This window comes from Dromiciops gliroides, chromosome 2 (genome assembly GCF_019393635.1).
Source record: "Dromiciops gliroides isolate mDroGli1 chromosome 2, mDroGli1.pri, whole genome shotgun sequence".
In the NCBI taxonomy this organism is placed as follows: domain Eukaryota; kingdom Metazoa; phylum Chordata; class Mammalia; order Microbiotheria; family Microbiotheriidae; genus Dromiciops; species Dromiciops gliroides.
The window spans coordinates 661366584-661470744 of NC_057862.1; the positions used below are offsets into that span (position 1 = coordinate 661366584).

Here is a 104161-nt window from a genome sequence, read left to right on the forward strand (position 1 = left end):
AATGTGGTAAAATATGAAAGTTTTTAACAGTCGGTTAGGATAACTGAAAGACGCCAGTTTTTCAAGGACCACCCTTTTGGGGAGGAGATGAACAGTCTGCCTGCTGCGCATGTCAGACTGCCTGCCGGGTACAGTCCGCCTGCTGCGCATGTCAGACTGCCTGCCAGGTACAGTGCGCCTGCTGCGCATGTCAGACTGCCTGCCGGGTTTTTTTTGACTTCCGGGGTGGAGAGAAGGAGAGGAGCCTTTTTGCCTGCTTGGCGGGACTCCTGACGGCGCGGAACAGATTCTCTCTCCAAAGGTGGCCTTGTCAGTTTGGTGAGTTGTTATAAGGAATATAGACTAAGCTTAGACTTAAGACGATTTGTATTGTGTTTCTACTTTCCTATCCTTCTAACCAACATCACCTTGTGACTATCATAACTATAAATAAAAAGGTCTATCTAGAAAACCAAAAGCTGCTTCCATTTACTAGTTTGGGAGATAAATTAAGGGAAAGGTTAAGTAGGGGAGATTTATGATCTAATATCCAATTTTAAATCTCACACTTCCTTCCTTCCTTCCTTCCTTCCTTCCTTCCTTCCTTCCTTCCTTCCTTCCTTCCTTCCTTCCTTCCTTCCTTCCTTCCTTCCTTCCTTCCTTCCTTCCTTCCTTCCTTCCTTCCTTCCTTCCTTCCTTCCTTCCTCCTTCTCTCCCTCCCTCCCCCCCCCGAAAAGCCTAATGCAGGATTTTTTTGCATTACTGTACATATTTGTAATGAGTTTTGTTTTTCTTGACTTCTTATTGGTTGGGCTAGGGGTGGAGGGAGAGAATTTATAACTGAAAATAATTTTCTTAAAATGAGGGAGTTGGGAGGGAGCTAGGTGGCACAGTGGATAAAGCACCAGCTATGGATTCAGGAGGACCTGAGTTCAAATCTGGACCTCAGACACTTGACACTTAATAGCTGTGTGATGTTGGGTAAGTCACTTAACACTCATTGCCCTGCCCCCCCCCCAAATGAGGGAGTTGGATGTAATGATCTTTAATGATTCTTCCAACTCTAAATATGATCATATATTATTCCCCTACTCAACTCCGCTGGTTCCCTGTTGTCCTTAGAATAAAATATAAACACCCTAAGAGAAATTGTTCCTTATGTGTTTACCATCTCCAGGACAGAAAGATTACATTAATTCTCAGTGACTGCCTTTTTAGAAGAAACTATGAAAGGATTAGATGAAGATGTGAGATGTATTGTTGCCTAAAGTTTGGCACAGACAACTACACCTATTGTTATGTACCTTCCTTTATCACATCCTACTTCAGTCTCTACAATTGTATACCATAAAAAGATGTTTGCTATAGAGGTACAAAAGCGCCCTTACAAAAATAATTCCTCAAAAACTAGAATTGGGCCAATGAAAGTTGATGATTTTCATGAGATATTAAGAAAAAATAAAATAAAAAGAATGAAAAATGGATAAAAATGTGAAAATTTTTATTGGAAAAACAACTAACTTGGAAAATAGATCGAGAAGAAGTAATTTAAGAATCATCGGTCTACTTGGAAGCTGTGTCATTTAAAATATTGGGGGGCAGGGCAGCTAGGTGGCACAGTGGATAAAGCACTGGCCCTGGATTCAGGAGGACCTGAGTTCAAATCCGACCTCAGTCACTTGACACTTACTAGCTGTGTGACCCTGGGCAAATCACTTAACCCTCATTGCCTCATAAAAAAAATATTGGGGGGCTAGCCTATTTCTGTTCTAAATTATTGGGTAACTTGGCTGGGGTTTTCTAAAATATTGCTACTTATAAATTAAAGGCTATTGCACCAGTTGTGGCAACAAGCATTTATTATTAATTAAGATCACATATTACTAAAGTATTGACTGCATGTCTTAATAACTTCCCCAAGTTACATACCCAGTACATTTTGCCAAATTGGAGAGAAGAGGTGTAGCTTGTTCCCGCTGGTTCCAGGTGCAAGAGAGCAAGCCTTCCTCCTTTGATAGAGGTGGCTCTTACACACTGCTCAACGCTAATTGGCTAGTCATTCAGTTCCATTGGTTGACATGACCTGAGGGTGGTCTATAATAAAATGAGCTGTATAATGCAGACATCAAGTCCTAGTGCAAAAGACAAACCCTCTGAGGGCAAAGGTGCTTTCAAAAAGGTGTAATTTCTATCTCTACTTTACTGAGTTAGTCTTATTTCTATGGTCTCTGGGCTGGCTTTGAAAGAGATCAGCTAAGGTTCCTGGGCTAAACCCTTGAGTGGGGTGGGGTTCTCCCCAAGCCCCATTATTAGTAATTATTTTCTCACAAAGTCATGATGAAAAAAACCACTAGATATTATATTTCAAGAAAGTACCGGGGCAGCTAGATGGTGCAGTGGATAGAGCACCGGCCCTGGAGTCAGGAGTACCTGAGTTCAGATCTGGTCTCAGACACTTGACACTTACTAGCTGTGTGACCCTGGGCAAGTCACTTAACCCCAATTGCCTCACTAAAAAAAAAAAAAAAAGAAAGTATCAAGAAAAAGTGCCCTGCTATCCTAAAACCAGAGGACAAAATAAAAATTGAAAGTATTCACTGAATCTGAAATAGATTCTCAACTGAAAACTCCCAGGAATATCATTATTTATTTAGAATTTTACCCAAATTACATGTAAAAAAACCCCCCAATTTTTTCACATTGATCTTTTGAAACTTTGTGTTCTAAATTTTCTCCCTCCCTCTCTCCTCACCCCTCCCTAAGAAATCAAACAATTCAATATGAGTTATACATGTGCAGTCACACAAAACATCTTCACATTAGTCTGGTTGTGAAAGAAAACAGACAAAATACCTTTAAAAAGAGGAACTAACAGGGGCAGCTAGGTGGCGCAGTGGATAAAGCACTGTCCTCAGATTCAGGAGGACCTGAGTTCAGATCCAGCCTCAGACACTTGACACTAGCTGTGTGACCTTGGGCAAGTCATTTAACCCTCATTGCCCCACAAAATATTTTTTTAAAAAACCAAAAAGAGGAACTAACAAATAAAATTATACTTCAATCTGAATTCAGATACCATAAGTTCTTTCTCTGTTGATGATCTGCATTTTTCATACATTCTTCTGATAGCATCCTGCTCATCATTTCTTTCACAATTACTATTGCTAACTCTATTACCCTCCATCTTATTCCCTCCTCTTGATATTTACTCTATTTTCTATCTTCTTTCACCCTATCCCTCCTCAAAAGTGTTTTGCTTTTTATTGCCCCCTCCCCCAATCTGTCTACCCTTCCTTCACCTCCCCCCCTTATCCCCTTCCCCTCCCTCTTTCCCTCAGGGCAAAATATATTACTAAACCCACTTGAGTGTGCATGCTATTCCCTCTTTGAGCCAATTTTGATGAGAATAAGGCTCACTCACTCCCCTGCTCCTTCCCCATCTTCCCCTCCACTCCATAAGCTTTTTCTTGTTTCTTTTATGTGATCTACTTTACCACATTCTACCTCTCCCTTTCCCTTTCTTCCAGTGCATTCCTCTTACCCCTTAACTTTATTTTAAAGATGTCATCATGGGTCAGCTAAGTGACACAGTTGACAAAGCACCAACCCTGGACCCAGGAAGCCCCGAGCCCAAATCTGGCTCCAGACATAAGCCACCCCACCTTGCCTGCCCTACAAAAGACAAGGATAAGAAAAAAATAAATGCTTTACAAATATCATCCCTTCATATTCAATTTACACCTGTGCCCTCTGTCTAAGTATATTCCTTTCAGCTGCCCTAATACTGAGAAAGTTCTTATGAGTTAGAAGTATTATCTTCACATATAGGAATATAAACAGTTTAACCTTTTAATATCCCTCATGGCTTCTTTTTCCTGTTTACCGTTTTATGCTTCTCTAGGGTCTTGTATTTGAAAGTCAAATTGTCTATTGAGTTCAGGTCTTTTCATCACAAATGCCTAAAGTCCTCTTTTTCATTGAATTCCCATTTTCCCCCTGAAAGATTATAATCAGTTTTGCTGGGTAGATGATTTTTGGTTGTAATCCTAGCTCCTTTTCCCTCTGAAATATCATTCCATGCCCTCTGGTCCTTTAATGTAGAAGCTGCTAGATTCTGTGCTATCCTTACCATGGCTCCACAGTATTTGTATTCCTTTTTTCTAACTGCTTGCAATATTTTCTCCTTGACCTGGGATCTCTGGAATTTGGCTATAATATTCCTGGAAGGTTTCCTTTTGGGATCTCTTTCTGGAGGTGATCCTTGGACTCTTTCAATTTCTATTTTACCTTTTGCTTCTAGAATGTCACAGCAATTTTCCCTGACAATCTTTTGGAAGATGATGTCTAAGCTCTTTTTTTGGTTATGATTTTCAGTTAGTCCAATGATTTTCAAATTATCTCTCCTGGATCTATTTTCCATGTCAGCGGTTTTTGCAACGTATGGGCAAAATTTAGTATGGGGAGAGTTAATTGAGCAGCTCGCCATAATATTGGGGTTCAGAAAATAATGGGAGACCTCTATGTCCAGAGTTTCCTCTCTTCCAAACTGCCTTTTGTTTAATTATTTCTCTCAGACTGGTAAGAAAGGAGATTAACAGCCTCTTTTCCACAAACAAATCAGATTTTATTAATGGGAACAAAATTTACAACACAAGTGGAGTTAATAGACCCAGGGACAATGAGAAAGGGGATAAAGGGAAAAATATTTCCCACTTCCCAGATGGTCAGAGTCTAAATATCTAGGGTAAAAAGGCCCCCAGGTACCCCTGAGGAAGCTCTGCTTCCTCAGCTACTCAGAACAGCTTGGCTAGTACAAAAATGGACTCAAACCCTAAATTTGCTTCCAGCTCAGCTGGCCCAAAGAGCAGCCTCACTTCAATAACACAAACTCACCACCACCTGGAATCTGTAGTTCCAAGGAGAATCAGCTGTGCAGTCTCTCCTGGTTCAGTCTGAACGTCAACCACCACCAGCTCCTCTCTCTCTCTCTCCACCTTCCTCCCTCTCCCACAGGAAGGGAGGTTCTTAGCCATGCTGAGTCTCCAATTGGTTTAACATACCCCCTGGGCTGTCGACATTATAATTTGGCCAGGCCCATGTGGGCATAGGAGAACCCCTAGATGGGGCTTAAGTATTTTGTTGGATACTTTGACTCAATAAATGTTCTTTGTGTTATTCAGTCCCATCTAATATATGTGACAAATCTAATCAGAGTTCCTTTTGTTTGTTCTATAATCTCTTCAAGTACACACCCATCTTTTCTGAGGATTTTCAAAATTACATCTTTTCAGTCTGACCATAATGAAGCAAAAATGGGGTCATGGAAACCCCAAATCACAATTAATTCCTTACAGTAAGGAAATATTTCATATTGCCCTCTTTTTTATTTATTTGGGTTTGCTTTATTGTTTCTTGATTTCTCTTCTTTTTTTTTTTTTGGTGAGGCAATTGGGGTTAAGTGACTTACCCAGGGTCACACAGCTAGTAAGTGTTAAGTGTCTGAGACTGGATTTGAACTCAGGTCTTCCTGACTCCAGGGCTGGTGCTCTATCCACTGAGCCACCTAGCCGCCCCTAGATTTCTCATAAAGTTATTAGCTTCTATTTGCTCTATCCTAATTCTTTTTTAAAAAATTTTTTTGTTTTGTTTTGTTTTGGTTTTGTTTGTTTGTTTGTTTGTTTTGGTGAGGCAATTGGGGTTAAGTGACTTGCCCAGGGTCACACAGCTAGTAAGTGTTAAGTGTCTGAGGCTGGATTTGAACTCAGGTCTTTCTGACTCCAGGGCTGGTGCTCTATCCACTGAGCCACCTAGCCGCCCCTAGATTTCTCATAAAGTCATTAGCTTCTATTTGCTCTATCCTACTTCTTTTTAAAAAAATTGTTTTGTTTTGTTTTGGTTTTGTTTGTTTGTTTTAGTGAGGCAATTGGGGTTAAGTGACTTGCCCAGGGTCACACAGCTAGTAAGTGTTAAGTGTCTGAGGCCGGATTTGAGCACTGACTCCAGGGCCAGTGCTCTATCCACTGCGCCACCTAGCTGCTCCTCTATCCTAATTCTTAAGCAATGATTTTCTTCAGAGAGCTTCTGTGCCTCCTTTTCCTTTTGGACAATTTGGCTTTTCAAGCTGTTGACTTTTTTTCATGACCCTCCTGCATCACTCTCATTTGTCTTTCCATTCTTCTGAAGGTGTATTCTGGTTTATCTTTCCCTCAAAGATGCTTTCTATCTTCCACTGCTTTCTCTACTTACTCATCTCGACCCAGAAGCAGATGTCTGATTGAAATCTGATTCTCTGTGGTTGGAAGCTTGGCATGCCTGTGTCCCTCCCCCACTGTGCTGCTGCTACTCGAGTCTGCTTAATGGTTCAGAATATGGGTGCTTAACCTTAACTCTAGCAGAGACAATAGCTATTTCCCCTCAGCCAACTGCTGGACCCCCTCACTGGTTCATGAGCCAAGTTTCAGAAGTAGCTGCTGACACTGATGGTTCCAAGGCTCTGGAGGCACAGCCTGTCTGAGGCTGGATCTGTGCCGCATGCTGTGCTTCTCTCTCAGCCTAGTTCATAGACCTTCCCTGTCACCCTTTTAAGGAATGTTTGGCTGGAAAATGGTTTCCCTCTGTTCTTTTGTGGGTTCTAATGCTCCAAGAATTGTCTTATGGCATTATTTTGAAGGTATGTGGACAGTTCATGTTGGGAGCACCAAGGGTCACAACCTTTCCTCTGCCATTTTGTCTCTGCCCCTCCTCCCAAGAATATCATAGCAAATTCCAGAGCTCCCACATTGCACTGGGAGAAGAAGGAAGAAAGAGATAGAATGGGGTAAATTATCTCACATAAAAGAGGTACAAAAGAGCTGTTGCAGTGAAGAGGGAGATGGAGAGGCAGGGAATGCTTGAACTTGTCATTAGATTCAGTTTAAAGAGGGAGTAACATATACACTCACTTGGATATAGAAATCTGTCTTACCCTATAGGGAAATAAAAAGGAATGGGGATAATGGAAAGGGGGAATGGATAAAAGGGAGGGTAGACTGGGGAGGAGGTGGTTAGAAGTAAAGCACTTGTGAAGAGGAACAGGGTGAAAGGTAAGAGAGAGAGAAGGATAAACAAGGGAAAAATAGGATGGAGAGAAATACACAGTTAATTGACATAACTGTAAATGAGAGTGGGATGAACTCACCCATAAAATAGCAGCAGATAGTAGAATGGATTAAAAACCTGAATCTTACAATATGCTATTTACAAGAAACATATTTGAAGCACAGGGACACATAAAGGTAAGGGGCTACAGCAGAATCAATCATACTTAAGCAGCAGTAAAAAAAACACCACAAAAACAAAAATGCAGGGGTAGTAAAAGAAAAAATTGATCTAATTAAAATAGATAAGAAAGAAACTATATCTTTTTCAAAGATGCCATAGACAATGAAGCAACATCAATACTGAACATATATATATGTAGCAGATGTTGCAGCATCAACATTTTTAAAGAAGTTAAATGAGTTATAGGAGGAAATAAATAGTAAAACTATACTAGTGGGGGTCTTCAACTTTTCCGTCTCAGAACTAGATAAATTTAACCACAAAACAAACAAGAAAGAAGTTAAGGAGGTGAAGAGAATTTTAGAAAAGTTACATGTCATAGTGATCTGGAGAAAACTGAATGGGAAAAGAAAGGAATATACCATTTTCTCTGCCGTACATTGCACCTAGAAAAAAAACTGACCATGTTTCAGGGCATAAAAATCTCACAACCAAATGCAGAAAAGCAGAAATATTAAATGCATGCTTTTCAGGTCATAATGCAATAAAAATTATATTCAATAAAGGGTAGTGGAAAGACATTAAAATTAATTGGAAAATAAATACTCTGAACCTAAAGTATAAGTGGGTCTAATAACAAATCATAGAAACAGTAATTTCATTAAAGAGAATGATAGCAGTGAGACAACATGCCAAAATTTATGGTATTCCACTGAACTACTATTTAATATTTATGAGAAATACTAGCTACATCAATAAGAGAAGAAAAAGAAATGGAAGGAATTAGGATAGGCAGGGAGGAAACAAAACTATCACTTTGCAGATGATATGGTATATGTAGAGAAATCTAGAGAATCAACCAATAAACTAATTGCAGTAATTAAAAATTTTAGCAAAGTTGTAGAATATAAAATAAACCCACACAAATAATCAGTATTTCTGTATATTACCAACAAAGCCCAGAAGCAAGAGATAAATTCCATTTAAGATAACTAGACAATATAAAATACTTGGGAGTCTACCTGTCAAGAAAATCGAGGAACTATATGAATACAATTACAAAATACTTCTCACAAATAAAGTCAGATCTAAACATTTGGAAAAATATCAACTATGGGTGGGCTGAGCCAATATAATAAAAATGATAATGTAACATAAATTAATCTACTAATTCAATATCATACCAAACTAACAAAAATTATTTTATAGTGCTGGAATAAATAATAACAAAATCCATCTGGAAGAACAAATAGTTAATAATATCAAAGGAATCAATGAAAAAATGTGAAGGAAGGTGGCTTAGGCCTACCAGATCTCAAACTGAATTATAATGTAATTAAAACAATCTAGTATTGGCTAAGAAATAGAGAGATTGGTAGAATAGATTAGATACACAATACATTGTAGTAAATGACCATAGTAAATTAGTGTTTGATAAACCCAAAGATGCAAACTTTGGGACAAAAACTCATTATTTCACAAAAATTGCTGAAAAAATTGGAAAGCAGTATGGCAGAAACTAGACATAGACCAACATCCTATACTGTTTACCAAGATAAGGTCAAACTGTGTACATGCTTTAGATATAAAGGGACATGCCATAAGCCAATTGGGAAAGCGTGGGATAGTTTAGTTGTCAGATCTATGAATAAGGGAGGGGGGGAAATTGGACCAAGGAAGAGACATTGAGCATTACAAAATATAAAATGGATAATTTTGATTACATAAGTGATCCAGCAATACCACTATTAGGTCTGTATCATAAAGAGATTTATTATTTTTTTAATGTAAACTGTCATCTTAAAAGTTATTAGAACTTAGGTAGTTCAAAAGAAAGGTTGGGGATAAGCTGAGTATGATGTGGTGATTCTAAAAAAGCAATATTATGTAGGAAAAGGCAAAAAAGGGTAATTTTCTTATACAAATGAGGTGCGAGAAGAACTGACACAGAGGAGTCAGGGAGGTGAAGGGCTGATAGTGCTGGAGCCCTACTCTCATCAAATATGGGTCAAAGAGGGAACAAAAAAAAAGCTGCCTAAATTTATAAAGGAATAAGAGGGTGACAGAACAGGGTGGGTGTAGAAGGGTATATAGATTGAAAATTAGGAGGTTGGGGGGAGAGGAAAAGGCTCCTGGAGCCTTGGAGAAGTGGGTAAAATAAGGAATAGGAGGGTTAGGGGAGAGGCTAAGGGATTCTTTTTATTTTAAAAATTTTTTTTGCAGGGCAATGAGGGTTAAGTGACTTTCCCAGGGTCACACAGCTAGTAAGTGTCAAGTGTCTGAGGCCATATTTGAACTCAGGTCCTCCTGAATTCAGGGCCAGTGCCTTATCCACTGTGCCACCTAGCTGCCCCTGAGAGATTCTTTAAAAAGGTGTTGAATAGGGAAGTAGTGGTTAAAAGGAAACTAGAGGAGGGATAGGGTGATAAGAGAGGCTGAGAAGGACAATATTGAAGAAAAATAGGATGGAAGCAAATACACAAATAGTAATTATAACTTTGAATATGAATGGGATGAATTCATTCATAAAATGGAAACAGATAATGATGTAGGAAGCAAAAGAGGGGTTAACAGAAAAACCCAAGACCCAAGCATGAGCCGTAAAAGGCATTCAGGCCCCAGTTAATGGATAACTTACAAGCCAGGATGCTAGGTTCTCTTACCCACTCAGGAAAAAGAATATATCAGTATCCATAAAGGGAACAGAGTGAGGGAGGCCATGAAGACCTGAAACTATAACAATGATAAAATGACAGCTATAGAAATTTAGATGTTTTTAAATGAAGATGTTTTTAAACCAGCCATGGGAATCAGAAAGAGACATGCACAGAAAAGGCCAAATTTGTCCCCAGATTCACCTTATGATGTGTAAACCCCCAAAACACACCTCCACTGAAAAAGGTACCTGCTTCGGGGTTGGCTTAGGACCCCAGGAACTCCAAATTAGGACAAGCCCTCCCCTGTACCTCCCTATGGTAGAGATTATTATAATGAGACTGATAATCAATTTATCCATACTATAAATATAACTATCTTTTCTTGCCCTATTCGAGAGATACCTTTCCACTTTTCTGGCTCTCTCCCTGTGGTCACTCACAGTATTGCAATAAAACTTGGGAAACTGAGTCACTGAGTCTTACAATTCTTTTGGGACAACTCATGATCAATTTGACCCTAATTCCATCCCACATCAATAGCATAATGGATTAAAAATCAAAATTGGACAATGTGCTGCTTACAAGAAACACATTTCTTTCTTTTTTTTTCAAAGAAGATTGTTTTTTAGTTTTTTATGTTTAGAATTTTATTTTCCAAATTACATGTAAAAACAAATTTTGACATCAATTTTTTAAAATTTTGCGTTCCAACTTCTCTTCCTCCCTCTCTTCCCACTCCCCACCCCAAGAACTCAAGCAATTCAATATAAGTTATACATGAGTAGTCATGGAAAACATCTCTACATTAGCTGGGTTGTGAGGGAAAACAGATAAAAACAAAACTTCAGATTAAGGAATTGTCAAAAAAATTTGTTTCAATTTGTTTTCAGATACCATCAGTTCTTTCTCTGTAAATGGATTGCAATTTTCATAAGTCCCTCAGAGTTACATTGGATCATTGCCTTGCTGAAAATAACCACGTGCTTCCCAGCAGATCATCTTATACTATTGCTGTTGTTTTGTATATAGTACATTTCTCTTTGCTTCAGTTCATGTAGGTCTTTCCAGGCTTTTCTGATGGCATCCTGTTCATCATAACTTTTATATATTACCTTAAACTTGACAAAGAATTTTCTTCACAATAGCCCAACTGTAATGATTGGAATGACACCACCTGTTGGAGACTTACTGTAGAAAAGCTCAGCCATGAGGTGAAGGTCTCTGAAGGCAAGACCATGCACCTTTTCTTTGGTGTCAGGAAGTGATGTTTGCTAGTGGGAGGAAGAAGGGGGAGTCTGGTGCTCTGACTTGCGCTCTTTCCTGAGGACTCTGGCGGAGAAGGGAGCTAGAAATGTGCTCTCCCTTTAATAGATAGATGAATGTAGGCTTTTTCTCTCTCTGGTTTTTCAATTTAGCCATGGCGGCGCATGCGTTTTATGTGCAGCTTTTGGGTGTGCTGATTCTCGGCCTGGCAGGCAGTTTGGGATTCGGTGAGTTTTATAAAGGAATATAGACTAAGCTTAGATCTAAGATTATTCATTTGTATTTCTACTTTCCTTTTTTCCCTAATTGGTATCACCTTTTGTTGTCTAATTAATTCCCAAGCAATAAAAACTAATCCCTCACTGATGAAAGCTCAGAGGCTTCTTTTTTTTTAGTGGTCTGGGAGATAGTTATATATATATATATATATATATATGTATACGGGAAAAGTTAAAAGGGGGAGTTTAATGCTCGTATATCCAATTTTAAATCTCACAGCAGAGTAGGTACCATACTTTTTTTTTTTTTTGGTGAGGCAATTGGGATTAAGTGACTTGCCCAGGGTCACACAGCTAGTAAGTGTTAAGTGTCTGAGGCTGGATTTGAACTCAGGTCCTCCTGAATTCATGGCTGGTGCTCTATCCACTGTGCCACCTAGCTGCCCCGGTACCATATGTTTTGACATTGTAGTCAAGCATCATAACTATTTCCCTCCATCCTATTCCCTTCCCATGATATTTATTCTATTTTCTATCTCCTTTTACCCTATTCCTCCTCAAAAGTATTTTACTTCTGGCTGCCCCCTCCCCCACACTACCCTCTCTTCATTCACCCTTCCCTCCTTATCTTATTCCCCTCCTACTTTCCTGTAGGGTTAAATAGATTATTCCTCCCAATTGGGTATGTATGTTATTCCCTCCTTGAGCCACTCTGATGAGGTTAAAGTCTTTGAGCTAATTCTGTGTTTTAAATTTTTCTTCCTCCCTCCCTCCTACATGTCCTACATGTGCTGTTATGCATAACATCTTCACCTTCTTCAAAAGTGTTTTGCTTTTTATTGCTTCCTCCCCCAAACTTCCCTTCTCTCCTTCCCCTTTTCTCCCCCCCCACCCCTTATCTCCTTCCCCTCCCACTTTTCCTCCATGCAAAAATATATTACTATACCCACTTGAGTATGTATGTTATTCTCTCTTTGAGGCAATTCTGATGATAGTAAGGTTCACTCACTCCCCCACTCCTTCCCCTTCTTCCCCTCTCCTCCATAAGCTTTTTTCTTAAAGAAACACATTTAAAAGTGAGATATACACAGAGTTAAAATAAAGGGTGGGAGTAGAATGTATTATGCCTCAACCAATACAAAAAAGGCAGGGGTAGCAATCATGATATGAGACAAAGTCAAAGCTAAGATAGACTAAATAAAAGAGATAAACAGGGAAATTACATGTTTGGGACAGACTGCCTCAGTTTACCCAAATAACTCGAGGAGACCACGAAATCAAGCAGAGACAGATTTATTACATTTTCATGAGAATGGACAACTCAATCCTGAGGTTGAGACTGCAATAATAGACTCATGCTTTGGATTTTTATAGGAATTTTGGGGAGGAAATTCCCCACGTGCACTAGGGTGAGATCACAATCTAACATCCAATCCTGTCTCACCCAGGGTGCATGCTTAGCTTGTGATCAATGTATGGAGACATGCATATGTGTTCCCAGAACAAGGCAGGAAAGGGGAGGGGGAAAAAAGTTAAACTGAGGGAAGAGGGAAGTGGGGGGGGGGGAGTAATGAGTACCAGGGGCTGATATCAGGCTTAGGAATGTGATTGCAATTAATCCATGACAGGGACTAGGGTCTGACATACAAGGGGGGGGGGGGTGCAGACTGGCCAGAGACATGATTTTTATTACAGTTAGTAAAACTAAGATGTAGCTGAGAAGTAAAGAGACAAAGCAGAAGTAAAGTAAATAGTGCTAATTGGTAATAAAACTTAAAGGAGACAGTGAGAACTGACAAGCAATAAAACTTTATGCAAAGAGAAGGAATTGACTATACTGGGGGCTGGGTATCTTCCAGACCCCATCCTCAGAGTTTAATCTGACTCAAATCCATAATCATCCCATATATTACATTATGATAAAAGGTACCATAGATAATGAAACAATATCAATACTAAACTTATATGCACCAAATACCACAGCATCTAAATTTTTAAACAAAAAGTTAAATGAATTACTGGTAGAAATAGGTAGTAAAATACTGTAATAATGGGGGACTTTAATCTTCCCCTCTCTGAATTAGATAAATCTGACCAAAAAATAAGAAAGAAAGAATTTAAGGAAGTGAATAGAATCTTAGATAAGATATATATGATAGATATCTGAAGAGAACTGAATGGAAATAGAGAAAAATGTAAGGGGCTAAAATTCTAGCTATACTGTTGTGGTATCTGCATCCCTTCTAATTTTGGATGTATTGCTTCTGTTTGTACAAAACCTTTTTAATTTAATGTAATCAAAGTCATCCATTTTGCATTTTATAATATTCTCTATCTCTTGTTTGGTCATAAACTGCTCTCCCTTCCAAAGATATGAAAGGTAGACTATTCCTTTTTCTCCTAATTTACCTATGGTATCACCTCTTATGTCTAAATCATATACCCATTTTGACCTTATTTTAGTATAAGGTGTCAGATGTTGGTCTATGCCTAATTTCTGCCATATTATCTTTCAGTTTTCCCAGCAATTTTTGTCAAATACTGAATTCCTATCCCAGAAGCTGGGGTCTTTGGGTTTATCAAACAGTACATTACTAATGTCATTTACTACTGTGTCTCCTATGCCTGGCCTATTCCATTGGTCCTCCACTCTATTTCTTAGCCAGTACCAGATAGTTTTGATGACTGCTGCTTTATAGTAGAGCTCCAGCTTTGGTACAGCTAACTCACCTTACTGTGCATTTTTTTTTTCATTATTTCCCTTGATATTCTTGACTTTTTGTTTTTCCAGATGAATTTTGTTATTATTTTTTCTAGCTCTATAAAATAATTTTTAGGTAGTCTGATTGGTATGGCACTGAATAAGTACATTAATTTAAGTAGAATTGTCATTTTTATTATATTAGCTTGGCCTATCCATGAGCAATTGATATCTTTCCAATTTTTTAGATCTGATTTGATTTGTTTGAAAAGTGTTTGGTAATTGTGTTCATATTGTTCCTGGGTTTGTCTTGGCAAGTAGACTCCCAAGTATTTTATATTATCTACCGTTACTTTAAATGAAATTTCTCTTTCTATCTCTTGCTGCTGGACTTTGTTGGTCATGTATAGAAATGCTGATAATTTATGTGGATTTATTTTATATCGTGCTACTTTGCTAAAGTTGTTGTTTCCAGTAATTTTTGAGTCGATTCTCTAGGATTCTCTATGTATACCATCATATCATCTGCAAAGAGTGATAGTTTTGTTTCCTCCTTGCCTATTCTAATTCCTTTAATTCCTTTTTCTTTGATTGCTAAAGCTAACATTTCTAGTACAGTATTAAATAATAGAGGTGATAATGGACATCCCGGTTTCACCCCTGATCTTATTGGGAAGGCCTCTAACTTATCTCCATTACATATAATGCTTGCTAATGGTTTTAGGTAGATACTGCTTATTATTTGAAGGAAGGCTCCACCTATTCCTAAGCTCTCTAAAGTTTTTATTAGGAATGGGTGTTGTATTTTTTCAAAAGCTTTCTCTGCATCTATTGAGATAATCATATAATTTTGGTTAGTTTTCTTATTGATATGGTTGATGATGTTGATAGTTTTCCTAATGTTGAACCAGCCCTGCATTCCTGGTATAAATCCCACCTGGTCATAGTGTATTATCCTGGTGATCAATTGCTGTAATCTCCTTGCTAATATCTTATTTAAGATTTTAGCATAAATATTCATTAGGGAAATTGGTCTATAATTTTCTTTCTCTGTTTTGGCTCTGCCTGGTTTTGGTATCACCACCATATTTGTGTCATAAAACGAATTTGGTAGAACTCCTTCTTCACCTACTTTTCCAAATAATTTGTATAATATTGGAATTAACTGTTCTTTAAATGTTTGGTAGAATTCACCCGTAAACCCATCTGTCCCTGGGGATTTTTTCTTAGGGAGTTCATTAATGGCTTGTTCAATTTCTTTTTCTAATATGGGATTATTTAAGGAATTTATTTCCTCTTCAGTTAATCTGGGAAGTTTGTATTTTTGTAAATATTCATCCATTTCATTTAGATTGTCAAATTTATTGGCATACAGTTGGGCAAAATAATTCCTAATTATTGCTTTAATTTCCACTTCATTGGTGCTAAGATCACCCTTTTCATTTTTGATACTGGTAATTTGGTTTTCTTTTTTCTTTTTTAAAATCAAATTAACCAGTGGTTTATCTATTTTATTGGTTTTTTCATAAAACCAGCTCTTTGTTTTATTGATTAATTCTATAGTTTTCTTGCTTTCAATTTTATTAATTTCTCCTTTAATTTTCAGGATTTCTAATTTAGTATTTAATTGGGGATTTCTAATTTGTTCTTTTTCTAGCTTTTTAAGTTGCATGCCCAATTCATTGATCTCCTCTTTCTCTTTTTTATTCATGTAAGCAGTTAGAGCTATAAAATGTCCCCTAAGCATTGCTTTGGCTTCATCCCATAGATTTTGGTATGTTGTCTCATTATTGTCATTCTCTTGGAAAAAGTTATTGATTATTTCTATGATTTTTTGTTTGACCCACTCATTCTTTAGAATGAAATTTAGTTTCCAATTGATTTTCCATCTACCTTTCCATCGCTCTTTATTACATGTAATTTTTATTGCATCATGATCTGAGAAGGTTGAATTTACTATTTCTGCCTTTCTACATTTGACTATGGTGTTTTTGTGCCCTAATACATGGTCAATTTTTGAAAACGTGCCATGTACTGCTGAGAAAAAGGTATATTTCTATCTCCATTCAATTTTCTCCAATATCTCTTTATCAATAAAAAAGAGAAAGAGCACACCAATGAAGTGGGTATGCAATTTTTTAAAAAGTAGAAAGGGAACAAATTTTTAAAATCCCAATTAAACACTAAATTGTAAATCCTAAAAATTAAAGGCAAAATTAATAAAAGTGACAGTATGAAGACCAGTGAATTAATAAATAAAATTAGGAATTGGTATTACAAAAAGGTCAATAAAATAGATAAACCATTGGTTAATACGATTTTTAAACAGAGAAGAAAACCAAATTATTAGTTTCAAAAATGAAAAGGGTAAATATACTGATGTGGGGTCAAATCGATCGTGTCATCCCAAAAGAATTACAAGACTCAGTGACTCGGTTTACCAAGTTTTATTGCAATGCTGTGAGTGATCACAGGGAGAGAACCAGAAAAGTGGAAAGATATCTCTAGAATAGTGAAAGAAAAGACAGTTATATTTATAGTATAGATAAATTTATTTATCAGTCTCATTATAATAATCTCCACGTTGGGGAGCTACAAGGGAGGGTCTGTCCTACTCATTATAATATTCTCCACCTTGGGGTGTTACAGGGGAGGGCTTATCCTAATTTGGAGTTCCTGGGGTCCTAAGCCAACCCTCAAGGTGGGTACCTTTTTCAGTGGAGGTGTGTTTTGGGGGTTTACACATCATAAGGTGAATCTGGGGACAAATTTGGCCTTTTCTGTGCATGTCTCTTTCTGGTTCCCATTACTAGTTTCAAAACATAATCATTTTTCTTTTTATTTCTGGTCTGAATTTCTATAGGCTGTCAATTCCTTTATTGTTTTAGTCAGGTCTCCTTGGCTTACCTCCCTGTTCCCGTTATGGGTACTGATTTATGTGGGTATGAGAACCCAGCATCCTGACTTATAACTTATCCATTAAGTGGGGTCTGACTCCCTTTTAGAGCTAATATCTGAATTAAAGCTTGGGTCTTAGGTTTTTCTGTTAATCCTTTTTTTACCTCCTACATCAATACCACTAAAGAATATGAAATCAAAGCATTTATAAGGAGTTATTTTGCCCAATTATATGCCAATAAATTTAACAACTTAAGTGAAATGGAAGACTATTTACAAAAATATAAACTGTCTAGGTTAACAGAAGAGGAAATAGAATAGCTAGATAACCCTATTTCAGAAAAATAAATTGAACAAGCCATAAAGGAGCTCCTGAAGAAAAAAAATTGCCAGAACCAAACAGATTTACACGTGAATTCTAGCAAATATTTAAAGACCAACTAATTTTAATATCAAATAAATTATTTGGAATAATAAGCAAAGGAGGGGTCCTACAAAACTTCTTTTATGAAAGAAATATGATACTGATACCTAAACCAGGAAAAGTAAAAACAGTAGGAAAATTACAGACCAATTCATTAATAACTATAGATGCAAAAATCCTAAATAAAATAATAGCAAAAAGATTACAACAATATATTACAAAGGTTATACATTCTGACCAAGCAGGATTCATACCAGGAATGCAGGGTTGGTTTAACAGAAGGAAATCTCTTAACATACTTGATTATATCAATAATAAAATTAACAAGATCATATGATAATATCATATGATCTAGGAAAAAAACATTTGATACAGTACAACACATTTCTATTAAAAACACTTGAAAGTAAAGGCATAAATGGACTTTTCCGTAAATTGATAAGAAGCATTTACCTAAAATGATCAGCAAACATTACTTATAATGGGGATAATCTAGAAGCTTTCCCAGTAAGATCAAGTGTGAAACACGAATGCCCACTGTCACCAATATTATTCAGTATTGCATTGCGAATCCCAGCAATAGCAATAAGAGTAGAAAAAGAAATAGAAGGAATCTGAAAAGGGAATAAGGGAATAAAGCTCTTTTTGCAGATGATATGATGACATGCTTGGAAAATCCTAAAGACTCAACTAAAAAGGTCATTTAAAAAATAATTTCAGCAAAGTAGCAGGATATAAAGTAAACTCACATAAATTGTCAGCATTCCTATATATCACCTACAGGACCCTGCAGGAAGAAATAGCTAGAGATATCCCATTTAAAATAACTCTAGACAATATAAAATAACTGGGAATATACCTACCAAAACAAACTCAGGACCTATATGAACAAAACCATAAAAAAACTTGGTACACAAATAAAATCAGATTGAAATAAATGGAGAAATATAAATTGTTCATAGGTGGGCAGGGCCAATATAATAACAACAATTTTTACCAAAATTAATCTACATATTCAATGCCATCCCAATTAAACTACCAAAAATATTTTACTGAGCTAGAAAAAAAAATAACAAAACTCACTTGGAGGAACAAAAGGTCAAAAATATCAAGGAACTTATGCAGAAAAATGTAAAGAAAGGTTTAGCAGTATCAGATCTTAAAGTATATTTTAAGGTAGTAATTATCAAAACTATCTGGTACTGGCTAAGAAAGAGAAAGGGATATATTACAAGAAAATTTGAAGAACACGGAACATATTACCTATCAGACTTATAGATAGGTGAACAATTTATGAACAAAAAAGAGAGAACATTATGAGATATAAACTGGATAATTTTGATTACATTAAATTAAAAAGGTTTTGTACAAATAAAATAAATATAGACAATGTCAGAAGGAGAGTAGGGAAATTTTTTCCTAGACAGTTCCTAAGATAATTATTAATAATTATTTTCTCACAGTAATAAATATACCATTTTCCTGGTACTGGTGGTGATTTGAGCTAGAATAGGGCCATATTGCTATCTTTTTTTTTTTTTTTTTTAGTGAGGCAATTGGGGTTAAGTGACTTGCCCAGGGTCTCACAGCTAGTAAGTGTCAAGTGTCTGAGGCCGGATTTGAACTCAGGTCCTTCTGAATCCAGGGCTGATGCTCTATCCACTGCACCACCTAGCTACCCCTGCCATATTGCTATCTTATTATAGAATCTAAAATTGGAAAAAGAGGACATAAATAATTGTAAATGTTATACTAATGATTTTTTAAATGACCATTTGTTTAACAGCTATTGCTTCTCAATATTCTCATTGTTCATGACTAGTAATTGACCTATCTCCCCCATCAGAATGAGAGTTTTGAGGGCAGGGAAAATGTTTTTGCCTTTCTTTGTGTTCCCTGCATTTAGCACAGTGTCTTGTAACATAAAAAGCACTTAAATATTTGTTGACTGACCAAGAACTGGAAATAAAGGTAGATATTCATCTATTGGGAAATGTTTCTTTTTAAAAGTTGTACATAGGGGCAGCTAGGTGGCGCAGTGGATAGAGCACTGGCCCTGAATTCAGGAGGACCTGAGTTCAAATCCGGCCTCAGACACTTGACACTTACTAGCTGTGTGACCCTGGGCAAGTCACTTAACCCCAATTGCCTCACCAAAAAAAAAAGTTGTACATGAAGAATATAATGGAATATTTCATTCTATCTTAAGAAACTATATGAGGGACACAGAGAATCATGGGAAGACATATGGATGGACACTAAGTGAGGTTGTTGTTGTTTGTCCTTGGTTTTTAAAGAGGACCATGATGTTGTGAATGAGGTTTTCCCCATCCTTTAGTTATAAGTGATTTAATTAAAATAATAATCAATATATTAACTAAAAATTGCCTTTTATTATATTTATATATCATTTTATTACAATTATGGTCAACAGGTTAAGTCTCTTTTCTGACTAACTTTCCAATGTCAAGCATTAAGTAATATCACAAGATGCAGTAGTCAGCAATACTATATTTTAGAAACCATGAGTTACATGCTTGACTCAAGGAGTTCACACAGCTCACCAGTGGCCTGCTTGAATAATAGGAAGGGTGTGGAAATTTATTTTGATTTGGGGACCCTACACTTAGGCTGAAATTAGAAAGCCTTAGGCCCTCAGGGTGCTGATGCCCCTCCCCCTCTGCTTCAGCTGAGCCAAAAAGCCCCTTGGGCTGTACAAGACTGCTGGGTCAGACAGCTGCGGGGAGGGAGCACTAGCTCCCTCCACCCTGAGCGGAGCTATCCAGGGGATCCTTGGCTCATCCAGGCTGGGCTCTGGTGTAGCCTGTGCTGAGGCACGTGATGCTCGAGCGTCACCACCCACCCCCCCCAGCCCTAGCCTCGACTCTGGCTGGTGGATTGGTTTGTCTGTGGGGTTGCAAAAAAAAAAAAAGCCCCGAGATTTGAGTGGAGATAAGAAAGAGATGCTCTGGAACGTAGTCAGGTTGTACATTTTATTTCCCTGTATTTTTATGTTTAAATTGTATCTCATAAATAAACTCTGCTTTGATTATTTAGTTAAGAGGCTTCTTAATCTTTTGATTATCAATTTGGGAGCAGTGTGGAGAAATTTTTAAACGGCCCATACTAACTTAATAGCAGTTAGCCAGTGAGTCAAGAGGCCACAGATTAGTCCTCCAGTCAGATTTGGCCCCCCAAATTAGCCCTAGTCAGTTAAAGAACTTTCACATTTGAATGGTGATCCAGATGGGACTTATGGCCCACTCATAATTTTTCTAAACTTATAATTCTTCATATAATCATAATTTTTCATATAAGTCCAATTATATAATTTTTCCAGATGAGATTAGCTAAAATTAATTTTTTTATAATACCATGGGGGCAGCTAGGTGGCGCAATGGATAGAGCACTGGCCCTGGAGTCAGGAGTACCTGAGTTCAAATCAGGCCTCAGACACTTAACACTTACTAGCTGTGTGACCCTAGGCAAGTCACTTAACCCCAATTGCCTCACTAAAAAAAAAAAAAGGTTAATACTATATTATATAAGTGTAACTTTTGGAAGGGTATATAAACCCATGGATTTTGTAACTCTGGGTCTTTCAGGTCCAACCCCTGGATGACCAGCTTTGTTGGGGGACTAAACCTCTCTCAATAAACCTATTGGCTTCAGCCTGGAAACTTTGTTGTTTCTGTTCCTCCGCTGGACTTAGAAATTTTCCTGATAATGGGATGTCATGACTTGCAGTGAATTGGATTTAAGTGAGGCAAGGCTGTGCAAGGTCACTAACTTCACTCTCTCCTCCAGAGCCATCTGGGTCCAGTGGCAAGATATATATTAGGACTACTAGAGGTGGCCCTGGATATTTAAGGCAATTGGGGTTAAATGACTTGTCCAGGGTCACACAGCAAGTAAGTGTCTAAGATGAGATTTGAACTCAGGTCCTCCCAACTTCAAGGCCAGTGCTCTATCCACAGTACCATGTAAGTGAAATAAGAACCAGGAATAGAGCATACACAATTACTATAACAATGTGTAAAAAAATATTATTATATCTGATCTAATCTGGAAAAATTATATAACAGGACTTATATGAAAAATTATAAGTATATGAAAAATTATAACTTTAGGAAAATTATAATTGGGCCATAAGTCCCATCTGGGGTGCCATTCAAATATAAGAATATTTTATTAACTTGTTGGCCTCATTTGGGGGGACTAATCTGACTGGAGGACTAATCTGTGGCCTTTTGACTCACTGGCTGTCTGACTGCTATTAATTTAATATGGGCTGTTTATAAAGTTCCACCACACTGCTCCACTCCCAAAACTGAGAAGCAAAAGATTAAGAAGCCTCTTCCATTTTAACAGCAGAGGGTTTATTTATGAGATACAATTTAAAATTAAGAATACAGGGAAATAAAATGTACAACCTGACTGCGTTCCGGCGCATCTCTTTCCACCTGCTGTGCCTGGAACTTTTTTAGCCTCCTCCTACCAATGTACCTACCAAGGTACCAATGGACCTTCTTCTAGCGTTCCCCTCACTGAAAAGCTCCCCCTGCTCCGTATCGGCCTCCGTCCCCTCTTGCTCTTAGCTTTTTCTCCTTCCCCCGTCTCTTAGTGCTCCAGCCTTTCAGTTCTCTTAATCTTCCCTTTCTCCAACCCTGTGCTGACCACTTCTGTGCTCTCCGCTCCCCTTCTAGTCCTCTGGCCTCCCCCTTTCTGTCTAACTCCCCTGTATATATATATCTTCCTTCTAACCACTCAAATCTCGGGGCTCCCTGCGTCCCCGCACACGCCAAACTAATCCGCTGGCTGCACTAGGGCTGCGGCCAGGGGGACGCTCAAGCGTCCCATGCATACCACACCCAGGGCTCCAGGGGCCCGTGCCCCCAGCTGTGTGCCCAGGGACCTCTGCATGGGCTATGCCAGAGGCCGGCCTGGACGAGCCCGGGATCTCTTGGATAGATCTGCTCAGGGCGGAGGGAGCTGGGGCTTTTCCATCCAGCCCTCTGACCTGGGGTCTTGTACAGCCCACGGGTCTTTTTTGGATCAGCTGAAGCGGAGGGGGAGGGGCACCAGCCCCTCCCACACAGAGAAGAAAAACCTGAGGGCCTAAGGCTTTCTTTCTTTCTTTCTTTTTTTTTTTTTAAGTGAGGCAATTGGGGTTAAGTGACTTGCCCAGGGTCACACAGCTAATAAGTGTTAAGTGTCTGAGGCCGGATTTGAACTCAGGTTCTCCTGACTCCAGGGCCGGTGCTCTATCCACTGCGCCACCTAGCCGCCCCGGGCCTAAGGCTTTCTAATCTCAGCCCAAAGGTAGGGTCCCCAAATCAAAGTAAATTTCCACAAATGTAAATGGAAAGAATGATAAGACTATAGAAACTGAATGCTTTGAAATTTTAACAACTAAACTTGGCCCCAAATATGAGGTATAAGAAGGCAAGTTCCTATGATCATGGACCACTATAGATAATGATTTCAACATCTTGATTTGATTTGCCGTACAGGCTTCACTCCATTCCCCATGTTTTTATTCTTTTATTCTAGAGGCTGGCTTTCTGGGAAAAGGAGTAAGACAAAAGAGATGCATTGGGAAATGAAAGTGAGGTAAAATAAAAGGTTGCGATAAAAGTGTATTTTAACAAATTACTTGTTTATCTTCTATGAGCACTTTCCAATTGGGGAATACACATTGTGTCTCAAGCTAATCAAAGCTTGAGAGGCCAACTAGTACAACTAGTACAACGAGTACAGTTCCCTCAGTTTAGGGGTTAAAAAGTTATGACCAAGTGAGCTTAAGTGATTTTCCAAAGGTTGGAGTAGTCAATGGAGATGCTAAGATACATGCCCAGATATGCAGGTCCTTCTGACTCCATAGTCAGAGCTTTTTCCATTGTCCCATGTTGCCTCCAGATGTGTCACAGCTTTATCAGATGACCACAATGCTTTATTCCAGTTGGCTGATTCTCTTCTAATCAGAGCTACATCAATTCTGTCAGTGCAAAAACTTTTAAAAAATGTTGTTACCTTTTGAGCAAATAATCTGATATCTGCTAAACTGCTTTCCAATTTTCCCAGCATTTTTTTTTCCAAAATGGAGTCATTTTTCCTAGGAAGTTCTCTCTCTCTCTCTCTCTCTCTCTCTCTCTCCCTTCCTCCCTCTCCCTCCCTCTCTATCTCCCTTCCTCCCCTTCTCTCCCTCTATCTTTATCTTTCCTTCCCTCCCTCCCTCTCTCCCTCCCTCTCTCCTTTCCTCCCTCCTTATCTCTTCCTCCCTCCCTCCCTCCTACCCTCTCTCCTTCTCTCTCTTTCTCCCCTTCCCTCCCTCCCTCTCTCTCCCTCCTCTCTTTCCCTCCCTCTGATGTGGGATGAAATTTAGGGTCAAATTAATCATGAGTCGTACCAAAAGAATTACAAGACTTGGTGACTCAATTTCCCAAGTTTTATTGCAATACTATGGGTGACCATAGGGAGAGAACCAGAATAGTGGAAAGGTATCTCTCGAATAGTGAAAAAAAAGACAGTTATATTTATAGTATAGATAAATTGATTTATCGGTCTCATTATAATAATCTCCACCTAATTTGGAGTTCCTGGGGTCCCAAACCAATCCCCGAGGCAGGTACCTTTTTCAGTGGAGGTGTGTTTTGGGGGTTTACGTTGTCATAAGGTGAATCGGGGACAAATTTGGCCTTTTCTGAGCATGTCTCTTTCTGGTTCCCATGGCTAGTTTCAAACATCTTCATTTTTCATTTATTTCTAGTCTAAGTTTCTGTAGCCTGTTAATTCCTTTATTGTTATAGTCTTAGGCCTTCAAGGCCTAGCTCCTTCTCCCTCTGTTCCGTTATGGGCACTGATTTCTGTGGGTAAGAGAACCCAGCATCCTGACTTGTAAGTTATCCATTAACTGGGCTCTAACTCCCTTTTGGAGCTAATATCTGAATTAAAGCTTGGGTCTTAGGTTTTTCTGTCAACCCTTTTTTTCACCTCCTTCATCACCCCCTTCTCTTTCTCCCTTCCTCCTCCTCCCTCTCTCTTTCCCTCCCTCCATCTCTTTTCTTCCCTCCCTCCCTCTCTCTTTCTCCCTCCCTGTCTCTCCATCTCTCTGTCTCTGTCTCTCCCCCCACCTTGGGTTATAACAGAATAACTCTCAACTGTGGCCCCAAGAATACAGGTAAAGGCAGAGGGGCTAAACCAGGTGGAGGGTAACTCGTAGGCTACAAAAACTCTTCTGTGAGTTAGAGGGATGTCCACCCAAAGCTTGTGAAGACCTCCCCCTGTAGAATGGACTGAAGAGAACACTCTGTTCTGTTATGGGCCTAGCACCCCAGAAGTTTTCTGGGGTACATCAAAGAACCTTCTTGAGAAACTAAACCAAAGGACAGACACACCTAAAGAAATAAGGGAACTGGGCTAGGGACTGAGCTAGCTCTAGGACCACCACCCTTAATTCCAGACTCCCTCACCCCTGGGGAGATAAGATTAAGTGTGGCTGCTGCCTTTGTGGCTGGAAGAGGAGAGAGATGGCTTGAGAGATTTGCAGCTACATCTCACCTAATTCCCCCAGCCACCACCAGTGGGGAATGGTCCTCCCTCAATAGGGGAACTTTCCACAGATCACCCCCCCCCCATCAGTCCTCTATAAAAGTACCTGCCTGTCTCCTGCTGGAGATTGGTATCTCAGAGCCATGCTCTGTGCCATGCCTTCTCCCCATGAGAAGTCCAAGGATTTCTCTCTTGGTTTCCCTTCTCCAGCCCCTAAATAAACTATTATCTACTTCTATTGGATTTGTGTGCAAGAGGGTGTCATTCTTTAAAGAGGAATTCCTAAGGATCCTTACCTCAAACCCATATCCCTATCTCTATCCCAACGCCCTACCCGATTTCCCAGAACAGTTCCAATGGCCGCAGAGGTGAATGGATGAAGCAGGTGTGCTTAGAGCTTGGTCAAACCTGGGATACTCCAAGGCCATCCCTGCCTCCCAGGCCATCAGCAGTCATTCTGACTTTTTGTCTTGTCACTGCACTTGGAAGACTGGGGGAGAGGAGTGAGATTTACTTTGTCCAACAGCGCCTCACTTAAACCCAATTGACGCTAGACAGGACGTCCCTTTTGATGTCCTAGTTCTTCCTCAAAACAGAACAAAACAATACAAGAACAGGCCAATGAGTACACCAGGGCATAAATAGCCACTGGACTACAATTCCCAGAAAGCATTGGAATATAATGGGCTCATGGGATGAGGCTCCGGTTTCCCAGAATCCACCCCTGGTAGACCTGATACGCCTGGGTACTTGCACACACTTGAATTCCCGAAGGATTCTGGGAATCAGAGGTCTGGCCTGAATATGCGCAGGCGCAGTTCCAGGACTGTAGGGATTGTGCTTGTCTTTTTTTTCTTTTTTCTTTTTTCTTTTTTTTCCAGCGGGTGAAGCATTGAGTGTGAGCTTGTTCGTGGGTGTGCGAGCGAGCCCAGGCCTGCCTGCCTCATCTCTCTCCCTTCTCCCCTTCTCACTGGCCCCCTCGCCCCTCCCCTCTCCGCCTCCTCCTCCCTGGGACTCTGATCCTGGGGACAAAGACCTGCTGGACCTCCCTCTTTCCCCACTACGGGGCTGCGAGGGAGGGGCTCGGGGCTCGGCGGAAGAGGGGGCTGGAATCGCCCTGGGGTCGTGGGGGAGGGGAACTGCAGGACTGAAGAGGGTGCTAGGGCTGTCTAAGGTGGGGTAGGGGGCGCACCAGGTCCGAGAACGGACCCCCCCCTCTCGGGGGTTCGGCCGCCCCAGGTATCGCCGGTGAGTTGCCCCGGGCAGCCGGGCCTCCTTCTGTTCCCCTCCCAGCCTCCTCCCTCGAGTCTGCCTCTCCCCGCCCAGTGAGGTGCTTGGGGGTCGGGACCAGCTGAGTGCGAGGCCGGGGGGCCCCGAACCTCCTTCTCCAGCAAGACTGCTGACTTCCCTGGGTTGTTCAGAGGAGATCACGCGAGTAAAGGCTTTAGTGAATACGGGTCAGCCACAGTCCTGGAGACCTTGCCTTTGGCCGGGGCTCCCATCCCCGTTGTGTGTCCTGGATCCCTTGGGACAGTCTGATGACCCTGCTCAGAATCATGTTTTTAACTACACCAACCAAAAACACATCGGAAACCAACTGAATTTTAATGGACGTTTTTTCCATCCAAAGTGCTAGATGCCCTGAAATCTCTCTATGGGCCCTTGGGCGGGGTCCATGGACCCCAGATCAAGAACCCCTCATTAGTGCCTTCTTGTTAGGTTGTACCAGCCCCCAAGAGACCATTGAAAAATGCCCAGGAATTCTGTGAACCCTGTGAAACACAACCAGTGCTGAGTCCAATCATAACAAGTAATGTTATGTGTTACTTTAAAAGAAGAGTGTACTTTGAATGTGTTATTGTTTACTTTAAATGATCGCGGCTTTAATAACAAATATTCGAAAGTGAACCTAATTCCATTTTGTTCAGATGGTGCTAAAACAAGGCTGGAGTAGCTACAAAGTTGTTATAATTATTTTTAGACTCTGTTTAAGTCGAGCACAATTATTACTTGATCGTCTGAACTAAGACAAATTAATTGTTGATATATTTCTGGATACAATTTATTATGCTTAGCACCAATCTAATAAAAACTAAACTGAAGGGGCACCTCAGAGGCTTACTAGCTGTGTGACCCTGGGCAAAGCACTTAACCCTCATTCCTGCCCCTCCCCGCCCAAAGCAAAAACAACAACAACAAAAACAAACAAATAAACAAGAACTAAACTGAGCTAGAAACAGTAGCTAAAGAACTGGAAATCGGATGGTTAAAACTGATCCAGTACTAGGACAAGGATGGGTGGCATGCAGTTTATGAGCAGTTACTGCTCCATGATACACACATCCTGCATTAGATAAGCATTTTTCTCTTTTCTAGTTTGGCAAAATGATTAGCCAACATTAATTTCTTACAATGCCTGACAGTTTTAAAGAATTTTCATTATTTCCAAATGCATTGCAATCAAGATCAAGCAACATCCCACAAGAGCAAAAATTAATCAAACATTTTTTTAAAAACTGGAAAGCACAAATCTCAAATTGAAATATGTCAAATAAATTTAAAGATTCTATTTAATAAAAACAATACATTTAATGCTTTTCCTAAGAACGTTTTACTAGAAAAATATCACTCAACACATGAACTTATCTTTTGGGACAGAAAGAATAAAAGCATTTTTAATTAGTTTGATTTATTAGAACCATCTAATTGGTCTTATGAAGAACTCACTTCAGATAACTGGTAGAAAAAGTGTATCATTGAAGTGAAATTTTAAAACATGAAATTGATTTGAACGATTTTGAGGATTTTGTATGTAATAAAGAAATAAACACTATTCTAATTCCTGCCACTATACAGAAAACTAAAAAGATAAACTATTGCAGTCATTAGTGCTAAAGAGGAAAGAAGTTTCAATTTAATGAATATAATTTATATGAGGGTGGAAAATTGTTTAACAGATCACACATCACATGTAATGACAGTAAGTTTAATGGGAAAAGAGTAGATTGATGTTCAGCTGCATTTGTCATTACACAGTTACAACCATCAGTTGGCTACTAATAAAAGAATCGGCAAGTATCAATGAAAACATTCCCTGAGAAACAATTAGCTATATGGAATTTACAATAAAGAGTATTGTATATTTTATTATTGTTTGTAAATTGTGACACATCCTTTATCTCAGTAAAATTTATCACAAATTTATTCATGTAAATAGATACATTTTTCTCAGAGGGCTGTGTGTTTAACAAATACAAGCACAGCCCTGATTTTCACCCTCATCACCACGGCCCAGTGGAAAGAGGATCTTATTTGGATTCAGAAGACCTGGTTTGAATCCTGGTTCTGCTACTTCACTGTCTTCTTTATGTATGAATCCACTAGCATTTATTAAGTACTTGGTGTATGACAGATGCTAGAAATACACTGATAAAAACAATATAGCCCCTACCTTCAGGGTCCTTACTTTCCCTGAGAGAATACTTATATTTGTCATGGGTGACATGCTATATGCATTATTAACACATGGACAGAACTTTTCTCTCTCCCTTTTCTATATTAACATATTGTTAGTTAATCTAGGATATTATATTCTGTTATTTTTGGCTGTTTCACTGAGCAAACCCATTTGAGTTATTCCAATGAAACAAAGGGGGTAATGTGGTAAAAATTATTTGTGGTAAAGAGTAATATCGAAAGTTTTAGCTGAATCATTTGGGAGGGGCCACACCTAGCCCACCCTGAGATTACCTATGCTATTGAGAACGGAACGCGACCAGAAGGGAGGGAACTTCTGGGAGGTGGGGCGTGTTCAAGGAGTTTGCTCTTTTGGGCCTGGCAGTCAGTCTGGTGGCGCTCAGCGTGATGGTGTCCTATTAGTAGTCTGGGTCTCAGTGTGGTGCTGAAAAACTGCATACTGATCCTGGGGTCGGTAAGTCACTTATGGAAAACCCTAAATTCCTTTGAACTAGCTTAATTGGGAATGCTCTGGGATTGCATGAACTAATCTTAGAGTTAAGACTATCTATTTGTATTTCTACTTCCTTATTTCCTTAATTGGTTTTACCTTTTGTTGTTTAATTAACTCCCAAGTAATAAAACCTGATCCTTTATGACCTAAGGCTCAGAGGTTCCTTTTCTTATTGGCCTGGGAGGAATATATATATAAAGGAAAGTTCAAAGGGGAGATTAAACCCAAAAGAGTCCCTCATATTTTTGGGACCCCAATATTAAGGCGAGTCACCCTAATAATGCTCTGTATATCAAATTTTGGCCCTCACAGATAAATACAAGATAGTTTTTGGTTGTGGGCACAGGCTGCTAGGAGACATCAATAAAGGTTTCATGTAGATGGTGGCATTAAAGTTCAGTTTTGATTCTAAGAGGCAAAGATGAGGCAGGACTATATCTCAGGTATGGATGACATAGAGACAGGAGATGAATAGGGGTGAGGAGCAAGGCCACTCTGGCTTGACCATAGAGTATAGAAAAGGGAGTTTGGGGTGGCATTGGCTGCAATGGTAGTTTGGGGTCAGGAGTTTATATTTGATCCCAAAGGTGATATGGAAGCTTTGGAGTTCATTGAGGAGGGATGCAACCTGGTCAGACCTGTGCTTTATGAAAAGATCATTAAGCTTTTTAGGCTACATCCTCTAAAATAAGGGGATGGCTGAGATGATGACTAGGGTTCTCTTTCCATTTTATTTAGTCTTCCTTTTCAGTTTTTTTGTTTGTTTGCCTTCTTTCAAGTTGGTTTAGTAGATAGAGGTCAAAATTTGGAAATCAAGAAGGCCCTGGGTTCAAATTCCTTCAGACATTTTACTGTGTGACTTTTGGCAGTATAAGTATGTCAGGTACAATCCTAAAGACCTTTTCTGTAGCCAGTGCTCCTAGTCCTTTTTTGTGTCTTGGATCCTTTGAGCATTCTGATGATGTTTGGACCCTCTAAACCATGTTTTAAAACATATAAAACAAAACTTATGGGAAACCAATTGTATGTAAATAAACATGTAATTTTTATCCATCCAAGGTGCTTATGTGGTATATGCTATAAGCTATAATATCAAATTTTTTGTTGTTTGTTTGTTTTTGGTGAGGCAATTGGGGTTAAGTGACTTGCCTAGGGTCACACAGTTAGTAAGTGTTAAGTGTCTGAGGCCGGATTTGAACTCAGGTCCTCCTGACTCCAGGGCCAGTGCTCTATCCACTGCGCCACCTAGCTGCCCTTATAATATCTAATTTATCATCATTATTTATTATCTATATTAAATAACCTTGGTTTACTCATTTGTCAAATTAATATGATAATGGCACCCAAATCATAGGGTTTTTTGGAAGACTAAATTAAGTAAGTTGTGCAGAGTACTTTTAACCCATAAATATGTATGTATGTGTATGTGTATATATATATGTATGTATATATGTATATATGTGTATGTATATGTATGTGTGTATGTGTATATATATATATATATATACACATGTATGTATATATATATGGCAACTATTAATATTCCTCAGATCCTTGAAGGTGAACTTAGGTTTATCCTTTCATTTTGTGTTATATGTATGTGGGTACATGACATGCATCCTTCATTAAAAAATTATATTTTTCATTATGAACGTAAACATCAATAAAAATGAACATTTCACTACACAAAGAACAAAAAGGTGAATTGTAATGAAGTTTGGGAGCTTGTTAGGTATCATTTTCTATTTTTATTATTTTATTATGTTCTTTTTATATTTATTTTATTATTTTTGTGACTTTTAAATTTAGCATGGTAGTAGCAAAGCTGCACTGCCTTGTTGATATACCATATGATACTTCATTCCCTCATTTATGTATCTTTAAAAATATTAAATTGATGCTTCATAATTTTTTTCTATCTCAATCGCTTACCCACTGCTTCTCCCAATATAATCTATACCTTTTTAACAAATAAATATTATCAAGGAAAAACAAATGTACACATAGGCCATGTCTAAAACTTTATGCTCATTTTGTACCCTCAGTGGAACTGGTTTAGATACAGAAGAATCAGAAATAATGAACTCACTAGGAAAGAACTTATTATTTGACAAGAACTTCTGGGATAACTAGATAGAATTCTGGAAGACATAGATTAGGACCACCATGATACACTATATTCCATATCAAATTCAAAATTGGTTTATGGCTTGAATATTAATAATGATCATACCAAAAAAATCAGAAGAGAAACAGGTAGATCTTATATTTTTATTGGACACTGTTGTAACCAAAGATGTGATAGAGGCAGTTTTAGATGAAAAAAAATGTCATTGACATGAAATTGAAGTATTTTAAAGTTATTTTTCCCTGTATATTACTGTAGTCATATAATTTATCATGGCTTTGTTCATTTGACTCTGTTTCCTACAAGTCTTTGGAGTTGGCCCCAAATATGTCCTGTCACAGAGTATGAACAGTTGAGTTACTTTTCTTGCATAATTCCAAATGAAATTTACAATATTTAGACATTTCATAGCTCCCCATCAGTGGCCTGTCTTTTCCATAGCTTTTCTGCATACTTATTGATCTCAGGTTGTATGTGGATTAAATGAAATAATTGATGTTAAATATTTGTAAGATGGCAAAGTGATACATAAATGCTAGCTGTTGTTATTAGTCTCATGTTTTCTTTGCCAATTTATATGGTGTGTTTTTATTTTAATAATTTACACCATGTTTTATATGGGCCATTTGATGTTTGTAATTCTGTTGAAAACATCTTGTTGGTCTTCTTAGGCCATTTGTCTATTGTGGCACAGTTTTGTATTAAACATTTATATCAGTTCTCTGCACATTTTGGAAATCAGGATTTTATTAGTGATATCCCAGAGTCTCTCAAAGATCACAAGAAGTAAGTAGCTCATCAGTTTTAAAAATCTTTTAGTAAATTTGGGCTTATGATCAGAACTTTTGAAAGTAGATTGTGATTAGAACTTTTGAAACATATTCTCATACTTCAGTCAGTCAATAAACATTTATTAAGCACCTACTATGAGCCAGCACTGTTCTAAGCTCTGGGGATATTAAAAAAAATGCAGCTCTTATCCTCAAGGAACTTATACTCTTAATGGAAGAAGACAACACATAAAGGAAGTCGAAGGGGGGATGTCAATTCCTATTACCCATTTTTTGTTATTTATTTGTCTGATCACAGTTTTTCTTTTTTTATATGTGATATATTTTTATTTATTTAATTAAAATATTTCCTAATTACATTTTTTAAAAATCTGTAATATCCGTTAAAATTTTTTTTTGAGTTCCAAATTCCCCTCCCTCCCACCTCTTCCCTACCTACACTTTTAGAAGGCAAGCAATAGGATAACAATTATACAGGTGAAAGTCATGCAAACTTTTCCATATTAGCCATGTTGCAAAATATAATAACAAACTCACAAATCAGAAAAAATGAACAGAATATGGGTGCAGTTTTGTACTCAGAGCTTATTAATTCTCTCTCTAAAGATGAGTAGCATTTTTTTTTTATCATGCCTCCACTGGAATTGCCTTGGGTCATTCATTGTCTTGATCAAAGTAGTTATGTCTTTCAAGGTTGATCATTGTTTACCATATTGCTGTTACTATATACAATAAATTGATTCTGCCCACTTCACTTGCCTAGTTCATAGAAGACTTCCCAGGTTTTTCTGAAATCATAACTTTCATCATTTCTTAGAGCACTGTAGTATTCCATCACAGTCCTATACCACAACTTGTTCAGCATTCCCAGTTGATGGGTATCCCCATAATTTTCAAATCTTTTGTACCACTAAAAGAGCTGGTATAAATATTTTTGTAAAACAGGTTATTTCCCCTTATCCAGCACCTATTAGTAGTATTGCTGGTTCAAAGGTAATGCACAATTTTATACCCTTTTTGGGGCATACTTCCAAATTGTTCTCAAGGATAGTTCAACCAGTTTGTAACTCCACACACAGTGCATTAGTATCACAAAGTTTTCTCCAAAGATTTCAGCAAATTAATGTTGTTCATATCTATAAGGAATAGAAGGGAATGGAAATATTTTTCTTAATTCACTAAAGGATTGTGGAGCCACAGAGAGTTTGGTTTACATACTTGTTATCATGCAGTATGTAGGGGAATATCTGTGAATTTGGGTATGTCAACTAACTCCCTTTCCTGGAGCCTGTCCCTTAGAACTTAGTAGAAGAAATTGGCTTAGAATCCAGGTCGCAGGTACTAATATCTGTGGCTCTTCCCTTTGATTTTTTAGGTAATAGGTAAGTCTGCTCTTGGGTAGATTTGCCTTCTTCCTCTATTAGAGGACCATGGAACTGATGCTCACATTTGGTGCTTGCAGTACTGTCTTGGTGAGGTTAGGATATAGAAGACTGATCCTTCTGCTTAACATATTTCTCCTTTTCCAGTTTTTAACTTTTCAAGAGTTTGGTGAAAAATGAGAAGCTGGTGAAGAGAATGGCTTCTGTGTGCCTAATAGCCTTGTCCCAAGTGAGTTATTTTTGTTCTCTCTCTTCTGAAATGCAGTCTCATTCCTAAAATAATGCCACATTTAATTCACTTTTTCTCCTCCTTTCTTCAGACAAATCATATTCAGGGATCTCAACATTAATTGTTCTTTTTTAGAAAGATATTGACTCTCCTTATATCTGATGTATTTTTTCAATTAACTAAAATCAATTCTCTCACTCCCCTACCTTATCCCTTCAATGCCCCTCTCCACACTGGAGAAAAAGCAGAATGCTTTATTACAAACATGCCTAGTCAAAAAAACCCAAACTAATCTGTATTGGCCAGTCCAACAATTTATGTCTCATCCTATATATTTAGTCCCTCACCTCTCTGTTAGGAGGTGGGTAGCATTCATTTATCACTATCTCCTGGAATCTTGCTTTAAGTTGGAATGTATCTTAAGAATCATGTAGACCAAATATAATATATGTCATTGGGAAAATGGTTGGAGTGGGGGTCCTCTTTAAAGAATTATACCCTCTTGCACACAAATCCAATTAGAATAAAATAATATTTTATTTAGGTACTAGAGATAGGAAACATTGAGAGCAGTCTCAAGGGGAGATCCAGAGATGTGGTTCTCTGAGATACCTGTCTTCTCAAGCAGGAGAAAAGGCCATAGCTTTTAAAGAGGATGGATGGTGGAGGGACAGATGGGGGTGATCATCTGACTGTGGAAAGTTCCCTTAGTGGGTGATTACTCGAGGGTAGAACATCCCCCACTCCTGGTGGGCTGGGGGGAAGTTGGGCAACTCTGATCACTTGAGCTGTCTCCCTCCCCCTGGCACCACTTTGGCAGTGACCACACCTAATGGGCTTATCTCTCTTGCTTCAAGTTGTGTCTGTCTTCTCAAGGAGAGTTACCTCAGACCTGGTCCTAACCCTATATCAATATATGAGCTATCTGAGTACAAAGAAGTGATGTGTCTGAACAATCGATACTATTTAAGTATACCTATTAGTGCCAAGCACAATGCTAAGTGAACAAAAAGAAGCAAAAGACAGTCCCTGCCCTCAAGGAGCTCACAGTCTATTGGGGGAGGTGGAATCACAAGCAAATATATATTACAAACAAGCTATGTGTAAGTAATAGGAAATCATTAAAAGAGGCAATGCATTAGAATTAAGAGGGATTGGGGCAGCTAGGTGGTGCAGTGGATAGAGGCACGGCCCTGGAGTCGGGAGGACCTGAGTTCAAATCCGATCTCAGACACTTACCACCACATCCTAGCTGTGTGACCCTTGGCAAGTCACTTACCCCAATTGACTCACAAAAAAAAAAAAAGAATAAGGGGGATTGGGGAAGGCTTCCAGCAGAAAGTAGACTTTTAGTTGGAACTTAAGGGAAGCCAGTGAAGTTAGTAGTTGTGAGGAGGGAAAGCATTCTAGCCAAGGGGGACAGCCAGAGAACACTGCTTAGAACTGAGCTATGGAGTGTATTGTTTGCAGAACAGCCAGGAGGCCACTGTCGCAAGATTGAGGAATACATGTTGGGGAATAAGAGTGGAAAGGTAGGAGGCGGCTGGGTTATGAACGTCCCTTAAAAGGTCTCTCTCAACAGAATGTAAAGCCTTGTCTTTGTATCCCTATGTTCCTCTATCCTTACATGGGAAATTATTCAAGGGGCCACAAGATGAGAAGAGGGAGCTAAGGCAAGAGCCTCAATTTCCCCAGTAAAGTGAGCCAAGTCTGCTGCTGGGATGAGCGAAGAGCATATTGATGGATGTTTTGAAAGCTGCTAATGGGGGTAGCTGGGTGGCTCGGTAGATAAAGCACCGGTCCCTGGATTCGGGAGGACCTGAGTTCAAATCCAGCCTCAGACACTTTGATACGTACTAGCTGTGTGATGCTGGGCAAGTCACTGAACCCTCATTGCCCTGCCCCCCCCCCCCCCCCCGAGAAAGCTGCTATGGTGAGTGACATATAGACTCCTTTAGGAGGAATAAAAAGATACTTCATTGAGAGCCAGATTAATTGATTCCGTCATGACAATTTCAGTGCATGTGTAGGAACCAGAGAAGTGAAGAATATACGTTGCTTCAGAATCTACAGTATTCATTTTGATACTTTATATACGTATGTACTTCTCTTTACACCTTGTTCTTCTTATTAGAATATAAGATCTCCGAGGGCACAGACTTTTCCTTTTGTCTGACCTGCCTACCCTTTCACTGTGCCCTCTGGAACTCTACTAAAAAGTATCCAATTTTTCATTTAAAATTGCTCTTCTCTAGCTCCTTCCATCTTTTTTTTTTTTTTAATTTTTAGTGAGGCCATTGGGCTTAAGTGACTTGCCCAGGGTCACACAGCTAGTAAGTGTTAGTGTCTGAGGTCGGATTTGAACTCAGGTCCTGCTGACTCCAGGGCCGGTGCTCGATCCACTGAGCCACCTAGCTGCCCTGCTCCTTCATTCTTTTGGCATTCATGAGACCTTGTGCTCTCTGGATGACACTGTTCTCTATCACTGCCACCATCTAACAGGGTTTATTACTGCTTTACTCCTAGATACTCTCTCTCTCTCTCTCTCTCTCTCTCTCTCCTCTCTCATCTCTCTGTCTGTCTCTCTCTCTCTCATGTCTCTCTCTCTCTCTCTCACTCTCTCTCTCTCTCTCTCTCTCACTCTCCTCTCTCTCTGTCTCTCTGTCTCTCTGTCTCTCTGTCTCTCTCTCTCTCTCCTCTCTCTTCGTCTCTCTCTCTCTCTCTCTCTCTCTCTGTCACTCTCATCTCTCTCTGTCTCTCTCTCTCTGTCTCTCTCTCTCAACTCTCTCTCTCTCTCACTCTCTCTGTCTCTCTCTCACTCTCTCTCTCTCTCTCCCTCTCTCTCTCTCTCTCTCTCACTCTCTCTCTCACTCTCACTCTCTCTCTCTCACCTCTCTCTCTCTCTCTCTCACTCTCTCTCTCTCTCTCTCTCTCTCTTCTCTCTCTCTCTCTCTCTCGGGTATCCTGTATTGTTTGCTTGTCTTCTCGTTCTTTGCTCTCCTTACTACTGGCTCTTCATCCATGTCACAATCACTAAGTGTAGATTTTTCCACAAGACTCTGTCCCAGATCTTCATTCTGTTCTCTCCAGACTTGCTCACTTATGGATCTTAACAGCATTCATAATTGAGTTATCTGTATGCAGATGATTCCCAGATCTATGTATACAACCTTAGCCTTTCTGTATGGAAAGAGAAACCACATCAGGCAATTAGGCAACTCACCAGCCTGGAACAGAAGGGTGGTGTGGTGGTGATGGGAGCCTTCCATTGACTGCTCTAAAAAAATGGAGTAGCCTACAGTTTACAAACGGTTCTTTGTTTTTCACCCTTTAGACTTAGAACTAGAAGGGACCTTGGAGGTCATTGAGCATATCCCGTTGTTTACAGATAAAGAGTCCGAGGCCTGGCAACATTTAAGTGACCTACCTAGCTACCAGGCGTATTTTGAAGCCAGGTCACTGCCAAATCCAACACTTACCTACTGTGCTTACTCTAAGTTCTGTGAATTCCATCTTTGACTTCCAGCTCCCAGACATGATGAGTTTAAGAACTTGGTGGTAGAAGAGGGAGTTTCCACAACCCTTTCTTTAACTCTGGGAGAAAGGGACTTTGGATTCTTCTTCTGTCAGACCCAAGAAGCTCATAACGAGATTTTGAGGAGCATACTTTCCTCCCAGTCAGTTTTTTAGCTGCATGGCAGAGTTGGTTTACAGCTTAACATTTCCCACCCTCAGTTCTAACTGTGTGGCTGATCAAGGACAGAAGCTATGTGACTCTGATCCTGGGAGCTGGTGGGGTCTCAGACACAGCCCTTAGTTCCATCTGAAGCCTACAGGGGCATAACAAGGGGAAGCCCAGACCAAAAGGGAGCTTGTAAGTGTATCACTGAACCTGAAGTTCCCAATTGGCTAACAGGAGCTGAGTCCAGCAATAGTCAGTCTACTGAAGTGCTAGCTAAGGTAAAGACCACATTTGTGTTGCTGAAACCTAAACCTGGGTCATGAATTGATAGACCTCAAGAGGGGCCGTGGCTCCAAATTTTCCCTGGATGGAACTGCTTTGAGTGGTTTAAGAGCTTACAGGTGTCTAGCCTGAGCTGTCCCTGAGATTCTAGAATAACACAATACTTACTTCCCTGAGAAATCAGTAGCAGGATGCCAAAAAACACAGATCAGGCCAAGCACGGTCCAGATATTTTCTCTAGAAGTATGATGAGCCTGGCCCTGACCCAAAGTCTAAGGTCAAGAAGAATAAGACCCATTCTCTATTTCATAATTGGTGAAAGGATAAGAAGAAATCTAGGGGGCAGCTAGATGGCGCAGTGGTTAAAGCACCGGCCTGGATTCAGGAGTATACCTGAGTTCAATCCGGCCTCAGACACTTAACACTTACTAGCTGTGTGGACCTGGGCACGTCACTTAACCCATTGCCCCGCACAAAAAAAAAAAAAAAAAAGAAGAAAATCTAACAACTATCCATAGCCATATGAAAAATTCTAAGTTTACTATTAATTATAGTAGTACAAAAAAGCAAGATTTATGTGAAGCTTTACCTCACCGCCCTCCGATTGGGAAAGTTGATAGGACAAAGAAACGAAGATATTGGCGCAGACTGTAGGAAAAGTGGCATTGTTGGAAAACATGCAAGTTGGTCCAAACCATTCTACAAAGTAATTTGGAGTTAAGTTTAAAAATTCAGTTACTAACTGTGTGTATACTTTACAAAAATGATGCTGCTCTGGGAAAATACTTTAAGGAGATCAAAGAAAGGAAAAATAATCCATGTGTACAAATATATCTCTAGTAACCACTCTTGTAAAGACAAACAGGATGCTGAGAGTACACATGCACTGGGGAATGCTGAAGAAATGATTCCACACAAATGCAGTGATACATGATTGTTTTGTTCAATACAATGACCAGCCATGAGTCTGATCACGATTTTTTTTTTTTGCGGGCACACTGCGGGTTAAGTGACTTGCCCAGGGTCCAACAGCTAGTAAGTGTCAAGAGTGTCTGAAGCCAGATTTGAACTCCGGTCTCCTGGAATCCGGGCTGGTGCTTTATCCACTGCCCCCATTAGCTGCCTACATGATGTTTTGTAAGAAATGATGGAAGGGATTGTTTCAGAGAAAATGTGGGAATACTTATGAACTCATGAAAAGGGCAGTGAGCAGAACTGGGCAATTTATACACTAACAACAATATTGTAAAAAACAATTTTGAAAGATATAACATGGTGATCAATTAAATGACCAACCTGAATTACTTAAACCTGATGATGAAGAATGCTACCTCTTCTTAATGGACAGATGATGGACTCTAGACTCAGAATGAGAACCATTTTTTAAAAGTGGGAATTTAATTTGTTTTTCCCCTAAATGGTAAGAGAGGTAGGGATATTTAGTAAATGCTTGTTAATCAAATAAACACAAAAAATTTTTAAAGAGTAACTTGAATGCCTTACTTGGACCTCATGGTGCAGAATGATTTGTAAGATTGGCTTTGAGCAATAAATTAAAATTATTTACATAGTTTAGTAAAAAGTGGGGGACATGGTAAATAAGTTATCAAGAAATACTTGACATGGAATACTCCAGTTTCTTGGTTTTATGGGAACTACTCACTTTGGGTTCAACCAATTTAATGTCTTCCTCATGTTCCACATGAAGAATGGTCCTTCCGTGGATGGGAATGTTTTTGACTATTTCAGAAATCGTTGATGTTCCAAGATGTGGTTGGAGACTTCACCCAAGAGGAATGGAGCCTGTTGGATCCTGCTGAGAAGGACCTTTTCTGGAATGTGATGCTTGAAAACTATGAGAACTTTGCCACCCTTGGTAAGGATAACTTTTCTCTCATGAATTGTCCTACACCATTAGAATATCTTTTACATTCACATTTCTAAAGGTCATGGAAGGTTCCAAGTGATTTGTTGAGTTCTGACATGGTGTTCAGAGGTTCTTGTGAATAAATATAATGTCGAAAGTGCCCTATATTCTTTTGGTGTAAAGAGGCAAGATGTGCCTGATCCCTCTCTAGAGGAAGGCTTTTTTAAAAACTGGAAATCAGCAGCTTCATTATGCTGGTTTCTGAAGCTATACTTTGCCTACATTTTGCTCAGAAAAGACAAAAACTTCTCCACTCAAGGCCCTATTCCAGTAGCTCTTTGGAGACATGGACTATTATTACAGTCTTTGTAGGGAATGTGATGAACATAAACTAATTGTGTTTAACCTAACTCAGATCCTGTCAGTTATCTTCCATACTTGATACTATTGAACTATAGTACTATATATGTATATGTGTATATATGTAGTGTGTGTACATATGTATATATCATGCTTAAGAGGTCCTTCCTAGCCTTGCTCTCTATTTTTCCTAAAGAGAAAGAGGTTAAGATTGAATTCTTAAACATTTCTCTGTTCTTAGCATCTTTCCAAAAGTTTCCTCATGATGAAGAGCTTCTAGATTCCAACCACTTCTGATTCTCAGTTGGAGAGAAGAGAAGCACCATGGCTGCCAGTGGGAGAAGTCCTAAAAGGCATTTATGTGGGTGAGTGAATAAAAATCAGGGAGATGCTTATATAAGGTTGCAAGCTGCACCCCAGCTAGTCAGTAAGGATGCCAGTAGGACCTGATCCTAAAAGACCTCCAAGACTCTGGAGGATTGTGGTTGTTCTCTTTAGCTACTTATTCATCTTATACTTCTCCTAATCTTCCTCATATTCCCTACAGCCTCAGAAAAAAGGGGAGGTTCTCTCTTTTTTGGATGCTAAATCTTTTATGCATACTTGGTTCTTGTCCATTTTGCCCTTTCCCATAATTCTTCTGTCTTGCACCCTGAGAGTCTCTTCTTCAGAATTTGCTTCTGACCACAAATAGATGTTTGCTAAAAGAACAAAACCCTTAGCTTTTCCTGTTGTCTCTTTTTCTATATCCAAATTAATTTCCTTTTACTGTCATTTCTCTCTTTCACCCCACAAACAAGATTTCTACCCTTTCTCTTTAATATGGCCTCTTTCTTTCTTCTAGTGCTATATGGTTACCTTCTATTCCTATTGCTCATGGAAAATAATTAAGATTCTCCACCCCCCTGTTATGATAACAGTCATAGCTTACTTCCCAGATGGTCCTTATGATTTACAGAGTGCTTTTCCAATCAGGGAAGTGGTTAGTAAATATATTGATATCTCCATTTATAGATGAATGATACAGTGAGGACTCTGTGATATTTTGACCTGCCAGTGGTCACTTGATTAGGGGTAACAGCCACCTATTCTAGGCTTTCATATCTCGAACCTGTCACTTTTCCCCTTTACATTATCCCTGAGACACCTCAGGATCTGTTCTGTTTAAAATTGGCCAATCTGGGACAGCTAGGTGGTGCAGTGGATAGAGCACCAGCCCTGGAGTCAGGAGTACCTGAGTTCAAATCTGGCCTCAGACACTGAACACTTACTAGCTGTGTGACCCTGGGCAAGTCACTTAACCCCAATTGCCTCACTTAAAAAAAAAAAAGAAATTAAAATTGGCCAATCAGCATGAAAAACCAATGAAGCAGAACTCTGAGCCAATGATACTTTTTCTTTTAGTTTTCAACATTTATTTTTATAAGATTTCTAGTTCTAAATTTCCCCCCCTTCCTTTCTTCCCTCACTCCTCCCCCTCCCCAAGACAGCAAGCAATCTGATATAAGTTATATATGTACAATCACATTAAACATATTTCTGCATTAGTCATGTTATGAAAGAAGAATCAGAACAAAAGGGAAAAACCTCAAAAAAAAAAAAGAAAAAAAATGTAGAAACAGTATGGTTCAATCTGCATCTAGATTCCACAGTTCTTTTTTTCTCGATGTGGGGAGCATTTTCCATCATGAGTCCTTTGGAATTGTCTTGGATCATTGTATTGCTGAGAAGTGTGGGGACCAATTTTTAATTGGGGAATGTTAGCTAAGCGACTCGCCGCAATATTGGGGCAAGGAAGGAGACCGGCAGTCTCCCTCAAAACAGAACAGGATTTAGTTTAACAATAACGAACTTAAGAAAAAAACACAAACAGGATCAGTAGGATCAAGGGAAAGGAAATAAAATCGGGAAAGGGAAATTATACAACCTGAAAAATACCACCGCCCAGGAATCAGCAGAGTTAAGTCTATCACAGTTGATCATCACACAATGTTATTGATACTGTGTACAGTGTTCTCCTGGTTCTGATCATTTCACTAAGTATCAGTTCGTGTATATCTTTCCAGGTTTTTCTGAAACAAATGACACTTTATTAAAGGGTCCATGGCCCTCTCTAATGAAGTGGACCTCAGATCTTCCTCATTATCTGTGATGCCACCTTCCTGCAGAATCTTAGCTTAATAGTGCTTGATGCCCCAAGATAGAGGTGAAGCAGACCAAAAATAGTCTTATTGGTGGATAGACCTTGCCCTTCAAAATATATAATACCATTGGTTGACAGATGGGTTAGTGAGCAGACCTTAACAGACCTATCTTGACCTTTCTGGAGGTTCTCCCAAGCCAGTGAGGACAGCCATGGGATGGGCTGATAAACAGATAACAAAACATCTTCATTGGCTGATGAACTGGTAGAAAGGCAGGCTGAAGGCTGGCAACTAGGGTCATTCATTGACCAAGTGCTCATGGTCATCTCCCCATGTTGGGCAATAGAGGGATGACAAGGGATGGAGGGAAAACAAAGATAGTTGGGGGGGGGGTTCCATATAATTGAGTCACTTCTGCCACTCTGTACTTGGTCACAATAACAAGGAAAAACAAGGGTGGAAGTCCTCTAGTTAGTTTCCTATGATTAAGCAAATGAACTTACAGTCTGTAGTTCACAGCTCTGAGAACTACTATCAGAACATATAATCACCAGCCCTATGGAATCATATCAAACTGATAAATACTGATTGGAATAAAATAGGGGTTCAATTAATCATTTATCACAGAGCAGGTGTTGGCTCCAGTGTATATTTGGACTACAGATATAATAGCAACAATAATAGTGATAATAACATTTACATGGTGTTTTCAGGTTTGCAAAGTGCTTTGCAAATGTTATCTGATTTTTATTTTCACAAGTCCTGAGATCTAGGTATTATTTTTATACCTATTTTAGATGACTCAAAACTCCTTTTCAATATTGCTTTTCCAGTGACTGCAAACTTCGTGGGTTGTTATGTAACCCAATGTATCTTTCTTCAGAAAGATACCTTGTACAATATTGTCAAATAGATAGCTAAATGTAGTCACCTACTCTCTATGTCCATTATGTACCTCTTCATACATCTTAAAGGGAATAAGCTTCATTGTGTATGATCTGTACTTGTTAAATTGATGCTGTTTTTTAGGGATTAATGGTTTTCTAAAATAAGGTTTTTCCCCAGACATCTCTTTAGTTCAAGAAATCTATTTGTTAGAGCTAACTTCTTTTAAAAAAAGAACTTCACCAAAACAAAAAGAACTAACTTCTTTCCAAATTCTGATAAGCCATTCAGCAGTGCTTGATACTGTTACTATCTTCTTACCCACCTGGGCTGCACTTCCTTTCTAGGAATATTCTTCCTGTACCAATTAATGATGATTCTTCATGAATGTGATAGAATCTAGAACTTAGTATTAATTTAATTTTATTATGGAACATTTAATAAAACCTTTTACTTTCCCCTTTGTACTCTTCCCTCCCCTCCCAGATTTTCTTCCTGAACATAATACATTTGGACTTGTGATGTTTAAAATCTAAATTGTGGTCACCTTAAATCAGAATCTTCAGCTCCAGTCTAGCTCTAGAGTTCCAGCCTGGCTGGGTTCTTCCTGAAGTTCCTCCTCCACAAGCCTGCTTTAATCAGGAACACCTAGCAAGCTGTTTGTGGAAGCTTTTTAATAGATCTGGAACAGAGGCGGTCCTTACACACTGCTTCAAGGTGATTGGTTGGGGTCATCCAAAATCCATTGTCTTTGAAGGTGTTCTCAAGTGAGTTCACAGTCTAGTTTCTGAAAACAATACCTTCTTAAGGGATAGACAGGTGTGATTACAATCCAATTAACTTGAAGTAGGCTTAATCAGCAGTCAATCACTCTCACTTGATTCAATCAGTATAGATTAATCTCCAGGTGGGTCTTTGAGTATCTGCTAAATCTCATTATTTCATCACATTTGAAATGGCCTGATGGCCTACCATTGGCATTATTCTATCTACTCAGTAGACCAAGAGGAGAACTTCATATATCTCCTTATGAAATGCTTTTTGGTCACCCTCCTATCCAAGCTAAAATTTTCCCCCCAATTTATACATCACTGGGGGGAGGTGATATTTTCTGTTGCCTCCTATATACAGGAATTACAGACTAGGCTATGTGACTCCATGAGGCAGGAGCTGTGGTCCAGGCTGGTCCTTTAGATTTTTCCTTGCATGATTTAAATCCAGGAGAAAAAAATATATGTACAGAATTTTCAGAGAACCAGTGGAACACAGCCTGCTTGGGAGGGACCTTTTTCAGGTATTATTGACAGCTCCTACTGCCATTAAAATTGGTGAAAAAGACTCATGGATTCATAGCTCTCATGTAAAGCCTGCACCATTCATAGGTAAAGAGATTTCAGATAAAACTCAAGTAGATGCTATAGAGCAAAAAACCCTAACAATAGCAACTGTTAAAGAGCAAAGAGAGCCCAACAGCAATAGGCAGTTCCCATTTGATAGTCCCACTGATCAGTTAAATGCTTTGGGACTCAGTCTTAGTAAAGTATCAGGACATGGACAATTGCCTTTTTAGGGCATAGCAGACCAGCTAGAAGGTCACTGTAGGAATCATCTCAGACACAGACAAGAATCTGCTTCTTATATGCTTAACCACAGAACTGATTTTGAGTCTTTTAAAATGAATGACTCTCCTTTGAAGAATATGTTAATGAATTGAAACAACTTGGAAAGTGGGGAGGAAACGATATGATTGTAGCATTTGCTAGGACATCATCAGCTGAATGTGGTAGTTCATCAGTTGAATCAGCCCCTATTGAAAATCAGTGGCACAGACAAAATTGATGCTAGAGAACTCCACATTATGATAGCATTAGAAAAACTAATGACAATTCGGAAACCCCTGCCATTTTGACATGCAGAGAATTTGGGGAACCCAGTTAAAACAATGTGCCATACCCCAAATTCTGACTCCTTAAATACTTTAACCTTAACAAGCTTTTCCTTCTTCAGGTAAACTGTTTGTTTGTTTGTTTGTTTTGAACCATGAGTTTAATGAGTCTGTTTATGGTATTATGTTTAAAACCTATTGTTTGATTTATCAATGGACATATTGAATATTGAGTCTTATTTCCAGTTTGATGAATTGTTTATTACTTTAAGTATCTGTTACTGTCATACTAGATAAGAATTCATGTATAAGATAATGTGTTTACTTGCTAAAGAGAAGATTATGTAATAATGTCTAATATTATCAGTCATTTACATTCATATATCATTACATGTCATTGTGACTATGTATATTGTTGGTTATGGTTTGGAATTATTGTAGTATATTACAAGTACATCATCAGTTATGCAGCAATAACATGCATTTTATCATCATACTGTCTTTGGTGAAATTAATATGAGATTTATGAATTATGGAAATTTATCATCTCAGAGACTAACTGCTCTTATAATGAGTTTGATATAGGCCCTGTAGAGAATATATGTACAACAGGAGGAGAGACAGGTACATGTAAGTCTATGGTTTGCTTATGATGGCAACTATATAGACCACAATTGCTAGACACAGTCCAGTTTCTTCCTCTCTCCCTTCTAAAAGTTTTCTTTCACTAAGTCTGAGTGAATAGTCAGAATCCATCCACCTATGGCCTAGAACAATTACTGGATGTCCGAAACCATGAGATGTGGTATGAATAACCTTTCCATAACATTTTCACGGTGTCATGAACACGTTTACTAAAATTTGGCTTTGATCCAGACACATGGTGGTAAGAAGTATTATAGATTTGCATAACTACCTCAAACCCTCTATTATATAAAGGAGGGAATGTAATGGAATGTACTAAATTTGATCATTGCAACGCTATGGCTAAGGTTTAGTAAAAAATCCAGCAATTCAAACAGTATTAAGAAGAAGATCCAGCTTCCTCCTGATGACATCTTACCACTCCAAGACAAGAGAACTGAGAAAGACTTCCAAAAGATTTAATTTTTTTTACTGTTTCATCTAGGAATACCTGTTCCTAGAAGAAACAAAGAGTGGAATGTGATGAAATATGGGATTTAGCAGATGACTCAAAGACCCACCTGGAGATTAATCTATACTGATGGAATCAAGTGAGAGTGATTGACTGCTGATTAAGCCTACTTCAAGTTAATTGGATTGTAATCACACCTGTCTATCCCTTAAGAAGGTACTGTTTTCAGAAACTAGACTGTGAACTCAACTTGAGAACACCTTCAAAGACAATGGATTTGGATGACCCAACCAATCACCTTGAAGCAGTGTGTAAGGACCGCCTCTGTTCCAGATCTATAAAAAGCTTCCACAAACAGCTTGCTAGGTGTTCCTGATTAAAGCAGGCTTGTGGAGGAGGACTTCAGGAAAGAACCCAGCCAGGCTGGAACTCTAGACTAGACTGGAGCTGAAGATTCTGATTTAAGGTGACCACAATTTAGATTTTAAACATCACAGACTGAAATGCAGTCTAGGATCAAACCTCACTATAAAACAGAAAATTTCTGAAAAAAACTGTGTCCATGAGTATGACGACCTTGGGAAGAGCTTGAATCTGTTTTCTCAGACACAAGTGAACATAATCAAATCTGCTTAAGAGAGAAACTATCTGAGCATAATAAATGCAAGAAGCCTTCATTCACCATTCAAACATATGTATTTCCATCAGACATATACTCAAGGAAAGATTCTCTAAACATGAGTGAAGTTGGCAAAGCTTCAGCATCAGTCTCACAGTTTCCTGAACCTCAAAGTGTTATGGTGATGAGGAGAAAATTTTTGAAGTTTGATGAACATGGGAAAGCTAGCCACAGTAGACAATACCTAACTGCACATCAAACAACTCATACTGAAGAGAAGCCCTATAAATGCAAAGAATGTGAAAGTCTTTAGCTCCTGGAAAAACCTTTTTGTACATAAGAAAATGTAATGATTGTGGCATAGCCTTTAAGCAGAAGCGAAACCTTAAAATCCATAAGATGATTCATGCTGGACAGAAGCCTTATGACTATATGTATGTTTGAAAGTCTTCAGTAAAAAATACTATTTAGACCAACATAAAAACATCCATACTAGGGATATGCCCTATAAATGTAATCTTTATGGGAAAGCGTTCTTCCAGGAATCACACTTTATTAAACATAAGTTAATTCATGCTAGACAAAGACAATTTAGATGTAATGAATGTGGGAAATCTTTCACAAGTAAATACTACGTAATTCAGCATAAAAAAAATTCATACTGGAGTGAAACCCTTCAAATGTAATGAATGTGGTAAGGCTTTCAGCAGTAAGAACTACCTAATTCAACATAAAAAAATTCATACTGTTGGGAAACCCTTCAAATGTAATCAATGTGGGAAAACATTTATAAGTAATAGCTATGTATTTCAGCATCAAACAATCCATGCTGGAGGGAAGCCTTATAAATGTAATGAATGTGGGAAAGCTTTCAACAATAAGCAATACTTAAGTAAACATCAAAAAATTCATACTGGAGTGAAACCCTTCAAATGCAATGAATGTGGAAAGGCCTTCAGCAGCAATAGCTATTTAATTCAACATAAAAAAGCTCATACTGGAGTGAAACCTTTCCAATGTAATGAATGTGGGCAAGGATTTATGAGTAATAGCTTTCTAATGCAGCATCAGATAATCCATATGGGTGAAAAAACCCTATAAATGTAATGAATATGGGAAAACTTTTATTAGTAATATACAACTATCACAACATAAAAGAACCATACTGGAGAGAAGCCTCATAGATGTAATGAATGTGGAAAAGCCTTCAGGCAGATGGCACATTTTGAAACACATAAAAAGATTCATACAGATGAAAAGCCTTATCAGTGTAATGAATGTGGGAAAGCCTTCATCAGTAATCAACAACTATCATGACATCGAAGAATTCATGATGGAAGTCCTATGAATGTGATGGCTGGGAGAAGCCTTGTAGTAGTAATACGTACTTAACTTTATATCCAAGAATCCCATCTTAGAGGGAAGCCCTATAATGTAACAATGTGGCAAAGTCTTCATTAATAATAATAATAATAATAATTTAATTCAGGATCAAAAAAATTCCATCTTGGAAAAAAACCTCTATAAATGTAATGAATGTGGAAAAGCATTCAGTACTAATAGCTACTTAACTGTACATCAAAGAATTCATACAGGAGAGAAACCCTATAAATGTAAGGAATGTGGCAAAACCTTCAGGCCAAAATTCTTCACTTCTGCAGCATCAGAGAATTCATACTGGAGAGAAACCCTATAATTGTAATGAATGTGGGAAGGCTTTCAGTCAAAGTTCATCCCTTATGAAACATCTGGTCATTCATACTGGAAAGAAACCCTACAAATGTAATGAGTGTGGGAAAGCATTCAACATTAACAAATATTTATCACAACACCAAAGAACTCATACTGGAGAGAAACCCTATAATGTAATAATGTGGGAAGGCTTCAGCAGTACTCAGAGGCTCTCAGGACATCCAATGACTCCATGCTGGAGAAAAGCTATAAATGTAATGAATGTGGGAAAGCCTTCTCTTCCAATTCTAGATCTGAAGCACATAAGGCAATCATTCTGGAGAGGGACCTGTTTAAATATAATGAATTCAGGAGAGGCTTTACATTAGAATCAAGACCCATACAGTATGAATGTGAAGCCATACTAGGAAGAAATCTTAAGAAATAAATGAGTGTGTGAAAGCCTTCTGCAGAAAGGGAAACCTTAATACATGCAGAGAAAACTCCAGGCTCATGAGAAACCTTTTTAGTGTAATGAATATAGAAAAACTTGATTGAAATGTTAAAGAATGTGACTTAACTGCTTCAAGTGTGCATTGAACTCATGAAATGTTGTAAAGGCTTTGTATAAGCAACATAGTATAACACTGTGTTTTCATATTGAAAATAAATTTTTGGGTAATGAATGTATCAAACTTTTGAATCAAAGGACCATTAGACACATAATACTAGAGAGGAAACTATTAAATATAATTAATGTTAGAAAGCATTCAAGTTGAATCAGACCTTTATACATAGAGAATTTAAAATCATATCATAGAGGATTAAAATTATTTTCCAGAAAGATCAGCTAGAGAAAAGAACTACAAATTATCAGATATACTGATGAGATTCTTTTTTTTTTTTTTTTTTTTTTTTAGTGAGGCAATTGGGGTTTAAGTGACTTGCCCAGGGTCACACAGCTAGTAAGTGTCCAGTGTCTGAGGCCGGATTTGAACTCAGGTACTCCTGAATCCAGGGCCGGTGCTTTATCCACTGCACCACCTAGCTGCCCCCGAGATTCTTTTTGAATAAAATTTGCAGTTCCTGAGAGAACTCATACTAAAGATTAACTGTGCATTTATTATATTGGAATAATGGTTTGAAAAGTTACACAAAATCACAAATTTGCAGAGTTAGAGCAGACCTCAGAAAACATATAGTCCAAAATTGTCTGAAAAAGATTTCCTTATTACACCATACAAATCATCATCATCAACCTTTGTTCTTTAACGTGGAGGGACCTAGTGGTTCCCTCCACTTTCCAATAGTGCCCATTATTAGGAAGTTTTTCCTTATATCAAGCCTAAATTTGCCTCTTTGCAATTTCCATCCCTTTTTCCTACTTACACTCTCTGGGCCCAAGAGAACACAGCCAAATCCTTCTGCCTGTGAGAAACCATCATATACTTGAAGTCAGCTATGATAGCCTGTTTTCAATTCTTCAGATAAAATACCCTCAGTTTATCTTCACATATTATGGACTAACACACAATTCACCATTTAGCTTACTTTCCTCCAGACTCCTTAAGCTTATCAGTGTCTTTCCTAAAATATGGTATGCAAATCCTATGACAAAATTCTAAATGTACTCTGACTAATGTGTACATTCGCAATACTCTCACTCCTGGTCTTATTTCTCTCCTAATGTAGCCCCTAAGACTGAATTTTCTGTTTTGGCTGCCCTTACACTCTTTGACTCCCTCATGAGCCTGTCATCCACTAAAATTCCAGATGTTTTTCTTATGTTCTACTTCTAGCTGTCCCTTTACCTTGTACTTATGCAGTTGATATTTTGAACTCAACTGTAAAATTTTCCATTTATTATTTCAGCATAGTCAGTTTGGTCCAGTGCTGTTGGAAGTTGAGATCTTTTTGAATCCTGACTGTGATTAGCTGTCCCTGCCACATTTGTATCAGCTGCAAATTTGATGAGCATGGCACATACACCTTAATTAAACTATTAGTTAAAATACTAAACATGAGTGTCTAGCAGAGATCTCAGGAACATTGCACCCAAAAATCTCCTTCCATGATGGCTTAATAATTAGTGCCTACTATGTTCCAGGTGCTCTGCTAAACATTTTATAAAGTGTATCTTATTGGATCTTCATAACTCTCCTGGGAGGTACATGCTATTATTACCCTCTTTTTACAGGTAAGAAAACAGGCAAAGAGGTTTAGTGCCTAAGAACACACAGTTAAGAATCTGAGGATTTGAATTTAGATCTTCTTGATTTCATGTCCAGTTTTGTATCTACGACACCACCTAGCTGCTCTCAGATTATGCCCACTGACATAAAGTCATTATTCAACATGGGAGACAAAGTGTCAGATTGTGTTACCAGCTGCAGTGTTGTTAGTTGCCTTGAGAGAGAAGAATGACTAAATTCTCCTTATGTCTATCTTTCTATTACTACCCAGGTTAGAGTATTCTAGGTGCTAGAGGAGATTAAATGAAACATGGTTCATGGCTGCATGTAGCTCACAGGATCCAGAGAGGAGGCAGGAGACATGACATGTGCATGTGTCATATATGTAATACAAAATATTACAGCTAATAAAAAATGTTACATGAGGTGCATGCTGACTGAGAGGGGAATTCAAGGACATCATTGCCTGAGTCCCAACTTCTCATGTAAAGGAGAGGGGCATTTGACTTCCATAGAAAGCATAACCCATAACCAAACCTCTCAGACAGTAAGATTTCTAGGATGGAACCCACTTTGAGAGGTGCCATGTCATCAACTCCAAAGTTTCAGATTTCTTGAGTTTGGGAGTTCCTGGGATTGGGTCTTCCAGAGTAGTGATGTCAGACTCAAGTAGAATTGGAGCCACTCAATAGTACATAAGGATCTGTGCTGGTTGCATGATGACTTAAAGAAACCACAGGAACGTTATGTTCTATTGTATTTGTATTTGTTTTGTTAAATTTCCAAGTGCAGTTTAATCTTGTTTGGACAACACTCTGTTGTAGTGTGTTTTGACACTTCTGTTGTAAAGAGAGGTTTCTTGATGCATCCTACTGTTGGTTGAAGGAAAAAAGTCCCCTATGGTTCCTGTGCATGAGCATCCTTCGTATCTGGGATGCAAAGTTGCACTCCAGAAGTCAGAAGAGGTTGAGACTACCGGTAGTGTGCAGCTATTGTGGATCTCTCTGATTTTGACATTATTTTGTAAAGTGTTTGCCCTTCTGATGCCACCTGTATTTGTGAAAAAGTATACCTCAAGAAAGATGACTTGTTGGTCCTTTTCTTACCAGGCCATTTCAGTAAATAGCTTTTGTTCCTTTACTGACAACTGAAAAGGTAACACATTGTTTGGGGCTTGTTTGGAAATACAAATGCAAGAAGAAAGATAGTCCATGCCCTCAAGGAGTTTACATTTCAAAAATTTTAATTTGATTTACAAAATAATTTCTAAGCAATGTAAAAATATTTTTAGTTCCAAATTTTCTCCCAACCTCCCTTCCTTTCCCCCCTCCTGAAGCCAGCAAACAATCTGATATAAGTTATACATTACAATCATGTTAAACATATTTCCACATTAGTCATGTTGCAAGAGAATCAGAACAAAAGGGAAAAAATTCAAGAAAGAATAAACAACAGCGACAACAAAGCAACAACAAAAATGGAAATAGTATGCTTCAATCTGCATTCAGACTCCTTAGGTCTTTTTCCAAAAGTGGAGAGCATTTTCCACTATAAGTCTTTTGGCATTGTCTTGGATCATTGTATTGCTGAGAAAAGTTAAGTCTATCACAGTTAAGTCTATCATCACATAATGTTGTTGATACTGTATACAATGTTCTCTTGGTTCTGCTTATTTCACTCAGCTTCAATTCATGTCTTTCAAGGTTTTTCTGAAATCCATCTGCTTATCATTTCTTACAGAACAATAGTATTCCATTACATTCACATACCACAACTTATTAACCTCAATTCTTGGAAATCCCCTCAGTTTCCAATTCTTTGCCACCGCAAAAAGAGTGGCTATAAATATTTTTGTACATGTGGGTCCTTTTCCCTTTTTCATGATCTCTTCGGAATATAGATCTAGTCGTGGTATTGCTGGGTAAAAAGGTATGCACAATTTTATAGCCTTTTGTGGTTGGTTCCAAATTGCTCTCCAGAATGGTTGGATCAATTCATAGCTCTACCAACAATGCATTAGTGTTCTAATTTTCATATATCTTCTCCAACGTTTATCATTTTCCTTTTTTTGTCATTAGCCAATTGGATAGGTGTGAGGTGGTACCTTAGAGTAGTTTTAAATTGTATTTCTCTAATCAGGAGTGATTGAGAACATTATTTAATATGGGTGTAAGAGATACACTTTTTTGACATCGGCCTATGTGGAAATTTGTTTTGTTGTACCATGCAGCTACATATTGAGGGGTTTTAAAAATTATTATTCACTTAGTCGATAGAAGGGAAATGGGAAAGACAGTTCAATTTAAAAAGAAAAACAAAGGATACTATGCTATTATATACCACATTTCATTTTTTTTAATTTCATTTTTTTCTCAATGAATAAGTATCTATCTTCTTTGTCTCCCCCTAGACAAAACAAACCCTATAACACATACAAAGTCAAGGAACACAAATCTTTACTGGTCAAATCCATACATTTGTGTCTCACCCTACATATCTAGTTAATCATTTCTCTGTCAGTAAGCTGACAACATTCTGAATCATCAGGCCTCTAAAATCATGTTTGATCATTTCACTGCTTGAAAGCAGTGAAAAATTATTTATGTTTATAATGCTGTTGAGCATAAAATGTTCTCCTGGTTCTGTTCACACTACATTTATTTCATTATAGTTTATTACTTTGAACTGTTGTTGCTCTGAATTAAAACTCAGGCACTAAAACACATGACCAAAGAGAAATGGAGAAAATTCATTGCCCCCCGCCCTTTTTTCCCCCCAGAGAAATGAGGGTTAAGTGACTTGCCTAGGGTCACACAGCTAGTAAGTATCAAGTGTCTGAGGCTGGATTTGAGCTAAGGTCCTTCTGAGTCCAGATTGTGTTACCAGATTGTGTTATCCACTTCGCCACCTAGCTGTCCCCTCATTGCCTTATTTTGCTACTAAATTTTTTTTCCCAATGCAATGCCTTATCGAGGGAGGGTTGCTACTCATCTTATTGTTACTATGAATGAATAGGGAATGTTTATTGAAAAGAATCTAAGTACGCAGTATTTAAAATAGATACCATTTTTATTTTTAAACCATTGTATTACATATGCTATGTAAGAAAATAGAATTTAAGGAAGTAGAGGACTACACCTGATAATTCTTCAGTTAGCTAAGGCTGATTGCCAATGACCAACACTCCTCTCCTTCCCCCACACCATACTCTGGTCATACAAACTTGTCTGTTGGCAGCTCTATGTCTTTGTATATAACTTTGTATATGACTTCACATAGAGTGGGTGCCATGCTTGGAATATTTGCCTCCTGATTTCTTTCTTTTTGAGCCCCTAACTTCCTTTAAAATCTCTAATGTGCTACCTCCTTCAACAAGTGTTTCACAATTTTCCTCATTCTTAGTTTCTCCCCTCCTATGTGCGACGGTGTTTGGTGTTTCACTATTGAGGGGTAAAGAGTAAGCTATCTGTGTACCTGATAGCCTATCACTAGCATTTATTATTTGCTTCCTATGTGTCACTTCCTGTGCTACATTTGGGGGAAAAATGCAAATATAAAGTAGTCTTTCTAAGGCATGTTTCCATGACATGGCAGAGAGGCTTTTGAGAACTGTCATACTTAACCACTATCTACTTCTGGTCAATTATGTGGGGACAAATTCATCCAATGTAACCTAGAAGGATTGATTAGGAACATGAAGTCTTGGACTGAAAAACAAAGAAGCTACATACCTCAAATCCTGAAGAGTACAAGTGGTGATTTCATTTTACTGCTGTTTGAAGGCAGAGAATTAATAAGAGGGAAGAAGCATAGGAAATGAACATCTGGCTAAGAAGATGATATGAAAGAATGTGATTTAGATCTCTTTATCTTTGCATAAATATATGATTGATTAGCTCTTGGCCTTTAGCATGAGATGGAATGTGCCCAACAATGACCTATAAAAATAGACTTGCTTTTAGTTTGTCTAGATCCAATCAAGAGACAGTAAAATAGAAAAAGTTGAGAAAAACAATTGTCCATGTAAATCTGAAAAGCTTGGTATTATGATAAACAGAAACAAAATAGGAATTAATATGAAGAAGAATGATTATAATAATAGCTACCACTTTTATTGTGCATTAAGATTTACAGAGTACATAAATTATATAGAAGACAGATCTATAAAACAAGGACCTGGTTTTATTAAAAAAAAAAAACCTAATAAGACAGATAAACCATTGGTTAATTTGATTGAAAAAATAAAGGAGAAAATCAGATTGCCAGTATCAAAAATGAGAAGGGTGAACTCACCTCCCATGAAGAGGAAATTAAAGTAATTATGAACTATTTTGCCCAATTGTATGCCTATAAATTTGACAACCCAAGTGAAACTGATGAATATTTATAAAAATATAAATTTCTCAGATTAACAGAAGAGGACATAATACTTAACAAGCCAACAGTGAATTCCCTAAGAAAAAATCTCGAGGATCAGATAGGCTCACAAGTGAGTCCTACCAAACATTTAAAGAATGTTTAATTCCAATGGTATATAAACTATTTTGAAAAATAAGTGGAGTCCTACAAAATTAATTTTATTACAAAAATATAATGCTGGTACCTAAATCAGGAAGAACTAAAACAGAGAAAGAAAACTATACACCAATTCCCCTAATGAATATTAATGCAAAATGTTTCAATAAAATACTAGTAAGAAAATTACATCATTATATCACAAGGATCCTGCATTATGACCAAGTGGGATTTATACCAGGACTGAAGGGTTGGTTCACTATTAAGAAAACTATCAGCATAATTGATCACATCAATAATAAAACAGTAGAAATTATATGATTTTCTCAATAAATGCAGAAAAAGCTTTTGACAAAATCTAACACTCATTCTGATTAAAACTCTAGAAAGCATAGGAATAAGTGTAACCTTCCTTAAGATAAGTAGTATCTATCTATTTTCTTTTCTTTCTTTTTTTTTTTTTTTTGGTGAGGCAATTGGGGTTAAGTGACTTGCCCAGGGTCACACAGCTAGTAGTAGTATCTATCTAAAACCATTATAATCTAGAATCCTTTCCAGTAAGATCAGGGGTGAAACAAGAATGCCCAATTATCACCACTATTACTCGATGTTATTCTAGAAATGCTAGCTATAGCAATAAGAGAAGAAAAAGAAATTGAAGGAATTAGAATAAGCAGTAAAGAAACAAAACTATCACTCTTTGCAGATGATATACTTGGATAATCCTAGAGCCAACTAAAAAACTAATTGAAATAATTAACTTAAGCAAAGTTGCAGAATATAAAATAAAACCACATAAATCATCAGCATTTCTATATATAACCAACAAAGCCCAGCAGCAAGGGATAGATAAATTCCATTTAAAAGAACCATAGATAATATAAAAATGTTGAGTCTACCTACCCAGACAAACCCAGGAATTATATGAACACAATTGCAAAACACTTTTTCACAAAAATAAAGACAAATTTAAACAAATAGAAAAATATAAATTGTTCATGGGTAGACTGAGCCAATTGTACCATAGCAATCAAACTACCAAAAATTATAGAGCTAGAAAAATGATAAAATTCAAACAAAAGGTCAAGAATATCAAGGGGATTAACAGGAAAAAATGCAAAGGAAGGTGGTCTATCCCTTATACAGTACTTGACAATATTATAAAGCAGCAATCATGGAATCTATTATTGGCTAAGAAAGTGGTGGATCAGTGGAATAGATTAGGTACACAAGACACAGTAGTAAATGACCCTAGTAACCTAGTATTTGATAAACCCGAAGACTCCAGCTTTTGGGAAAAGAACTCATTATTTGACAAAAACTGCTGTGGAAAATGGAAACAGTATGAAAGAAACTAGATATAGACCAACAACTTACACCATATAACAAGATAAGGTCAAAATGGGTAAATGATTTATATATAAAGGGTGAGACCATAACCTAATTAGGAGAGCATGGAATAGTTGACCTGTCAGATCTATAATGAAAGGAAGAATTTAGGACTAAACAAGATAGAGAACATTACAAGATGTAAAATGGATAATTTGGATTATACTGAATTAAAGAGGTTTTGCACAAACAAAACCAATACAACCAAGATTAGAAAGAAAGCAGAGAGCTGGGAAACAATTTTTACAGCAAATGTCTCTGATAGAGGCCTTCTTTTCTCAAATATATAGAGAACTGAGTCAATTTGTAAGAATATAAGTGATTTCCCAAGTGATAAATGGTCAATGAATATGAACAGGCAGTTTTCAGATTAAGAAATCAAAGCTATCTTTCATCATATGAAATAATGCTCTAAATCTTTCTTACTGGAAAAATGCTAATTAAAACAACTCTGAGGTACCACCTCACACCTACCAGATTTTCTAATGTGACAGAAAAGAAACAGGATAAATGTTGGAGGGGATGTGGGAAAATTGTGACAGTAATACAATGTTGTTGGAGTTGTGAACTGATCCAGCCATCTGGAGAGCAATTTGGAACTATACCCAAAGGGTAAATAAAGTATACATTTCCTATATTTATAGCAGGTTTTTTTTTTTTTGGTGGCAAAAAATTAGAAATTGAGGGGATGCTCATCAGTTGCAGAATGGCTGAACAAGTTGTGGCATATGAATGTAGTGGAATACTATTGTGCTATAAGAAATGATGAGCAGGCAGATTTTAGAAAAACCTTGAAAGACTTAACATGAAGCTGATGCAAAGTGAAGTGAGCTTCCGCTCACCAGGAGAACATTGTACATGGTAACAGAAACATTTTACAATGATCAACTGTGAATGACTTAGCTGTTTTCAGCAGTACAGTGATCCAAGACAGTTCCAAAGGATTCATGAGGGAAAATGCTATTCACATCTAGAGAAAGAACTGATGGAGTCTGAATGGAGGTCAAAGCATACTATTTTCACTTTATTTTTGTTTTCTTTTGGTTTCCTCTTTTACAACATGAATAATGTGGAAATATATATCAGGACCTACTAGACCCAGATGACTCTAGAGGAGAGAATGAGGTTGGTGACCTTAACAGCCCTGCCTCACTTAAATCAAATTGAGTGCAAGTCAGAACATCACCCCAGTGTCAAGGTCCTCTTCAAGAACAAAGGACAAACATGATTGCACACATATAATCTATATCAAATTGCTTACTGTCTAAGCAAAGGGTAGGAGAGAGAAGGAGGGAGAAATTTTGGAACTTAAAAGTTTAAAAAATTTTTTTTAATGTTCTGAAATTCCTTATTAATTTCATAATTTTTCTTCAGATTTTTTTTTGTAAATAGTATTTTATTTTTTCCAATTACATGTAAAGATAGTTTTCAACATTCTTTTTTTGGCGGGGCAATGGGGGTTAAGTGACTTGCCCAGGGTCACACAGCTAGTAAGTGTCATGTTTCTGAGGCTGGATTTGAACTCAGGCCCTCCTGAATCCAGGGCCGGCGTTCTATCCACTGACCCCCTCGACATTCATTTTTTATAAGATTTTTGAGTTCCAGTTTTTCTCCTCTCCTCTTCCCCCTCCCCAAGATGGCAAGCAATCTGATATAGGTAAAAACATTTTTTTAATGAATTTTAAAACAAACTCTCAAAGGAAAAAAATTTACAAGTGAAGCATATTCACAAAGTACAAATAATACCAACACTATATAAACTATTTGTAATAACAAGGAGGTATCCTCCCAATTTCTATGAAACAAATATGGTTTTGATGCCTAAACAAGGGAGAAACAAAATAGCAAAAGTATATTATAGACCAATACACATAATGAACACAAAAATTTTAAATAAAATGTTATCAAAGTATGGTACAATATGCTAGAAAGATTATACACTATAACAAGCTTGAACTTACATCATGTGTGCATGGTTGGTTCAACATAAGGAAGACGATATGGCAAATCAAATTAAGAATAGAAATAATAAAATCCACATAGATGCTAGAAAGACTTTTGACAAATTCCATGATTTTTTTCTATTAAAACCTCTAGAAATCATAGGAATAAATAGATCTTTCCCTTATGTAGTAAATGATATGTCTAATTCAAGAGCAAACATTACATATAATGGAGAAAAGGTAGAATTCTTTTTAATAAGTTCAAGTTTAAAATCAAGGATGCCCATGATCACCTACTACTTAACATAGGGTAAAATTTGTCACCTGTAACAATAATAGAAAAAAAGAGAGCAATTGGAGGAATAAGCACAGGAAAAGAAGAAATAAAATCATCATTTTATGACGATTTACCTAGCAAACCCTAGAGTCTACAAAAAAATTAATTGAAGCAGTAAATTAAGAAGTTGAAAGGATATGAAATAAATCCACATTAATTATTAGCATTTCAAACCCAGCAGGAAGAGCTTGAAGTAAAAAGTCTTCTCAGTTTTAGGTGTTGGACAATGCCACCTCCCCTGTCCCCCAGTCCCCCAGTTGTTCCAGCCATGGCAACCTTGGAGTAAGGATTCCAGTACATTGCAGCCAGCCAGCCTGGCATAGAAAAGCAAGGTTGTCTCCATGTTAGTTGATTTGGGCATGCCAAAACTGCCCTGCCAAGCATTAGCCTTGGATAACTCCTTCACTCCTATATGGTAGAGATCAATTGCTTGCCCATTCTGAATGGGTCCACTACAAATTTGTTACACAACCTCAACTGGGTCCTCCCTACTCCTGGGCAATCCTACTATGCATCCCATGTCAACTCACTATCCTACTCTCCACAGGGGCGCTTCCAAACCCCCCATGATTCCCACTTTCCCCCACTCTTTCAGATGAGAACCCTGCCTCATATTTTACATTAGAAATTGAGGCCATTTGTTGTCAGCTCCTTCTCTTCCTCATTTCCTGTCACTCTATAGCCTTCTGCCACTCTCTCCTCCTTCACTCCTGTCTCATATGAAGAGGTGGCCTTGCTTCTTACCAAGGCTAACCTTTCTATCTGCTCAAGTGATCCCACTCCACCCCATCTCCAATGGATTGCTCCGTCATCCCCCCACTCTCTCACTTATTTTCAGTTCCTTTTTACTGGTTCATTTCCTCCTGACCATCCTGGTTGATAGACTTTGCTCTTGAGGGCCAAAAATGATGTATGAGCAGTGGGGTGAGAAATGATTCATTTGGACCCCTACTCTCTCCCAATCAATATTAATTACAGTTTGGTATTTTACATAAATCATACAGGGATAATTAGATAAGATAGGATCTTATAGTAGGTCTTTATAACAGGCTTCAAACTTTAATGTAATGGTCACTACTTGTTTACCAGTTATAGTCTCTTGTGTAATTACAAGAAGGCTGACAAAGATCTCTCCACTATGTTTTACTCAAATTCCAAGTTCAAACAGCATGGGCAGGATGCCTTGATTCTTTGGAAAGTCCCCCTACTTATCTTTGTCCCTCTGGACCACTCTCTCTTGTCCAACATGGGCAGATGACCACTTAGTGGAGATTCCCCATGCTTTGCCCAACCTGTGACTCCCCTCTTCCCCCACCTCATCTTCTACAGGAAGCCTTCCCCTACCCCTGTTCCTCCTGTTAATTATTATTATTTTTTTAATCTTGTAAACAGCCTGTTTGAATTTATTTTTTGCTTTTCCTAAGCTCGTAGGGGCAGGGGCTATCTTTTGTCTTTTTTTGTATCGCCAGCGCTTAGCTCAGTTCATGGAACAATAGGCACTTAATAAATGCTTATTGATTGACAGCTACTTAAATGCTCACACGTTGTCTTCCCCTATAAAATATAAAATTCTTTGAGGACAGAGTCAGTTTTCTTTACCTCCAGTGTTCAGCCCCACACAGGGTAAACTATTAGACCTTTATCAAATGGCATACAAACTTAACTGAGAGCTTAAGTGGCTGGCGCAGAAGCAGCTTCCAGACTACGTTTCCCAGAATCTTTCAGGCCGCGGTCTTCTCTTGGGACAAGACTCCATTTCCCCGAATCCACCGGGAGGACCACGTGACATGCGCACGAGCTTCACGCCCAGAATCTGTGTTCGCTCGTCCCGCCCTTCTCCCGAGGCATTCTGGGAGTCGTAGTTTCGGCCTGCTCCCGGGCAGGCGCCGATTCGGCTGCGTGAGCGTTTTCAGCTCGTCTTTTATTTATTTTTCTTGCGCCGCTCCCGGGCCGGTAGGTGGTGAGTGGGTGAGTGTGCGCTCGCGCGTGGGGGCGTACGCGTGTCTCGATGTGCGTTTGTTTGTGTCCTTGTGCCCCTTCCCCTCCTGCCGCCGCCGCCGCCGCCGCCGCCTTCGGCCCCGCAGCCACAGGCCCCGAGAGGCCTCGAACCCCGCACCCGCCGCGCCACCACAAGCTGCGTGTCGGGGGTGGCCTGGAGGGCCTGCCTCAGGTCCGAGCCCCGGCCCCTCCGTGGCCCCGCGGCGTGGCCAGCCCAGCAGGCACCTAGGTACTAGGGAGTCATGGCAGAGTCTGGAGAAGGGGAGTGACCCGCTCCCCCCCTCCCCCTCCCTCCTCCCCCCTTCTCCCTTCCCCCTCCCGCTCCTTTCTTCGTGCAGGTCCTGATTCCCGCATTCAGGTGACCTTTGGCAAGCATTCAGTCTTTCTGAGCCTCAGTTTCCTCTTCTGTAAAGTGGGAACAATAGCGGCGCTCGCCTCCCTGGGTCGCTCGCAGGATCAGGCCCAGCCTTGTAAACTTCACCTGCTGATGTCCCGAGGCTCGGTGGAGCCGGTCGTTAAATCTGCCGCGGGAACCTTGGGTTATCTGCACCCCCCTCCCCCCCTCCGCTCCCCGGAAATCCATCCGTGCGTGATTGACTGTGGGGTGGATCGTCTAGACCCCAGAGGTGGTGGGGAGGGGGCGGGAGGACGTGTGTCCCAGGACGCTCTGGTTTTTGCAGAGCTGCAAGCCCAGCTGCGCCCTGCCTGGGACCGGCTCCGGCCGTTTAGAAAACGAATTGTTCTTAATCATGAACTTAAACGTCACCAGACAGGACCCAAAGGTCAAAAAAGCGCAGGGTTTGTTACTCGGGCGTTTGTTTTTTAAAAAAGGTGTGGACGGCATCGGATGTGGTAGTCACAAGGTTGCCCCTGCTTGCTTGTGGGCTCCCTCCCTGGCCGAGGGTGGGCTTCGTGCCCGGGACAGGCGGCCCACCGCCTTGAGCTCGGCTTGCAGCCTCCCAGATGGACCAGGTGCGAGCCCCGGGCTTCCGGACCCTGCCCTCCCCAGGAAGCTCCAGGTGTAGATTTGTGGATTTCACCCAGCCCGATGCTGCGGACTCGGCCGCTGGGACACGCAGGGAGGCAGAAGACAGCCAGAGACGCAGACAGGCTGTAGACAGGCTAAAGTGGGCACGATCAGCGGGGAGGGCACCGACTTTAAGAGGGAGCGGTCTGGAAGGGCTTCTCGTAAAGGGTGGAGCCTGGAGGAAGCCTGGAGGTGGAGGACAGGGCAGAGCATTCCAGGCATGGGGAATGGCAGATGCAAATACGTGGCGTCCGGAGATGGAGAGTCTTGTTCAAGGAATCGCAAGTGGGCTTTTGTGACTAGATCACTGGGTCTGTGTTGGGGAATGAGGCAAACGAGACCGGGAAGGTAGGAGGCAGCAGCATCCGGAGGAGCTTGGGAGGTGGTAGGGAGCCACTGGAGTTTATTGAGTGAGGGGTGGCATAGTTAGACCTGAGCTTTAGGAAAATCACTTTGAGGGGAGGATGGAATGGAGGGGCAAGCCAGACCCTTCCCCCCCCCCCCCAATTGCAGTCATCCAGGTGTGAGGTGATGAGGGTCTGCATCAGGTGGAGAACAGGGGACGGAAGGGGGCACTTGCATCTCTTGAAGATTAAAGCAAGCAGAGATGTTTCTTGCTCAGGGCCCTCCTTGCCTCCGTCTGCACGGCTGGGATTTCTGCAGGCTTCTCACCAGCTTCTGTTCTAATCCTGGACTGAAGGGAGGAATTCTCAGGCCTTTCTCTTGAGTTTTATTTAAGCCCGTCTTTGATATGATGCCCTTTTTCATCTTTGCTGGGCTGTTGCATGGGGCAACTGAACCAGACTGGAACCTTCTGGAAGAGGATTGATTTTATGTGTATATGCACATATTACAGAGATGTCAACACACTTATATTCAGCTGTATACACACGTACACACATATATGCACATATAAATAAAATCCTCCAGCAAAACAACTCTCAAGGCATGGAATATACACACATACGTACATACATACATGCACCCATACGTATAGGTACATGCGTGGAACATGCATGTATGCATGCACATGTATATATAAGCCTACATCTGTGCTCACATATACACATATTAAGTTGTGATGAGTATTAAGAGTCTAATGTCTTTAATGCTTCGTTATGACGTCCATATAACCCTGGGTTCTTGAAGGCACTGCCTACCCAGTCACAGAGGATGTTGGGATGGCTTGGGGGACAGATTGCAATCAGATCTTCAGAACCCTTCCTGGCTGATTGAGGGGAGGACCACCAGGGACTTGTCAGTCCCATCTTCCCTGGGTATGGGCTTGAGCCCTCATCTCTTCATGTCTTAGCCCCTGTTCTTTTTCCTGCATTCGACTCTCAGCTCCCTGAGGGCAGGTACTGGGTCACTTTTGTCTTTGAATGCTGGTCTTATTTGCTGGGCCACCTAACAGGAATCTGTTAATGGGGGGAATTGAAGTGAATTGAAATGCACAGTCTCCATCCTTGAGGCTCCATACAGGCATAATTAATTTGCATTTATGATGACTTGTATTCCTCTTTGTCCACTGACTTTCCCATGCTATCCCATGGGTATGGAGACTGTACGTTTTATTTTCTATCTCCTCTGGCACTTACTGCTTTGGAAGAGGGGGCGTCCAGTGTATCATCATTTACGTGTCGTATATATATGTGTGTGTGTGTGTGATATGACACATAAATACTGACACTGAATATATATGTCAGTTACAGTCACAGTATAGACAGTGCATTTACATGCATGGGGGCATATCTACATATACTCTGTGTGTGTGTTAGATGTTTATGTATATCTAAGTATGTACATATACTTCTATCTTTCTGTCCATCCATCCATCCACCTATCTGTCTGTCTACTTACCTCATCCTGGGATTTCAGATGTGGAAGAGACCTTCAAGATGATCTGTAGACACTCTTCCTTTTAGATATAGGGAGAACATAGAGTTTGTATTTGTCTTCTCTCTAACCCAACTAGGCTGTTCAATGTTTCTAAGTCCCTGAAATCAGCGGACCGACTCCTATGCTGCTACAAAATCCCCGTTGGTTTGATCGGCCTCTAGGATCTTTTCTCAGCTGAGGTCTTGTGCCCTCTTCAGGGACAGTGGCTCCAAGCTTATCTACTGAATTCTAGGGAGCTTGTGATCTGCTGTGCCCACTCCCCCCAAAGTAACAGGTTCCTAAAGGAAAAGCAGTGTATTTGTAATCCCCTACCAACAGTCAGTTGTTGTCCCTGCAGAGATGGGGGTCATGTACCTCACCAGGCTGGCTGGGTGCCTCTGGGTAACTCTAAGACCATACAATGCAGATAAAGTTCTAAACCTCCCCAGAAGAGGGGATTTCCTGACCTCAGAATTTTCTAACCCAGTGAAATCACAAGGACAGTCGTCTCTTTGTGAAGTGTTGCTGTGGATGAGGTGCACATTAAGTACTTATGGTTCTGGATCGCCGCTGGGCTGACCTTTGTCCTGGAGTGTAAGCCCTTCGGCACTGGGCAGGGGCTGGTGGGGTGTCTTGTAAAGATTTATTGGTTGGTTGGATGGTGAGTGGGCAAAGTTTACTGTGTCCCCGTTTGTAGGCCGTCTGAGGTATTCCCCAGGTTGGATGGGTAACTGAGGGTGCTGACTTCTTTCCTCTTTCTCCTGGTCCCAGCAGCCTTTTGTGGAGTCTACAAGGGCCCATCGTGGGGCCCCAGAGCCCCAGCCCTGCCCCATGGTGATGACATTGGGGGATTTCCCTGAAGGGCTGGAATCCATCCAGGTTGGAACCTAGCTGTCCTGAGACCTTCCTTCAGAACCTCAGTGCAGACGCTGGTGAGAAGAAGCTGCTGGTGTGTATAGGAACCGGCTGATCCTGTGTGAGGACGGGAGACTTAGAGGAGGATCATCACATCCAGGAGACAAGCAAGGAAGGAGCCACTATGAAGGGCTTGGACCCGATGTTGGAGGAGAGAGGTGAGGTGCCTGCTTAGTGCAGCAGGGGATGAGGGCAGTGGCTGGTGGAGCATGGTGACCCCAGGAGAGGCTGGGGCGGCGGCGGCGGTGGTGGTGGTGGTGGATATCCTTTTCCTCAGTCCAGACAAAGGATTTTTTAAAAATTTTGAGGACAACAACAAATCCCCCAATGTTTGTCAGCTCCCAAATGGATGTGGCCACTTTTCTATTTACCATTCCACCGTGTTTTGCTAGGAGTCCACTAAGACCATGAACTCTTTTCTACAGGAACTGGTATTTCCCCCCAATTTGTACTCATTTTTTTCTCCACCCCAAATGTAGCACTTCCCATTTGCCCCTTTACTTTCACCCAGTTAGCCTTGGCCTTTCGTTCTGTTACTGGAGCTTTTGGGTGCCAGTTCTCTGACCTAGAGAATTAAAAATTACTCACCTCCTTATTTTACCTACCTTTACTCCTTTCCAGCCATTGCGAGTGCTTCTGCCCTTGGAGTCAAGCAGAGTAAGTGCAAAGAGCCCCAGGGATGCTGGAAGACAGTTGGCCACTGTTTCCAGGCCAAAGAAGGGTCTGATTAGACCCTTCTCTTCTCTGTCTGTGGAGCCAAGGATCTCAGGAGCCAAGTGGTCTGGCTGATCCCTGAGCCAGTCTCCTCTGGACACTTTTTACATGCTCAGTACTTTCTCTAAACTTTGCTATCAAGAACTGAACACAATATGGCCAATGTAGTTTGACTGGGGCACAGTACTGCCAAACTCCCTTTGAATCTGGTCAGGCTGTTGTGTCTCTCCTCCTGCAGCCCATAGCTCAGTGAGCTTTTTGTAGCCCATGGTCAACCCTGAGCAAACACGCAGCCCATGAAGGGAAGCAGACCTTTGTCACGGGACCCTTTGTTGCGAAAATTTCTAAGTCTGACTAAGAAAAGAAAAGTGAAGTCTCCAAGCTGTAGAAAATAGGTTCATTGAAAGAGGGTACCTGTCTCAGTATAAAGCTGTTCGGGGTGGGGGGTGGGGCACAATGGATAAAGCATAGGACCTTAGTTCAAACCCAGCCTCAGACACTTGACATTTACTAGCTGTGTGACCCTGAGTAAGTCACTTAACCCCCATTGCCCACCCCCCCCCCCAAATAAATAAATAAAATAAAATAAAACAAAGCTGGTCAGGCAGGGGTAGGGCCTGCTAGACCCAGAGCCTGGGGCTCAGCAGGGTTTTATTATTTTTATTTTATTTATTTATTTATTTCATGGGGGCAATGAGGGTTAAGTGACTTGCCCAGGGTCACACAGCTAGCAAGTGTCAAGTGTCTGAGGCCAGATTTTAACTCAGGTCCTCCTTAATCCAGGGCTGGTGTTTTATCCACTGCGCCACCTAGCTGCCCCTCAGCAAGGTTTTATACTCCTACAGGGCTTCCAAGTATTTATATACTACTATTTTTAGACAAACCCTTCCCATTGTATAATATAAATGATACAGAAAGGAGAAATTGAGACACAGTCACTATGATCAAGGTGGTGCACATGGTTCATGAGGATGGAGATATGGACAAAGTTATGCTTGGCAGCCAGCCAATTCAGGGATTTGGTCAAGTTTGTCCCCCAAAGGGGTTATGTTTAGGGTTCTCAGTGCTGATTGGCTCCTTCAGCTTAGAAGATAATATTTTTAGTGTTGTGGTCAACCACAGTGCACCTTGGTCGAATACGTAACCACGATGGAGAGGGACATCCGTTATCCCAGAAAGAACTAAAGAATATTTAGAATACATCAAGGACAGGTTACATGACATCTGTGCTGTGATCACTGACACAGTTAAGTCACTCATATCTAAGGGTTAGGGAAAATCCCCTTCCCACTGTGAGCCTCTGAACCCAAGGATGAAATGTTCGGTCCCTCCCCATTATGTTCCATCATCTCAGGTTCAGAGCTGTCTGCTGAGGGCTTCTTGCTTCTTAGTTCTTTGGCCATCGAGGACGTATGGCGGGCACCAACCTTCCGTGACATCAGCTTCTGCCTCCCTGCCCCCTTCCCTTGAGCTCTGGCCCTGGGGACGTGCTAGGAAAGGTGGGAGGAGGGCAGGGTCTTGGGCACCAGTGTCCATGGTTGTTCTCTCTGACACTGGGAAGAGGTCATTGTGTCACATGCAGGAGATTTGACTTCTGGACTCCCCCCCCCCCCCCCCCCAGTCTGTGCAAGAAATTCTGTCCTGCCGAGTGTAGCAGGTGCAGGTGGGCATTGATCTTCCACTTCACTTTCTTCTCCTCTAGTTCTGGCTTCTCAGGACTCTGGCCAGGAAGTGGGACTCGATGGGGAGGAGAAAATGGCTTCTGAGTTCCTAAAAGCCACGTCTCAGGTGAGTTTGGGAAGCAGCACTTTCCCTGGTCCTTCCTCTTTTGTCTTCACCACACCCATCCAGCCCCCCGCACCTCACCACTACCACCACCACTCTTGGCACTTCTATAGAGCTGAAGTGTGCAAAGTGCTGTATATGTCACACCTCTCATCGGATCCTCACAACAACCCTGGGAAGTGGGTGCTATTATCATCCCCATTTTACAGGTGAGGAAACAGGCCGACAGCGGTGAAGCCACTCGCCACTAGTGTCTGCAGAAGGCTGTGGCACGCTAACCACTGCCCTCCCTCCTGTCTCCAGCCCTCCTCTCTGAGCTCCTTGACTTCTCCACCTTTGAAGAAGAGGGTCTTTTAGGCACCACACGGCCTGGCCCTGTCAGAGGCCCTAAATGTCTCAATCCCATCATATAGTGGGGCCCACCTGGAAATACCCCCCACTTGCTTAATGCCTTACCCTGCTCTCTCCTTCCTGTCAGACATCCACGTGTTCTGTCATTTTGCAGGCACTGCAGTGCTGTAATGGGGCTCTGTAATGTCCAGTCAGGTCCTCCTTTGATTAAGCACTTTGGGTGTGCCAGGCCCTGTGCCAAGTGTCGGAGAGACAAAGAATGACAAAGACTGTGCCTGCCCTCAAGGAGCTCACAGTCTAATGGCATTGTGGGACTGGTCGTTCAGCAGGACAAGTGTCCTGTGTTCCCCCATCCCCCTGCCCCCAGCCCTCAGAGAGATAAGGTCTGTGGTGACCTTTGAGCTACGAGGAGGAGACTTTGGAAAAGTCTGTGGGGGAGCAGAGCAAGAGTCCACAGTGGGCCCTGCCTGAGTGGAGCAGCATCCTTAGCCCTGGTGCCCTGTAGGAGAAGTGGCTGTGAGGGGAGGGATGGGTGATTAAGGAAAGATAGAGGGGGAAGATGCAGACGTAGGCATACAGCTGGATGAGCTCCCAGGTGTGGTCTTTGAGGACTGAGGAAAGATCTGAAAGGTTCACTGTTTCCCCACCGTGTCCTGTCTGATAACAGCTGTTGTGTTTTGTGTTACATTCACTTTTCTTTCTTTTAAAACAAAAACATCTAAGCTCTTTCCTTTATTCTGACTTTGTTTCATTTTAAAATCCATAGTTGATCACAAAGGTTGAGCACTCACTACCTATCTGTCTGCTTGGTCCACGCTGAGCAAAAGGGTGAGGAGCTGGGGGCTAACAGAAAATACATAGAATTTAAATAGGGCTGTGTTCCAAACCTCTAAATGCTCAATATTTGGTGTTTTTCTGACTGGGGCTGTGAACTAATAACATCTTATTAATACTTTTGTGCAATCTAAATTCCCTAAGATACCAGAGGAATTGATATAAGTCATTATATTGTTTCCAGGCTCAAAGCAGGCTGATTGAATCTCTAGCTTCCCAGGAGATAGAAGAGGCAGTGACCCAAGAGAAGGTCATGCCCTGAAGCAGCATAGGGAGGCAGTAGTGATGGGAGGATGCCAGCACCGCCTTTCCAGAAGGGAGGAGGGGGCCAGTGAGCCATCTTTGCCCTCTGCAGCCCTGAAGGCTGTAGGCCTGAGCATGAGCCTTGGCTGGGTCTCACTGAGGTTTATTTTTTCCTTTCCTTCTTTTTTTTTTTTTTTTTTTGGTGGGGCAATGAGTGACTTGCCCAGGGTCACACAGCTAGTAAGTGTCAAAGTGTCAGGCCGGATTTGAACTCAGGTCCTCCTCAATCCAGGGCCGGTGCTCTATCCACTGCGCCACCTAGCTGCCCCTTTCCTTTCCTTCTTATTTTATGAAGTATTGCGGCTTGCCATCCTCTTCTGCTGTAGGGTTTTTGTTTTGTTTTGTTGTTGTTGTTGGGGTTTTTTTTAATCTTTAAGTTAACATTCTAAGTTAGTGTTGTCCTTGTCTGTCTGCCTTTGGCATCCTGGTCAAGGTGCAAGATTTACATTGGATTATTTAGGACATGGTGACTTTGTGTCAGTGTCTGTCCTGTCAATTTTCTGGGATTTTTTTTTGGGTGTAAATAATTTATTACATAAGTTTCAAGATGTTTTAATGCTATATATTCATATATTTAAACTTTCAATTAGATGCAAATTTCATTTTTGCTCTCAAGTTGCTAATCTGACTGTAAGCAGATGGTTGATTTTAAATGCCTCTGAAATCAATAACCAGTCTTTTTCTGCCTATAATTAATGAGCTTTATTTTTTGTGATTTTATATCCCAGTGCACATAAAAGGCACTTAATAAATGCTTATTGGCCAACTGCCAAGTGACCACGATGTCTAGTACCTCCAGGCTCCTTGAGGAAAGTAATCTCTTTATGGGTTAGATGAATTGGTGCATTTACTATCTCTCTAACACAAGTGATTTGGGAGTTACACTCACAGCATTCCTTGACAATAGCAGAAAATTCCACCTGAGATAAGACATCATCAGACGACTCAGACCAGTTGTCATTTAACATGTTGCTTCATCAAAGAGAACCAGTGTAACTGAAGTTTTGTCACTTTCTTAGAGAATCATTTTCTTAAAACCAGCCTGTCCTTTTTTTAACCCCTCCCTTCATATTTTTCTCTTTCCCATGTTCACCTTTGTATCCAGGTGACTGGGTATTATAGCAAATGCTGATTTAATTAGGAGATTCTTTAATTATTTACACATTCTTTCTCTGCCTCTACTGCTCTGACTTGGTTGTTTAGAAGCTATACAGATATAGACATAGACTATCTCTCTCTCTCTCTCTCTCTCTCTCTCTCTCTCTCTCTCTCTCTCTCTTTTGCAGGGCAACGGGAGTTAAGTGCCTTGCCTAGGGTCACACAGCTAGTAGGTGTCAAATGTGTGAGGCTGGATTTGAACTCAGGTCCTCTTGAATCCAAGGCTGGTGCTTTATCCACTGCACCACCTAGCTGCCCCCGACATTGACTATCTCTCTCACACACACACACACACACACACACACACACACACACACACACACACTCACTCACTCACTCACTCACTCACTTTGTTAATCAGTCTTTAGTTTCCTCACCCTACAGTCATCACTAAACAAACATTTCAGTATACAAATAACAAAAAAGATTTTCTATGAGAAAATGAACCAATGGTATGGTAGGAAGTACATTTCTAAGTTTCATTTTCTCACTGTAGTTACCCACTTTTCTCAACAAGCAATTCGTGCTTACCTCTTTATTCACTTTCAGCAATTTCACAATACCGTAATATTTTATTTTCTATAATTGATAATAGATAAAACCCCAAACATTTATGAAACCATGCAAATGCAGCTTATTGTGATATGTATATTTTATCATCTAAGTTTCACTATTTAAAATGTCGCTGACAAATCACGCTCATTGCTGTATATTTATGTATATTCTTGGCTTTTATGTAACTGTGTTCAGTGTCTGCTCTACCATTCTGGCTCCCCAGTCTTCGTTTTACGGTGATCTTTCCAAATTCTTTATTATTCTTTATCATTTTCAGTATTAACTCTATAACAGTGTTGTAAAAACATTAACATATCACAAATTATTCAACTGTTCCCCAACTGTTGGACATTGCTGTTGTTGCCTTTGGTTCTACACTACCAGTACTTCCTAATCCCCCAACCCCATGATCTTTCTTATATCGATAAAATGATATCGTGGTCCTTAATGTAACGATTGGAATAACGCCACCTGCTGGAGACTTACTGTAGAAGAGTTCCGCCCATGAAGCAAAGGTCTTTGAGGGCAAGACCAGGAGTCTTTTCTTTGGCATCAGGAAGTGACGCGGGCTAGTGGGAGGAGGAAGGAAGAGACTGGCGCTCAGTCTCACGCTCTTTCCTTTGGACTCTGGTGGAGAAGGGAGCTAGAAATGTGCTCTCCCTTTAATAGATAGGAATCTAGGCCTTTTTCTCTCTCTTTACCAAATTCTTATTCTCCTTAATAAATGCTTAAAAGTCTAACTCTTGCTAAAGCTTATAATTTATTGGCGACCACTCATTAGATATTTTAGACAGACTAGCTAGAATTTTAGCCCTTAACATTAAAGAAATAAAGGACAAGTTGAACGATTGAAAGGACAATCATTGGGGCAGCTAGGTGGCGCAGTGGATAGAGCACTGGCCCTGGAGTCAGGAGTACCTGGGTTCAAATCCGGCCTCAGACACTTAACACTTACTAGCTGTGTGACCCTGGGCAAGTCACTTAACCCCAATTGCCTCACTAAAAAAAAAAAAAAGAAAAAAGAAAGGACAGTCATTGCTCATGGCTGGGCTGGATGCATGATAAACATGACCATATATGACAATGCGATAAAATAAGATGATGTTCTCTTTAAATCACCTCACAGAGCTTGTGCTGGTTCTAACCACACCAGGTTCATTTGAATAGAACAGAAGTTCTAAAACATGGAAGGAAATAATGCAAGCTATAGGAACATGGGAAATAGCCCATCCCCACTTAAATTACATTTTAGGGGGCAGTGAGGTGGCGAAGTAGATAAAGCACTGGCCCTGGATTCAGGAGGACCTGAGTCTAAATCTGGCCTCAGACACTTGACACTTACTAGCTCTGTGACTCTGGGCAAGTCACTTAATACTCACTGCCTCCCCCACCTCCCAATTTAAATTACACCTTAAAGCAATAGTTTACTTCTGAGTTCCCTCTTTAAATTGATTTTCCTATATGGCCAGGTAGTTTTGATAACTTTTTATAATGTTTTACAGTCTACCTCAGTTATCCTTTTTTATAAATTGTAAGTGGAATTAAAAAAAATCTTTTTTCAATTTTTATTTTGTATGTATACAGCTGCAAATGATTTTTGTGGATGTAGCTACTATCTTGCTATACCAATCTTAATTTTTTATTGAGAAGGTTGGATCTTCAGGGTTAATTTACATGCCGTGAATCTGATGTCACCATCCCACCACACAGCTAGTACGTATCAAGTGTATCCTACCAGTTTAAATGGCAGAGAATCTATGATTGGGAGAATTGCAGCATCTTGAATTGAGGACAGATTTGCATGTTAAAGATGGGAAATAGGTAAAAGAAAGGACTGTGACGTGGCCATCACCTTTTCCTGCAGAGAATCAGCAGTTGCAAAGCTGTCAGCCTAGAGAGGAGGGGGAAAAGCCCAGAAGCGACTTCAGCCATTACCAAATTAGTTTCCTTGCCATGCAGAGAAATGAGCCTGTTCAAATAGAAATAGGATGAAAAAAGGAGCTGGGTCAGTCATGAGCAAGAGAGAGGGATGGATAGACTGAATGCATAATGAGTACTGGCAGGATAATGGAGCCCTGGGAGAAGGTGTCCAGTATATGTAGGATTTATGGTGAGACCTAGGCAGGGATCATGATGAATGGCTCAAGAAGCCTGGCACTTAGTAGGTTGTTAATACAGTTGTTGATTGATCGATGATTGTGGACATTGGAGGAAGTACCCGCATTAATGGGATCACCAGCCTGTTGAAGTTGCTAGGGATGCTGTTGTGCCCTCTGTCCATGATATTCTGACCTCTTCATTTCCACTATTAGTCCTGCCATGTTGTGATTAGTAATGTTTTCAGGACTGGAAAGTAAGAGGGCTGATAAGGAGTTTATATTTAGAAATGTGAGGCATCAGGTTTGAGATGTCCAGTTCAGTCCACATTTATTAAGCACCCCTTTTGGTCCGTTCAGTGGCACAGAGGATAGAGCACTGGACTTGGAGTCAAGAAGACTTGTCTTCTTGAGTTCAAATCTGGCCTCAGGCACTTACTAGTTGTGTGACCTTGGGCGAGTCACTTCACCCTGTTTGCCTTAGTTTCCTCATCTATAAAATGAGCTGGAGAAGGAAATGGCAAAGCCCTCCAGTATCTCTGCCAAGAAAATCCCAGATGGGTTGACAGAGAGTCGCACACGACTGAATAAACATTATGGACAGGGAAGTGTGCTTGAAGAAGAGGCAGCAAGATAGCGATGTGAGCTCCAGGCTGTTGTTGCTGATTCAAGGGTGAAAGCAAAGGGGAAGCTAGGAGCCTTAGTATTACTTAGAGCATCATCATCAAAAGCATTTACTATGTCTTCAGTACTGTGCAAAGGACAGGGAATACAAATGGGAAAAGTTCGAGGGCCCCTGCTCTCCAGGAGCTCAGACTGTGAGGGAAGGATTTGTGAAAGCAGTTCATCTGCCCAGGGCACAGCCCAGACCCCTGAGGGCTGGCAGGGGATGAGGCCTGGGGCTCCCTGGTCTCACAAGGAGTAAAGTTGTCTCATCTCAGATAAGCCATAGCTGGTGGAAGACATGGGGAGGTAAGGGAGGAGACTGCCTGCCTGGGGTGGGGCGGGGGTGGTGGTCGTGGCTGCCATTCCTGCTATCTCTGGTGAGATTTCGGTTGGGGAGGGGTGCCCCTGGTGCTGGCCGCTAGTCACCTCCCCCACAACAAGGACGAAGGATGTGGATATAGACGCCTGCTAGGCCCATGTTTTGGGGGTGTCAGAGGTGGGAGGAGGCAGTGCTCACATTGAAGGTCATCTCTGCTTAGAGGATGGCACACCATTATATTGAAGGAATGGCTCACAAGAGGCTGAATTGGGAGTTAGTCAGGGGCAGGTCCAAGAAAGCCCAGCCTCTGTTCAGGGGAAAAGGTGGAGGAAGATTTCCCTCCTGAGACATTGGAAAGCCCAGTGGACACACGAGGTCAGTAGGGCCATGGGATTGATCCCTACCCTGGATGCCCACTAGTGGTATGAGCCCAGCAAACAGTGATCCGAAGGGATTGTTGGGAATACGGCTCTTCTAAGGACCTGCCTTACTGAGATACACAGGAAAGGATGGAGCAGATAGTGGCACACACACAGGAGTGGAATCCAGTTGGTGACACGGAAGCCGTGGATCAATATCAGTGGAAACAGAGACGAGTCATTATGATAGACCGCCTGACTAGAAGGTAGGGAGGAGAGCCTGGATAGCTTAGAGGCATGGGGGTGTCCCTTCGATAGAATACTCGCTGCCAGAAACAGCACCCCATCATTTCTTGATTTGCCTCAGTGGTTATTTCGTTCTTTAAGTCAGAAGAATCAACGTAGGGAAATTCTGTTCTGAATCTTAGTCTCCCCTGGATGGAAGAGCTGCTTGAGGGATTGGAAATGATAGAATTGCCCCAGTCAGTCATGCAGATTTTTACACCAAACATCAATGACCGTTGATTTTGGCTGAAAACAAAGGAAGAAACTTAGTAGGGCGCTGGGTTATCTTAGTGAATGGATCGAGTGATGAAAGGCGTTGTACCCTGTTAATCCATTTCTCAGTAAGCCTGCTCCAAAGGTTGCAGCCAGCAGTGGTGAGTGATTGATGGGCTATACCTAATTAGAAAATATTGATTTTGAAGCGTAACAAGCTCACATCCCTTGGGGCTCAGTACAGGAAGTGATTTATGTGTCTGACCTTGAGAACTCACATTAGTTATTTACAATATACAGAATCCGGAATGAAGTGAGGAGCCTAGTAAGAAGATTGTCAAGCAGTGCTTGCCACAGGGTATTCCAACCCCTTAAAACATTTTGAGAACTGCTCCCTTTTTTTTTCTGCCAGCCTCGGACCTCCCCCATGCTCCTTGTCAGAGATGGTCTCTGGGTGACTGTGCATGTCTTTGGATGTTTCAGAAATTGCTGACATTCCAAGACGTGGCTGTGGACTTCACCCGGGAGGAATGGGGGCTCTTGGAGCCAGCTCAGAAGGACCTGTTCAGGGACGTGATGCTGGAGAGCTATGAGAACTTTGTGTCTCTGGGTAAGGACAGCTCTTCTCTAATTGGTCATTCAGGCATCAGTGTGTTCTTACATCCTCACTTCCTTAAGGTTTGGGGTGGTCTGGAGGGCTTTGCTTTTGCTTGCGGTGTTGTCACCCGTGCACCTTCTTTGGAAAAATTCCAGAATCCTTGGATGATAAGGGGCAGTGCTTCTATGCCTCATCCCCTTTGGGAGGTCTCTGGCTTGTCCTGGATAATCAGCAGTCTGACTGTGTTGCTTCTGGTAGGAGAACTTCCCTCCCATCCATGTATCCAGGCCAAAGCCCCAAGGTGCTTGGAGACAGAAGATGTGCCTGCCCTCTTAGTAGAGAGTGTGAAAATGGGTGGGTTTTCTTTGAACCTAAATCAAGCCCTTTCAGCCCACTTCCCTCTCTCCCACTCCATAGGACCACAAAGCAGAGGAAGTAGCCTTCCAAGGTCCTTCTGGTTACACCATCTATTTCTTAAAGGGAAAGAGGCCGAGGTTGACTTGAGATGGTTTTCTCTCCTCAGCACTTTTCCAATTATTTCCCCATGAGCAGGGCTTCCAGATTCCAAAGAAGATGTGATCTCCCAGTTGGAGAAGACAGAAGAACCAGGGCCCCCTGAAGGAGAAGAAGTCCCAGGAAACACTTACACAGGTGAGTAAAACCCAGAAGGATGGACAGGATACCGAGCCCCCGCCCAGCCGCCCAGTAGGGGCAGAAGGCCCCTGGAGGAGGTGGCCAATGGCCCTTTTGAGCTATTTCTCATGGTCCCCTCTTTCACTTGAAGAAACCCTGGTGTCTCTGTCCTCATTCCCTCCGGTCTTAGAGCTTTTTTTTTTGCTGAAGGGACCCTGCCTTCCCTCTGGCTTGAGCCCCATCATGTCTTGTTCCTTCACAGGATTCTTTTCTCTCCTATCCTTCCTCGTTCCCTTGTCAGAGATGCCTTTCTTTCTGCTCTCAGGTATACATAAGTTTGTTTAAGAAACAAACCTTTGTTTGTTTCTCGTGCTTATTTTGCCTGTCTGCAGTTAATCTCTGTCCACTGTCAAAACCTGCAAATACAGACAGTTCTCACTTTGACTCAACACAGGCAAATTCTGTTCTGAATTTTAGTCTCAGCAATAGGGTAGAGCTTATTGTGAGGTTGGAAATGAAAGAATTGCCTGATCTCCATTGCCCCAGTCAGTAATGTCAATGTCCCCACCAAAAATTAACGAGTGGAGCTCAGCCCTGGACTTTTGCTCTTTGAGCTAGTGCTGACTCTCTTCCTGCTACCCAGATTCAAGGGTTTGTTCCTAAATCTTGATTGTCTTTCACCCGTTTGCAGTATCTCATAATTCTTGGTTCGCATTGCTGATGTATTTTGGAACATTGAAGAGAGGATTTTTCAGTTGGGTGCAGATTTTCACTTGAAGTTTTCTGGGACCCCTTCCTCAGATTTGGTGATTTGGCGATAGTCCCTCTGTCTTAGAAAAGAATTAGACGTGCTAGAACATATTCAGAGGGGTGAGGAGGATGGGGGGAAGGAGGGAGGCGTGGCAGACGGGCCTGAGGAAGAGAATAGTTTGGAGGGGGTGTGATGGCTGTCCCCAAGCCAAACATCATCTGGAAGGAGAGCTGCTCACTTTGTGAAGGAAGAACGAGGCAGTTGTGATGTAAGGGAAAGTGTCAGCTGTCTGCAGGTGCATGGTGGTAGTTTCTTCCTCAGTAGAGGCCTTGAGGCAGAAGCAGGATGGGCGCTCATCCTCAGTGTCACGGACGAGGCGTAGGCTTGATGCAAAGAGCACATCCCAACCACTGGCCTGTAAAAGTAAAATGGGCTGATTCCAGAGGCAATGAGTCCCCTCTTCACCTCTCCCTTCCCCACTTTCCCCTGCCCCTGGCTCCTTGTCTTAGCAGAGATTCTTAGCCAGCCTGGCCTTGGGCTAGAAGGCCTTTTAGATGCTCTCTGACTCAGACTGTGACCCTCTGCTTCCCCTCCTTGGTATCTCCCTGTATGAGTGCTTCTACCTCTTGAATTATTCATCTCTGTGTTTTGTGGGGGTTTTTTTGGTTTTTGTTTTTTTGCAGAGCAATGAGGGTTAAGTGACTTGCCCAGGGTCACACAGCTAGTAAGTGTCAAGTGTCTGAGGCCAGATTTGAACTTAGGTCCTCCTGAATCCAGGGCTCTCCCCATCATTCTTAAAGAAATATAGTAACAGGCTGATAATCCTTCATCTGCATTATTGCCCTTCAGGCATTTAAATATGGTCGTCATGTAGCTCCTTTGTCGTTTTCTGAAATCTCAAGTCCACAGCTCCTTTAACATAACTGTATTTGGCATGATTCTGAGCCACCTTGCCCTGCTGGCTGCCTGCTTTCTTGTCGGTATTCTCTCCCTTACTGATTTTCTCCCTAAAATGTCTCCAGAATTAAACCTGGCATCCTAGGTTTAGGGGGCATTCCCAGAGCAGCAAGCCTCCTTGTTCTGCAGGCCACATCTCTGCAGGTGGCCTGTTGTTGGGATTGTCATTGTGCACTTTTACAGTGCTCGGAACCTCCCGTCTTTTTGTCCAACGAACTCCAATTTGTACTTGAAAGCTAATCTTTTAAGACTCTGTCATTTCAACCTTGTCAGTTGAATCCAACATTCTAGCCTGGCAAGGGTTTTTCTTTTGATCCTGACTGTCATGTGATGTGTAGAGTCTCTCTTCTACCTTTGTGTCATCTGCAGCTGTGATAAACATCCCATCTGTCCCTTCAAGTTAGCCATTCTTAAATAGCCCAGGGCCACTGACGGATCCTGGGGGCGTTCCACCAGAACAGTAGTCTCTAGACTTTTAAAATTGTACACCAACCATTCTAAGGAAAAACATTTTTGAACACATTCCCCCAAATGTATGTGTAATTACTTATATATAAACTATATACATGTACTACTCTACTAGCATGTCACGTGTATTATAAAGCATACATGAAAACCAATATTAAAAAGGATTAAAAATGAATATTTTAAACAATTTTATTAATAATGTTTTAGCAATAAGAGGATTATTCTTGAATATGGCTCATTTATATTGAAAAGCTTATTTTGAAGTACTTTATTATAAAGCTAATTGAAGGTTTGATTCTAAGTTCAGCTGTCATAGTTGAAAAAGATTCTTTCTCACTGGTAGAAAAGGAATTCCTATTCAAAGTAATTACAAAATTCATAGAATATTTGGGAGTCATAGATACATTACCAAACGCTCCTTAAAGAAAGAAAGAAGAACTTACCCCCCTTTTTTTTTTTTTTTGCGGGGCAATGGGGGTTAAGTGACTTGCCCAGGGTCACACAGCTAGTAAGTGTCAAGTGTCTGAGGCCGGATTTGAACTCAGGTACTCCTGAATCCAGGGCCGGTGCTTTATCCACTGCGCCACCTAGCTGCCCCCAGAAAGAACAACTTAAATAGAGGAATAGTTCAGTGGTCATGGCTGGGCTAGATCAATATAATGAAAATACTTCCCTAAAGCTAATTTGTATACTTAGGGCTATACCAATCAGACTACCCAAAAAAGTAGTTTGCATAGCTCAACAAAATAGCAACTTTTATTTAGAGTGAAAAAATCTAGAATTTTTAGGGAAATAATAAAGGAAGACAGATTAGAACTTCCAGGCCTCAAGTATAAAGCAGAAAATCATCAAAATCATTTGATCTTTTAAAAAATAGGAAGAACAAAGATCAATGAAAATGATTAGTTAAGGAAGACTCAGAAATAATGGAACTACACCCAGTGTTCAGTAGATCTCTAAAGTAAATTACCTGGTAAAGAACTCTGTAGCTGATAAGAACTGCTAGGAAAACTGGAAAGCAGTCTGGCAGAAATTAGATTGAGAGCAATAACTTAAACCATTGTACAATCAGTTCAGAATGGATCTATGACCTGAATATTAAAGATCATAACATAAAAAAATTTAGAAGAGAAGGCACATTCTCACCCATGGGTGGGGGATGAATTCTCAATCAAACAAAGGTGGCTCACACAGGAATGCTGATAATTTTTGTGTATGTATTATCAATCCTGCAACTTTGCTAAATGTATTATTTCAGTCAGCTTTTTTATGAACTCTCTAGGGTTTTCTAAATAAATTATATCATCTGTGAAAAGTGATAATTTCGTTTCCTGAAGTAGCCAGATGGGCTCAGTGGATAGAGTAATGGACCTGGATTCTGGAAGATCTGAGTTCATATTTAACTTCAGACACTTATTAACTTTGTGACCCTGGGCAAGTCACTTAACTTTTGTATGCCTCAGTTTCCTCAACTGTAAAATGGAGATAATGATGGCACCTACCTCCCAGGGTTATTGTAAGGATCAAATGAGATAAATATTCAAAAAGTGCTTAGCACAGTGCCTGGCATGTAGTAGGCACTTAATCTTTTTCCTTCTTTCATTCCTTCCTTTTCTTCTTTCCTCTCTTTTCTGTCTTTCTCCCTTCCTGCCTCCCTTTCTCTCTTTTCTTATGCTTGTTTGCTCAATTTTTCCTTCTTCTAGCTAAGGACTATGTTAAATAGTATTGGTGATAATGGGTATCTTTGCTTAACAAAACAAGGGATAGAGAAAATAGATCATTTTCATTACATGAAATTAAAAAACTTTTGAAGGAACAAAATTAATGCAACTAAGATAAGGGAAGTGATTGGGAAAAAAAATCTTTGTATCAGGTATCTCTAATAAAAGACTGGTATCCAAGATATATAGACTACTAACAAATAAAAAAGACCAAAAGCTATTTTCCATTGGATAAATGGTCAAAGGATATGGACAAATATTTCTCAAAATAATTTCAGACTTTTATCAAGTGTATAATATATTCTAAATCATTAATAATTTGAGAAATGGAGATAATACTCTGAAATTTCATCCCATCTACAGGAAGTTGACCAAGATGACAAAGGACAGGCATAGTCAGTGTTGGAAGGGTTGTGCAAAGTCAGGCACACTGGTGCCTTGTTGATGGAGCTATGAATTAGTTCAACGCTTTTGGAAAGCAATTTAGAATTTTGCAGAAAAGATGACTAAAATTTCAGTACCTTTTGACCCAGAGATTCCATTATTTACCCTAAGATATCATCAACAAAAAGAAAGGGTCCATCTCCACCAAAATATTTACGGAAGTACTTTTTATGGTAGCAAGAAATTGGAAGCAAATTAGATGGCCATTGATTGGGGAGTGAATAAACAAAAAATGGTGCATGAATAAAATAAATGCTGTGCTTTCTAATGAGCATGATGAATACAGAGAAATATGGAATCACTATATGAACTGATGCAAAAATGAAGTCAGCAGAGCCAGGAAAACAAGATACACAGTGACCACAACAGTCTATATGGAAAGAGGAGGCACCACAAAACAATTAAAATATTGAAATAGAAGGTTGCAAAAATCATAAAGACAAAGAAGATAATGGAGAAGAAACTGCTCCCAGCTCCTTGCAAAGGTGAGGATCCATGGCTGTGGATCACTGCATATAAAATAAAATTATTTCAATTTATTGATTGGTTTTGCTGAATTTTTTCTGTATTTCCTCTTTTAAAAAAAGATCTTTGTTACAGCCTTCTGGGAGGGGTGAAGGGGAGGAATACAGGAATCAATGTAAGAAATGTAAAACAGAAAGATAAATAGGTCCAAATATAAAATTGCATCATTGACCACACTTCATCTTGATGCTCATTTTTTAGTCCTATTCAGTTATTCAAAGGTTTTTTTTTAAAAATTAATATAATTTATTAGCCAGAAGTTGGCTAATAATTTCCATCTAACTTTTCAAAATTATTCAGAAGTTACATTATCATGTTTTAGCAGTAGATTCAGGACCTACTAAGACTCCTAATTTAGACAAGTTTTTTACAGTATGTAGATATGAAAATTTTATAGGCCTTATAAGTATAAAAAAAGAAAGAGAAAATTATACCAAATTCAGACATGTCAGAAAAGTGTCACATTGTATGCAGTATCCCACACTCCTAGTCTCCCACTTCTGCGAAAGAGCTGGGGTAGGTGTCTTTTCAAGTCTCTCATTTGGGGCACACTTGGTCATTATAATTTCATACCATTGAATTCTGGTTATTTGGCTGTTACTATTCTTTCCATTTACATCGTCATTCTGAATATTGTTTTTGTAGTTCTGCTTCAATTTGTATCAGTTCACGAGTCTTCCTATACTTCCTTGTATTCATTATTTCTTATAGCACAGTAGTACTCCATTACATTCGTCAATAAGTAAATACGCATTTATTATCTGCTGTTGGACTAAGCAGTGAGGATAAAAAGGGGCAGAAATAGCCCCTGTCCCAGAGGAGCTTACATTCTGATGGTGGAGACAACGTGTAAATAATTATATAAATCATATACATGTAAGATGTGTGCAGAGTGGATATGCGGTCAGCTCAGAGGAGAGGGGCTCCAAGGAGGTCATACTTAAGCTGAGTCATGAGGGAAGCCGGGCAGAGGGCAAGGGGCATTCCCAGATGGCATGGACGAGGAAGTGCCGCTAAGTCAGTGTAACTGGCCAGGAGAATGTGTGGAGCAGAGCCAAGTATGAGAGCGGAAAGGCAGGGAGGGACCAGGTTGTGAAGGGCTGTCCGTGCCAAACATGACTTTATATTGGACCCTGGAGGTAATGTGGACCTACCGGAGCTCTTTGGGCAATAGAGTGAGATCTGTGTGAGCAGAGGATACGTCAGAGTAAGGAGGGGCTTAGGAAACTGGAAATAGTCCAGGTGAGAGGGGATGAGGGGCATGTGAGTGCAAAGAAGGGTACAAGGACGGAGATTTGGCCATGGATTGGATACATGGGTTGGTGAGAGGAGATAAAGATGACACAGAGATCGAATACCTAGGTGACTGGGAGGCTGGTGGTGTCCTTGACACAAGTAGGGAAGTTCAGAAGAAAGAAAGGGTTTGTTTCTTGTTTGTTTTATTTGTTTGTTTAATTTTTTTTGGAAGGGAGAGGAGAGTTCTGTTTCCAAAGTGTTGAGTTCGCAATTCCTACTGGAGTAATGTCAAATGCAAATAGGAATGGGGACCACTGATCCATAATAAGGATCCTGGTGGACTGTATATTGATTTAGTTTTACAATGTAATGTTATCTTTGTCTTACCGTGTTTTTCTATATTTTGTTAACTATTTCCCAATTACATTTTAGTCTGGTTCAGGCTTATGTCCTACAGGACATCCAGTTTGAGATGCCTGAATGACAGTCGGTGATGTTTAACTACTGCTCAGGAGAGAAATAAAGGCTGGATATATAAATTGGGGTGTCATCTGCATAGAGATAGTGATTCAACCCTTAATTAGCTGATGAGATTTCTAAGTAAGGTAGTTGGGGAGAAAAAAAAGATGGTCCGTGACAGAGCCTTGGGTGATATATGAGATTAATAGTGTGCCGTTCATGAAAAACTAGCATAGGAGACTGGGAAGGAGCTGTTGGACAAATAGGAGCAGGACCAGGAAAGAGCAGTAATACAGAGAAGAAAGTACATACAGTCAATTCTCCTAACATTTGACGTGTGTCCCCATTCTTCAAAATCATGCATTAAAAACCACAGGGCTCATGGGGAAAATAGGGTTAGGGACGCAACATTCAAAAAAATCATCAGTGATACATTAAAAAATAGAAATCTAACAAAAAATGATAGCAAAGTTTTACACACGTTAAATGGTTAAGAAATAGATAAATGCCACAACTAATAGCGACTGTCCTCATTCAGCCTCAGGCTACTGCTTGGTCTGGGGCTGGAGAGTGAGCTGAAGAGAAGAGCCTCTGTGGGGTAGGGATCTTGGCTGTGGTGGGAGCTGTGTAGGGGAAAGTTTGGGGGCTGACCCCAGCTCCTGCTGCACCAGAAGATCTAGAATGAATATTGCACTTTGAAAAAGACCTGATGTTTGTGCAAGTGGCTTGGAATTACTTAGAAGTGGTGTAGTTTTCTGCCTTCTGGATCTTTCTTGCAGAAGAAATTGTGTTTAAACCAACTTGAAATTGGCCTATGTTTAAAATGTTTATTAATACCTCACTTGTTAGGGGAAAATTATCTTTTTGAAACAAGTGTCAAAATAGAACTGACTTATGAGAAAATGCTCATTGTATCAAACACGGGAGAGAGGTCAAGAAGGGTGTCTCGCATCCGGCAGTGGAGTGATCACTGGTGACTTTGGAGAGGGCAGTTCTAGTGGAACGATGAGGTGGACAGCCTGATTGCAAAGGGTTTGGAAGGGAAGTGGAGGCACAGAGAGTAGACAGCTTTTCTGAAGGAGCATAGCCAAAAAGGGAATGATAAGGAGAGGACTCTTACTTGGCAGGGATAGTAGGATTAAATGAGGGGCTTTTAAGTTTGGAGAAGAAATGAGGGAGTTTGTAGGGATCAGGGAGAGAGACAGAGAGATAGCCCAACATTGAAGATAAGAGAAAGAATGGCTAAGATAGGGTATGTAACACCTGATCATTTGACATAGATACTGAGTGAGGACACTCATGTCAATATGTATATATTTTTAAATAGGCATTAGAATTTCAGAGGGGTTGGAATGTAGGAGGAGGCATTTGTGTTGGCAAAAGAGCACCATCTACCTCTTCATACAAAGTCAGAGTAAAGGAGCAGATTGTCAATGTACCACAATGTGTTTATTCACTAGTTGATTAACATCTACTTTGTTTCCACTTCTTTGCTATGACAAAAAGTGGTATAAAAATGCTGCTGTTAATACTTTGATGTATATAGAGCCTGAATTTGGTCAATGATCTCTTGGAAGAAATACCTAGGAGTGGAAGATCTGGGTCAAAGTGGATAGACATTTTAGTCATTTCTTTTGCATAATACTCAATTCACAGATTCACCAAACATTCCATTAGTGTGCCTGCTTTTCCATAATCCATGGCATATTGATTTCTCATCTTTTCTCATCTTTGCCAGTTTTCTAAGTGAAAGCCTAGGATTTAAAAAAATTCAATAATCTTACTAATGATTTGGAATATTTATATGATTGTTTACAATTTGCAGTTATTTTTGAGAAAAACATTTTCATGTATTTAAATAATTTATCCATTGGGGATTGACTTTTAGTAAAATATTCCCATTAGTTGTGTATGTATCTTGGATATCAGTCCCTTATTATAGAGACATTTGATTCAAAGTTCACCTCCCTGCCCCACCCCCCCCACCACAGCCATAGACCACTTCCCTTCTTATCCTAGTTATGTTAATTTTGTTCCTTCCATAGCTTTTTGATTTTATGTAATCTATTTCATCTTTTGTAATTATTTATAAATCGACTGATTAAGAATTCTCCTTTACTGTCAGCTATAGAAACTTTGTGATGTGCTTCTCTTAATTTTTTATTCTGTGATCTTTAATCAGAGCATGTATCTAATTTGAATTGATTATGGAATATGGTGTAAGCTATTGTTCTAAACCTGATTTTTGCCAAACTACTTTCTTGTCTTCAAAGTGAGTCATAATTCCTAAGTAATTTATGTATTGAACACTATGTTATTAAGCTCCATTATTTGCAGCCATCCTTATCTATTCTGTTAAATTTATATCCTTTTCCATTTTTTTTTTTTGGTTTGTTTGTTTTGGTGGGGCAGTTGGGGTTAAGTGACTTGCCCAGGGTCACACAGCTAGTAAGTGTCAAGTGTCTGAGGCTGGATTTGAACTCAGGTCCTCCTGAATCCAGGGCCAGGGCTCTATCCACTGCGCCACCTAGCTGTTCCTCCTTTTCCATTTTTTAACCAGTATGAAATGCTTTTTTATTGCTTCCTTACAGTACAGTTTTACATCAAGAAGTGCTATTCTTTCTTTGTTTCTACCTTCTTTCATTATTTTCCTTGAAGTTCTAGATCTTTTTTTCCCTACAAATGAATTTTATAATTTTGTTTAGATCTGTAAAGTACATTGATATTTTAATACAGCACTAAATTTGTAAATTAACTTTGGTAGTATTGCCAGTTTCATTATATATATTGGCTTTCTAATTGTCGGAGGCACACTCAGTTCATTAATCTTCCCTGTTAATCTATATTTCACAGTGTTGACATTTTCTAATTTTTTTGAGTGGCTACTTGTCAGATTTAATTTTTAATATTTACTTCATAATGTGGCCCTTGAAGAGCCTTTTCAAGGAGTAGAGGTGTTACCTAATTAATTTCCTTATGGGTCACTTCTATTCACATTAATATATTGTTTTTTACTAACAGTATCTTTACAGAAATCTATTTCGAAGACATTTGTCTATTTTGTGAATTTAGTAAAACCTTGATCATTTAATCTATAAATTAATTTCAATTGTACATGCATCAACCGTAGTATGCCAAATTATACTGATATCAAATAAATGAATGAGAGTACTCTTCCCAGGATACCTCAACACCTGTATGTAACACATATCGTTTGACATAGACCCTGAGTTAGGACAATAATATCAACATACATATTGAATATAAATAGAAGTTTTAATATTTCCCTCCTCAGAGCTGGCATGGTGTAATAGATAAAAACACTTGGTTCTGACTCAGGAAACCTAGGTTCAAGTTCTACTCCAGACATATACTAGCTCTAGATCCCTAGGTAAGGATAGCACCCTCTCAGTGGTCTTGGATGCTTTCTAAGACTACAAGGTGCAGAGAAAGACTTGCATTGATTGTTAAATGGTGGTGGTGGTGGGGTTCATCAGAGAGTTCTTTATACCAGTGAAACCGCAGGTTCAATCCCAAACTTATTACCAGAGTGGATTATCTTGAACAGCTCTTGGGGTGAGGACACCACATTTTGGAGACCACTGCATCAGGAAGACTTTAATGACTACTCTTAGGTTTTGGTCATTTGATGACTTCTACATCCACCTTACTGTGCTCTTGTCAATCTTGGCCATAGAGATAACATGAAAGACTTCATCTTATGCTTTGGAAGAAAATCCAGGCAAGTTATAAACAGTGTTTCCCTGAATTGTTTTTACTTTGGCCCAAACATAATTTCAACCATGTAGATTACTCCCCAAGAAACAATTTTTTTTACCAGTGCAGATTGGTAACTGCCATAACATATAATTTTGGAAAGTTGCTTAGGGCATTGAAACTAGGTCATTCTAATTCTGAGACAACAATTTTATCCACTGTACCTCTCACAGGTCTAATACTGTCAGAAAGGCAATTAAGTTAAATCTTCCAAAATTTGTTCTTGATTAAACCAAGGTCAGTTTTTGTTTTCACATGTTTCTTTTCCAGATTTTAAATAACTCTGCCTTTAATAAAACATCTTAGAATTTCAGCAGGAATTGAAGGAAATCTTATTGGTTTATAATTTGTAATTCTATTCTTACATTTTTTGGGGGGAAAATTATATTTGACCTGAGAAGTCAAGTTTATCTCTTTGTAGCAGGTTCTTTTGTTCCCTTGCTTATAACTAATTCTGTATTTATTAGTATATAAACACCTGAGTCCAAGATTTCTGTCACCAGGTCTTTGGGGGTTCATTAAATCTATGGTCAGGATCCTACATTATAATATTTGAATCTATTCCAGAAATAGAAAGACAGTTCTATTTCTACCTTCATAACCAGATTTCTTTTTCCAAAATCTATTTTTCCCTTTTACTCCCCTGTCTTTTATTATCAAGACAGATAAAAATACCACCTTTATTTCTAGAGATTTTGAAGTTTTGCCTAGGACTTTATGATTCCTCATGATGCTGTCTAGGATCCTACTGGAAATACCATTAGTCTCTTCATGAATCACCAGGATTAGGTAGGAATCATCAAGTTTTGACCAGCCTTGTAAGTGTGTCACTTTTCAGATTCATGCCCTGGAAGTCAATAGATATCACCATGTTTAATATTCATGATAAATATCCAACTCTGTACCCTTCAAGAGGAAGTCTGCACTAACATTTTATGTCTGTTCTTTTTTGGACCTTTAGTGGATGGTATCCAGTTATCACCTATTAATCACTCAACATCATGGTTATTTGGGGTATAAGGAACTATAACAATATCATAGATCATAACTCCATTATTTTGAAAGAGCCTTGTATCTTGCTTATTTCCCATGGCCAAGAGTCTTTCTTCCCTTTCTCTCCTGTCTTCTCATTCTTCTACATTCTAACAAGGATACTCAGTTTTTCCAACATTCTTTTCTTTATTTTCACCTTGAAGCCTTTCCATTTTGCTTTCATCATAGAGCATTGAATATTGACACCTTTTTTCCCCCCAGATTTTCTTCATGAATATAATGTATTTGGAAGACTTCATACTGAAGAGAAACCACTTGAATTTAATGAATGTGGGAAAGCCTTCATCAGTAAAAATGATCTAGGCCAAGATCAAAAAATACATACTGGAGGTACACCCTGTAGCTGTAATGACTGTGGAAAAGTCTTCGGTCAGAATCAACACCTTAAAATACATACAATATTTCTTACTGCTAAGAATCCTTTTGAATATAGTGAATGTGGGGAAGCTTACCTAGCTGAACATCAAAGAATTCATACTGAAGATAAACCATATAAATGTAATTTATGTGTGAAAGTCTTCAGCAGTAAATACTACTTAGGGCAACATGAGAAAAATCATACTGGAGATATACTCTATAGATGTAATGAATTTGGAAAAGCCTTTAGGAAGAGAGGAAACCTATATGAACAGAAAAGAGCTCACTATGGTGAGAAACCCTACTTAATTAATAAATATGGGAGAGCCTTCACACAGCAGGGAAGCCTAAAAATCCATGAGGTAATTCATAATGGAAAGAAGTCCTTTGAATGTAATGAATGTGGGAAAGGCTTTAAGCACCGATCAGTTCTTTTGAGACATCAGACGAGTCATACTGGAGAGAAACCATATATATGTAATGAGTGTGGGAAAGCCTTCAGTCAAAAGGGAAATCTTAAAATGCATAAGATAATTCATTCTAGAAATAAGCCTTTTGAATGTATGGAATGTGGGAAAGGCTTCAGGAATAGCTTTTCCCTTTTACAGCATGAGAGAGTTCATACAGGAGAGAAACCCTTTGACTGTAATGAATGTGGGAAAGCTTTCAGCCAGAAGGCAAACCTTAATTCACATAAGAGAATTCATACTGGAGAGAAACCCTATGTATGTAATGAATGTGGAAAAGCATTCAGCCAAAAGGCCAGCCTTAATTCACATAAGAGAATTCATACTGGAGTGAAACCATATTCATGTAATGAATGTGGAAAGACCTTTAGTCAAAAGGGAAATCTGAAAATGCACATGATAACTCATACTCAAAAGAAGCCCTTTGAATGTATCGAATGTGGGAACAGCTTCAGAAATACTTTTCACCTTTTGCAACATGAGAGAATGCATATTGGACAGAAACCCTTTGAATGCAATGAATGTGGGAAAGGCTTCAGACACATCTCAGTGCTTTTGAGGCATTATAGAAGTCACACTGGAGAGAAACCCTATGAGTGTAATGAGTGTGGAAAAGCCTTCAGCCAAAAGGGAAACCTTAAAATGCATAAGATAATTCATACTAGAAAGAAGCCCTTTGAATGTATGGAGTGCGGGAAGGGTTTCAGGAATAGCTTTTCCCTTTCACAACATGAGAGAATTCATACAGGAGAAAAACCTTATGTGTGTAATGAATGTGGGAAGGCCTTCAGCCAAAAGACAAACCTTAATTCACATAAAAGAATTCATACTGGAGAAAAAGCATATTCATGTGATGAATGTGGGAAAGCATTTGGAAATAGCTTTTATCTTTTACAACATGAGCGAATTCATACTGGAGAGAAACCCTTTGAATGTATTGAATGTGGAAAAGGTTTCAGGTATATCTCAATCCTTTTGAGACATCAGAGAACTCATACTGGAGAGAAACCTTATGAATGTAATGAATGTGGGAAAGCTTTCAGCCAAAAGGGAAACCTTAAAATGCATAAGATAATTCATTCTAAAAAGAAGCCCTTTGAATGTAATGAATGTGGGAAAGGCTTTAGGAATAGCTTTTCCCTTTTACAACATGAGAGAATTCATACTGGAGAGAAACCTTATGAATGTAATGAATGTGGAAAAACCTTCAGGCAAAAGACAAACCTTAATTCACATAAGAGAATTCATACTGGAGAGAAACCCTATGTATGTAATGAATGTGGAAAAGCATTCAGCCAAAAGGCCAGCCTTAATTCACATAAGAGAATTCATACTGGAGTGAAACCATATTCATGTAATGAATGTGGGAAGGCCTTCAGCCAAAAGGCAAGCCTTAATTCACATAAGAGAATGCATGCTGGAGTGAAACCATATTCATGTAGTGTTTGTGGCAAAGGCTTCAGTCATAACTTTTACCTTTTACAACATGAGAGAATTCATAGTGGAGAGAAACCCTTTGAATGTAATGAATGTGGGAAACGCTTCAGACACATCTCGGTCCTTTTGAGACATCAGAGAAGCCATACTGGAGAGAAACCCTATGAATGCAGTGAGTGTGGGAAAGCCTTCAGCCAAAAGGGAAACCTTAAAATGCATAAGATTATTCATTCTAGAAAGAAGCCCTTTGAATGTAATGAATGTGGGAAAGGCTTCAGGAATAGCTTTTCCCTTTTACAGCATGAGAGAATTCATACTGGAGAAAAACCATTTGAATGTAATGAATGTGGGAAAGCTTTCAGCCAAAAGACAAACCTTAATTCACATAAGAGAGTTCATACTGGAGAAAAACCCTATAAATGTACCCATTGTGGGAAAGCCTTTAGCCAAAAGGGAAGCCTTAATAAGCATCACAAAACTTGTAGGGGAGAAAAACACTTTGAATAAAATGAAGGGGCACTAGCCTATAATCAGAGCTTAAACAATTATAATTCAGTACATATAGACCCTTTGAATATAGTGAATTTGAGAAAGCCTGACATAATTCATTAGAAGCATGGGATTCATAATAGGTATAAACCCTGTGATTCAAATGAATGGGAAAACTTTCAGCTGGAAGGGAAAGCATTACACATTAGAAAACTCATTCAAGAAATCTTTTTCATGTAATGAGTGGGATTTTTAAAAATGGTATATAAACTTAAAAAAAAACCATGAGACTATTAATGCTGGACAAAACATGCAAATGTACAGAATGTAGAAAAAGATTTCATGAGAAAATAAAAACATTGCATATCAGAAAATTCATACTGAAGGCAAGGACATAGTGTAACGAAAGTGAGCAAACTTTCAAAAAGTAGAGAGGATCACAAGAGACTTCATACTGAGAGAGAAATTCTTTGGATGTAATTAAAACCTTTAGGTGAAGCCAAACCTTTGTTATACAAATCACTATGGTGGATAATTTAAAAAAACAAACAAACACTTGGGAAAGCCTTCATCTAGAGGAAACAACCCACACAACATCAGCTAATTCATACTGGTGAGAATCTCCATAGATGTAATGAATAATAGATCATGCCTCATCCCAGATGTCATGCTGGAATTTAACTGCACAATTACATAATGGAGGGGAAAGCTTCAGAAAATTCTAGTCATAGAATTTCAGAGTTGGAAGGGATTTTAGAAGCCATCAAGTTCAATCTTTATTTGAAACAAAACTGCCTTTACAACATTGCAGATTACCTGGAATTTCCTTTGAGATTTTTAAAAAGGGAAAACTTTTTGTCTCCCAAGGAAGCTAACTCTATTTTTGGATGGGGCTAATTTTTAATATTTTTTTTCTTTGAAAAAAACTAAATTTACCTGCCTCCACACACACTTTCCCCCCCTAATTTTTTGGCAGCTTCTCCCTATTTCTCCTAGTTTCACCCACAGCCAAGGAGAGCAAGCTTAATCTCCACTGAAAACACGACAGATATTTGAAGATAGTTATTGTGTCATTCCTCTTCCACCACAGCTGAGGTTTTCTCTTCAGGTGAAACATCTTTAGTTCTTCTGCTTGTGCTTATGAGTTGGCTATTAAGTCCCTTCACTTTCCTGGTTTCCCTTTGCTGCACATTCTTCAGATAACACTAAAATGTGGCACCTAGAATGTAAATGAATAAACATTAGCCATATGGCAAACATTATGCTAAATGCTGGAGATACAAATGCAAAAATGAGCCAGCCCCTGCCTTGAAGGAGCTTACATTCTAATTGGTTGAAACCATGCAGCTTAGGGGAATGTTTACCCAGGAAAATTATTTTAAACTGGGAAATCACAGTTGGGGTGGGGGTGGGGGTGGTGAATGGTACCATAGAGAAATTGACATGCTTTTTTAAAGTAACAATAACAGCATTACTTTAATTTTCAGCATAGTTCCTGAGCTGGAAAACCAAGCAGTAGGGATTATGGGGGCAAGGGAATGCGGTGGCAGTGAAGGTGGCAAGATTACTGTTGCGGAATATGAAATGTGATCAATGTCAGCAAAATATAGGGAGCTATATGATGCACTTACAATTCAGATGAGCTTGGGCCTCAGGGTGAGAAATCCAGAGATGAAAGATATATTTCAGATCAGATGACTGTTTTAGATCAGGGGTTCTTAGCTTTTTAAAATTATATAGACCCCATGGCAATCTGGTGAAACCTATGGACCCCTTCTCTGGATAATGCTTTTAAATGCATAAAATAAAAGACTTAGGCTTATAAAGAAAACATTACATTGAAATCCAATTGTTAAAACATTGCATGCATGTTCCCAGACTCCCTGAAATCTTTTTGTGGTCTCTAAGTTAAGAATCTTTGCCCTAAATTTGCTCTGGACAGAATTAATAACATGGTAGTATCAGGGCAGGTAGGTGGCACAGTGGATAAAGCACCAGCCCTGGATTCAGGAGGACCTGAGTTCAAATTTGGCCTCAGACACTTGACACTAGCTGTGTGACCCTGGGCAAGTCACTTAACTCATTGTCCCACCAAAAAACAACAATAATAATAATATGGCAATATCTCCTTCATTTTGACAATTATACTTCTCATGCAGTATAGGATTAAATTAGCTTTCTGGGCAATTCTTTCATGATGCTTGACTCCTTCTGACTTCGATCCAAATTTCCAGATATTTTTCAAATCAACTACACTCTAGCTGTTACTAGCTGACTAGGGTGGTCCAAAGTGTTAGTCATCTTTCCTGGTTTTTGATAACATTGTCTTCTAAGCCATTAACAGAACTCATATAGCACAGGATTCAGCACAGATCCCTGAGCCACTTCATTAGCTAGCTCTCAAATTGCCATTAAAAAAGTATCATCAGATAAAATCATAATTTATTTCTGAAGAGGTCATGTGAGATTTTGTTCCCAACTACAATAATGTCTGTTTCCTTGAGAAACTTCCTGTTATAGTACAATGTGATCCACATATCAGACAGAGGTTCTGTACTTAACAGCCCACAAATTTAAGCCGGTGGTATATAGGCAGTCTTTTGGTACTCTTTCTTCATGGTCTCTTAGATCATCCAGGTAGACAAGCACCTCCCATTAGTTCATAACACCAATTACTTTTTGTATGAGCTGCAGAAAAGTAGCAGGGTGTTTTGGGCAGCCTTTTTTTTGTTTGTTTGTTTGTGAGCCAGTGCCTTATTTTGACTGCTGTGATTCACCTGACAGTTTTGAGGCACTACTGATGTATGAAAATTTACCTTTAGCTGTGAGGCTAATGGATGGATCAAGGCAGCAACATTATTTTAATTATTATTATTATTGTTATTATTATTAGTCTCATCATTCATTTTCTTAGTATTACCACTTTTCGACTGTATACTTAAATGGCAAAGTGCAACCCCTATTTTGGGAGACTTCCTAAATAGAAGAATCTTTTGCATTAGCTAAGATTTATTTTAATTTTTTTTCCTTATATGTTAAGAATTGATCATTTTCATTTTGAGAGATTTAAGAACTCTGATTGATACAGTGAGCAACCAGAACTCCAGAGGACTGATAAGGGAGTGTGTTATCTACCTCCTGCAAGGAGGGATGGATGCAAGCTGCCCAGTGAGACAGGCATACATTTTTGGACATGGCCAATTTGTAGATTTGCTTTACTTGACTATGATTATTGGTTATAAGGATTGGTTTTTTTCTTTTTTTGTATTGGGGGAGAGGGAATTTGCAAAGGAGAGAAAGAAGAGGCTCATTGCAGTATGTTTTTTTTTTTAATTCTTAGAAGGAAAATGAAGGATATTCAGAAGAAGAGAGATAAGCAAAATAGCTTTGAAAGTAACATGTTGAATTTCCTGTGTATTTTTTTTAAAGCAAGCTGTGTATAATAGACACTCACATTTTCACATATCCTATTCTGCTGTTCTACTTTGTATATGGAAATATTCAATTTCTTTTTGGCATCCATTAACTTTAGAGTAAAATTTTTTTTAAAAGAATGTAAGCTACTTGAGGGCCAACATATTTCATTTTGGTTGTATCCCTAGCCCTCCACAGAACAAGTGATTATTCAATTCTTCTTGTAGCTTTCTTTAAAAAAATACTATTTTTCTTGGAAATGTAGTCATTTGCAGTTTCATACAGTTGCGTGGTAAAAGTTTAAGTAGGTCTCTTCCCCTCTTAAAGGTTTTGCACCTGTGCTCTTAAGAATAACATCATCAAGGTCATTTTCAGGCTTTATTTAGATCCAAAATGAGGAATTTGCCCATCCTGAGGTAACTTCCAGCTTCCAATGCCAGCTACTGTATGTTATCTTTAAATTAATTATGGCTATCAGCCCATAAGAGGTGTCCTTCCCCTTTTACCAGTGAGTACCTTCATTTGTGCCAACTAGAGGTCTTTAATATGGACTAAGGACAAGCGCTTCAGAAACTGCTTGAGTTGAGGGAAAAAATGTCCTTCAACTCAAACATACGAACCCTGGCCGGTTCATCTTAAGTGGTTAAGAACAGCCAAAGAGCAGCAGGATTTACTGGTACAAAAGGACATTTTGCAACCTCCCAGCCAAATGACAATACTAGTGTTTGTGTCAGCATGGAAGAGACTGGAAGAACACACTGAATCCAACAATGAACAGTTACTATCTTTTCAATTGAAGTCTACCTTTTGTCATAGAAGTCCTGAATGAGACTTGGTGGGTTGAATCCCAGCTGTCATTATTTTGACTGGCAGTCCATTTCTTATTCTGCTGGATTTTGTTAATGTACAGAAAAGCTGAAAGTTTTTGTGATTTTAAGTCCTGCTTTTTGACTGAAGTTGTTTGAATTTTATGTTGAATTTCTTGTCTTTAAGTAATATCATCTACAAATAGTTACATTTTGTTTCCTCTTTGAATGTGCTTTTCCTAATTTCTTTTTCTTGTCTCTTTGTTATAGCTTAGCATTTCTGTAACTATTAAAAATAGTCTAACAATTTGCCTCTCATTGATCATAAAATCCCCTAGTGTTTCTCTGTCACAAATGATGTTAACTCTAAGTTTTATACTAGATAAAGAAAGATCCACTTATTGTTGGGTTTATTTAGTGTTCTAATGTGATGGTGTTGTATTTTAATCAAGAGCTTTTTCTGTATTGATATAATCTTGATTTTTTTGTTATTAATGTGGCAAATGCAGTGACCAATCATGACTTCAGAAGACAGATGATGAAGTAAGTTGTGTTAGGAGGCTACTGGAAGCTGTCCTAAACACAGGCAATATTAGAGTGGCATAAATGACTGACCTCACACAATGTTTATAGAATGGATTTATTTTATAAGGATATAATTGTCGAGCACAGGCCAGTGATATGTTCTGATCTGATTCTGGTGAATTCTGGTCTCTTGTTTTCTCCCTTTTTTTTTTTCCCCATGGAAATGAGCTGTGGTTGGGTGTGTCCAAAGGGCCACCAGGTACTATGTCATAAGCACAATGCCTCCTGTCCGGTTTGAGTCAAAGAAACCTTTGTGGATTTGCTTCCTTTGTGGCAGAGGACTGCCCAGAAGTTTTCCTACTCCCAATGTAACTTGAGTTTTGAGCTGAATCATACTCTAGTGATTTCCCCTATGCCATCTGTGCCCCAGGGCCTTGTGAAACCCAGATTATGTGGCAGGACTGACCATTGCCTAGCGCATTTTGCTCTCTCTCTGCACCTCTTATCAGAATGCTACTGGAATAGAAATGTGGAATGAGAGATTTTCAGGCATGGCCAATGCATTGATTTTGTTTTTTGTTTGGCTATATTTATTGTTACACAGAAAGGATGATTATGGTACCTTAGTGGGTAGTGACAGATACAAAATTAAAATGAAAGAAAAGAATATCAACAAAACATAAAAATACAAGAAAGGAAGCAAGTTCAGAAAATAACACATGACAATTTTATAACTACCTTGTTGAATTTAGTACATTTTTTTTCTAAACAAGACCACAGCTTCATATACAATCCTCTTTTTTTCATTTTTTCATGTTAAATATTTGAGGAACACACACACACACACACACACACACACACACACACACACACACACACTCCCCTGAATTCCAGTCCCACATGGCAATTGGCTATTGGAATTTTTTTCTTTTTATTTCTTGGCAACGCTCTTTAACACTCTTTTTCCAATTCCTTCCCTCCTCCCACTCCTCCCCCAGTCTCCATTGAAAAGAAAAAAGAAACAAAAACGTTTGTAACGTGCAGAGTTAAGCAAGCTCCCTCACTGACCATTTCTAAACAATGTATGTCTGATTTTGTAACTTGAATCCATCGTGTCTCTAACAGAGGTGGGTGTGATGCTTTGTCCTTGTTCCTCTGGAATTGTGGTTTGTCATTGCATTGATCAGAGTTTTTAAGTCTTTTAGAATTGTCTTTACAATGTTGTGGTTGTATAAATTGTTCTCCTGGTTCTGTTTACTCTTATCAATTTGTACTTCCCTGAGAAATCATCCCTTTAATTTCTTACAGTACAATGATCCATTACATTCATATATTGTAATTTGTTCACCTGTTCTTTGGTTGATGGACATGCCTTTAATTTCCATTTCTTTGCCACTACAAAAGAGCTACTATATATATTTTTGTACATATGGGACTTTTCCCTCTTTGATTTCTTTAGGGTATTGGCTTAGTAGTGGTAGGAATGAGTTGAAGAGCATGCACAATTTTAAAAAAAAGGTTTTATTTTTATTTTTATTTTTTTCTCAGTGGAGTTGGGGAGCTAGGAATAGGATTTTCCTCCAACCCCACAAAAAGAGGGTCATTGAAACATGTTTAAAATGCACAGAAGAAAATAGAAGGAAAGCCAGAAGAATTATAAACTCTGAAAGGACGATGTTGAATTTATTATGTACGTAAATGAAAAGGAAGTTGTATGTAGTCAAGATTCAGTCTTATGTATAACTCTCTGTTTTTTGTTCACTGAAGTGCTCATTTTAGTTGATTTAGTTTTTGAAGTTCAGAATAAAAATAAATGCAGGAAAAATGTTTTGCAGAGTTTAATAACTTGAGAGCAGTTCCAAATTGCTTTCTATGGTCAGACAAATTCAAAACTCCATGAACAAAGAATCAGTATGCCTATTTTCATGTAGCTACTCCAACAACTGCTGGGGTTTTGGGGGTTATTTTTTGCCAGTCTGATGGACATAAGGTATAACCAGAGTTGTTTTAAATTGTATTTCTCTATTAATAATTTGAAGCATTTATATGGTTATTGATAGCTTAGATTTCTTTGAAAACTGCCTGGTCATATCTTTTGACCATTTATCTAGTGGGGAATGGTTTTTGTTCTTATTAAATTTGAAGCAGTTGTAAGGAATCTTGGATATGTGATCTTTATTAGAGAAATTTCAAAAATTTTCCATCTAATTTTAACTGCATTGCTTTTATTTATGTAAAAATGATTTTTTAGCATCAGAACTATCCATTTTAGCTTATGTGATTCTCTCCATTGCTAGTTTAGTCATGAATTCTTCCCCTACCCATAGCTCTAAATAATAGTTTCTTTATTAATCCTCTAATTTGTTTATGATGTGACCTTTTATATCTAAGACATATATCCATTTAAAGCTTAAAGATGTTGGTCTATGCCTAATTTTTATCAGCTTGTTTTCCTGTTTTCCCAGTGGGCCTTTCCTCCTTGAGTTGGGGTTTGGGGGTTTATCAAACATTGTATTCATTTTTGTATGTTATGTATTGAATCTTTTCCATTGATCAACTTGGTTTTTTAACCAAATTGTAAACACAGAAAAAGGAAAAGCGGTTACCATCTTTTGCAGATGATATGATGGTCCATCCAGAGAACTCAAAAGTCAACAAAAAATTAATTGAAAAAATTAAGAACTTAAGTGAAGTTTCAGGATTTGAAATCTTATAAATCCTCAGAATTTCTTATTGCCAACAAAATTCATCTGGCCTGCATAAAGAAATTCCATTCAAAATAACTAGGTTGTATAAAGTATTTGAGAGTCCATCTAGCAAGATATAGGAATAACACGAGTACAATTACAAGACATTTGACAGAACCAGACAGACCTAAATAATCAGAGAGATTTCAATTCCTCATGGGTAGGATGTGTCAAGAATAAAGACAATCCCGACGAAATGACTGCTTATTCAGTGCTGTACCAATCCAACTAACAGGATTGAGAGCTAGCAAAAATGACAGAATTCATCTGGAAGAAAAAAAGGTCAAGACCGAAGAGAAATAATGGAAAAAAAGGGGAAGAAGATGAAAAGGAAGTGCTCTAGCATCACTAGACTTCAGACTATACTCAAAAGCAGTAATCATCAAAATGACTTGGCACAGATCTGAAATTTCCAAATGGATGTCCTGGAGGTATTTAGAACTCAACACGTCCAAGAACAAACTTGACTTTCCTGTTCCGAACTTTCCTGTGTTTAGGGCGCCACTATCATTCCAGTCTCCCAGGTTCATAACTATGGTGTCATCCTTGGCTTCTCAACTCTCCCTTATGCTACATAGACATTTTTCAGCTTTTACTGCTTCTCAGTTACATCCAGCTTTTTCTCTGGTCACTCAGCTACTACATTAGTTTAGGCCCTCATCGCCTTGCCTGGATTATTACAGCAGCCTCCTGATTGATCTCCCTTCCTCAGGTTATTCTCCACTCTGGTCCATCTTGCACATTGCTGCAAAAGTAATTTTCCTTAAGAATAGATCTAACCATATGACTCTTCTCAGTCAACTCCAGTGGCTTCCTATTGTCTCTATGATCAAATAGAAATTCTTCTGTTTATCTTTGAAAGCCCTACACAATCTGCCCCCTCCCCCACCCCCATCTTTCAGGCTTATTGGCAGTATTCTCCCTTAGACTCTGCAGTCCAGCCAAACTGGCCTGTTTCTCCCACATGACATTCCATCTCATCTCCCCAGCTTTGCTCTGGTTGGCCTACAGATCTGGAATGCATCCCCTCCTCTCTGCTGCATAGAATCCTCTTCCTTAAAGATGCCACTTGGGCACCATCTTCTGCATGAAGCCTTTCCTGATCCCCCAACTGCTAGTGCCCTCCCTCCTTCACTACCATATATTTAACTACTCTGTATATATTTGTATTTATTCAGTTTTTATTTATGTTGTATACATTTATATATGTACTTGTCTCCACCATGAACATGTAAGCTCCTAGTGAGTAGGGATTGTTTCATTCTTTGTATTTGTATACCCAGTGCCTAGCACATAGTAGGTGTTTAATAAATACTTGTAGATTGAAATGTGTTTGTGTTTTTATGTATGAGTCTTAAATTCATAATTTAAAGTTTTTTTTTAATTAAAAAACTTTAAAAAGAAAGAAACCCAAAAGACCGAGAGAAACTAGCCCCTTATCTAAGAGGACCATGGCATCTCTTAGAATCCCTGCACATACTTTTCTTCTAAAACATAACCAACTGTAATTCAAATCCTTCAATAAAACTACACTGGAGTATAGATGGATTGAACATTGGGTTTTGTTTTTCCTTTAGAGAACATTTGCTGCCAATGGGAAATGAACAGGAGAACTTTAATACCTATCACACCCTTGGAATTATTTATTAAACCTAGGACACAGGCAATTCTACAGATTCCTTGGGAGCATTCAGTTAAATTGATAGAATTCTACTGGACCAATAAAAATTCTGATTTTATTATCTTTTGCAAGAAAAGATTTGGCAGTGTGGAATTACACTTAGAAGTATTTGTTCAGCAGATGCATCAGGGAATTGTTCTCTTCTAAGTCCAATCATTTAGATGCATTTTTTCTTGAGCAAGTTTCATTATCTCCTATTCAAATGCAAACAAATTAGCGCCTGTTATATTAGGTGTTGCAGATACCAGTTTTATATACATATAGACATGCACACATTTATGTATATATACACAGTTCTCCTCTCCCTGCCCCTCCCTCCCTCCCTCCCTCTCTCTCTCTCTCTCTCTCTCTCTCTCACACACATCTATCTACCACCAGAGTTCCTATGTTCAGTGACTTTCCAGTCTTCTTGGGCAATGCTGTCAAATAGAAACTGACCCCTGCACCTCAGTTACAAAACTATGAATGAACATTTTCTTTGTTGTGTTGTATTTTTATTTATTTTGTTAAACATCTTCCAGTGACATTTTAATCTGGTTCGGGGTACACCAAGGAGTTTTGCTGCTTGAGTGACATCTCTGTGGGGATACAGCCGTGCATTTATAAGAAAATCTGGCGTACTTTCAAGAAGAACACACCAAGTAGGAAAATGGGAGAAGACTTTCTCTAGGAGACAATACCTGAGCTAAGGAAGTTGGGAGTTTTGGGAGGTGATGAGTAGGAGAAAACTTGAAAAAAAAATAGAAAAGTTAAAAAGGTTGGGTTTAAGCAGGCAGCAAGCATGTACAGAGTTGGTCTTGTTTAGTATGTGCCAGATGCTGTCCTAAAGCTATAGGATACAGAGAAAAAAAAATCCCTGCCCTGAAAAAGCTCACATTCAAATAGGAGCGATAACATTCAACTTGGTAGCTCTGGCTAGATACAGCAAATGGAGCATGGTTTCTGAAGAAAGGCACTAGCACCGGGGGCAGGAGTGGGGTGAGGTATGGAGGGAGACAACGGGCAACGTCTCTTGAGTCTTGAAGGAGGGCAGAGAAGCAAGAAGGTGAAAGTGAGGAGGGAGGGCGTTCCAGCTATGAGGCACAGCCAATGCAAGATGAAAAGACACAAGATACAGTGTAGTTTGAGAAGAACGGCAACCAGGTGGATGGAGCTGGAACATGGCATTCATGGAGGGAAGTAAACACAAAGTGTATGAGGATTGGACAGGTAGGAAGGGGCTATGTTGTGAAAGGCTCTAAATGCCAAAATAGTGCTTTGCATTTTATCCTGGAGTTAATAGGGAGCCTCTGGTGTTTATTGAGCGGGGATGTTACTTACATTTTAAGAGAATCACGTTGGCAGTTGAGTGGAGAATTATTGGTGTAGGGAGAGACAAGGCAAGGAGGCTAATTAGAAAATTATTGCAGTAGTCTGGGTGAGAGATGAGGGTCTGTACTAGGGTGGTGGCTATGTGAGTTGAGAGAAAACATGAGATGTGAGGGTAGACATGACAAGATTTAACAATGAAATGAGATGGGAGTGAGGACTTGAGAATAACTGGGGGGTTGCAGGCCTGTGTGATTGAGGATGGTGGTGATACTGATGTTAATAGGAAAACTGGGAAGAGGGAAGAATTGGTGGGAACAGGGAGCAGATAATGAGTTCTGATTTTGACAAGTTTAGTTAGAGATTCCTGTAGGACATTCAGACCAAAATGTCTAAAAAGCAGTGATGCAGGACTAGCTAGAGATTAGGGTTGGAGAAATAGATGCACATACACCAAATATATATATATATATGTGTGTGTGTGTGTGTGTGTGTGTGTGTATCTGGAAATCATACGCAGAGATGACAGTTAAAGCTATGAGATCATGATATAGAAATATTCAAGGATTCATTGATAGGTACTACTGCTAATCATATTTATCAATGTACAGAGACATTTTAATAACTGGTTTTTAAAATATTCTTGGAGTTTAAACTCATGGTACCTAAAAATGACCACTGAATCCTAGTTTTCATAACACTTATATAGTCTCTAGATTCTCCAGAAAAAAAAAAAAACTCTGGAATTTTATAGTTGCCAAAAGGGAAAGATAAAGATTTACATTTCAAATAAAAACTTGTAAAATGTATAGCAGGCCAATGGAGAGGAAGGGGATTTACATGTCAGAGAAGCAAAAGGGGTAAAATTATATCAGGTCAAGTTGTAAATTGATGGACAAACACAGGGAAGAGTTACCCTGGAATTTATAACTAGCTGAGTAGTGTTCATAATAAAGCTGAGCCAGAAATTATTTTACGGCTGCCCAGTTAATCTGGATTAAATTATTGGAGGTCTCAGCTAAATTCCACACTACGAAGAAACCTCGGCTGGTCATGTGATTTTACTTACAAATAAAATGACCACCCTGAAGTCAATAAAAACTTAAAATTAAAGACTTATCACAATCACCAAGTGAGATAGACTACAGAGAGAAGAGGGTCCAGGATTGATCTTGGGGGATATGCCCAAATCGCTGTGATCTGGAGGAAGATTTTTGGAAAGGGTACTGACAAACATGAGACAGGAGGAGAACCTGGAGAAAAGTGTGTCTCAGAAACTGCAATAAAGTATCCAAGAAGACAGGGCCCCTGACAGTGTCAAAGACTGCATGAGGGTTAAGAAGCATACTTGAGGGGCAGCTAGGTGGAGCAGTGGATAGAACGCCGGCCCTGGAGTCAGTAGCGCCTGGGTTTGGGTCCGGCCTCAGACACTTAACACTTGCTGGCTGTGTGACCCTGGGCAAGTCACTTGACCCCAATTGCCTCACTAAAAAAAGGAAAAAAAAGAAGAAGCATACTTGAGAAAAGGTTATATTACATTTGGCAACTAAGAAAACACCAGTAACTTTGTGGAAAGCAGTTTCAATTGAATGGTGATGTTGCAAGCCCAGTTGCAGAGGGTTTAGGAGGGTGAGAGGAAGTGGAGACATTGCAGAGCAAAGTTTTAAGAAGTTTGGCTACAAAAAAAGATACAGAATAGAGGGAAAGTTAGGGCAATAACAACCAGGGATTATAGGATCCCGTAAAAAATAGGGAAAACGTGGGCATATTTGTAGACAATAGGAAAACAACGAATAGAAAGAGATTGAAGATTAGGGAGAGAGGGGATGGTTAAGAGGGTTAGGGTTAGGGAACCTGCTCAAGAAAAACGATAGAACGGGACCAAGGATACACAGCGAGGGCTTTGTCTTGTTGAGGACTGCCTCGTCATGTCAGGGATGACATGGACTAAACCTTGTAACTCCCTGCCTGTGGGTGAATCATGGATAGCTGGCTAATGCAATGGATAGAATACTGGGTCTGGAATCAGGAATACATCTCACTGAGTTAAAATCCAGCCTTAGACACTTGTTATCTGTATGACCCTGAGCAAGTCACTTCACTCGGTTTGCCTCAGTTTCCTCATATGGAAGATGATCAGGAGAAGGACATATCTTTGCAGAAAAGACCCCAGATGGGGTCATGAAGAATCAGACACGAAGGAACCACAACAACATGGGTAAATCAATGTGTGTGTGTGTTTTGGTGAGACCTAATTATTGAATAAAAAGGCAGAAGGGGAGGAAGAAGATAGAGGGAATATATGATATACCCTGATCCAGTTAAAAGCTAACAGTGAAAGAAAAATAACTCCTGAAGTCTCTCAGGAAAAAGAGCCTACAAGAGAATGGGCAAGGAGGAAAAAAAGGAGAGACTGAAAAAGGAAGAAGGAAAGATACCTTATTTCAGTGGTAGGAAGGGGTGCCACTAATGAATGCCCTATGGGAGAAGAGAGGTATTCTTTATAGGGAGGCAGGGATCTAACAAAGGCCGTGATCTGCTGGAATTTGGTGGTTAGAGAGACTATTCATTCTGCCTCAGTAGAAGGGGCAACTGACTTTCAGAAAAGTGGGAAGGCCCAGATCCTGGGAGGAGATTACAAGGCAAAGGGGGTGGGGTGCATGGGGAATACATCAGCCATGGGCCTTGGGGGTCATCGTGTCAATAACAGCAGTAGCAGCAGCAGCAGCAGCAGCAGCAGTTTCAGAAACTCCTATTACCCAGAAATAGTAAAGGGATTGGGCAATAGTCAGAAAGAGATTACAAGGAAATTTGTGTTAGCTCTGGGTGCAGGACAGGGCACTGTTTGGCAACTCTATTGCCCATATCCAGCTCCAAGCCTGAGAGAAGCCCTTTCATTTGCAAGGGAGCAGGGAATCTGCTTCCAGGGCAGAAAGGAGTGCTGGCACTTGCAGCTGCAAGGGAGCAGAACCCCTATCTGGGTAAGGACTAGAGCACAGAGCAGGAGAGCAGTGACCACACCTCTACTTAAATCACACCACCTTGGAAGAAGCAAAAATTTAAAGACACCGAGACCTAGTGAAAATAGCAACACCAAAAAGCCTGAAGCTTGGGACAATGACTGCCCCTTCCTCCCAAACCTTGCCAAAGTGAGAAAAGCCCAACTCTAACATAAAGTTCCAAGTTGAGAAATAGGCTGGAAAAATGAGCAAATAACAACAACAACAGTAACAAAAATTGACCATAAAAATCTACCTTGGTGACAGGGAAGTTCAAGACACAAAGAGAAGAAAACAATGTGAAAAGATCTATAAGCAAAGCCTCAAAGAAAAATGCAGATTTGACAGAAGCCCAATAAGAATTCGAGAAGAGCTAAAGAGAGATTTTTTTTAAAAAAAGAAAAAAAAATAAATCAAATAAGAGTTGTAGAGAAAAGTTGGGAAATGAGAGCTTTGCAAGAAAATTATGGAAAGGGTTGATTATGATGAAATAAGTTGGTTTAAAAAGGCATAAAAATACTGAAGAAAATAACTTGTTAAAAATCAGAATTGGCCAAATGGGAAAAGATGTACAAAACCCTAATGAAGAAAATAATCCCTTAAAAATTAGAATTGTTCTGCTGGAAGTTAATAACTCCATGAAACATCAAGAAACAAGGCAATAAGAAAATAAAAATAATGAAGAAATAGAAGAATGTGAAATATAGGAAAAACAACTGGCCTAGAAAATAGATTCAAGAGGGATAATTTTAAAATTGTTTGACTACCTGAAAACCATGATAAAAAAGCCTAATCAACATATTTCAAGTAATTATTAAGGAAAATTGCCCTGATATTTTAGAACCAGAAGATAAGTCAAATGAATTGTGACATAAATATAAAGATTTAAATAATCTTGTGAAAGATGTAGGATGATGCCTCATTTTTATAGGAATAGTTTTATAATTGAGGGGCAGAGAAGGAAGTTTTATTTATTAAAAATTGGAAAAGGATGAGTACAAAGAAATGGTTTTAAGGATACAAAAATGAAATTGTGTATTGTGATGAGATTTTGGAGTCATGGCTAATTATGGTCTTTTGGCTCATATGCCTTTTAAAACTCAAGAGGATAAAGCTAAGAAAAAATATATAACTCTTAGGAGAGTGAGGTATGATTGAATATGATATGTGGGTTTCACTGGGAAAATTTGGTTAGTTGCTAGCTTTTAAGTGAAAGGGGCATCTCTGAGTTCCAGGAAGCTCTGATTTAAGCCTCCTGAAGGGTACAAAAGGCTGAGATTAAAGAGTGAAGAACCTGGCCAGTGAAGGCTGGAGAAACAGCAGAGAGTTAGAGGTGTAGCAACATCTGAGTTATAGGTGAAGAGTCCATAAATAAAACAGTCAACTTTGTTAGGCACATGTGCCTTAGACAGCATCCTGATAAGTTAGAAGATTAGTTTGATACATGTTGCTCAAGAGATAGCCAGGCTGAGGAGCTTTGAAGATCTGTGACTTAAAGGTAACTACTATCAAAATTAGGAGATAACATTTTCTTA

General features: G+C 39.5%; 2 protein-coding genes across 7 annotated transcripts; both read left to right on the forward strand.

Moving 5' to 3' along the window:
* Window positions 1–39173: 39173 nt before the first annotated feature.
* Window positions 39174–47372, forward strand: LOC122739517 (putative zinc finger protein 56). The gene is made up of 2 exons (XM_043981240.1): window positions 39174–39291; window positions 46939–47372. Exons 1-2 carry the CDS (start codon window positions 39174–39176, stop codon window positions 47370–47372), a joined length of 552 nt encoding a protein of 183 aa, XP_043837175.1.
* A 12795-nt stretch (window positions 47373–60167) lies between these two features.
* On the forward strand, window positions 60168–94744 carry LOC122740207 (zinc finger protein 420-like). 6 transcript variants are annotated; one of them, XM_043982114.1, is made up of 6 exons: window positions 60168–60286; window positions 63993–64294; window positions 66553–66638; window positions 74258–74384; window positions 74925–75023; window positions 86598–94744. In XM_043982114.1, exons 2-6 carry the CDS (start codon window positions 64261–64263, stop codon window positions 89162–89164), a joined length of 2913 nt encoding a protein of 970 aa, XP_043838049.1. In that variant the 5' UTR covers window positions 60168–60286; window positions 63993–64260; the 3' UTR covers window positions 89165–94744. The 6 variants fall into 6 exon arrangements, with proteins under 6 accessions (XP_043838049.1, XP_043838051.1, XP_043838050.1 ...); XM_043982116.1 differs by having other exon boundaries at window positions 60180–60271; XM_043982115.1 differs by having other exon boundaries at window positions 60181–60286; window positions 63996–64294.
* Window positions 94745–104161: the final 9417 nt, after the last annotated feature.

Bases quoted from the DNA above. Each gene is read 5' to 3' on its own strand.
- LOC122739517 (XM_043981240.1), top strand. From the start codon at position 39,174: ATGTTCCAAGATGTGGTTGGAGACTTCACCCAAGAGGAATGGAGCCTG. The intron at 39,292-46,938 runs GTAAGGATAACT...TTCATACTGGAG, and splicing joins TGAGAACTTTGCCACCCTTG to TGAAACCCTTCAAATGTAAT.
- LOC122740207 (XM_043982114.1), top strand. From the start codon at position 64,261: ATGAAGGGCTTGGACCCGATGTTGGAGGAGAGAG. The intron at 74,385-74,924 runs GTAAGGACAGCT...CCCCATGAGCAG, and splicing joins TGAGAACTTTGTGTCTCTGG to GGCTTCCAGATTCCAAAGAA. The intron at 75,024-86,597 runs GTGAGTAAAACC...TTTTCCCCCCAG, and splicing joins CCCAGGAAACACTTACACAG to ATTTTCTTCATGAATATAAT.